Source organism: Desmodus rotundus, chromosome 12, assembly GCF_022682495.2.
Source record: "Desmodus rotundus isolate HL8 chromosome 12, HLdesRot8A.1, whole genome shotgun sequence".
In the NCBI taxonomy this organism is placed as follows: domain Eukaryota; kingdom Metazoa; phylum Chordata; class Mammalia; order Chiroptera; family Phyllostomidae; genus Desmodus; species Desmodus rotundus.
Genome location: NC_071398.1, coordinates 44,866,398 through 44,997,366, shown reverse-complemented (window position 1 = coordinate 44,997,366; position 130,969 = coordinate 44,866,398). Strand labels below are relative to the sequence as shown.

The following is a 130,969-nucleotide window of genomic DNA, read 5'->3' as shown; positions in this document are numbered from 1 at the left end:
TAATATTTTAAAGGTGGTGCATCCAGATTTCATTACTGCTTCTTTTTAATAGTATGATTGGGGGTGATTTCTAATTTTTCCTTTTGCCTCACCTGTATTTTCCAAATATTGTCATTGAACAAAAACAATGAAAATCATTTTAAAAACAAAAATAATTCAGCAGGTCAAAGTGAGTGATTTACTTTTTTCCACACTTTCCTGCAAAATTAATCACACTATAATAGGGAAGACTTTTTGTTTTTATCATTTCACCATTCTTTTGTTTCATTCTATTTTATTTCTTTTCAGTCTTATGTGAAAGGTACAAGTTGAAGAAAAGTTTATTGATGTGTCCTTGACCTTTACAATAAGATCGAATTAATTTCGCACCTGTTAAAGAAAGCCTTTGCCATTCAAGGCTCCACGGGTTTGCTGTGGGGGCTCCAGGAAACGGTATCTCGGCCCTGCGCATAGAAAGCGCTCAGCGTGTGGTCACGATCTTATTGCAAAGACAAAGATTTCTCTTCTTAAAGTGGCTCAGTTGGTAGGAGCGTCTTTTTCTTTCTTAGAGCACGTGAAACTGGGGTGACTCTTACCCTCCACAGCATCTCAGACTTGATGACAGAGGCAGCAGATGTGCCCAACCCCAGGCCAAGCTCCTCACCTCCGAAGTGTTGACCGGCCACGCAGAGAAGCCGGCAGAAGCAAAGCAGCAGGAGCCCGGAGCGCAGCCCCATGCTCCGCCTTCCAGCGGCGGGGATGCCAGATCTTCCTCAGGGCTTTATAGCCACGGCCACGCCTCCTCCTGGTCCCCTCCTCCCTCCTCCTTCCACTTCTCCCCTTCCTCCTGCTCCTCCCCCCTTTCTCCATTGTCCCGGGGCTCCTTCTCCTCTACCTACTTTTGAAGGTTTGGTGTTTTGTTTTGTTTTTTAGAGATTTTATTTACTTAATTTATTTACTTATTTTAGAGATGGGAAGGGAGGGAGAAAGAGAGGGAGAGAAACTTCCATGTGCAAGAGGCAAGTTGCCTCTCTCACGCCCCCAACAGGGGACCTGGGCCCGAAACCCAGGCATGTGCCCTGACTGGGAATCAAACCAGTGACCTTTCGGTTTGGGCCCTCAATCCACAGAGCCACCCCAGCCACGGCAGCCTCTACCTACTTCTAATGTTCTTTCTTCTCTTCTCCTTCCTCCTCCTCCTGCTCTCTCTCCTATTCTACCTCCATCTTCTTCTCCCTGCCCCTCCTCCTTCCCTCTTTCTCCTCTTTATTCTTCGTTTTCACCTTTCCTCCCTCCCCGTCTCTGCCACAAAGCTAGACACCTACTTCCTGTAGGAAGAAGCACAGGAAAAAAAAAAAAAACCCACCCTTAAGGTAACTGGCATGTAACATAGATGAAGATAAGAACAGTCCCAATGAGGAATTTCAGGTTGTTGCCAAGACAATGACCTTCAAGGGTCACAACGGCAGTCCTAGGTCTGTCTGTGTCTTAGACCTCCTCGGTGTCTGAACACCGAGGCCGAAGTCCCCTGGAGAGGCTCCGGAGGAGGACGCAGCCTGACCCGGACCTGAGCGTGCAGACCTGGCCGCCCTCGGAGATTCTCCTCCCCAGCTGCAGGCGGGCTTGCGGTTCTCAGCGCTGAGTGAGGCAAGATTTCTGCTCACTGGCGTTTCCCAACTCGGCAGAGGAAGATAAATCGTGAAGTCTGAAACGCACTCTCCTGTGCTCCTAAGATTTTTAAATGTTGAAAACATGTCTATCATTTTGTCTCTGTCATTTTTAAACGTCAGGCAAGAATTTCCTTTGGAAAAATGGCAAAGCGACTGATGTTACGACCACGCACACGTCAACAGCTGTCAAATCGGATGCTCTCCCCTGCAGGACTTCGGCCCTGGCCCAGCAGATTTTTCCTTTTGGCTAACCTACCTCTGGGAAACCCAAGACATTGGAGGAGTCGGTGCCTTCGCTGACTTCAAACATTTCTGTGGGCGTGTGCTGCTCCCTACAACTACGTGGGCAACTTTGTCCCTAAATCTTGCAACTACAGATGTGTCCAAACACAGGGCAACCGGCATTTGGGACTTCCTGGCAGCATCTCGGCGTCCATTCTTGCGACCCAGGCGAACTTCTGTGACCAGCAAGGGCTGTCTGCCCTACCCTCGTGGAAGCCAATTCTATGGCACCGGCCTTTGGGAGAAGGCAAGTCTTTTATTGCAAAGTCCACCAGTCAGGAGACAGGAGGCAAGATGCCATCCAGCAAGTCTCCTCCTGGGCTCGTGTTGGGGTGCGTTGAAAGAGAGGAAAAGGGAGTCTGCTCGTTCTATAAGTTCCATTATTGTAACAGAATGAGAGTTTACTGCGCAGGCGCCAGGGGATCAGGGCTTTTCTTGCAAAGGCGGGTTTGGGGGCGGGGTGTTAGTATGTGGTCCCCTGTGCTGTGTGTGGGTTTTGACTGGTGCCATAGGATAGACAATGCTAGGGTGAATGCTTTCTTTCTTTTTTAAATGATAAACGTCCATTCCTTTATTACAGTGAGTAGTGTTCTTTTGTTCTATTTTACTTGTCAGTTATAGTGGACATTCCATTTTACATCAGTTTCAGGTGTACAGCACGGTGGTCAGACATTTATATGATTTGCAAAGCGTTCTCCCCACAAATCTGGCACCCACCTAGCACTCCACATAGTTACTACACTACTGTTCACCGGATTCCCTGTGCTGTACTTCACATCCCCGTGACGATGTTGTAACTGCCAGTTTGTACTTCCTAATCCCTTCACCTTTTCCACCCAGCCCCCCGCCCCTCTCCCATCTGCCAACCATCAGCCTGCTTGCTGTATTTATATTTCCGATTGTTACTTTATGTAGCTCATTAGTTCCACACTTAAATGAAATCACACGGTGTTTGTCTTTCTCTGTCTGACTTATTTCCCTTAGCATAATACCCTCTAGGCATTCATTCACGCTGTCGCAAACGGTAACATTTCATTCTTTTTAACGGCCTAGTAATATTCCCTTACACATATGTACCACCTCTTCTTTATCCGGCCGTCTGTGGATGGGCATTTAAGTTGCTCCCTTAACTTGGCGATTGTAAATAATACTGCAGTGAACACAGGCGTGCAGAGCGTCTTTCAAATGAGTGTTCAGGGCGCATTTTGACTGTCTGGCTGCACGATCTGTGGCCTTGTTCTGCCATCAGCGAGGATCTGGCAGAAATCCTTCCATCCTCAGAGTTTAGTGCTTCTGTGGCCTTTCCGTGCACAGACTACGCTGTGCCAGCCAGCCTTCCCCCGGTGACCCAGGCAGCCAGGGCACGCCCCGGTCAAGCATCTTCACTGTTCACAAAGCCTTCCACCGTCAGAGCTGCTTCCCCTTCTTGTCTGAATATCTTTCACCCAAACAGGATAAGGCAGGTCTGGGATACATTCCACAACAGAACCGTTGGTCCTTGGCTCACGATCTTTTTGCTATTCTGGTCGATTCTTTATGAGCACAAAACCAGGGCCTGTTCCACTTGCAATCCCTAAATCACCATCTTTCTTCCACATCAGTCGCAATTGGAAGGCACGTCACCAATTCCCCGTTCTGCAAATGTGTCCTTAATCGGGTTCACTTTGTTATTAGGCAGAGGAGAGCCAAGAGTCCCTTAGAAAGCAAATGAAGCAGAAGAGAGTTAAATTTCTCATTCGCCCATCTTGCTGTTTATTTTTAACTTCTTTTATTCATGCTGTGCAGAAACGCACACGCCTGCGTATCGACGAATGGGTTAAGGATGAGCATATCTAATCGGGTCACCAAACTTTTTGTACACACAGGGGAGTGTAATTCAGGGGAAAGGTTTTTGAATCCCATCCGCGCCCCCCTCCCCCCGCCGCCCCGGAACATCGTATCTCGGATTTATTTGCGCACATCTCAAAAACCTTCAGCTACTCAAACCTGTTGGCCATGCGGAGCAATCATTGACAAATTGTCTAGATTCTTAGCTTTCATAGGTTCACAAGAATGCTTTTCTCTAAATATTTTTGGTAAAGTCTGCTGTTTGGAGGTTTGATAAATGAGAAGAAAATGGATTAGCATATCCTACTTTTCTCTGCCATATTTTTCTTTCTTTTGTTTCATGCTCTTTGTATTCTTGAGGACATCTAGAAGAAAAGAGGGTCTCGCGTGATTAATGTGAAGAATGGCAAAATTATAGTTATGCCTTTAACTTATGCTCACAATACTGGAAGAATTCTAAAACAGGATTTAAAAAAAAAAGAGAGAGATCCATGGCCTAAGTGGAATAAATATGATCCCTAAAGATTCTGTGTAATAGCAGGAATCTGAAATTCCGCATAACTGCACAGACACGGGTGTAGGTACAGGCAAACTCTTAATCTCCATTATTCTGCCTTGTTTATGATTTAAATCACACTCGTATTTCACCCTAAAGGGATGTAATGTTCTCCTGAAAGTTGACTGGTTAACTTTCACAATTTTCATACAAATTATTGATCCATTTCCTTATCCCATATAGCTGAGACTTCTCCATAACTCACTTTTTCATGCTGCTTTCACAATAGCGTTGACTGCTGCTGCGTTTTGCACAAACTAGTTGGACATATCATGTTACTGACATAATTTCTACATATAAACTGTGTAAGATTTACCTGCCAATATATCTAAAATACAGACTCGTATTTAAAGGTGAATATTAACCTAATAAGATGAATTGAAGACATGCCTTGTTAGTATTACTGAGGTTATGCATATAAAAAAATGAAAACAGCTGCCCCCGGCAGGTGTGGCTCAGTGGATTGAGTGCCAGCCTGCGATCCAAAGGGTCACAGGTTCGATTCCCAGTCAGGGCACATGTCTGGGTTGCAGGCCAGGTCCCTGGCAGGGGGTATGTGAGAGGCAACCACACATTCATGCTTCTCTCCGTGTCTCTCTCCCTTCCTCTATGTCTAAAAATAAATAAAATCTTTTTAAAAAAGACGGGAAAAGAGACAGGGGCAGAGAGGGAAAGACGGAGGGAAGAGACAGGGGCGGAGACAGGGGCAGAGAGGGTAAGACGGAGGGAAGACAAAAGACGGTACAAGAAAGGCAGAGAAAGAAGTAAAGCAGAGAGACACATAGAGGCTGAGAAAATGGGGGTGAAGAGGAGGCCACGTGAGAAAATTCAGCCTCAAAGCCTCTGGTTCTGAAACCACCCAAGCCTGTGAAATGGCAAGTGGCAGGGAAGGGACAGTAAAATGAGACCCCAAAGGCATTGCTGCAAGTGCCACTGACTCCACCAATTGGCTGTGTGGCTCCTGACAGGTCCCTGGCACCTCTGTGCCTCACTCCTCCTCTGTAAACCAGGGAGTCGTGTTTGGGCTCAGGGGCACAGGTGGGGAAATCTCTGTGCCCACCCTGAACGACACCGAGAGGGGGCGTAGGGACGTTTCATGAATTTTTTTCAGTATTTCAACATGAGGAAAAATCAGACGATGTGTTTCAGAGAACGAGTCTCGATTCTCCCACGCTTCCCTTCTCACTAAAAATTTCCCTGGGTCGTGGACGTTCGTCCTGCAGCTGAAACCTGTCTGTTCCTGGTTGCTGGCGAGGAGGGTGCGCTTTCCTCTCCACTTGCTCATCAGTATTCTCGCCTTGACTCCAGCCCCCGCAGGGGCCCATAGCGCACACTTGATGGAATGTCGTGGGCCTCGCGGAAGCGCCTGAGCGCACCTTGGGCCATCCTCGACCCCGGGGCCCTGCCATCCAGCCTGCGACGATTGTAACCACTCCCCCCAAACCCTCCTTGGGGCAGCGGCCGCCTGGGCCCACAGGCAGGCTGAGGCCCAAACAGTCGGGCGGATCCCCAGATAATCCAGAGATCGTGGGAGCAGAGCCTTAAAATGGGCCGTGGAGACAGGTAGGGTCAAGCAGGACTCCCTCAAAGGTACAGCTCAACCTAGAGACCTGGGAGGGGGTGGGGAGCAAGGCCTGGGCGCCCCCTCCCCTGCTCCCGCCCCCAGCCGGGAAGGAGGGTGTAAAGCGGCTGCTCCACCAGAGAGAATAGAAGGCAAGCCGTCTGTATCACTCACTGTAAATTTTATAGTAGCCACGGTTTTCAAAACGTAAGAAGAAACAGGTGCAATGTGTTTTAATAATGTATTCTGTTTTATCATGATGTCCCAGATATTATCATTTCAACATGTAATCAACACAAAAAATCATGGTATATTTACATTCTTTTTTCAGGCTTTATCTTATTTTTTTAATCCTCATCTGAGGATATGTGTATTGACGTTAGGGAGAGAGGAAGGGAGAGAGAGAGAGAGAGAGAGAGAGAGAGAGAGAGAGAGAGAGAAAACACATCAATGTGAGAGACAAACATCAATCCGTGTGCCCCCTGACCGCGGATCGAACCTGCAACCCTCTGGTGCGCTGGGCGGCGCTCCAACCAACTGAGCCCACCGGCCAGGGCTCCAGTAGGTATTTTACACTCATTTGACACATCTGACAATTAGAATTCACCGCATTTTAGGTGCTGGCTGCATGTTAGTGGCGGGGGGTCAGACTTCGGGCAGCGCGGCTCAGAGGTCTGGGAAGGAAGGGCCAGAGGAGGCAGGAAGGCAGCCTGGGGCGGACGGGTCCCTTTCTCTGCTAAGACCCTTGAGGGAGTGGGAGGCTGCCTGTACCCTAAGTTTGGGGAAAGAGATGGAAGGAAAGAGAACTAGTCTGGGCAAATTGCCTATGGAGTTCTGTTTTGAAATGGAATCTTTTGGGGTGACAAGGGTTAATACAATGGTATAGGTTTCAGGGGCACAATTCTGCTTCTACAACACGTCATCTGTACACTGTACCATGTGTCCCAAGTCAAGTCTCCCTCCATCACCATTCACCCGCCCCCTCCCCCGCCCCTTTCCCTCTACCTCCTCCCATCCTCCTTCCCTCTGGCTGTTAAGTTCCTGGTGGTGGACTAATACTTTTGTGGTTCTCAGAGGCTTTGCACCAGCCCTCTAAGGCAGCGATTTTCAACCTTTTCCATCTCGAGGCACACATAAACTAATCACTAAAATCCTACAGCACACCAAAAAGTATATTTTCTGCCAGTCTCACAAAAAAAATAGGTTTAATTGTGATTTGTTCACACTGGACGGCGATTTTTGTATTGGCTGTTGTCATTTTTTTTTAAGATTATAATTTTTTCAAAGATTATTTATTTATTTATTTTATGGCAGAGGGGAAGGGAGGGAGAAAGAGAGGGAGAGAAACATCCATGTGTGGTTGCCTCTCGCGTACCTCCCACCAGGGAACCTGGCCCACAACCCAGGTATGTGTGTGCCCTGACTGGGAATCGAACCGGCGACCCTGTAGTTCTCAGACTGGCACTCAATCCACTGAGCCACACCAGGCAGGGCAGCTCACAGCTTTTTTCAATATCACTTATCTATTAAATGGATCCTTGTGGACTTAAATTACTTTTTTAAAAGATCTTGAGGTGGGTTTTCTTCTCCCATATTTGACGACTGGGATGCTGCAGCCATGTCTGACCGTGGTTTGGCTCCCCAGCCGCAGCACCCCTCTCTCTGAGCCGCCACCAGCGAGGTGACAGTGGCAGGAGGCCAGCCCCAGGCACCCCACAGCCTGGGACAAAGGCTCCTCCGAGTGTCTGAATGTCCTCAATCCTAAACGGAATGTTCCAGACGTGGGTGTCTGGCTATGGAGCCTCACTTTGCAGTTCAATCTTTGTCTTGAACGCCTCCAGAATATTTTCTATTAACACCCGTGACCTGATCCAGGTGGACTCATTAGCGATGCAGAACGTCAGCCCATACCAACTCCTCGCGCTTGCACAGAACCCTTTGGCACAAAGAAGCAAGCCATGCAGCTATCCGGGGGTTGGGGGGTGAGATCCCAGGCGGAGAGAAGAGGAGGTGCAAAGGCCCTGGGGTTAGGGCAGCTTGGCTTGTACAAGGAACTGAAAAGGCGGTGTAGCTGGGGCAGATCAAGGGAGGAAAAGAGAGAACGGAGAGGCTGGGAGAGGAAGGCCATGGTGTGGACATGGGTTATATTATCATCAATTTGATGGAGAGTTTTGAATTAGTGAAGGCCACCTCTCCCCACTTTATCCCTCTGTAGTTGCCAGTTGAATTTAGAATGCGAAGGCTGCTCTGTGGGGTCTGGCCTACCCTCCTCTCCCCCCCACCCTCAAGCACCTTTCACATCTGCCCCATCCTTCTCTTCCTCCAGTTCACACATCATTTCCCCAGAGGCACTTGCCCAACCTCCCAGTCAAAACTGACCTGGACACAGTTATTCTCAATTGCAGCCTCTGTTCGTAGCCTCCGGGACAGTGGTCACAACTAAGAGTCACATATCATATTTGTCCCTGGTTCATTCACTTCCTGCCTGTGTCCTTCACAGGAAGGCAGCCCAGTGAAGGGAGGGAGCAAGCCTGGTCCACATGTTGCTCTACACTCAGCATCTAGCCCCGAGTGCATAAAAACACGCTCCAAAAGAGATCCTATCAGCGCTCAGAGGACCGGACAGGGGAGAGGCTGGAGGCCAGGGATCCAGTGAGGGGAACAGAAAGCAGCAGAGGCAGAGATGGGAAGAGCTGGGCTTTGGTCGGTTAGAGGGAGACAGAGAGAAAGGAAGGGATTCACCAAGCAGAGTCAACTGGATTTGGTGACTGATAGGACGCAGGGAGGGGACAAGAAGAGCACAGCTTTGTTTCCGAGGTGATGAGAGAGCGGGGAACACATTGTCTTAGTTGTTTCAGGCTGCTGTAGCAGAATTCCGGTGGACCAGGTGGCTTATAAGCAACAGGGGTTTCTTTCTCGTGGTCCTGGAGGCTGGGAAGTCCGCGAACGTGGCGCTGGCAGCTTCGGTGTCTGGTGGTGTCCCGTGCTCATGGACGGCTGTCCTCTCACTGCACCGTCACATTGCGGACGCGCGAGGGGGCTCCCTGGGGTGTCTTTTCTAAGGGCACGAATCCCATGCAGGAGGGCTCCACCCTCGTGACCCAATCACCTCTCAAAGGCTCCACTTTTTAAAATTTTTAAAAAAATGTATTGATTTGAGAGAGAAACATTGATTTGTTGTTCCACTTATTTATGCATGCATTGGTTGAATCTTTCCGAGCCCTGACCAGGGATTGAACCCACAACCTTGGTGTATCAGGATAAGGCTCTAACCCACTGAGCTACCTGGCCAGGGGAAAGGCTCCACTTTTTTTTTTTTTTTTTTAAGATTTTACTTATTTGTTTTCAGAGAGAGGGGAGGGGAGGGAGAAAGAGAGGGAGAGACACATCAATGTGAGAGAGAAACATTGACTGATTGCCCTCGGTACGCACCCCAACCAGGGACTGAACCTGCAACCTAGGCATGTGCCTTCACCAGGAATCGAACCCGTGACTCTTCAGTTTGCGGGACGATCCCCAACCACCTGAACAACATCAGCCAGGGCAAGAATGTCATTCTTTGTTCCTCTCTGGCAGTAGAAAGAAAAACGGCATGTGTGACGTCAAACTTGGGGCTTAGTGGAAGAGTCCCAAGGGATCCACGGGAGCACAGTTTTTGTCTTCCTTCACTACAGAAAGAAGAGGCCAGCGGGGATGAACCAACGGTCCTTTCACCTGTTGGGATGGACGACCTTCCTCCTCTACCTCTACGAGACGAGGGGAAGTGAGTATACCGGAAAATAATGGGGTGGATTTGGAAACTGGAAAGAGTGAATGGGCCAACGTAACGACTCCTGGATCCAAGATGGCTTAGTAGAAATCTGGGACAGACCTGGGGTTTGGACCCTTTTTGTCTGGGTCGCCTTCATCCAGGAATGCAATCCACCTGGAAGGAGGAACAATGGCATTGACCTCTTGCGGCTGTTGGAAGACTGAATAGAGTAATGGACACACGCATCTCCCGTGATGCTCAGCACATGGAAGGGGAATGCCGGTACTATGTTCATTAAAAGGGGGGCTCACAATTTCAGTGCACTGAACCCACAGACCCCAACTTGGGCTCCCTTTACACTCTTTTTTAAAAAATTGTGGTAAAATACACAGAACATAAAGTTTACCACTTTAATCATTTTTCAGGGTACTGCTCACTAGTGTTAGGTGCATTGACATTGTGGGGTAACCAACACCCAGGACTCATTTCATTTTGCAACACTAAACCTCTGCCCCATTAAACCACCTCTATTTGCCCCTCCCCACCCCAGACCCCGACCACCGCCACTTAACTTTCTGCCTCTATGAAGTCGACTACTCTAGGTACCTCATATAAATGGAGTCACGCAGTATTTGGCCTTTCGTGACCAGCTTACTCCACTGAGAATGATGTCCTCCAGGTTCGCCTTTGTTGTAGCCTGTGTCAAATTTTTTCTTTCTTTCTTCCTTCCTTCCTTCCTTTTCTCTCTCTCTCTCTCTCTCTCTCTCTCTCTCTTTCTTTCTTTCTTTCTTTCTTTCTTTCTTTCTTTCTTTCTTTCTTTCTTTCTTTCTTTCTTTCTTTTTCTTTCATAGAGGGGAAGGGAGGGAGAAAGAGAGGGAGAGAAACATCAATGTGTGGTTGCCTCTCGCACACCCCCTACTGAAGACCTGGCCCGCAACCCAGGCATGTGTCCTGACTGGGAATCAAACCAGCCACCCTTTGCTTAGTAGGCCGGCACTCAATCCACCGAGCCAAACCAGCCGGAGCTCCCTCTGCACATATTTATAACTCATTGATTTATTTTTTAAAACATATTTTATTGATTATGCTATTACAGTTGTCCTACTTTCCCCCTTTTATTCCCCTCCACCCTGCACACCCCCTCCCACCTGCATTCCCCCCCTTTAGTTCATGTCCATGGGTCATACATATAAGTACTTTGGCTTCTCCATTGCCTATACTATTTTTACTCTCCCCCTGTCTATTTTCTACCTACCATTTATGCTACTTATTCTCTGTACCTTTCCCCCCTCTCTCCCTCCCACTCCCCCACTGATAACCCTCCACGTGATCTCCATTTCTGTGATTCTGTTCCTGTTCTAGTTGTTTGCTTAATTTGTTTTTGTTTTTGTTTTTAGGTTCTGTTGTTAATAGTTGTGAGTTTGTTGTCATTTTACTGTTCATATTTTTTATCTTCTTTTTCTTAGATAAGTCCCTTTAACATTTCATATAATAAGGGCTTGGTGATGATAAACTCCTTTAACTTGATCTTATCTGGGAAGCACTTTATGTGGCCTTCCATTCTAAATGAAAGCTTTGCTGGATAGAGTCATCTTGGATGTAGGTCCTTGCCTTTCATGACTTGGAATACTTCTTTCCAGCCTCTTCTTGCCTGCAAGGTTTCTTTTGAGAAATCAGCTGACAGTCTTATGGGAACTCCTTTGTAGGTAACTGTTCTCTTGCTGCTTCTAAGATTCTCTCCTCTTTCATCTTGGGTAATGTAATTATGATGTGCCTTGGTGTGTTCCGCCTTGGGTTCAACTTCTTTGGGACTCTCTGAGCTTCCTGGACTTCCTGGAAGTCTATTTCCTTCACCAGAGTGGGGAAGTTCTCCTTCATTATTTGTTCAAATAAGTTTTCGATTTCTTGGTCTTCTACTTCCCCTTCTGGCACTCCTATGATTCAGATGTTGGAACATTTAAAGATGTCCTGGAGGTTCCTAAGCTTCTCCTCATTTTTTTGAATTCTTGTTTCTTCATTCTGTTCTAGTTGAATGTTTCTTTCTTCCTTCTGGTCCAAACCATTGATTTGAGTCCCGGTTTCCTTCCCTTCACTGTTGGTTCCCTGTACATTTTCCTTTTTTCACTTTTCATAGCCTTCATTTTTCCCTCTATTTTGTGAACACACTCAACCAATTCTGTGAGCATCCTGATTACCAGTGTTTTCAACTGTGCATCTGATAGGTTGGCTCTCTCTTCATCACTTAGTTGTATTTTTTCTGGAGCTTTGATGTGCTATTTCATTTGGGCCATTTTTTTGGTCTTGGTGACTGTTACATAATAAGGGGTGGAGCCTTAGGTGTCCACCAGGGCGGGGCAACCCAGGTTGCTGCATTGTGACTGTATGTGGGGGAGGGTCCGAGAGGGAACAGTGGTAATTGCTCCATCTCTGCGGGTTTTCAGTCACTTCCCCTGCTACCCTCAATCAAATTGGGCCCTTCTGGTGCTGATTCCTGGGTGGGTGGGTTTGTGAACATTCTAGGACCCTGTGGGTCTCTCCAGAAAACTCTCCTGTGAGGCTGGGAGTTTCTCCCCCTGCCGCCTCAACCCCCTAGGGGTTTTCAGTCCGGGGTTTGAGGCTTCATTTCCCTGCACTGGAGCCCTGGGTTGTGGGTCTGTCTCACTCCCCAGTTGTTCCTCCTGGTTCATCTGCCCGTGAATGTGGGATGGCCTGCTCTGCCAGATGCCACCTTGCTGTGTGTCCTCTCCACCTGGCTGCCCATCTCCGCCCCTCCTACCGGTCTGGATGAATGTTTCTCCTTTAACTCCTTGGTTGTCAGACTTCCATACAGTTCGATTTTCTGGCAGTTCTGGTTGTTTTTTGCTTTTAAATTTGTTGTTGTCCTTCTTTTGGTTCTACAAGGACCTACGCGTCCATCTTGGCCGGGAGTCCTAAACTCATTTATTCCATATGTATCTGTTGAGTGATTCCTAAGGGCCTGGCACATAACTAGGGTCCAGAAACATAGCAATAAATAAAACCCAAGCCTCACACTCAGAGAACTCACAGTGACTTGGAGTGACAGATATGCCAATAGGTAATTATATTCTTTTTCTTTTTTAATCCTCATGCTAGGATATGTTTTTATTGATTTTAGAGGGAGTAGAAGGGGGAGAGAGAGAAACATCGATGTGAGAGAGAAACATCAGTCGATTGCCTATTGTATGTGCTCCTACTGGGTGTATGGGATGATGCTCCAACCAGGTAAGCTACCTGGCCAGGGTGATAACTATAGTCTTTTAAGAATTGGTGAGTACACTTATGGAGATTGGTTCTGAGTACTGTAAGAGTGAAGAAGGGTGTTAAACCAGACTGGACCAAGCCTCAATGGGTGGGGGGCAGGGAGGGAAGCTAGGAAGAGAGGAAACTCACTCGGGGCAGGGCAAAGGGCAGGAGCAAAACCCCAAAGGCAGGAGAGTGGGGAGTAAGGTCAAGGAAATGTTAACCAGGGATTGAGAACCAAGAGGGCAGCAGGGCCCCGATTATGGAGGATTTTGACCCAGTTAAGAAGATGAGGCCATCTGCTGGATTACTTTGCAGATGGCTAATAGTGCCTATTACATGTTGATGTTTACGAACAAGTCCCAAGGATAACCTTCATTCTCGGCACAGGGGGCATCTGCCTGCCTGCCCTCCCCTCACCCCCAGCATCCCGCAGACTCAGTGATGCCCATGGCTGAGGAACATCATCAATGGTGGTGACGATGACAATGGTGATGAAGATGACAGGGATAGTTTGCATTTGTTGAGCAGCCACGCTCCAGGTGCTCTGCCGGGCACTTTCCAAATCGTAACTGGTTTAATCCTGGTAGCGCCAAGACCAAACAGGTCCGAGATCTAGAGGAGACCCAGAGGCGGAAAGGGCAACATTACTTAAGGAACCCTAGAGTATCCCCCATTGGCGAGGCACAAAGATGGAGCTCCGCCTCTCCCACTCACTCCCCAAACCTCCCATATCCCCGTCATGGTCTTTGCCAGGTTATCAGGGTAAGAATCTGATCCAGGACAAGAGGGGACTCCTAGGCTGAAGACAGAGGCTGTGCCCTGCCCACCTGTATGAGTGAGGGGCCAGCTGTTGTAACAAGCAGCTCACGGCAGTCGGTGGCTGGACCAAATGGAGTTCGGGTTGGACTCAGTGAACACTCAGTGTGGGTGTGTGGTGGGACGCCTCTTTTCTTGTGATTCGGAGACACGGGATCCTTCTGTACTGTGGCCCCACCATCCCCGAGGGCCGCAGCATTCTCGGCAGCGTCCTCTTTATTAGAATGTTTCAGCCTTGGCATCTGGGGCTGGTGACTGTGTTCTGGAGGGCTGTCCCATGCCTGGGAAGATGTTTAGCAACATCCCTGTCTCAGTAGATACCAGCAGCCCAGCTGCCATCCCTCCCTCCCAGCTATCACAGGCCAAAGTGTCCCCAAACCTTGTCTGGTGGCCCCTGGGGAGGAGCATGACCGCCCTTTCTTCTCCATCGGAGCCAGCTGGCAGACAGAGGAAGATGGGAGCGTGGAGCACGGCTTGGAGTGTTTATTTCTTACCATTTCTGCCCATATTCTATGAGTTATAATTTAGTCACGTGGTCCCACGGAACCATGAAGAAGCTGAAGAGTAGATCCGAGCTATGAGCCCAGAAAGAAAAGGACGCTGGGTTCATAAGCACATGGAAGCGTTGCCTCGCCATCTTTGTAACGTGAGCAAACACCTGGGCACACACAGGCACACGGACAGATGTGTGCACACCCACATACGCAACCTATCACAGCGTCTTACTCATGGTAACTCGTCCTTATATGGGGAGAGAAAGGGGGAGATGCCTAAACAAAGGCCAGCGGGAAGCCGTGATCCTGGACCAGTGGACGAAAAGTCCAAGTTCTCATCCTAGTTCTGGTTAAAAAAAAGAAAGAAGGCGTTGGTCTTGACCAGTGTGGCGCAGTTGGTTGGGCGCCGTTCCCACAGGGCAAAAGGCCATGGGTTCAATTTCCAGTCAGGACACATGCTTGGGTTGTGGGTTCGGTCCCCAGTGTGAGAGGCAACCAATCGATGTTTCTCTCCCTCTTTCTCCCTCCCTTTCCCTTTCTCTAAAAGTAAATAAATAGGTGTTAACTTTAAATGATTCTTTATCTCATGGGGGTCTTCATTTCCTTCTCCATGAAATCAAGACTTTGGGCTAGAACAGCATTTTTTTTTTAAATTTTACTTTTTAATTACAGTTGACACTCAGTTTTATTTTATATTAGTTCCAGGTGTACAGCATGGTGGTTAGACAGTTAGAGAATTTATGATCCCTCCGATAATTCAAGTACCCGCCTGGCCCCATACATAATTATTACAGTATTACTGACCACGTCCCTGTGCCGAATTCTACATCCCCGTGACTATTTGTAATGCCAGCTTGTACTTCTGACTCCCTTTGCCTTTTTCACCCCGATACCCTATCCCCCACCCATCTGGCAACAACCAGTTTTAGACAAGCACTTCTCAAGATGCGTTTCAGGGACCATTAGTCTCTAGTGCTATTGGGTAGAAAAAGAAAGAGAGGGAAGGAGAAAGTAAGTAAGTAAGTAAGTAAGGAAGGAAGGAAGGAAGGAAGGAAGGAAGGGAAAAGGGAGGGAGGGAGGGAAAGAAAGAGAGAGAGTAGAAGGGGGCGGGAGAGAGAGGGGGGGGGGGAGAGAGAGAGAAGGAGCAAGCCCTGGCTGGTGTGGCTCAGTGAATTGAGTGCCGGTCTGTGAACCAAAAGATGGCCTGTTGGATTCCTGGTGAGGGCACATGCCTGGGTTGTGGGCCAGATCCCCAGTAGGGGGCGTACGAGAAGCAACTGATGGATGTATCTCTTGCACACTGATGTTTCTCTCCCTTTCTTTCTCCCTCCCCCTGCCTCTCTAAAAAGTAAATAAATAAGACCTTAAAAAATAAATAAATAAATAAATAAATAAAAGACAACCCAGTATACTCTGTGCCTCCCTTGCAAACCCACTACCCATTTGCATATTGACCCTTCCCATGAGCCCTTCAGGAAAGAAACCTGCTTATTTCCCACGGTGTTTCCCAAACTTATTTTATTCCGTCAGTTACTTTGTAAGCACCTACTGTGAGCAAGTGACTGTTTTAGGTTCTGAGGATACATTGTGTAAAAGACAAAGTTCCCATCTTCCTACAGAAACATAGAAAGGTCAAAGGTTGTGCTCCCCAAATATTTGCCACCTCTGCACACCGCCAGCACCCTTACTTACTCAACACTTGTGTTAAAGGCGCTCACTCTCTTTTTTAAATTTAGTGTTTTATTTTTCAATTCCAGTTGATATTCAACATTATTTTATATTAGTTCCAGGTGTACAGCATGGTGATGAGACAGCTCTGCAATTTGCAAAATGATCCCCCCGATAATGTTAGTGCCCGCCCCTGTAAATGAGCTCATTTTCTTCACTTTAATACATTTATTCTAAAAGAAGAGTTAACCTCAGCCCTGTAATTCACTAGTGCTTGCCATAAATAGGAAGTGCAAATAAAAACAAATACTACAGCCCTGGCTGGTGTAGCTCAGTGGATTAAGCACAGGCTTGAAAAGCAAAGGGTTGCCAGTTCAATTCCCAGTCAGGGCACATGCCTGGGTTGGGGGCTGGGTCCCCAGTAGGGGGTGTGTTCAAGGCAACCACACATTGGTGTTTCCCTCATTCTCCCTCCCTTCACCTCTCTCTAAAAATAAGTAAGTAAAACCTTTTAAAAAACCCAAAATCCTGTGATCAAACTTACTAGATACTTTTGTCCAAGCCCCGCCCTCCTTTTTGTTAAAAGGGGCGATTAATAAGTATCCAAGGTGTGATGTAGAAAGACCAGCATTACATGGGAGCTTTCTCTTTTGTAGAATCAGAAGGACTGGAAAAGGAAATTGCTTTTCAGTCTGTGTTTCAAAATGATTTAACGTGTGACCTTGTGACCCACCAAATGGATGCCATGCGGCATCGGTGGGGCCCACTCTGAGAAACAGCCTAGCTCGGCTGCCTTCGCTGTTTATGAAGCGCTTCCCTGATACTCTGGCTGCGAACGGGAACCGGGCACGCCCTCATCCGTCTGTAGGAAGCTGGCTGCCAGGACCGCAGGGGCAGCCTTCGGACGACTGCAAGAGCCAAGCCCAGACTCAGCCTTGGCTCCCGCATGGTGACGGGCGCCCTCCTGTTTTGTCCTTCTCTTCTTCAGATGACTAGGCCATGTGCGTCTTTCCCTTCACCTACAAGGGGTCTGTCTACTTCTCTTGCACCAGAAGCAGGAGCTTCTCGCCGTGGTGTGCAACCAGAGCCGTGTACGACGGGCAGTGGAAGTCGTGCTTGGTGGAAGGTGAGTGGAGCCCGCTGTCCCGCTGGCGGGTTTCTGGAAATGAGGGATTTCGAAGGAGACTGTGTGAATGCGCGTAACGGGGTCACGTTTTCGTGGAGAAATTAAAATAACGCATGCGTGCCTAGGAAATGCTCTGGGAAGCCAAACACTGAATGTTAGCAATGGGTACTAATGTTCACAAGACAGTGTATAAAACACTGTCCCCCACCGGTGTGGCTCAGTTAGTTGGAATGTCGTCTCCTACATCAGACAGTTGCGGGTTCGATCCCCAGTCGGGGCGCGTATGGGAGCCAACCAATCGATGTTTCTCTCTCACATCTGATGTTTCTCTTTCTCTCGCTCCTTTCCCCTCTCTGTAAAAGCAATGAGAAAAATGTCCTTGGGTGAGGATTTCTAAAAAACCGTGCTTTCTAAATGGAGGGATGATAAACCCAGTCACCAGAGAGAACCATAGTATTCTCTGTCTCTTTCTTAATTTTCTAAATTAATACGGAAAAGATGAAACAAACTGCCCAAGAAAAGGGAAAGGAGAGGTTCAGTTCACTTTTTCTCGGAGACCAAGACATGTCCGACGGTTACGTGAGTTCTCTTTTTCGTGCACAGGACAAAAGATATTTAGTTTGTTTTAACCGATATCCTATTGTTGGACATTTCAATTGTTCTCCTAGTGTCCAGCTTTTGAATATTTATGATTTACTTTCTCTGGTATCACTGTCCTTGACTTTTGGATCACATACCCCTGTTTTATAATAAATATAACATCCCTTTTACCATCTTGACATGGATTTTATAAATAACATTACCTATCTATACTCATCGTTTCAGAATAAAATCACATAATTACTCAACTGTAATATAAGACAAATAAAATGAAAGCAATTGATCCTAAAGGAATAAGCGTGCATGACTATAACTAACCTGAAAGACATTAAAAGACATTAAAAGCCAGAGACTTGAGCCTCCAAGCAGAATCTCTTTGATCACAAGAGCTAAAAATGACTACATTAGAAAAGCCCTCATACGTGGAAAAACCAAATCCTAACCCGGAAGCAACACCACCGCTCCAGACTCGAAGACTTCCACTCCAGTTCCAACCATGCAAATCTGGATCCCCTGGTTGCAACTGAATTACAAAACTAGAAATAGGCATTTGCTTTTAATTCTGGGGCGAACGAAGGTCCCCAAACATTCTTAAGACACATGAAAGGGGGCAAAACTCTGCCCAAAGTGGACATGTAGACACACCCAGGGACTAGAGAGACTTATTTCCACTATAACACCATGGCGAGCAAATTAAGGAAGCCAACCACCTGCCTTTGATTAAGTCCCTCTCAGCCCAACCACCCGGGGCTCCTGTGTGGATAAAGGCTGGCCTTTGCATCTTCTTTCTCAGCTCTGGTTTCTGAGCCAGCAAGGCTCTTTGGACTGTAATGGACAGCTTTCTCACCACCTCTTAACAGCTTTCACATCTCAGCTGTGCGCCCCAAAGGCGGGGAAGCGGTGGTCCCCGGGCATTCCCAAGCACTGCCTCGTGAGTGCTGCGCGGCGCTGTCTTGCCCATTGGCAGGCTTCCTCAGTGAGGACGAGATGCTCCCACTGCACAGACCAGAGACGCGGGCATCATCCCTGATTCTTCTTTTCCTCCAACCCCACGTCTAATCCGCCAACTAGCCTGTTAGCTCTGCCTTCAAAACAGATGCCGACACCAGCTTCTTCCCATCTCTCCAGTTTCCACCCTTCTCCAAACCACCATCAGCTCTTTGCTTGAAAAATTATTTGCTAACTGATTGCTCCAAATTCCACTCACCTTCCTCTAATCTAGCCCCATCAGCCAAAGACACCTTTTTTAGAATGCTCACGCCCCTCCATGCCTCCATCACACTTAGGAGAATGTCCTTACCCCCAATAGCCAAAGCGATCTTGAGGAAAAAAAAAAAAAGCTGGAGGCTTCACACTTCCTGATTTCAAACTATGTTACAAAGCTATAGGAATCAAAACAGGATTGTACTGGCATAAAAACAGACACATAGATCAATGGGCCAGGATAGAGAGCCCAGAAATAAATTTATGCACATATGGTCAATTAATTTATGACAAAGGAGCCAAGAAGATAAAATGGGGAAAGGATAGACTCCTCAATAACTGGTGTTGGGAAAATGGGACAGCTGCACGTAAAAATAAAAATTAAAAAAAAGAAAAGAAAAGGAAAGTAAGCAACTCGACCCCATATCTTACACCATACACACAAACGAATTCAAAATTATTAAAAACTTGAATGTAGGACCTGAAATCATAAAACTCCCAGAAGAAAACATAGGCGGTAAGCTCCTAGACGCTGGTCTTGGAAATGATGTTTTGGATTTGACACCAAAAGCCAAGGCAACAAAAACAAGGGGGGTTTCATAAACTCGAAAGCTTCCCTAGAGCCAAGGAAACCATCACCAAAATGAAAAGACAACGTATGGAATGGAAGAAAATATTTGCAAATCACATATCTGAAAAGGGGTTATTATTCCAACTATATAAAAAACACATACAACTCAATAAGGGAAAAAGACAGAAAGAAACCCTCCCACCTTGGTTTGCTTTGCATGACCTTGTCCTTCTCCATCCTCATCTCCTACCCCTCAAATCCTTATCTGCTGAGCTCCAGCTGCAGCTGTTGTCATGCTTCTGGAACATTCTGAACTCCTTCCCATCTGTGAACTCCTTGCACTGTTATTCCCTCCACCTGCAAGTCACTCCCCCAGATTTTTGCATGGCTGGGTCTCTTCTCAAATGTCACCTGTTCCTTCCCTCACCCCTGCACCTATGACAGCCCCTCCGTCATTCCCAGATGAGCCAGAAACCCTCACTGTGCGGGAGCAAATCCACCCACGATAAACGTCATGTCAGAAACTCCCTTTGTTGGAGTGCCTCTGTGGCGGGAAGTTCAGTCTGTTTCATGGAAGCTGCAGTAAGGCACCAGCGCCCACGTGGTAACTTCCTATATCTGACTTCACTGACATTTGACGTTGTTCTGCAGTCTCAGATTTTTTCTTATATCAACATCTTGACTTCATCTGTTGATCATAAACCACTAAAAAGCTCTGGTCTCGACTTTATTCCCACTGATCTTTTGGTGATTGTGACAGATTAGTTTTATAAGACACTAGGTTTGTTCAAAGGGGACGCCATGGGTTGAGATTGGGAACTCTATTGGGGAAGGTTTTGGGGTTTCTTTTTTTTCCAGTCCTCACCCCAAGACACCTTTTCACCACCTCTGGAGAGAGAGGAAGGGGGAGGGAAGAAAGAGAGAGAGAGAAAGAAAAACATCGATGACAGAGAGAAGCATCGATTAGTTGCCTCCTGGTCACCCAGGCAGGGATCAAACCCTCAACCCTTCGGTTTCGAGACAACACACTAGCCAACTGAGCCACAGTGGCCAGGGCTGATTGGAGAAGCTTTGAAAGCACATGGAGTAGGCTTTCTTTACCAAATGCGTGATGAAACGAATGGATCAAACGCATGTATAAAACCTGATGTGTGGTCCTGTGCTTTGGTGTTTGTTGATTGATGGATTGATTGGTGATTGATTGACTGTCCTGTGAACGACCAGACAGTGAAAGCACTTGTGGGCTGCTTCCCATACAGATTACCCACGATGCGTCTTCCCCTTCATCTACCGAGGAAAGTCCTATCACAGCTGCACCACGGAGGGCAGCTTCTTTGGGAAGCTGTGGTGCTCAGTCACCTCCAGCTTTGATGAGAAGCATCAGTGGAAATACTGTGAAGTCAACGGTAAGGGCCAGGATGGGGCACGTGGTGGACAGGTGGGTGGCAAGCGGTGAACCTCATAGGGGCGTGGTGGCAAGGTGGGGAGCAAAGCACTAGGAGAGATACTTCCAAGGACCAGGGGTCTTCTCAGAGAGCACGCAGTGACAGCCACAGGGCACAGGAATGTCCTGAGGCCACGTTCTCCCGAGTCCCAACAAGCCAGCTGCCCCGACAACCAAACCCATGGGCGGTAGTCCTGATATTGGTTTTCAAGTATTTCTGTTTCTAGATTGACAATCTAGTCCTCGGACAGTGCCAAACCTTACCTGCATTTCAGCGCAGTTTAATATCTCATCTCCATTCTACGCCTCCTCTTCACTTAATAATGACCTCCATTCGTTCTAGCACCCCCTCCGTATTAGACTGTGGTCCGGGAGCTCTTTACACACGATCCCACTGCATCTTTCCAGGGAAGCTCTGTTATGAGATGCTGTTTTCCCCCTAAGTCAATACACAGCCCCAGTAAAATTAAGTCCTGCCCAAGGTCACACTCCTAGGTGAAGTCAGAGTTAGAATTTGAATTCAAGTCCCTAAGGATCCAAGGCCCACGTTTGCTCACCACGTTCCCTCCATAGAAGCGAAAATGCATGCGAGGTACTCAACTCACGAGCACACTTATTCCTGTGTAAAATGCCAGTTGTGTTCTTCCCTTAGCACACAACACAACCTAATTTTATCCTAGCCCTAGTCACCCACCACTCGTGTCCTTGACGCTAAACCAGCCTTATCCTTAAATCTCACCATAACTCTGTCTTACCTCTGAACTCAATTTTCATCCAAGTCCATTTCCATTCTTAACTCTAAATTCTATCCACACGCTCATCATTTTAGGTATTTTGAAATCCTAAACCAACCAAATGGATTAAGATATCAATTTTATGATAATATCATAACACTGTGTACAGTTCTAAATCCACCTCAAATCTTATTGCAAGTCAACTTGCCCTGGCTGGTGTGGCTCATTGGATTGAGCACTGGCCTGCAAATCAAAGGGTCGTCAGTTTGATTCTCAGTCAGGGTACAGGCCTGCGTTGCGGGCCAGGTCCCCAGTAGGCAGGTGGATAGGCAAGGTGGAACACTCCTACTTCTTCGTCATGTGGTATGTTCGAAACACCGCGACAGGCCTTTTATGAAAATGAACTCTAATCGTTACAAAAACCTTTGAAGTCAGCCTTAGTGTCCTGATTTTGCAGGGAACAAGCTGACTAAGAGAAGAAATGGCTTTCCCAAGGCTGAGGAAGAAGCCAGAGCTAAAATGTACCTTCCCTTCCAGGACCTATTCTTGAGCATCTGTCTGGTGCTTTAGGCAAATCCTAATGTCTCCCCCCATCTAATTTGGGTCTGAGGAGCTTGCATCACATGAAGGATAAACAGAAGTTTAGATATTAAAGGTAGAGTCAACTTATGATAATATATTTTAAAAGATTTTATTTATTTATTTTTAGACAGAGTGGACGGGAGGGAGAAAGAGAGGGAGAGAAACATCTATGTGTGGTTGCCTCCTGCACGCCCCCCACAGGGGACCTGGCCCGAAACCCAGGCGTGTGCCCTGACTGGGAACCAAACCTGCAAGCCTTTGCTTTCGCAGGCCCACGCTCAATCCACTGAGCTATACCAGCCAGGGCCAGAAATCTTGCTCTTAATCACTAGGCGGTTCTGCCTTTAAACCCCAGTCCCCTTAGTCTAATTCAGGCTTTTCCTGGAACCCCACTGAAGCAGCCTGCTAACTAGGCAATGTGGGGTTTATCACACACCAGAGTTAGGGAGGGTGACAATTCACGGGGTCTTAATAGCACCTGAAAGAGAGGTCGGGATGTCAATGAGGTTTGGGGGTCTTTCGATGTGGGGATGTGATGAAAATTGGGTGTGGGTAATAATACAATAGTTTAGAGTCGGTGGTCTTGACATGGTGAAGTTTCTGAGAAGGATTCAAAGTGTCTTGAAGAATAAATAGTCTTTAAAAAAAAATTTTAATCCTCACCCAAGAACATGTTTCTATTGATTTTATAGAGGGAGGAATGGAGAGAGAGACAGAGAGAGAGAGAGAGAGAGAGAGAGAGAGAAACATTGATCTGAGAGAGAAACATCAATTATTTGCCTTCTGTATATACCCTGACTGGGGATCAAACCTGCAACCCCTTGGGGCACGGGGCAATGCTCCAACCAACTGAGCCACCTGGTCAGGGCTAAAACTTTTTTTTAAAAGATTTCATTTATTTATTTTAGAGAGTGGAAGGGAGGGAGACAGAGAGGGAGAGAAACATCAATGTGTGGTTGCCTCTTGCATGCCCTGGACGGGGGACCTGGCCTGCAACCCAGGCATGTGCCCTGACTAGGAATCGAACCAGCGACCCTTTGATTCGCAGGCCGGCACTCAATCCACTGAGCCACATCAGCCAGGGCCATTTTTTAAAATATATTTTTCAATTACACTTGAAGAGTAAGTCGCCTTTTGATGCAATTTATTGAAAAGTTGAAAGGTCCGATGTTTATGTAAATGGCTTTTTTTTTTAAAGTTCCTAAGATGAACCATAAAGTTATTTGCAGCTTTTCTCTTCGCAGGAAAGAATTCCCTAGAAGAGTAGAGCGGTGTTGAGGAAGCCCAGGGGAACAGTAAAGCCTTGTTACTTAGTAAACTGAGTGCGCGTCAATAGCTGGGGTTCTCGCTCACCTGTAAAGCGGGGATAATAACATCACAGGAGGGTGTTCGCGAGTGTTCAGTGTTACACTTCCTCTCGCGGGACAAAGCGTGGCCCATCGCTGGCGCGTGATGAACGGGAACCCTGGGCACCACCTCTTCGTGCCCGCTCACCTTTGCGCGGTCATTTTCAGAGTGGGGGGGGGGAACTCCGTCAGCAAGCCGTGCATCTTCCCCTCCACCTACAGAAATAGCGTGATCTCTGAGTGCCTCGAGGACGAAAACAACAAGCTCTGGTGCCCAACCACGGAGAACACGGACAAGGACGGGAAGTGGAGTCTCTGCGCCGACACCCGTAATCGGGGGGCGGGGACTGAGCGGGTGTGGGCAGACCCCTTCGTTAATTCACTCATCAAACGCCCACTGTGTGGGGCTCTGGGGACACTGTGTGGAATAAGGCAGAGTCCTGCCCTCCGTGGTTTGATGAACAGGTAGCATAAACGATACTATTTCTAAGGTTTAAAAAAAATTTTTTTCTAGCCCTGGCTGGTGTGGCTCAGTGGATTGAGCACCGGCTTGTGAACCAAAGGGTCTGCGGCTCCATTCCCAATCAGGGCACGTGTCTGGGTTGCAGGCCAGGTCCCCAGTAGGGGGTGCCCAAGAGGCAACCAAACATTAATATTTCTCTCCCTCTCTTTCCCCTCCCTTCCTCTCTCTCTATCTAAAAATAAATAAATAAATAAAATTTGAAAAAATCTATTCCTAAGAAAACTAAGAAAACTAGAAGAGTAAGAAAGCCAGCTCTTAGGATGTTAGGAGATACACTTCTAGCCAGTGAAGAAAAGAACGCTGAGCAGAAGCAAGGTTGCTATGTTAGATACAACGTCCATTAATATCTAAAGGGCTACCAAACCTTTGGGGCTGTCTCGTCCACCAGACAGGAATTATCGGCATCACTATTGAACAAAAATCATGCACAGGGTATTAATCTTCTACAAGTTACAGCGTTGGGGCCTCCAATCACCAATCACAGCAGACAGGGGGTCAGACAAAGTCCTGCTTCCTAGAGCAGGCGTCTGCAAACTCCACCCGCCGATGGGCCAGATCCTGACCAACGCTCGTTTTTGTTCAGTCCAAAATCTGAGAATAGTTTTTCCATTTTTTAATATGGTTGGATAAAACAAGAGGAATCCTGTTTCGTGACGGGTGAGAGTGTCATGAAATTTGAAGTTCAAGGTCCATCGATAGAGGATTTTATTAGAACACAGCCACGCCCATTTACTTCGGGGCGGTTGATGGCGAGTGAAAAATCGAGGCAGACACTGCGTGATGGGCAAAGCTGAAAATGCCGGCCGCCCGGCCCTTTCCACAAAGCTTGTTGACGCTGCGCCAGAGAATCGGGTGACTCACAGGGCTTGACCTTGTCAGCAGACAAGGGTCTAGAGTGACATGAAAAGGTCATGTGCCAAACTTTTGGCCCTATTTCAAGTTCTTAATTAAAAAAAAAAAAAATCCCCACCCGAGGATATGTGGTATGTGTACTGATTTTAGAGAGAAAGTGAGAAAGAGACAGACAGACAGACAGAGACAGAGAGACATCAATTGGTGCCTCCTCTCTGTGCCCGAGCGGGGATCAAGCCCACGACCTTGTTGGTGTACAAGACGGTGCTCCAGCCTGCAAATCGACCCGGCCAGGGCAGCCCTTTTCAAGAAACATTTTTCTTACCAGCCTATAATTTGTGCCTAAAGGAAGCTCACCCATTATTAACATGTGCATTTTCTCTGGGAGGCACAGCACCATCCCTTGCACCCGGGAACGCTGGCCAGCACTCCGACTTGGGGCCATTTAAAACAGTGAAATCTGCCCCCCCTTCCCCCCTACCAAAAGCACAAAAATGCAAAAAGGGAAGGACCACGTGGGCCACAACCAGGAGGAACCTGTTCACAATTCGAGGGGGAGACCAGAGGGCAGAGGGCTGCCTCCGGGCTTCAGGGAGGAGCGTGGGTGTGGGGGGCTCAAATTGCCCGCCGCTCTGCTGTCCACAAACGACCTACCATGAGGATCGATTTGGGGGGCCCAAGTAAACTTTAGCGGGGAGGCAAATCCACAATTGGAGATCTGTGAATAAAGAGGACCCACCTGAATTTATCCTCTGAGTGCCTCCACTCTGCTGCTCCCCAGTTCTTCCCCCCAACACCCCCAGAACCCCTTGCGTTTTTCACTCTGCCCTTGGTCCCCAATACCATCCCCCACCCTTCCCCAAGTTCGGAACCCAAATAACTTTTGGAAGGAAGAGAATTCCTCTGACATTTAGGTTCAGGTCAGCATTCCCCACCTCCAACGGGAGTACCGGGGCGGTGCCAGGACACCCGACCACGTTCCCAAAGCTTTGCCCTAGCACAAAGGCCTGGGATAACCACCCTCTCTCCTCTGCTTCTTCCAAGGAATTTCCTCCTTGGTTCCCGGCTCTCCCTGCCACTTCCCATTCAACTATAAAAACAAGAATTATTTTAACTGCACTAGCAAAGGATCCAAGGAGAACCTTTCCTGGTGTGCAACCTCTTACAACTATGAGGAGGACGGCACCTGGGTGTACTGCTGATGCAGAGGTAAGACAGGTGTTCTGCCTGGGTGCCTCCTGCACGCCAGGGCTGGAGCAGGCACCGGCTGGGAGGGCGTGGCTGATGGGAAAGGGAGGCGAGGGAGCACAGCTGGGGCGTTGCTGGGGCGAAGGCCGGGTCTGTTCCTTCCAGCAGGGCTGCTGTTCCCAGCAAGGTGAACTCTGTTTCTCAGAGATAGAGGGTGTTGTGTGGGGGAGGGGGGGCGGTGGAGGAGGAGATTGGGACAACTTCCCAGATTGGAAGTCTGGAAGAAATTGGGAGAGCAGGGGTAGGAGCTCGGAAAATCTTTTCAGACCCAGAAGGGTGTCCTTCCAAGTTTTAAGTCTGAGAGCTTTGAGCTTGGAGTGTGAGATGGGAAGACCACTTTGAAGGGTGATAATGGGAACTTCTCTGGTCCCCAGAGGCCACGGCACCATGCGGTTGGCCCATTATGCCCATGACTGAGCAGCTCACAGAGGAAAAGGTGGGGTTCCCTTGTCCTCATTGTCATTGGGGCCCCACCCAACTTCAGCACATTAAGTTAGCTATCTCCACAGGACCAACTCTGTCCTTCCTTCTTTCTCGCCTTTCCTTCTGGCTTCAGCATTCTGAAGCCCATGGAAATTCTCTCCAGACTTCCTGCAGGAATCAGCTGACCTAATCACTCTGTAATTCTGACATTTATTTTACTTACTTTGTAAAGATTTTATTTATTTATTTTTAGAGGGAGGGGGAGGGAGGGAGAGAGGGAGAGAAACATCAGTGTGTGGTTGCCTCTTGCGCACCCCCTACTGGGGACCTGGCCCACAACCCAGGCATGTGCCCTGACTGGGAGTTGAACCAGCAACCCTTTGATTCATAGGCCAGCATTCAAGCCACTGAGCCACAGCAGCCAGGGCTGAAATTCTGGCATTTACACATAGAGAGAAGCCCTTTCATCAGATGTGTGCACAAAACTCCCCCGGCCCTTCCTTCCAGGGTGGAAAACTCTGGCAGTATTTCCCCTTCTCCCCATAAAGCATGTGGCTTATGGATGACGCCAAAATCAGTGGCCCTTCTTCAGTTTTGGCTTGGCTGTGAAAAGGCTCTCCCCTGCGTGGCGGAGAGGCAATGAGATGGGTTTGGAACTCCGGGTGCGATCTGAACAGGGTGGACATTCGAAAACAGCCGCAGTGGGCCCCAGTCTGCGTCTGGGACTAAGAGCATTTTTAGGGCCATCCTCCAACTTCCACCCGCCAGAGCAGAACTCTCCTCTTGCAGGTCCCTCTCCCGCCAAACCCTTGTCAACGGAGGGGAGGTGGAGGCACTCACTGCTCATTGGCTGACTGGCTCCCATGAGTCAGGTGACAGGCGGGGGGTGTCTAAACCCTTATTGAGACTCAGGTGCTTCTGACGGAGTCTCGAAAATCAATACAATTGATATCACGCAGACCTACTGCTTCATCGCTGGCTTTTGATTTTCTTTTCAAGGAGACAAGAAACGTCTTCAGAGCAAGACGGACCCGTGGAGGCTGGAACCAGCCTCGTCTCTTTAATGGCCTCTTTCGAGCTTGGATGATTGATCCCCTTTCGAAATACCCTGTCCACAATCTTGCTTAAGCACGTGGTCACTTGTGAAACGCAGAGGGAGCATGGGGCCTAGCCACCAATAAAGGAGCCCCCAATTTACTCGGGCTGCCCTTCCGGCCTCCTGGAATGAGAGAGATGGTGAGGGGTGTGCGTGCGCGGGGACAGAAACGCTGGTGACGGTGACGGCGTTGGGGAGACTCCCGGTGGGCAGATCAGACTGGCAGCCCCGGGGCCCTGGGAAGGAAGTACAGCCTTCTACAACCACGCGGGGCTCCTCCCCCAAATCTCGTGGTACCTCACCACCCCACTTTGTCTTCCTCATAGTATCTTCCTGATCTGGGCTGGTCCCTCTCTCCTTTTTAAAGATTTTATTTATTTATTTAGAGAGGGGGAGGGAGGAGGAAGAGAGGGAGCGAAATATCAATGTGTGTGCAGAGCTAGCAGCTCCTAGGACGCGGTTGAAGGAACGAAGGGTGGACGGAGGGGAAAGGGAAGGGGAAAGGGAATGCTGGTAGGAAGCTTGACATGAAATGGACTCGGGATGGTGACGGTGACAATAAGGAGAGGCCACAGTAAGGGGCCAGGACGTACATTGGTCTGATCCCATCTTCTTTAAACTGAAGCTTTGAGTCTGTGGAACGCAGCCGTTGAACCCAATGAGCCACCCTATACATCTACCTCAGGGGTTTCAAAAGTGAGAAAACCTCGGAGGAAGGCATGAACCGAACTCTTGATTTGGGGGACCTTGGCATTGCTGAGGTGGCCTGCTCCCAGGTAGAGGTGAGGAGGAAGGTGGCCTCCAGTTGTGCAGCGCAGTCATTGGGGATGGAGTCGACTCCCAGGGACCAGGAGGAATCTCTCCCCATCCCCTCCTCTGCCCCGCCCCATGGCCCAGGCAGACAGCGTGAGGGCAGGGGGCTTCCAGCAAGGGCTTCGGGGAACCTGGCTGAGCCCAGGATTTGCATGCTCCCATCCCCTCTCTCTCTCTCTCTCTCTCTCTCTCTCTCTCTCTGCACAATGACATTTTGCAGGGGATTAATTCCCTGGGGATCAGCTTGTCCTAAACCTTGATAATCCCGATTTGTGGTTTAATTCAGTGGCCTGAGTATCTTACACGGGGAGAAGGAGGTAGGAAGCCAGAGGGGAAAGAGCAGACTGAGCCTCCAGGAAATCAAGGAGGAGCGGGGTGAGCTCCCTCTCATGCCTGTTGAATGAACCGTTTCCAAGCACAGTCTCACCCAGTACCCTGTGGCTCACCCCCTGGCTGGTGCACCTCCCTGCTGCCCAGAGAAGGAAACAGAGGGAGGTGTTTGAGGCAGATGGAGTAGGAAGGGGGGAGGTAGAACTATGTTTGGCTTTAAAAAAAAAAATCCTCACCCGAGGATATGTTTATTGATTTTAGAGAGAGAGGACAGGGGAGAGAGAGAGTGAAACATCGATGGGTGCCTCCTCGTGTGCGCCCTGACCAGGGATGGAACCCACAGTTTAGGTAGGTGCCCGGACCGGGATTGAACCTGCAACACTTTGGTGTAGGGGACGACGCTCCAGCCAACCGGCCCACCTGGCCAGGGCTGTGATGAACTTTTTTTTTTTTTAAGATTTCTTTCTTTATTTATTTTTAGACAGAGGAGAAGGGAGGGAGAAAGAGAGGGAGAGAAACATTGATGCGTGGTTGCCTCTTGTGCGCCCCCTACTGGGGACCTGGTCTGCAACCCAGGCATGTGCCCTGACTGGGAATGAACCAGTGAGCCTTTGGTTCTCAGGCCTGCGCTCCTTCCACTGAGCCAAACCAGCCAGGGCTGATGAACTTTTTGAATCTAACAGAATAGACTATTTTAATGCAAGAGGAAGCTGGGGAAGAGATGGACTGGTCATAGGGACTTACGATTACATGAACTCAAAAGATGCTGTGAATCTTCGGGATTTTTGCAACAGCAACTGGACCCCAGTCCCATTCCCATTTCCATATGTAGATTCTTCCTCCTTAATCTAGTTCTAGAGATGTAATGCCCTTCCCCCGCCCCAATCCTGGCAAAGCTCTGTCAGCCTAACCTCTCCGGTCCCCACACCCCTCCCCCCTTTTAGGGGTTCAGTCCTCCACAAACGCTTGATCCACCAGGTGGGGAGAGACTGGGGTTTCCGAACCTCCTCAGCGAGACATCATCTTCACAAACTCTGCGAAGAAAAGCCCCTGGTGAGGTGTCTGTTCGTAACAGCAGCGACCTTACCTTTTTGTGTCTCTCCTACGTGTCGGGAAGGGCGGGTGATCCTTGGGAAATTACTCGGCTTCTCGGTGCCTTGATTTCTTCATCGATACAATGAGAAGCCACCTCATATGGTTTGTGAGATGGTTAAACAATATAATGCTTATAAGTCACAGTAAGTGCTCAGTAAATAATAATGACAAGTGCCTCATTTCACCATTGCAACCCATCCTAGAGGGGTAGGCACCACGTCGCAGATGAGCAAGCCAAGGCCAGTGAGGCTGACCAATGAGGTCGAGTGGGGGATGAATGGCGAACCCCGGAATGAACGCAGGTTGTTCTGACTTTGCTGGGACCCCGCGTCCCGTGAACTTACTGGTCCCGCCCAGCTCTTGAGGTCGGTCTGTCCTTCCCCTGCCCGTGGTGGGCCTGAGGCTCTGTCTCCGCTACGGTCTATGTCCTGCCTCTTCCAGAGCTTCACTGATGCCCACGGCACCGCCGAGCCTGGCCAGACCCAGCAGCACCCACAACGCTGGCTACGTCGCAGCGATGCAACAAATGTGGACTAAGCATTGGGAGTTCTCGAGCAGAGACGGTTCAGGGAAGACCCCTCACGTCCCACCTCCCAGGATTTCACAGCCTAGGAGGCAGACACAGCCGACACACCCAGGCCTGCAGCGGTAGCTTCCTTGGGGGGAGGAAGAGGAAGATCTGTACGACCCCAGCGCTGGGACTAATACACCCAGCTAAGGACGAAGGGGCGCTTCTCAGCAGAGGGCTCACTGGCATCAATTCCCGAGGGATGGATAAGGTCCCGATGGCCTGGGAAGGGTGTGGTGTGTGGAAGGGACACACCGGGTAGAAGGGGACAGAAGCTGGGGAGAGCAGAGCACGTGCCCAGGGTGCACCAGAATGTGGGAGTTCACAGGGTGGTCACAGAAGATACGGTGAAGGGACGGGGTCGGGTCTCTGATGTACTTGAACCTCAGACTAAGAATCTGGACTTGGGTCTTCAGGCAGCCGTCAGATGCTACGATTTTTGGACCAGAGAGTGTCTTAAGGAGAACTTGATGTGCCCACCTTGTCTCCCACAAAAACGGCCTCCGCCCCCACCCACCTGGGTCTCCAGGCTTTTTCATTCCTCCAGTCACTCAATCCAGTTACTCTGGGCTGGGGACTGGGGACATGGTGAAAGACTGAGTCGGTGGCCCAGGAGGAAACAGGCCATAAACTAACATAAGCCATCGTGACGCCGTGGGTCAGGATTACTGCAGAGGCCTGCACGGGGGTTATGGGGTCACCGAGCCCGGTCTGCGAGGTGGGGACGCCTTCCAGGAACACAGCTAAGAGTTAGCCAGCAGAAAGAGAAAAGGGTGCTCCAGACAGAATGGCGACAGGAGTGAGGACAAGGAGAGGTGGCATATGATTCCTTTCAACTTCTTCCAGAACTTCCGGAGAAAGGTATCGTCATTACCCCATTTTGCAGATGTGAAAACCAACAGTTACAGTGAACAAGCCATAGGTCAAGGCCACGGAGTTAGTAAGAGACTGAATTTGAACCCCGTGAATCTGACCCCAGAGTCTCAGCTACTAACCAGTATGATCTTCTGATGGGACATTTTGTTCCAATGACAAAGGTGCCTAGTGAACACAAAGGGACCAGGGGAGGTGGACGTGAGTCCTGCCCCAGCACGCACAGGATTGTGGTCCTGGACACGGTGTTCCCAGCAGCAGCCAGGGGCAGGAACAAGGCAGGGAGAGACCCTGAGGTCTTTGAAATGACGTGGGCAGAAAGGGCTGCAATAAAAACCCTTCCCAACCCTGCTGCCCTCCCGCCCCCCTCCCAACCTAAAACTGGAGGACAGGTGAGAAGGGACAGCCGACTTGGAAAGTCACACGGGGTGTTGGAGTGGAAAGCGTCACCTTCAAAGTTGACAGTGCCGTCCCCATTCACATCGGCTTCCTGGACAACCTCGGCGATCTCCCGGGCGGTCAGCCGCTCCCCCAGAAGTCTTTCCATGGCCTGCCGCAGCTCTCCCAGGGTGATCTCCCCGTCGCCGTTGGTGTCAAACTGAACAGGGGCAGAAGGGGGACGATGCGGTTGACCCTCGAATGACTCGGAGGCAAGGGGCGTCAACCCCCTGTGCAGTCAAAAATTCACCTATAACTTTTGACAACCCCCCCCAAACTCAACGATGAACTGCCTACTGCTGACCAGAAGCCTCACTGATAACATACACCAGTCCATTAACACGTATTTTCCATGTTGCGTGTGTTTTGCACTGTGTTCTTACCATGGAGCAGACCAGAGGGAAGAAAGTGGGTATGCAGAAAATCACAAGGTTCATCTGTGAGGTTTTCAAATTGTCACAAATCACCAAAAACTTTTCCAATATGTTTATTGAAGAAAAGTCGCATATAAGTGGACTCGTGCTGTTCAAACTCATGTTGTCCAAGGGTCAACTGTATTAGCAATAATGAATAATAATAATAACAATAATAATAATAATAATACACCCTGGCCAGGCGGCTCGGTCAGTTGGAGCACCATACCATACACGAGAGGACTGCAGGTTCCAGCCCCAGCTGGGGCATGGGTGGGAGGCAACCAATTGATGTTTCCCTCTCTCCCTCCCTGCTTTTCTTTATAAAGTCAATAAACATATCTGTGGATGAGTGTTTTAAAAAACAATTTTTTTAAGTTAAAAGGAACAAGCGAAATTAATTTTAATCATTGATTTTATTTAACCCCATATTTCAAAAATATTACCACTTCAGCATGCAATCAGTTGTAAAATTATGAGTGAGTTGTGTTACCTTCTCTTCCCACAGACTGGGTTTCTCAGGCTCAGCGCACTTCCACACCGAGGGCGTACGCAGTGCAGTACGTACTTAACGTGCTTAGTCACTCAACTCGGCCCACAGGGCCTCCTGAGCTAAGGAGACTGAGCTGCCTCTGGAGTGTGCTGGGCGCTTATAGCCTTTCTCAGTTCAGACACCAAATGTTGTCAGAAACACCTAGTCTGTGCGTAGGCTTCACAAAATTTGTACTCAAAAGGGAGACGCGCACACCCAAGTTGTTCTCCGCAAATGTTTGCCAGTAATTGAATCGAGTATTCTTTTAAAATTGAAACAAATTGAATTTATAGTCAACTGAATCTACATGGGAATTAAATAAATGACAAGTGAAATTAATCAAAAGTAGATAAAATTAAAATTTCAGGTCCTCAGTCATACTCGTCATATTTCAAAGGCTCGATTGCCACAGTGAAGTGGCCGGCGGCTACCGGCTAGGACGGAGCGTTTCCATGACCACAGGGAGTTCGGTGGGATGCTGCCGCTCCAGGCCTTTCTGTGGAACTGGGAGAGCCGATCCCACAGCCAGTAGGTGGAGATCTCCTGGTTTCAGACCCATGTTTCCCTGGCTCCAAGGTCTTTCTTTCCAAACTCTGTCCTGTTCTTTGTTTTTGTCTCACAGAGTTGGAAGCTCTCTGAGTGAGCAAAGCATTTTCTCAGGGGATAGAAGTGAACCTCAGCAAGTCTCCCATCCCGCACTGCCTGGATCTCACTTTTTTTTAAGATTTCATTTATTTCGTTTTAGAGAGAGGGGAAGGGAGGGAGAAAGAGAGGGAGAAAAGCATCAGTGTGCGGTTGCCTATTGCATGCCCCCAGCTGAGGGGCCTGGCCCACAACCCAGGCATGTGTCCTGACTGGGAATCAAACCAACGACCCTTTGGTTCGCAGGCTGGCAATCAATCCACTGAGCCACACCAGCCAGGGCTGGATCTCATTTTAAAAGCATCTCTTCAACAAGTGTGTTAAACCACATGATCTTTGAGTTCCCACCTGGGATCTCACATTTGGATTCCGTCTTCTTATTACAGGCTGGAAGGTGTGTGGCCCTAATGTGTTCTGGAGACTGCAGAATCTTGGGTGAGATCTGTAATCTCTGTGAGCCTCAGTTTCTTCATGTATGAGGGTCAGGTAGGTGAACACTAACCCCTACCCTTACTTGTGAGGGTCACATTGGATAAAATAGGGGGAGGACCCCGTCCATTGCAAGAGCTTGGCATAGGTTCTTTTCCTTTCCTACGAATGCCACCAGAGTGAGGAAATAAAGCTGGTTTGGGTGGGTGCTGCCCATGACTAATCAGGGACCTCTGGGTCTCCGTCAGCCCCCACCAGCATTGTGAAACTCTCTCAACTCACTTCCTTAAAGGCCTCGCGCATCTCCTGGACGCCGATCATCCCCGCCGTTTCCGCAAGCAGTTTGGGGGCCATCAGCTCCACAAAGTCGTCAAAGTCCACACGGCCCCCCACTGAGGAGGGGGAAGGAGGTCTAGTGAGATTCTGTAGGTCCCTACCCTCCATTCCCTCACTCTGCCCATCACGTCTGCTCAAGACATAGCTCTTCTCCAGGCTCTGCCTTCTGGGGCTTTCCCTCTCGGCCAGCTCAAGCCCTCTCGTCTCCCGAATCTGAACGGGAGCGAGCACACAGGGGCGGCAGTACCTAACTGTCCGAGTAACCTGGAACCAATCCCCTCATTGGCTCACACCTACGCTCCCTCACTGTAGGTCTATAGAAGGAAGGGTATGAACTAAATGAGCACCAGCGTCTCTTCCAGATACGAATCCTACCCCGTCCTTGCATTCAGCCTTGTTCCCTCAGTAACAGGCCCAGAAGCAAACCCAATACAAATGTTATCCCAAATTTCATCTCAAAATCAGCTCTGGTTGCCGCTAAGAAGACCCATCCTCTGCAACATGACTCACCAACGTTACCCCCAAGGCCAAGTTTGTTTCCTGCATCAACAGCAGGTCTTGTGGTCCTGGTGAGTCTGAGCGGTGATGTTACGACCAACCTTTAACACGCATTTACTGGAGGCTAAGCCTTGACCTGCGTGAGCGCCTTTATCCCTTCCTTCCCACAATCCCCTTCAGTAAGGAGTGATATCGTTTTCACTCGACAGATGGGGAAGTTGAGACTCGAGAGTGGGGGTTAACGCCACTTTTTCAAAATGACCACAATTAGCAAATAATAGACCTGGGACTTGAACCCAATCTACCTCTGAGTCACCGTTTCAACCTCTTCAAATGCTGCCTCCCTACGTATATGCTGATCCGTTTCCTTCCAGACCTCTAGTCCCTCTCACCCTCCTCCCTGTCTCCACCTCTACTCTCAGCCTGTGTATCCTCACCAATTACACTCTTCACCTTCCCCTCCCCAGTGCTTCCTCCCACTCCCCGGCTCACGGTTCATGCGGATTTGCTGGCCCAGTTCAGCCAGCTCCATCTCTGTGGGCATGTAGCCCATTGTCCTCATGAGATTTCCCAGATCCTTACAAGAGATGAACCCATCTCGGTCCTTGTCGAACTCAAGAAACGCCTCCCGAAGCTCTGAAAGTTAGGAGAGAGCTATGGAGGAACTTGAAACCGTCAATGGGGAAGAGTGGCATCCCTTGAAACCACCGGTGAGGCACAGACTAGAGATTACTCACAGGAGAACACATTTTTTAAAATCAAAATTTCAATAAGGAATGATGTACGAAATGTGTTAGAAGACAAATGATTCCTGAGGCCTCCAAACAACAGCATTGAAGTCCTTCAAAGTGTTGGGTGAAAATAAGTTATGGGAAATGCCCAAACCATCGACAGAAAAACCAATAATCTTGGATTCATCTTAAAACTAACGTGTCCCTCCTGGGTCTCTGAGACACTCGGGGGTGGGCATGCCTTCTAAAGACTGGGAAGTGCCTACACCGCCATGAGAAAGAGTTCCGCAAAATCACGGTTGAGCGAAAAGAGAGCGATGTGAAATTTTCAGGTCAGGGGACTCACACTGAGATGCACAAAGGGGCAGAGACAGCGAGCGGGTGGGTGGTGATGTGGGGGCATTTGGGGAGGAGAGTGTTACCTTCGATCTCATCTTGTCCCAGCGGTCGTTCCTGGCGGGGAATGCGCGGGAGATGGAATTTGGAGAGGGGTCAGGGGTCCAACGTGCAGTTAGTTCTCCAAACATGTCCCCATGTTCTCCCACCCTTTCCTCTTCCTCCTCCAATCCTTGCTCCCCCGTACGCCTCTCACTTCCTCTCTCCCATCCCTGAGCCTTGATCCCTCTCCTCTGCCATCCAATCCACCCCCTCCTGCTGCAGAGGAAGAAAGTGAACCTCACAATCCCAGCGACAGGTTCAGAGCGCTGACCGAGCCGGGCAGCTTCCATAATCTTTCTGTTTAAACCTCAGCACCGCTCTGTGATGTCAATCCGAACACCATTCCCGTCTCATTTAAGAGGAAGCTGAGGAGCAGGAAGGCTAAGGAACCTGCCCAAGGTCACACAGCTCACAGTGCATGCAGCAAGCCAGCTGCAGCGGGTGCTGTGATTTGAACTCAGGGCCCCTGACTCCCAGGTCAGAATTCTCTCCACCACGGACGGAGCCCATGGAGTCTTTCTCCCAAGAGCTGGCGTCGCCCTTGTGTGGGGGCCAGTGTCAGCCGCATCCGGAGGGGTGGTTGGGGCCACACGACCAATTCCTAAAAGCTTTAAGAAGTTGCAATCATTTTTGCTGCCACCCACTCGCGGCATACCTGAAGGGACAGGCTTGGCTATGAGGCCCCACACCTGGGGAATTCCACCAACCTCCGGCCTCTTTCACCCGTTTCCCTTTACCCTTGGAGCCCTTCCCTAGCCTCTTTTCTTATTATCCCCGTCCCCCTATAGCTCCTCCCTCTATTGCTATAATTATTATTATTTAAAGATTGTAGTTATTTATTTTTAGAGAGGGGAAGGAAGGGAGAAAGAAGGGGAAAGAAACATCAGTATATGGAAACATCAATGTGTGGTTGCCTGGGGCGCCCTCTACTGGGGACCTGGCCTGAAACCCAGGCATGTGCCCTCATTGGGAATCCAACCTGTGAACCTTTAGTTTACAGGCCTGTGCTCAATCTAAGCCACACCAGCCAGGGCTAATTATTATTATTTGATTTAAAGACGGACAAAGATGCCCATTGCAACCAAACAGATCTGGCTCTGCCACTGACTAATCACATACGCTTAAAGCAAGCGACTGCATGGCTCACAGCCTCCGTGTCCTCATCTGTAACATGGGAATGACAGTGTTCCCGACTCGCGAGCAGTTCTGAGGGTTAAATGACATCAGAGCCCTTTGCCCAGGGCTGGGCGCACAGCAATGACTTCGTAAGTGGCAGCCATCATCGTCATCATCCCATCATCATCATCATCATCACCATCGTCACCACCGCCAGTACGGGTGACTGTCCATGTAGAAAACTGATGACGGTCGCCCGTACTGACATCACCCCAGTTCCTCCTTCATTTTTTCACCCCCTTCACCTCCCTCCTTTAGCGCCTGACTCCCAATTTCACCCTCACCCGTTTGGCGGAGCCGCCAAGTCCCCACCGCGCTCCCCAGATTCTCCTGCCTTCCTAACTTACGCTCCCCCAGCCTGTTCCCCTCGTTCCCTGCGCCCATCCCGCCCCTTCTCTTCCTCACGGGTCCAGCTCCCCTGGCCCTGCCCGCCACCCGTCCCCAGTGTCCCCCACCTCACCCGCTGTTTCTCAGCGATGCCTTTCCGCAGAAAGATGCAGGCGGGGCCCATGGGGAACTGCATGGAGGGGCCGGGCAGCACGCACTGATCTCTAGACGGGTCCCCTCCTTCTCAGCCCCCTCGGTGGCTCAGCCTCCTTATCTCCTTCTCTTACCACTTTTCTGCCAACCCTTCCTGCCTCTCCTGGCCTCTCCCTAGGTCCCTGTGTCGCAGAGCTGTGACAGCTGGGCAGGAAATCTCTCCTCGGGACGGGAGGGACGGGGAGGGGTCACAGCGGTTCGTGCCTCCCCATCTGGCTTGAGCGAGCCGGGAGGGGCAGCCGGTGTCAGGCTCTGACGTTTTATTAGCAGCATGGAATTGGAAAGAGTTTAAAGAGTGGGGATTAGAGCGGAGGGCGTCCGTTCGTTCACTCGGCGCTCCAGCAAGGGTGACGAGGGCTCACTCGAGACCCGGCCTCTGCTGGCCTCTGCGGGCCTCTGCTCGCGCAGACACCGCGAGGACGTCCCACGGCAGTGACTTTGCAGAGCTTGCTGCGCGCCCTGCCCTGTGCAAAGGGCTCTGCGTTCCGGATGCCATTTAATCCTCAGAACTGCTCGCGAGGTCGGGATCACTGTCATTCCCATGTTACAGATGAGGACACGGAGGCTGTGAGCCGTGAAGTCGCTTGCTTTAAGCTTTTGGAATTAGGCAGCGGCAGGGCCAGGGCTGTTTGGTTCCAGTGGGCACCTTTAGTTAGGTCTCAAGGAGCTGTTGAGGAAGTCCGGAAAGTGCACCAATGAGCGGGCCGCAGGAATTAGGTGACAGTCTGACCCCAGGAAGGAGGCGTGTGTAGCGGCTAAGAGGTTGGTATTTGCACATCCCTGCTCATCTCTTCCCTTCCTTTCATCCCGAATGATCTGGGGTCAGGGGAGGGGAGAGGTGGGAGCAAGGCAGGCAGCTATGCTGGTGCGGGGGTCACGTGAGAGGCCATGCTGGTGTCAGAGCCCAAGGAGGGCCTGAGGGTGGGAGAGGACTGGGCGGGGGCAACATTGAGGCCAGCCAGAGCTCACATCAGGTTTGGAGTGAGGGAGGTGTCCCCACAGAGGGGCAGCCCGGCCTGCGGGTTGCGGCCTGGGAAGGATGAACCAAGGGCGGGTGGGCGGGCAGCCTGGGGTGCACACTGGGGCAGGAGCTGAGTGAGGGGGGCGCGACGCAGGTGTCCTCGCCTGGCATGGGGGTGTGTACGAGGACATCCACTCGTGGGGGTGGCACGGTGGAGGGCGCTGAAGCCAGGTCAGGGTGAGAAAGGTGTCCCGGCAGAGGGGATGGCGATGGAGAAGGGAGGCTGGCTCCACGCGCGGATTGTGTTAAGGACAATGAAGTCCGTGTTCTCAGTTGGAACGGGAAGTCAGGAGCAGGGAAGGGGGGAGCTCCACGGCGCTGGGAGGTGAGGGTCAGGGATTCCCGGCCGCTGTGTGTGCAGGCAACTTGGACGTCTGACCTCCAGCTGTCAGAGGACGCAGCATCCTGCTGTTGATGACCTCTTGCCCCCAGGTCTTGACCCCTGAACCCCACTCTCTGCTGGAAGGAAGCCAGACTCCTGGGAGAAACCTCAGATCAGGCATCTGGAGCAGGAAGTGGGAGGTGAGCCCAGAACACCCCATCCTGCCATAAAGCGGGAATGCTGTTTTGGGGACAGAGGGCAGCTCGAAGGAGTGCCATTGGGCACGTCAGGGGCGGTTTGAAAGTCAAAGTAATATCAAATTATACCGGGTAAGGTAGGAAACCAGGAGTCCACACGGATTGTTTTAAAAATCAGTGGAAAGTGTGATGATATCTGCATAGCTCAAATACCCCCTTACAAAATACCAATTTCAAAGGAGAGTTGCTTCATAGTGGGGAAACCAGGCGGACGCTACCTGAATCAGGTGATCGAAATGAACACCATCAGCAACGTGTCATGTGGAAAGCGACTTCATTTATATGCATGTGTGGACTGCAGACACCGCCCCAGAGCCCGCGCCAAGCATCATCCCCCTGGACTGGTTTCAACAATTTCTTTTCCTTTTTTTTAAAAAAAAGATTTTATTTATCTATTTTTAGAGAGACAGGAAGGGAAGGAGAGAGGGAGAGAAACATCGATGTGTGTTCGCTTCTTGTGCGCTGCCAGCTGGGGACCTGGCCCGCACCCCAGGCGTGTGCCCAGACTGGGAATTGGACTGGTGACCCCTCGATTTGAAAGCAGGCACTCAATCCACTGAGCCCCACCAGCCAGGGCAGAATATGCGTTTTCAATTGCACCGGCCACATTTCAAGTGCTCACCAGCTGCCGGTGGCTGCTGGCTGTCACACTGCACAGCCGGACGGAAGATATTTCCGTCCCTGCAGAAAGCTGTGCTGGAGGCGCTGGCTCAGACAGTCGGGCCTGGTGCTGTCACACGCTAGCCGAGCGTGAACTCACAGAGCGCACCCCAGGGCTCAGCACAGACCCTGACACACAGTAGGTGTTAATAATTATTTATTGACAGAAAAATGACTGAAGAACCCCCCCAGCTTAAACCCCCCCCCCACACACAGACCCGCGCACTGTGACTGCACTCGGGGTCTGCTCCCCAGAGGGCTGTCCCCGGGGGGCCCGCCCCGGCTGCCCTGCGCTGCCCAGGGTCTAGTAGAAGTCCTCCCGGTCGGAGTCTGTGTCTGCACCTTGCTGGTTGTGGATCTGACTCTGCTTCCTGTACAGACAGGCCACCTGGGGAGAGGGGCCGGAAGTGGTCAGAGCCAGGGGCTGCCCGCCCGCCTGCCATCCTGGGCCAGCGCCCACTTCTCCAGGAAGCTGGCCCCACCAGGCAAGCCTGTCCCCTCCCTGGGGCCTCACCTGGGCACTGGTGGTGGCTGCCTCTGGCTTCTTGTCTTCACGGACACGAATAAACCGAGGGAAGCGAAGGGAGATCCCCTTCTCACTGTCCACCTGGGGAGGCAGGGGGACGATGGGCACCTCCAGGGTCCCGCCCTCAGTCCTCACGAACAGCTCCCTGACAACACCCCCTCCCCGCTCCCGCACCTGTGATGCCCACAGTGGGGCCCACCGTGGGGCTCAGCAACGGGCTGCTGCGAGGATTACAGAAGGTAGTGAAGACCTCGGGCCCTAGCTGGCGCACGGGAAGTGTAAGAAACGCCAGCCGTGACAGTGGTTAGTAGTATTGGGGCCGAGAGGCACAGCAGCGGAGTCAGGGTGTGGACCCTGGAGCCAGAAGGGGGGGTGGGGGGGTGTCAAGTCCCAGCTCCCAACTCCCAGGGCCGTGAGGCCCAAGGCCAGGTGCCGAAGCTCCCTGGGACTCTGTTCCCCATCGTCCACCGGGGCTGTGCAGCGTTTCTGTGGGGACAGGCGCCTGTGCCCTGCTCCACGACGTGCGAGCCGGGGACCCTGACTTCGCCAATGAGAAGACACAGGAACGAAATTTGATCCAAAACACGAGTTCTGCCTCTAAATGGAAGTCCGCTTCTAACCAGAAAAGCGTCTGCTAGGTTTTGAGGGATGAGAAGAGAGCCCAGAGGAAGTCCCCTGGTAAACGTGACCCCGGTTCTCCTGAGGGAGGAGGCTGGAGCCGCCCTAGTGTGGGGCAGCGGGCGCCTGCCGCTGTAGCGGGGGAGGACTGAGCCGCTTGTGAGGGAAGGGATTTACAACTTGGTCGCCGGTTGTGCCATAAGCTTCCAGTTAGAAGAACTGTTTTCAAAAACTACTGCAGAGACGAGTGTGAGGCTATGATAGGAAACAGAGCCCCTTCATTGTTTCTTTCTACCCCTCAGGCATTTCTTTAAAAAAAAAAAACCATGAGATTTTTGACTCCATTATCTGACACCCAAATAAAACGCAAGCTCGAGTTTTCCCAATCATCACCCAGGAAGGGCAGACCACCACTCTCCCATCTGAATTCCCTTGGAGGGTCTACCCCAGCCCTGGCCACTCACCAGGCCCCGGGCTGCAGGGTAGATCGGGGAGAGGGAGAGGTCGGCGCACTTGACCTCCCACACCATGCGGAGCTCCAGCCAGTGGTCGGGGGCCACGGCACCATCTGCCTGGACGTAGGAGCGCGGGGTGGACAGCGCCAAGGCCTGTAGTGAGCGGCGGGAGATGGAAGAGAGGGTCTTGGGTCTCAGAGTCAAGGCTGAGGATTGGGGGTTGGGAAGTAAAACCATGGGGCGGGGAAGACAGACAGACACACAGACACTCAAAGTATGAAGTCAGGGATGGGGGTGGGGAGAAATGGGAGGAGGGAAGAAATGAAAGATGGAGACCCCAGGAACTGAGACAAGAAATTAAAGACTAACAGAGATACAGAGAGAGAAAGAGAGAGAGAGAGAGACAGAGAGAGAGAGAGAGAGAGAGAGAACCACAGAATGAACAGAAACAGAACCAGAGACACCAGCACACAGAAGGACAGTCACACCCGAACACCTGTGACCACAAACACTCCCACTTAGTAATAAGGGCTCAGCTAGCACCCTACGGACTGACTCAGGGAACCCTGCAACAGCGCCCTGCCCCACGACTGCCCCCCGGTCCCTGACTGGTGTCACTGGCTAGTGGCCAGCACAGCTGGGACTTGAACCAGGACCGGCTGGGCTCCAAAGCCAGCTCACTGTCCACTGCCCTGTCTGTACCCTGAGCCCCGAAACGAGTCAGTGAGGCTGGGAGCCCCACACGCACGGAGTGTGCGCTGCACCGCTCACCTGGAGGTTCCGGTGGTGCTCCTCCAGCTCCTCGTCACTGAAGCCGGTGCCAAGCTGCGGGAAGGGCAGGGAGGGTCAGAGGCTGGGCACTGCCTCCCTGCTCCCGCCCCTGAGGACCGGAATCTGTACACCAGTGGCCCCCACCCCGCTCCAGCCTCGGCAGCACCCACAGAAGCCACTGAGGAAGGGCCGGGGTGCTGAGCACCCAGCCTACCCCTTCACACACCCTGGATGTGGGGACCTACCATCTGGGCCACCGTGCCTGCTCCTCCTGCTCCGTCTCCCTGGCCCGGAAGTCTTGGTATTGGGGCCCCCGACATCCCGGCTGCCCCGTAACTGCTGTCATGTCCAACCTGAACACCACCAAGAGTTTTCTCTCGCCCACCAACGCAAAAGGCTAAAGAATATTCCCTGGTGCCGGCACAAGAGCAAGACGGACAACTTCTGTACCGGCAGCTGTAAAATTTCCCACCTTTTGTCCAGGCAGCGGCTCCCGCAGAAAACTATTCTAAGTAAATAACGTAAAATGGTGACAGACGGGTGGCCACAGACAATTGTGAAATGTAAAATCACTCCTACCACGGCCGTGAGTGAGCACACGCAACCTGCGGACCGGTTCACAAGAACAAGGCCGCAACAACGACCAGGCACCCGCAGGGGTGGTTCAGGAACGGGCCCGACTACACGGGACTCTCACGGAGCTCTCAGCGCCTCGTTCGTAAGGCTCCTGGATGGCGCGTGAAAACCCGCTCACATTCCTCATCACTGTGACTCAAACACATCTGACAGTGTGGAAAACACAGTACTTGTAGGGCCAAAAGCAGGAAACAGAATTACTTGTAGAGAAGGAACACAATTTTATAAAAATAAAGCATTCCTGTCCTGGCTGGTGTGGCTCAGTGGATTGAGTGCAGGCTGTGAACCAAAGGGTGCCGGTTCGATTCCCAGTCAGGGCACATGCCTGGGCTGTGGGCCAGGTCTCCAGTAGAGGGTGCGCAGGAGGCAACCACACCCTGATGTTTCTCTCCCTCTCTCTCCTTCCCTTCCACTCTCTCTAAAAATAAATAAATAAAATCTTAAAAAGATAAAAATTTTGAAAAAAGCATTCCCTTAAAAGTGATTAGGGGTTGCCTCTGGCAGTGGAATTGTGGGTGATATTCTGTTTCTGTGGCAAAAACCCCAAATCTGTTAGATCAACAATGTGTGTGGCTTTCAACAAAATGAAAAACCCCTACATTTCCCAGGCTCCCTTGCAGCAGGGCTGGGCCGCAGAGCAAGGTTCCGACCCATGCAACTTAAGCAGAAGTAGCAGAAGTTGCTCACTGGCTAAGGCTGACTCAGGCAGCCTGTTCTCCCTCTGCCTATGGGCCGAGCATGTGTGGCTGTGGTGGCTGGAGCTTCTGCAGCCACCTTGTGCAGAAGAGGCCTGAAGCTTATGACAAAAACCATTGTGGGGAAAGCCGCCTGGGTCCCTAATGACACTGAAGAGCTGCCTGCCCCCTTCTAGACTTCTCATTACACAAGAGAAAAAGAAATTCTTCTCTCACATAAGCCACTGTTATCTGAACTCAATTCCTAAGCGACACAGCTTCCTCCCATCTTTCTATACCAGCCCACTTTTCTATGTGAAGCAAGAGTTACTTTATAGGATCAGAAAAAGTGAAGAGGAACGAGAAAAAAGAATTATCCACTGCGGGGAGGCCCTCCCCAGGGGGAGCCGCATCGACCCCCGCCTGCGCCTTAGCCACGCCCCCAGCACCAACCTTGCAGATGGCCTGCAGCCCCTCGCTGTCTTCATCGTAGCAGGCCAGCAGGAAGCCCCTGTAGTGGCCGGCCCGCCTCCCCCGGCCCAGAAATGCAAACATTTCAGCACTGAATATACCCAGAGGACCCGTGTCTCCAGTGCAGGAAGGCAGACTATTTGCGTGCCCCCTGGCAGCAGGGAACACCCCAGTATGGCATCCACAAATATGGGGGATCGGCCGTACTTCTGAGTGAAAGAAGAGGCAGAGGGCAATGTCTACAGACATCGGGAGGAACCCCAATGGACAAAGCCAGGCCAGAAGCCGACTACCATCTCTTCAGCAGCCCATCATTGTTTCAAAGCCCAGCTTGACCTCCCTCCCCTCCCCCTTGTTACAGCGCCCCCTCCCCCACCAAGGAGTGACGCCTCTCCCTGCAGAGAGGGCGGGAGGCGTCTGCCACTTGTGTGCGTCTTGGGGGCAAGAGGTGGGTCAACCATGGGGGTGGGGCAGAATCCAGGAGTGCGCACAAATACCTTAGGTGTGTCTGCATACATGCGTTTTTGCTTTTCTTTTTGTTTTTGCATGTGCTAATTAAATGTGTCCCTTCTCAGAAATGAGACATTACTCTCTGGCAACAACTCATCATTAGCGGTCACCTGGAGCTTTTCTCATTCTAAACAACGGAGTTAGGGAGCAAAAGTCTCCCAAGGACCCAGAACCCGCTGGAAACAGGAAGTCAGACCTCCTCCGCCAGGCGCACAGCCCAAACAGCACGCGGAAAATCTTCAGTTGTTGCTAAAAGTCCCTCCTCTCACGCCTTTTAACCGTTCATTAGTCTGGCGTTGCCAAGCATGATTTAATTTTTCTCTTGCTCCCGGACATGAATTAACTCAATGAACGCAGTTCACTGATATGTCGAAAAATGTATATTTGTGCCTGTTCCCAGTGGACAGGAATTCTCCCAGAGCAATTTTTTCTTTTGACGATAAATCTGTTGGGGCAAAGATACTATCCAGGGCTGATCCCTCAACCCACCTTACCGACGCAGGCTCCCACATCCCTGAAAAAATTCCTCCACCAGCCTACACTCCATGGATGGGAAGCGAAGGCCACTCCCTCCTCCCGCACCCCACCGGGTCTGCAGGCAACCCATTGCTTTCGCCCGGATCAGCCCAGTGGACAAGAAAACGAGCGTGACGTCTGCTTTTCCTCGGTATTGCTACATGCCCCTGCCGCAAAAGCCACCCGTTTAAAGCAGGCAATTCAGAGTTTTTCAGTTCACCCGCAGAGTCTCCCATCCACCACCACCACCAGCAACCGGAGGACATTTCCATCACCCCAGGTAGAAACCCAACCCAACCACACCTGTCTCCAGTTACTCCCGACTACCCCTCCCCCCCCAGCCGCCCCCGCCACTAGGGAGTTGTCCCGGGATATTTTGCTAAATGAGGCCGACACTATACGCCCTTTTGTGGCCTGTTGGAAGGCTCCCCCGCGTTGCGGCATCGGTCAGCATTTCGTTCCTTTTCGTGGCTGAATAATATTCCGTTGCACGAATACACGAGGCTTGGTTTCTCCCTTCCCCAGTTGATAGTGGTTTGGGTTTGTCTTTGCTTTTCTGGCGATTGTGAACTGTCAACTTGTCCATCCACCCACACCTTTCCTGGCCGATTACAGGGCTGCACTCCCGAATCCACGAGGGCTTTCCCGCCCCTCCCCCCGCCCCAGCCTGGTTACAGGGTCATAGGCGTGTCAACCTGTTTGACGAGCACTGGCCATGGCTTGCGGCATTTGCCAGCATAGAGCGTGAGGTAGCGGGCCAAAATTAGGAGCGAAATCTCAATGAACATGTCTGTATGGTTTATTCAGTTTGAATTTGATCTCCCGAGAAATTTGTAGCTCGCCGACGGTGAGCCTTGTGAGCCAGGCTTTAGCCTGACAAAGGACCCCTAGGCCCCACCAGGGTCCTGCCACAAGATGAGGTCGCCTAGGGGTCTGGCCAGAACAGATTCATCTCCGCTGTCTTCCTGATAGTCGTTGGCGGAGGGACGCGGACAGATACCACCGAGTCCCTCGCAGAAACAACCCACCCTCCAAATATGACAGAGGGAGGTTTACTGGCGCCTCCCCACCCCCTCAGCCGCCAAGCCCAGGGTGGACCCCTCTCCTCATCTTTGCCCATCGAATCAGCACGACGTTACACTTAATCTCCTTTCGACAGCAGCGAGAGGGGGCCTCTCGTCACACGTTGCAGACCACGGAAATTGCTCGGTTTTCCCGCGTTGCCATCAGGGCCCGCCTCGGGTCTGGCGACCAGCGCGCTCCCGAGAAGCGGGAGAACCGTGGGAGGACCTAGGAAGGCCGCCCTGAGCTGGGAAGCCGCGGTTGGGCGCGGGAGGTGACCCCAGCCACCAGATCGCTCCGCCGCGTCTCTCTCTGTACTTGAGCCCTAGTGAGCCGCCACTCACACCGATGATAATAAAAGTCCCCAGGGGGTGAGCGCTGTGAGTTGAACTGTCTCCTGACCCGAGTCCCCAGCAGACCCTGGACAGGAGAGGAGCCCGGCCTGACGTTTCCACGCGGGTCTGCACCGCTCGCAAGGGCTGGACGCAGTGACCAGGGACACACAGAGCAGACCCGGTTCATTCGTTCGCGGCCGACATCGGCTCACTGTCCACCTGGCCCCCCCGCACCGCCACCGGGGAGGAAAACCAGCCCCTACGAATTCACGCCACGGTCAGGGCCAGTGTGTCTGAACCCTGCCCGTCTCCCGGGCCTGGGGACCACCGGACAACAGCGTGGAGAAATGCCCGTGGGCTCTGGGCACCTGGGAGGAGGCTGCTGGGTGGTGGGGCAGGTGGGACGCCCAGGACTGGCCAGGGAGAGGGTGGGCCCGCGGCGCTGGCTGGACCCGGGGAGGGACGTTTCCAGCAATGCCTACCCCCCACCAAGGAATGGTTAAGTCCCCGCGACTCCTCACCCCACGTGACCCCACCCTACCTTACTCCACCCCCTTCCCGAGCTACAGCCCCAGGCTATCTGGCCTCTCAGGTTCCATTCCCCAAGATAGGCCCCACACACAGTAGGTCCTCAATAAAAGGATTAGTCCAGGAATGCGTCTCCTGAGGGGGCGTGGCCAAGGGTGAAGGTGGTTTCCGAGGACCCTGAGGTCCCACTCGGGGGTATTTAAAGCCCAGACCTGGAAGACAGAGCATCAAACACGGCAGACTCAGCAGCATCCAGGATGCAAGAACCCAGGTCTTGGGAGGGTGAGTCTGGACCCACCGAGGCAGGAAGGGAGAAGAGGCGGAGGGCCGAGGCTGTGCCAGCGGGCTCTTGGGCGTGCAGAAGAGGACCCCTTGTCTGGGAGGGCCTAGTGAGTTTGGGGCTGGAAGGATATTTGGGAGCAGCGTGATGAGAATAGGGCCTGGCACCCGCAGCCTCCTGCAAGTGCGGGTGGCTCCCTGCAGCGAGTGTAGGGTGGTGAAGCAGGTGAGGCGGGAACCACCTGGCGCCAGGCTGCGTGAGCCTGGGTCCCCGCATGCTTGTGCGGGCTGCGGGCGCTGTTCTTGTGCCCATTTTGAAGATGTGGAGACTGAGGCGTAGACGGGTGAGGGGCCGGGTCAGGAAGGTGGAGGGTCTGGGCGGCTGGTCTGGATGCCAGGCTGCACCCACAGCGCGGCCCCGACCTTGGCCTCGGCCCCCACTCCCATCCTCACCTGCTGTCAAGGGCCTGGCCCAGGTGGGGTTACCTGGGGACTGTCTGTGAGGCTCTTTTGACACCATTTTCCTCTTCCTCCAGGCTTCTCGCTGCCCCTAAGGCCCCCAAAGCGGCAGCGACGGCAGCGCTCGGTGTACAGCGTGGTACAGCGGGATGAGCTGGAGAGGTTCTTCCAGAACAACCATTACCCGTCCTACGAAGAGCGCGAGACCCTGGCGGCCAGGCTGAACCTCCAGGAACAGCAAGTGCAGGTACCTCCCGACCCAATCCCAGGGCTTGGAGACCACAGGCCGCCTGCCCTCCCTCTGGGCCGCAGGTGGGGCGGACGAGGGGCCAGAGAGCCCAGTGCTGCCCGGGGTCACCCCGATAGCAAGGGATCACCCGTGTGGACCCAGGGCCCAGCCCCGAGCCCACCTCACCCTGTGTGGTGCAAACCGGCCAACGCAATTATCCCCAAAGCGATGCCCCGGAGTCTCCCCATGCCTGGGCCTCAGGGCCTCTCTGAACCCGGGGTGCTCTGGGGCAGACCGCGTCCTGGCCCCTGGGTGTCCCCGCCTGTGGCCACTGAACCCAGGAGCCAAAAGCTGGGTTGTGGGGGGAGGGAGATGTGTGAGGCCACGTGGCCCTCCTCACCTGGGCCGCCTCACCCCTGGGCAAAAGTGGGTGCTGCAAGCTCCTGTCCTCTTACACTTGCTCCCGTCCCCTCTCACCCCAGGTGTGGTTCAAGAACCGCCGGGCCAAACAGACTAGGCTGCAGGGAGGAACCAGAACCAGGCAGCCTGGCTCGAAAGCCCGTGCCTCGTCCCTGGGCCCAGGAGTCCCCAGGGCCGCACCTGCTGCAGTGGGACCTGGGTTGCTAGACGAGCTGGTACTGCCCTCGCCTCCTTGGTTCACTGAGGACCCAGTACAGCCCTCGGGTCCTGGTTTCGTCGAGGACCCGGTATTGTCCTTGGGTCCTGGGTTCGCCGAGGACCCGGTATTGCCCTCGGGTCCTGGGTTCACTGAGGACTTGGAGTCCCTTTGGGACCTATTGTTTCCCGAGGATCCCGAGTCCTCAGGCAGCTCTATGCTTCCTGGGGGCTCAGGTTTCCACAACCCCTTGGGAGGCATTGCAGCAGCGGAATCCAGTGCCTCCAGCCCCCTGCAGGCCTGGGGGGCTCCTGCCCAGGACGCCCAGAATCCGGTCCCCGGCGCAGCCGCTCCAGCTGCATCTCCAGCTCCAGTTCCAGCTCCAGCCGAGGTCCCAGTCAGTCTTGAGGACTCAAACGACGGGGATCTCTGGCCAGACATTGATCTCCTGGATCTGCTGTCCCTGTGAGACCCGTTAGAGGGACCCTCCTCCTCGCCTCCTCCATCTGGGAACCAAGGAATGGACTCTGTGGATGGGAAGGACTCCTACCCCAGGATGTCCCTGGGTCTAACGGGGCATCTGTCCCAGCGAAGTCCTCCAGACCCCGTGGGACCAGAGGCGACCAGGGTGTCTGTTCCAGCACCGTGGGCCCAGGCGGGTGCGGGAAGCAGGGCTGGCGGGGCTTGGTGGTGGGTTACTCTGGTGCAGCGTGAATCCACTTGTATTTCTCTAACTTTGGGAGTTAGAGGTCCGCTGCTGAGATTTACAGTCTAAGTATCACACTCAGCTCTTGCTGGTGTGGCTCAGTGGATTGAGAGCCTGCCTGGGAACTGATGGGTGGCCCGTTTGATTCGCAGTCAGGGCCCATGCCTGGGTCGAGGGCCACGTGGGGGCGTACAGGAGGCAGCCCACCCGTGTTTCTCTTGTACAAGGATGTATCCCTCTGGCTCCTTCTCCCTCCCTCACCCTGTGTGTAAAACCAAGTAAATGAAATAATTAAAAAAAAATTAAAATCCAATCTAAGTCTATCGTTTCTTTCTTCATTAGAATTTTACAAAGGTTCCCTACAAAGTGTTTTGATTTTAATCGTCATGGGCTTAGGCACAGATTTATGTGGGTTCAGTTCTAGCGCTGGATTATTGCCTGACTTTTTGGAAGGTATTTTCAAATACGCCCTATTTATAGGACTCAGTTGACCGACTTTGTTATCAGTTGATACTATTATTTTGAGGCAGGGACCTGACTCCAATTGTTCAAGTGCTAATGGCTTACCTGGACATTGCGGGGGGATTTATGATTTGAAAATTAATAAAGTGCATGGTTACCTTGTAAACACTGTTTCCTGCAGGGACTGCGAGTTTGCCTCCTCCTCGGGTACCCCCAGTCCAGCAGGGTGGGAGCGCCCCTGACCCCTTCTCTCTGCTCCTTTGTCTCCACCTCCCGCTTCCTCTGCCGGCCTCTTGTGGCCGTGCTGGCCCCTGCGTCTCCCCCAGCCGGTTCCCTGACCGGATCCTGGTCCCACACAGCAAACGCTCCAACCCTCTCAGGCCAGGCCAGCCTCGTCGGACCACAGAGACAATTAGATCAGATTTGGCGGCCGGTCTCGGGCGCACTGCCGGCGGGGAGTGCTGGGGGTGCGGGAGGGACAGGCGGACTGGCGGGATGCAATGAAAGCCCCTCCCGCTTCCCGGAGAGACCCAGGTAGGGTTGCGCGCGAGCGCGCGAACGGACGCACGCGCAAGGACGCACCCCCACACCCCCACACCACTGGAACCAAAACTCCATTTAGACCCTAACATCGTAGGAACTGCAGGAAGAAATCCAAGAATTTCCCACCTATCCCTGCAGAGGGAGCTCAGGTGGGGGAGACCTTGGGGAAGTTCTTGAGGGCAGGAGGTAGGAGATGAGTTTCGGATTCGCACCCTAGGCAGAGGCGGGGGTGGGGGTGGGGGTGGGGGTGGGGGGAGGGAGGGCAGAGCCCACGTCGCGCTGCAGATACGCAAGGACCTGGCGTGAATGGAAACCGGATTCATTTTCTAAAGAATGGAGACAGAGTTTGCACAAGTCCGGACTGACCGAGTAGAAAGTGAGTGGATTAAGTGACACAGGGTACGTCCCTTGCTCATCTTCTCAGTTCCTTTCCACCTCCTTCCCCAACCCTCCTCCCCACCACACACCCTTTTTCTGCACGCGGGATAATACCAACTCCTAGGAAGCTCCACCCTAGGTCTCCTTACAAGCCCAGGCTGTGCCCCGACCATCCCCAATAGCAATGCCTGGGCTTCTCCCTCAGTTCAGGTCTTAAGTTCCCCATAGCTGTGTCTTCCAGGGTAGTGCCAGAGCAAGAATTTCTCTTTGCCTAGCTGTAGCAAAATTAATTAATTAATTTAAAAAAATTGCGCCCTCAGTCACATGGCTATGGGCTCCCTGTTGAAGTTGCTGACGCCTACCGGGGACCCTGCGCACCACACAGGTCCGTCTGTGATGGTACCCACGGCAGTCCTTGCAGACCTATTGGTGGTCTCCATGGCATCCGTGGTAAAGATGTGAATCTGTGCGTTTTGCTGTGGAGAAAGTGAAGCTTTTAGACTCAGGGCGTATAGGAAGAGAGTTCATTGTACCTTGAACGCACGGGTGAAGTTCAAGCTTAAGGCCGTTCTGGGTGAGTGGGGTGGAGAGGGCAGTGGTGCGGGTAGAAGGGTCCTTGCCTGGTCAGACGATCAGAGAGGGGAGGAGGAAGCCAAAGGGAAATCCGGAGAGCCCAGGAATGAGGGGGCAGAAGGGGCCAGAAGGGTCTCTGAATTCAGCAGGTCCGAGTCAGCAGAAATAGCTAGGGAACAGCGTGGTATGGACTGGGACCCGGAGATAGGGGGTGTCCCACTCTCCAGGTGGAATGAATCTGGACCAGACTGTAAGAAGGCAGCCAGATCCGAGGGACTGCAGGGCCAGGCAGGCAGATGATCAGCTTCTAGCTTGTGTTTCTCGGATGCAAAGATGGCAACTGGAGAAAATTGAAGAGGCAAGCCGATTTCCAGCAGTGACAAGTGGAGTCTTTGAGTGGCGCCGAGGATAGAGAGCTATTTGAAGTAGACAGAATCACTGTTTGAAATCCAGGGGTGCTGGCTCTCATCCTGGCGAGGGGGAAGGTAGGCATTGGACACCTCACCTGGAATCTGCTCTCTGTTGCCCCTTCCACGCAGACGTATTACCTGGCACCTCCAACTGCAGTCTGCCAGGCCCTTCCCTAGAGGACGCGCACCCCACAGGGGGACCTTCACGTTTAGCCATTTGCTTCGTCTCAGATGCCGTGGGCCTCAACTTTGTCTCCTGCCGTTTTAACATTTTTATGCAGCCGGGTCTCTGGGAGTGAGAATGAAGGGATTCATTCCTACATGCAAACCTCAGTCACTGCTCTGCTGAGGAGCAGATGGACTCAGTAGACACAGAGCTGTCAGCATGAAGACCACACCAAGAGTGGAGTTTGTGAATAGAAAATTCAAAATTGCTGTATCTGGTTATCCTTGTGCAGAATTCACACACACACACACACACACACACACACACCCCACAAAAAAATTTAAAAAAAGGGAGAGAGAGGCACACACACAAATTAAATGCCAAAAAAGAAAGATTTTAAAAAATGGGTCCCAGCTGGTGTGGCTCAGTGGGTTGACTCCCGGCCTGCAAACCAAAGTGTTGCTCCTTCGATTCCTAATCAGGGCACATGCCTGGGTTGTGGGCCTGGTCCCCAGTAGGGGATTTTGGAGAAGCAACCACGCATTGGTTTCTTTCCCTCTCTTTCTCCCTCACGTCCCCTCTCTCTAAAAATAAATAAATAAAATGTTTAAAAATGGCCATCGTTGTTTTTGTAGTAAATGAGTACACTATGTGCCCATAATTTTGCTTGTAAAAAGAAATTTAAACCGTTGTTTGACTCTGTACTGGAAATTCTGCTAAATAAAATGCCTAATAGAAAATAACCCTGAAGTAGTGGAATTTCAAAATTGTTGTTGCCGTGAACACATTGCGAGAGATACAGCTGGGTCAGATGAAGATGTGGTTCATTCAGGGGAACCCACAGGGCCGGGAGATACCGGGTGTCCCCATACCTGTGGTAATGCTTCTGGACCACTAGGGGGCATCGCCACACCACTGCTCCGGAGCCGGGGACCTTGGGTGGGATGGGAGAGACGCTCCACATTCAAGTGGGAGAAAAGACACGCAGATAAGATTCTATTTGTTTCTGTGAGTCTAATGTGAAGCTAAAACGAAAAGAGCCAGAGGATGCTAATTTGGCAAGGATTGGGAACCCTGTCACCCGGGAATTTGAATTGGAACCACCAGTTGCACGCACGCCTTTGGAATCCACAGTCCCAGCCCTGGGCGTCTGCCCAATGGGGGTGTCCGCCGAGGGACACACGGAGACACACATTCCGAGGCGCGTGAGGGATTATAGTCCAAATTGGAAACTTCCCAATCGCCCATCAACCATCTAACGAATGAAGTAAATTTTGCTCCAGTCGCTCCGTAACATACTGTTTGTGAGCACAAGCACTTAACGTGAGATCCGCCACCTTAACGAATCGTAGATGGACAATACGGTATCGTTACCTGTGGGTACAACTCTATAGCCGGTCTCTGGACCTTACGCACCTGGTGTAACCGGAACTTGGTACCCGCAGCCCTGGGCAGCCCCCACTGTCCCCTCTGTCCAGCAGCTGGCCTATTTTAGATTCCTCACCCAGGGGAAGCTGTGCACTACGTGTCCTTCTCTCTGGCTCCTGGCACTTAGCCTACCGTCCACCAGTTTCATCCATGTTGCCGCAAATGGCACAATTTCCTCCTTTGAGGCTCCTTAATCCTCCATTTGTGTGTACATTGCATGGCCTTTATCCACCCGTCTCTCGAACATTTTCCGGGACAGCCCACGTTTTGGCCAAAGCCGTGTTTTAAACAGGGAAAAGCTGGTGGGGAAGGAGCCCAGATTCACCCACGGGAGCATGGGTCACTGAAACGCGTCTCCATAGTAAATACTGAACTAGTTACGTAGTCAACATGGTGCAAAGCACGTATAAAATACGGGGTAAAAATGCCGGTTGGTGACAGCACCATACGGTACGCCATTTATGTAAGTTTCCAAGGCTTCCACTGATACTATATATCGGTTCCGGTCCAATCACGTGAGGCTGGAACTTACAGACCGCAAGGTCACAGGAATGAACAACTGGGGAGATACAGGCGATGGAGAGAAAAGGAGCCTTAGCTGCTTTTGTAATTTTATTTCTCATTTTTATAAAATAATTTTGGGAATAGCTTTGGTAATATTTATATTATTTTGTATCCTTCTAAATGTATTACATGTTTTTTAAGAGCTTGGATGTCACACAGTGAACTAGAGGTGGCCTGTTAATTTTTAACAATCAAGTTGTCAAAGTCCAGAGATTTCATCATTGAAGCCTCCGGGATGAAATAATTGGTTTCCCGCAGATTTGGCCAGCCTTTCACAGCAGGAGAACAAATATTTATTTTTATGAGACGTAGAAGTCCTTCAACATTATTCCCATGGGAACAGCTCTCGAGGAAGACCTGCCGTCTTCTCCTGGAATCTTTTCTCAAAGACTTCAGCTTGGGTCACCGTGAAGTGACTTTTCCAGTCCCCAGCAGTGCCTGAAAAATGTAAAACAAGACTCAGATCAGAATAGGGGCAGGTCTCAAGTCCCCAACGCATCTGCTCGGTAGCTAATGTCGCAGAATGAGCAGTGGGCCACTGGTGGGCCTCTTCCTGCCTGCAGCCACACCTGTGCGGTGCATTCCCACTTCCCTCCATCTGGAAACGATCTCCTCCATTCTCCTCTCTCCCAGCCTACCCTGCACACGCACCACTCACCGACAGTAATGCAGCTCTCATTCAGACGCATCTAGAATCTGGCCATTTCTCACCACCTCTCTTTCCACCACCACCATGGCCCACGCCAGCACCATTTCTCACCTGGACTAGGAGGGTGTTAGACTTGTAATGAGTCTCTCCGTTTAGGATCTTTCTCCTTTCTAAGTCGTTCTCAGCATGGTGGCCATCTGATTCCTCCAGAGCAACAAGTCACTTCCTGCTCAGGTTCTCCGAGGACTTCTGGGGTCAGTCGGAGAAAGTGCCACGGCTTCCAGGTGGCTTAAGGTGACTCGGTCCCTCTCATTTCTCTGACTCCGCCTCTTATGACAGTCCACTTGCTCACGCCACTCCCTCACGCTGAGTCTTCTGATTTGGCCCCCAACCTGCTAGGCACCGCTCCCTTCTCAGACGGTTTGCAGTTCCCATCCTTCTTCCTGGGATGCGGCTCGTCCGGGAATAGTCCTGTGGTGCCCGTTGGCTTCTTCCAAGTCTTCGCTCCATTGCGGTTTCCTCAGTGGGTGGCGCGTATCTCCACTGTGTGTTTTAGGAAGTCATACACTTTGCTTTCTGAATCGCCAAAGGCTTACTGTTCCGAGGCACGGACGCATGGCGTGTACTCCAATGTTTGTTGGCAGGGTGACGGCAGAATCGGGGATGTTCTATTATTACCCCGTTGCACACACAGGTGAGGAGACGGAGGCCGTGAGAGGCTGCACAGGTAGAAAGCGATAGAGATGTGGATTTGAAGCAAAAGATTTTGACACCAGAAGCCGTACTCTTAATTTATGATCATATTATTATTTTGCAGGTCCTATAAATGAATACTTGGGCATTATATTAATATGGTAACTAATTTAACACGTTAGTTAAATTAACATACAACAGAATAATATATACTTATATATAAATTAGGAATATAAATTATACACTTATGTTCATAGAAATAATTGAGCAGAATGTCTAGTAAATAATTGCTGTCCTATACACATGTGCTGTCACTCTCGGGCTCATCAACATCATTACTGGAACAATTCTTATTAGAATCGATTTCCTATGCTCACGTGTCCTCCATAACACGCCCGACTTGTCGTAAGCCACAAGCAGCTCTTGAGGTACCAGAATCTCGGAAAATTCAGTATGGCTGCCCCGGAGGAAACATCAGCCGAGAGAACGATTCTGGGCAGGCGAACCTGAGAAATCCAACAAGTTGTCTGCTTCCAAAATGCGATGGTATGAAAGGCACAGGGTAGACAGTCCCACTGCAAAAGGGGGAAATCAGAAAGAAGAAAGGCATCGTGGGTCCCAAGCCAATCCAATCTAGCAGGTCATCGTCCATTAAATTAAAATTTTTTTAAATTAAAGTTTAGTTAGCATGTAATATTATGTTTCAGGTGTGAGACATTTATATATCTTATGGAGTGATCATGGTAAGTCCCGTAACCCTCTAGATTTCTCTTAAAGGTGTGGTTGTTTATTTTTGGAGGGAGGGGAAGGGAGGGGGGAGGAGAGGGAAAGAAACGTTGATGGACTGGATATACCGCAGTTGCCTCTCACACGCCCCCAGCTGGGGCCTGACCTGGCCTGCAACCCAGGCGTGTGCCCTGACTGGGAATCGAACCGACGACCTTTCAGTTTGCAGGCCGCACTCAATCCACCGAGCCACACCAGCTGGGGCTCCCTCTAGATTTTAAGGATCGGGAATTCGCCTTTTTGTCCCGCTGCTCTGACCTTCTGGCCCACTGGGGTGGTGGCCCGCATCCCATCTGCCCTGAGGGGCAGCCCCCACCATTTGTGGTCTCTTGAATCATTTACATTCTTCCTTCCATGGGTCATCCTGGACGGTCTTGAATTTCAGGGCTCTGGGAATTTCAGGCTCCTCCTATCCGGTGCAGGGGACACTCTTCATTCACCTTTAGCCCAGAGGTATGGATGTGAGTAATCGCTCACCACAGTGTCTGACAGCAACACCGGCTCTCAGCTGCGTGCAAGGTCTCTCCTCTCTCCTTTGTCCAGCTGAGTCATTGTTTACACACGTCCCTGTGCAGGCTGGGACTTTGTGCTAACTCAGCAACGCGGCAGCACCAACACGACCATCCCCACTCCTGTCCTCGCCTCCCTGGTCAATCCCAGCTGGCAAGTCGGCAGGTGTGGCAAGTTCACCTGGACACTGTGTACAGCGGACACCCCCACGCCAGAATCACAGGAGAAAGAATCTGAATGGCCTGCAAAGCCAGGTGACCATTCCAGGTCTAATCAACCCCCTCCAAGTGTCTGCAGGTCACACCAGTCCTTGGAGAAGAGACCCCCAGATAAGAGTATATGAAGAGCCCTGGCTGGCGTAGCTCAGTGGATTGAGCACCGGCCTGAGAAGGAAAGAATTTCTGGTTCGATCCCCAGTCAGGGCAAATGGGTTGCAGGCCGGGTCTCCAGGGAGCTCACGAGAGAGGCAACCACACATTGATGTTTCTCTCCCTCCCCTTCCTCTCTGTCTAAAAATAAATGAATAATACAATCTTTAAAACAATCATGTGAATTCTCTGGGGGGATGAGCAGTTAAAGTTGACAAGTTCAAACACTCCCTGGTCCCGACTGTTAGTGCCCTACTCTGAGCACAAGAATGCCCTGTGCGTACTCCGCTGCCTTCTGAAGGAGGGCCGTTTTCATTGGCCCTTTCGAGTAAGTGATCCCTTCTTCCCATCTAAAAGCCAATTGGGTGGGAGAAAGTAACTGGATATCTTGTTTTCCCTTCATGACCAGGAAGGGGCTATTCTTGAGGACTAAGTTAACTTCTTCTGGTTCTAATGTCTTGCCCAGGTATCGGCAGATGTTCTGTAGAGTGCTTCTTGTGTCCTGGAAGAAGAAAATACCAAAGAGAGGGTAGGGAAGGGAAAGGACGAAGGAAAGGAGACGGGAAGGAGAAATGGCAGGAGGAGGAGCAGAAGGAGGGAGAGGAGGAGAGGAAGAGCACAGAAGTGTGCAGTTGGACGTGACCAGGAGGGGGGAGAAAGGGAAGAAGGGAAACAGAAAGAGAACAACTATGTAAAAGGCCGAGTCCACATGAATTTCCCAGTGTAACTGAATTCGGGACACCTTGCCAGTAAAATACAGATCGGCGTAGGTTTTCTTACGAGACTTTTAGAACGTCGTCTGGACAAGTACGAGGTGGGTTAAGCGAGGGGAGGTTTAGGGAGGACTTGACAAAGACGTAAAGGGTTGATTTCAAATGCTGAATGTCCCATCAAGGAACATGGTTCGTCATAAGGAACATTGGAATACCAATGGAGGTTTATGAGATCTTTTTTAAAAGTATATTTTATTGATAATGTCATTAAAGTTGTCCTGACTTGTCCTCCTTGCCTCCCTCTACCCAGTGCCTCCCACTCCCTCAGGCAATCCCCCACCATTGTTCACGTCCGTGGGTCGTGCATCGAAGTTCTTTGGCTTCTCCATTTCCTACACTGCACTTTACACTCCCACTGGCTCTTCTGTAACTGCCTATCTGTTCTTAATCTCCTCACCTCTTCCCCCATTCTGCCCCTCTCACCTCACAGCTGGCAACCTTCCAGTAACTAACTTCTTTTCTCTTGCTGCTTTTAAGAGTTCCTCTTTCTCTTTAACCTTTGGTTTTGTAACTATGATGTGTCTTGGAGTGGGCCTCTTTGCATCCATCATAATTGGCACTCTCTGTGCTTCCTGGACTTGTATGTCTATTCCCTTCACCAACTTAGGGAAGCTTTCTTTCACTGTTTTTTCAGAGAGATTTCTATTTTCTTGCTCTTTCTCTTGTCTTTCTGGCACCCCTATGAGGCAAATGTTGGACCTCTTAAAGGTGTTCCAGGGGATGCTTACAGTGTCTTCAGGTTTTTTGGATTCTTTTTTTCTTCTTGTTGTTCTGATTGGTTGATTTTTGCTTCCTTATATTCCAAATCATTGATTTGATACTTGGCTTCATGCACTCTACTGTTGTTTCCCTGTATATGGTCCTTTAGTTCAATTAGTGTATCCTTTGGTTCTGACTAGGTCTTTTTTATGCTGCTGGGGTCCTCACTGAGTTCCTGGAGAATCTTTATAAACAGCATTTCAAACTCTGCATCTGATAGATTGCTTATCTCCGTTGCCCTTAGCTCTTTTCCTGGAGGTTTGCATCTTGGGGGCAAGAGGTGGGTCAACCATGGGGGTGGGGCAGAATCCAGGAGTGCGCACAAATACCTTAGGTGTGTCTGCGTACATGCGTTTTTGTTTTTGTTTTTGTTTTTGCATGTGCTAATTAAATGTATCCCTTCTCAGAAATGAGACATTACTCGCTGGCAACAACTCATCATTAGCGGTCACCTGGAGCTTTTCTCATTCTAAACAACGGAGTTAGGGAGCAAAAGTCTCCCAAGGACCCAGAACCCGCTGGAAACAGGAAGTCAGACCTCCTCCGCCAGGCGCACAGCCCAAACAGCACGCGGAAAATCTTCAGTTGTTGCTAAAAGTCCCTCTTCTCACGCCTTTTAACCGTTCATTAGTCTGGCGTTGCCAAGCATTATTTAATTGTTCTCTTGCTCCCAGACATGAATTAACTCAATGAACGCAGTTCACTGATATGTCGAAAAATGTATATTTGTGCCTGTTCCCAGTGGACAGGAATTCTCCCAGAGCAATTTTTTCTTTTGATGATAAATCTGTCGGGACAAAGATACTATCCACAGCTGATCCTTCATCCCCCCTTAACTGACTCAGGCTCCCACATCCCTGAAGAAATTCCTCCACCAGCCTACACTCCATGGATGGGAAGCGAAGGCCACTCCCTCCTCCCGCACCCCGCCGGGTCGGCACGCAACCCATTGCTCTCACCCCGATCAGCCCAGTGGACAGGAAAAGGAGCGTGACGTCCGCTTTTCCTCGGTATTGCTACATACCCCTGCCGCAAAAGCCACCCGTTTAAAGCACGCAATTCAGAGTTTTTCAGTTCACCCGCAGAGTCTCCCATCCACCACCACCAGCAACGATAAGACGTTTCAGTCACCCCAGGTAGAAACCCAACCCAACCACACCTGTCACCAGTTACTCTCCACTTCCCCTCCTCCCAGCCTCCGGCAACCATTCCCACCCCCGCCTCTAGGGAGTTGTCCCAGGATTTTGTGCGAACAGAGCCGGACACTATACGCCCTTTTGTGATCTGTTGGAAGGCTCGCCCGCCTTGCGGAATCGGTCAGCATTTCGTTCCTTTTCATGGCTGACTAATATTCCATTGCACGAATACACGAGGCTTGGTTTCTCCCTTCCCCAGTTGATAGTGGTTTGGGTTTGTCTTTGCTTTTCTGGCGATTGTGAACTGTCAACTTGTCCATCCACCCACACCTTTCCCTGCCCATTACAGGGCTGCACTCCCGAATCCCCGAGGGCTTTCCCGCGCCTCCCCCCTCCAGCCTGGTTACAGGGTCATAGGCGTGTCAACCTGTTTGACGAGAACTGGCCATGGCTTGCGGCATTTGCCAGCATAGAGCGTGAGGTAGCAGGCCAAAATTAGGAGCGAAATCTCAATGAACATGTCTGTATGTTTTATTCAGTTTGAATTTGATCTCCCGGGAGATCTGTAGCTCGCCGACGGTGAGCCTTGTGAGCCAGGCTTAGCCTGACAAAGGACCCCTAGGCCCCACCAGGGTCCTGCCACAAGATGAGGTCGCCTAGGGGTCTGGCCAGAGCAGATTCATCTCCGCTGTCTTCCTGATAGTCGTTGGCGGAGGGACGCGGACAGATACCACCAGATCCCTCGCAGAAACAACCCACCCTCCAAATATGACAGAGGGAGGTTTACTGGCGCCTCCCCACCCCCTCAGCCGCCAAGCCCAGGGTGGACCCCTCTCCTCATCTTTGCCCATCGAATCAGCACGACGTTACACTTAATCTCCTTTCGACAGCAGCGAGAGGGGGCCTCTCGTCACACGTTGCAGACCACGGAAATTGCTCGGTTTTCCCGCGTTGCCATCAGGGCCCGCCTCGGGTCTGGCGAACAGCGCGCTCCCGAGAAGCGGGAGAACCGTGGGAGGACCTAGGAAGGCCGCCCTGAGCCGGGAAGCCGCGGTTGGGCGCGGGAGGTGACCCCAGCCACCAGATCGCTCCGCCGCGTCTCTCTCTGTACTTGAGCCCTAGTGAGCCGCCACTCGCACCGAGGATAGTAAAAGTCCCCAGGGGGTGAGCGCTGTGAGTTGAACTGTCTCCTGACCCGAGTCCCCAGCAGACCCGGGACAGGCGAGGAGCCCGGCCTGAGGTTTCCACGCAGGTCTGCACCGCTCGCAGGGGCTGGAAGCGGTGAACAGAGACACACAGACCAGAACCGGTTCATTCGTTTACGGCCGACATCGGCTCACTGTCCACCTGGCCCCCTCGCACCGCCACCGGGGAGGAAAACCAGCCCCTACGAATTCACGCCACGGTCAGGGCCAGTGTGTCTGAACCCTGCCCGTCTCCCGGGCCTGGGGACGACCGGACACCAGCGTGGAGAAATGCCCGTGGGCTCTGGGCACCTGGGAGGAGGCTGCTGGGTGGTGGGGCAGGTGGGACGCCCAGGACTGACCAGGGAGAGGGTGAGCCCGCGGCCCTGGCTGGACCCCGGGGGGGACGTTTCCAGCAATGCCTACCCCCCACCAGGGAATGGTTAGGTCCCCGCCACTCCTCACCCCACCTGACCCCACCCTACCTTACTCCACTCGGTTCCGGAGCTACAGCCCCAGGCTATCTGGCCTCTCAGGTTCCATTCCCCAAGATAGGCCCCACACACAGTAGGTCCTCAATAAAAGGATTAGTCCAGGAATGCGTCTCCTGAGGGGGCGTGGCCAAGGGTGAAGGTGGTTTCCGAGGACCCTGAGGTCCCACTCGGGGGTATTTAAAGCCCAGACCTGGAAGACAGAGCATCAAACACGGCAGACTCAGCAGCATCCAGGATGCAAAAACCCAGGTCTTCGGAGGGTGAGTCTGGGTCCACTGAGGCAGGAAGGGAGAAGAGGCGGAGGGCCGAGGCTGTGCCAGCCAGCTCTTGGATGTGCAGAAGAGGACCCCTTGTCTGGGAGGGCCTAGTGAGTTTGGGGCTGGAAGGATATTTGGGAGCAGCGTGATGAGAATAGGGCCTGGATCCTGCGGCCTCCTGCACGTGCGGGAGGCTCCCTGCAGCGAGTGGAGGGTGGTGAAGCGATTGAGGCAGGAACCCCCTGGCGCCAGGCTGCGTGAACCTGGGTCCCCGCATGCTTGTGCGGGCTGCGAGCGCTGTTCTTGCTCCCATTTTGAAGATGTGGAGACTGAGGCGTAGACGGGTGAGGGGCCGGGTCAGGAAGGTGGAGGTTCTGGGCGGCTGGTCTGCATGCCAGGCTGCACCACAGCGCGGCCCCGACCTTGGCCTCGGCCCCCACTCCCATCCTCACCTGCAGTTGAGGGCTGGCCCAGGTGGGGTGGCCTGGGGACTGTCTGTGAGGCTCCTTTGACCCCGTTTTCCTCTTCTTCCAGGCTTCTCGCTGCCCCTAAAGCCCCCAAAGCGGCGGCGACAGCAGCGCTCGGTGTACAGCGTGGTACAGCGGGATGAGCTGGAGAGGTTCTTCCAGAACAACCATTACCCGTCCTACGAAGAGCGCGAGACCCTGGCGGCCAGGCTGAACCTCCAGGAACAGCAAGTGCAGGTACCTCCCGACCCAATCCCAGGGCTTGGAGACCACAGGCCGCCTGCCCTCCCTCTGGGCCGCAGGTGGGGCGGACGAGGGGCCAGAGAGCCCAGTGCTGCCCGGGGTCACCCCGATAGCAAGGGATCACCCGTGTGGACCCAGGGCCCAGCCCCGAGCCCACCTCACCCTGTGTGGTGCAAACCGGCCAATGCAATTATCCCAAAGCGATGCCCCGGAGTCTCCCCATGCCTGGGCCTCAGGGCCTCTCTGAACCCGGGGTGCTCTGGGGCAGACCGCGTCCTGGCCCCTGGGTGTCCCCGCCTGTGGCCACTGAAACCCAGAGCCAAATGCTGGGTCTGGGGTTGGAGGGAGACGTGTGAGGCCACATGGCCCTCCTCACCTGGGCCGCCTCACCCCTGGGCACAAGTGGGTCCTCCAAGGTCCTGTCCTCTTACACCTGCTCCTGTCCCCTCTCACCCCAGGTGTGGTTCAAGAACTGCCGGGCCAAACAGACTAGGCTGCAGGGAGGAACCAGAACCAGGCAGCCAGGCTCGAAAGCCCCCACCTCGTCCCAGGGCCCAGGAGTCCCCGGGCCAGCACCTGCAGCTGTGGGTCCTGGGTTCCCAGAGGAACCGGCACTGCCCTCAGGTCCTGGGTTCACTGAGGACTTGGAGTCCCTTTGGGACCTTTTGTTTCCCGAGGATCCCGAGTCCTCCGGGGGCTCTATGCTTCCTGGGGGCTCAGGTTTCCACAACACCTTGGGAGGTGTCGCAGCAGCAGAGACCAGTGCCTCTAGCCCCCTGCAGACCTGGGGGGCTCCTGCCCAGGACGCCCAGAATCCGGTCCCCGCCGCATCCACTCCAGCTGCATCTCCAGCTCCAGTTCCAGCTCCAGCCGAGGTCCCAGTCAGTGCTGAGGACTCAAACGACAGGGATCTCTGGCAAGACCTTGATCTCATGAATCTGCTTTCCCTGTAAACGAATTGAAGGGACCCTCTTCCTCGCCTCCTCCGTCCGGGAACCCAGGAATGGACTCTGTGGAAGGGAAGGACTCCTACCCCAGGATGTCCCTGGATCTAACGGGGCATCTGTCCCAGCGAAGTCCTCCAGACCCCGTGGGACCAGAAGTGACCAGGGTGTCTGTTCCAGCACCGTGGGCCCAGGCGGGTGCGGGAAGCAGGGCTGGCGGGGCTTGGTGGTGGGTTACTCTGGTGCAGCGTGAATCCACTTGTATTTCTCTAACTTTGGGAGTTAGAGATCCGCTGCTGAGATTTACAGTCTAAGTATCACATTCAGCTCTTGCTGGTGTGGCTCAGCGGATTGAGAGCCTTCCTGCCAACTGATGGGTGGCCCGTGTGATTCAGTGTCAGGGCCCATGCCTGGGTCGAGAGCCACGTGGGGACGTACAGGAGGCAGCCCACCCGTGTTTTCTTGTACAAGGATGTATCCCTCTGGCTCCTTCTCCCTCCCTCCCCTGTGTGTATAAGCAAGTAAATAAAATCATAAAAAGAATTTAAAACCCAATCTAAGTGTATCGTTTCTTTCTTCATTAGAATTTTACAAAGGTTCCCTACAAAGTGTTTTGATTTTAATCGTCATGGGCTTAGGCACAGATTTATGTGGGTTCAGTTCTAGCGCTGGATTATTGCCTGACTTTTTGGAAGGTATTTTCAAATACGCCCTATTTATAGGACTCAGTTGACCGACTTTGTTATCAGTTGATACTATTATTTTGAGGCAGGGACGTGACTCCAATTGTTCAAGTGCTAATGGCTTATCTGGACATTGTGGGGGGATTTATGATTTGAAAATTAATAAAGTGCATGGTTACCTTGTAAACACTGTTTCCTGCAGGGACTGCGAGTTTGCCTCCTCCTCGGGTACCCCCAGTCCAGCAGGGGGGGAGCGCCCCTGACCCCTTCTCTCTGCTCCTTTGTCTCCACCTCCCGCTTCCTCTGCCGCCTCCTTGTGGCCGTGCTGGCCCCTGCGTCTCCCCCAGCCGGTTCCCTGACCCGGTCCTGGTCCCACACAGCAAAGGCTTCAACCCTCTCAGGCCAGGCCAGCCTCTTCGGAGCACAGAGACAATTAGATCAGATTTTGGCGGCCGGTCTCGGGCGCACTGCGGGCGGGGAGTGCTGGGGGTGCGGGACGGGTAGGCGGACTGGCGGGATGCAACGAAAGCCCCTCCCGCTTCCCGGAGAGACCCAGGTAGGGTTGCGGGCGAGCGCGCGCACGGACGCACGCGCAAGGACACACACCCACACACCCACACCAGTAGAACCACAACTCCATTTAGACCGTGACGTCGTAGGAGGCGCAGGAAGAAATCTAAGAATTTCCCATCTATCCCTGCAGAGGGAGCTCAGGTGGGGGAGTCCTTGGGGAAGTTCTTGGGGGCAGGAGGTAGGAGATGAGTTTCGGATTTGCACCCTAGGCAGAGCCGGGGGTGGGGGTGGGGGAGGGAGGGTAGAGCCCACAGCTGGATGCAGATAGGCAACGACCAGGCGTGGATGGAAACCGGATTAATTTTCTAAAGAATGGAGATAGAGTTTGCAGAAGTCCGGGCTGACCCAGTAGAAAGTGATTGGATTAAGTGAAACAGGGTACGTTCCCTGCTCATCTTCTCAGTTCCGTTCCACCTTCTTCCCCACCCCCCGTTGCCCTCCCACACCCTTTTTCTGGGCCCGGCATTCTACCAACTCCTAGGAAGCTCCACCCCAGCTCTCCTCACAAGCCCAGGCTGTGCCCCGACCATCCCCAATAGCAATGCCTGGGCTTCTCCCTCAGTTCAGGTCTTAAGTTCCCCATAGCTGTGTCTTCCAGGGTAGTGCCAAAGGAAGAATTTCTCTTTGCCTAGCTGTAGCAAAATTAATTAAATAATTTAAAAAAATTGCTCCCTCAGTCACATGGCTATGGGCTCCCCGTTGAACTTGCTGGCGCCTCCCGGGGACCCTGCGCACCACACAGGTCCGTCTGTGATGGTACCCACGGCAGTCCTTGCAGACCTATTGGTGGTCTCCATGGCATCCGTGGTAAAGATGTGAATCTGTGCGTTTTGCTGTGGAGAAAGTGAAGCTTTTAGACTCAGGGCGTATAGGAAGAGAGTTCATTGTACCTTGAACGCACGGGTGAAGTCCAAGCTTAAGGCCGTTCTGGGTGAGTGGGGTGGAGAGGGCAGTGGTGCGGGTAGAAGGGTCCTTGCCTGGTCAGACGATCAGAGAGGGGAGGAGGAAGCCAAAGGGAAATCCGAAGAGCCCAGGAATGAGGGTGCAGAAGGGGCCAGAAGGGTCTCTGAATTCAGCAGGTCTTAGTCAGCAGAAATAGCTAGGGAACAGCGTGGTATGGACTGGGACCCGGAGATAGGGGGTGTCCCACTCTCCAGGTGGAATGAATCTGGACCAGACTGTAAGAAGGCAGCCAGATCCGAGGGACTGCAGGGCCAGGCAGGCAGATGATCAGCTTCTAGCTTGTGTTTCTCGGATGCAAAGATGGCAACTGGAGAAAATTGAAGAGGCAAGCCGATTTCCAGCAGTGACAAGTGGAGTCTTTGAGTGGCGCCGAGGATAGAGAGCTATTTGAAGTAGACAGAATCACTGTTTGAAATCCAGGGGTGCTGGCTCTCATCCTGGCGAGGGGGAAGGTGGGCATTGGACACCTCACCTGGAATCTGCTCTCTGTTGCCCCTTCCACGCAGACGTATTACCTGGCACCTCCAACTGCAGTCTGCCAGGCCCTTCCCTAGAGGACGCGCACCCCACAGGGGGACCTTCACGTTTAGCCATTTGCTTCATCTCAGATGCCATGGGCCTCAACTTTGTCTCCTGCCGTTTTAACATTTTTATGCAGCAGGGTCTCTGGGAGTGAGAATGAAGGGATTCATTCCTACATGCAAACCTCAGTCACTGCTCTGCTGAGGAGCAGATGGACTCAGTAGACACAGAGCTGTCAGCATGAAGACCACACCAAGAGTGGAGTTTGTGAATAGAAAATTCAAAATTGCTGTATCTGGTTATCCTTGTGCAGAATTCACACACACACACACACACACACACACACACACACACCCCACAAAAAAATTTTTAAAAAGGGAGAGAGAGGCACACACACAAATTAAATGCCAAAAAAGAAAGATTTTAAAAAATGGGTCCCAGCTGGTGTGGCTCAGTGGGTTGACTCCCGGCCTGCAAACCAAAGTGTTGCTCCTTCGATTCCTAATCAGGGCACATGCCTGGGTTGTGGGCCTGGTCCCCAGTAGGGGATTTTGGAGAAGCAACCACGCATTGGTTTCTTTCCCTCTCTTTCTCCCTCACGTCCCCTCTCTCTAAAAATAAATAAATAAAATGTTTAAAAATGGCCATCGTTGTTTTTGTAGTAAATGAGTACACTATGTGCCCATAATTTTGCTTGTAAAAAGAAATTTAAACCGTTGTTTGACTCTGTACTGGAAATTCTGCTAAATAAAATGCCTAATAGAAAATAACCCTGAAGTAGTGGAATTTCAAAATTGTTGTTGCCGTGAACACATTGCGAGAGATACAGCTGGGTCAGATGAAGATGTGGTTCATTCAGGGGAACCCACAGGGCCGGGAGATACCGGGTGTCCCCATACCTGTGGTAATGCTTCTGGACCACTAGGGGGCATCGCCACACCACTGCTCCGGAGCCGGGGACCTTGGGTGGGATGGGAGAGACGCTCCACATTCAAGTGGGAGAAAAGACACGCAGATAAGATTCTATTTGTTTCTGTGAGTCTAATGTGAAGCTAAAACGAAAAGAGCCAGAGGATGCTAATTTGGCAAGGATTGGGAACCCTGTCACCCGGGAATTTGAATTGGAACCACCAGTTGCACGCACGCCTTTGGAATCCACAGTCCCAGCCCTGGGCGTCTGCCCAATGGGGGTGTCCGCCGAGGGACACACGGAGACACACATTCCGAGGCGCGTGAGGGATTATAGTCCAAATTGGAAACTTCCCAATCGCCCATCAACCATCTAACGAATGAAGTAAATTTTGCTCCAGTCGCTCCGTAACATACTGTTTGTGAGCACAAGCACTTAACGTGAGATCCGCCACCTTAACGAATCGTAGATGGACAATACGGTATCGTTACCTGTGGGTACAACTCTATAGCCGGTCTCTGCACCTTACGCACCTGGTGTAACCGGAACTTGGTACCCGCAGCCCTGGGCAGCCCCCACTGTCCCCTCTGTCCAGCAGCTGGCCTATTTTAGATTCCTCACCCAGGGGAAGCTGTGCACTACGTGTCCTTCTCTCTGGCTCCTGGCACTTAGCCTACCGTCCACCAGTTTCATCCATGTTGCCGCAAATGGCACAATTTCCTCCTTTGAGGCTCCTTAATCCTCCATTTGTGTGTACATTGCATGGCCTTTATCCACCCGTCTCTCGAACATTTTCCGGGACAGCCCACGTTTTGGCCAAAGCCGTGTTTTAAACAGGGAAAAGCTGGTGGGGAAGGAGCCCAGATTCACCCACGGGAGCATGGGTCACTGAAACGCGTCTCCATAGTAAATACTGAACTAGTTACGTAGTCAACATGGTGCAAAGCACGTATAAAATACGGGGTAAAAATGCCGGTTGGTGACAGCACCATACGGTACGCCATTTATGTAAGTTTCCAAGGCTTCCACTGATACTATATATCGGTTCCGGTCCAATCACGTGAGGCTGGAACTTACAGACCGCAAGGTCACAGGAATGAACAACTGGGGAGATACAGGCGATGGAGAGAAAAGGAGCCTTAGCTGCTTTTGTAATTTTATTTCTCATTTTTATAAAATAATTTTGGGAATAGCTTTGGTAATATTTATATTATTTTGTATCCTTCTAAATGTATTACATGTTTTTTAAGAGCTTGGATGTCACACAGTGAACTAGAGGTGGCCTGTTAATTTTTAACAATCAAGTTGTCAAAGTCCAGAGATTTCATCATTGAAGCCTCCGGGATGAAATAATTGGTTTCCCGCAGATTTGGCCAGCCTTTCACAGCAGGAGAACAAATATTTATTTTTATGAGACGTAGAAGTCCTTCAACATTATTCCCATGGGAACAGCTCTCGAGGAAGACCTGCCGTCTTCTCCTGGAATCTTTTCTCAAAGACTTCAGCTTGGGTCACCGTGAAGTGACTTTTCCAGTCCCCAGCAGTGCCTGAAAAATGTAAAACAAGACTCAGATCAGAATAGGGGCAGGTCTCAAGTCCCCAACGCATCTGCTCGGTAGTTAATGTCGCAGAATGACCAGTGGGCCACTGGTGGGCCTCTTCCTGCCTGCAGCCACACCTGTGCGGTGCATTCCCACTTCCCTCCATCTGGAAACGATCTCCTCCATTCTCCTCTCTCCCAGCCTACCCTGCACACGCACCACTCACCGACAGTAATGCAGCTCTCATTCAGACGCATCTAGAATCTGGCCATTTCTCACCACCTCTCTTTCCACCACCACCATGGCCCACGCCAGCACCATTTCTCACCTGGACTAGGAGGGTGTTAGACTTGTAATGAGTCTCTCCGTTTAGGATCTTTCTCCTTTCTAAGTCATTCTCAGCATGGTGGCCATCTGATTCCTCCAGAGCAACAAGTCACTTCCTGCTCAGGTTCTCCGAGGACTTCTGGGGTCAGTCGGAGAAAGTGCCACGGCTTCCAGGTGGCTTAAGGTGACTCGGTCCCTCTCATTTCTCTGACTCCGCCTCTTATGACAGTCCACTTGCTCACGCCACTCCCTCACGCTGAGTCTTCTGATTTGGCCCCCAACCTGCTAGGCGCCGCTCCCTTCTCAGACGGTTTGCAGTTCCCATCCTTCTTCCTGGGGTGCGGCTCGTCCGGGAATAGCCCTGTGGTGCCCGTTGGCTTCTTCCAAGTCTTCGCTCCATTGCGGTTTTCTCAGTGGGTGGCGCGTATCTCCACTGTGTGTTTTAGGAAGTCATACACTTTGCTTTCTGAATCGCCAAAGGCTTACTGTTCCGAGGCACGGACGCACGGCGTGTACTCCAATGTTTGTTGGCAGGGTGACGGCAGAATCGGGGATGTTCTATTATTACCCCGTTGCACAGGTGAGGAGACGGAGGCCGTGAGAGGCTGCACAGGTAGAAAGCGATAGAGATGTGGATTTGAAGCAAAAGATTTTGACACCAGAAGCCGTACTCTTAATTTATGATCATATTATTATTTTGCAGGTCCTATAAATGAATACTTGGGCATTATATTAATATGGTAACTAATTTAACACGTTAGTTAAATTAACATACAACAGAATAATATATACTTATATATAAATTAGGAATATAAATTATACACTTATGTGCATAGAAATAATTGAGCAGAATGTCTAGTAAATAATTGCTGTCCTATACACATGTGCTGTCACTCTCGGGCTCATCAACATCATTACTGGAACAATTCTTATTAGAATCGATTTCCTATGCTCACGTGTCCTCCATAACACGACCGACTTGTCGTAAGCCACAAGCAGCTCTTGAGGTACCAGAATCTCGGAAAATTCAGTATGGCTGCCCCGGAGGAAACATCAGCCGAGAGAACGATTCTGGGCAGGCGAACCTGAGAAATCCAACAAGTTGTCTGCTTCCAAAATGCGATGGTATGAAAGGCACAGGGTAGACAGTCCCACTGCAAAAGGGAGAAATCAGAAAGAAGAAAGGCATCGTGGGTCCCAAGCCAATCCAATCTAGCAGGTCATCGTCCATTAAATTAAAATTTTTTTAAATTAAAGTGTAGTTAGCATGTAATATTATATTTGTTTCAGGTGTGAGACATTTATATATCTTATGGAGTGATCATGGTAAGTCCCGTAACCCTCTAGATTTCTCTTAAAGGTGTGGTTGTTTATTTTTGGAGGGAGGGGAAGGGAGGGGGGAGGAGAGGGAAAGAAACGTCGATGGACTGGATATACCGCAGTTGCCTCTCACACGCCCCCAGCTGGGGCCTGACCTGGCCTGCAACCCAGGCGTGTGCCCTGACTGGGAATCGAACCGACCACCTTTCAGTTTGCAGGCCGCACTCAATCCACTGAGCCACACCAGCTGGGGCTCCCTCTAGATTTTAAGGATCGGGAATTCGCCTTTTTGTCCCGCTGCTCTGACCTTCTGGCCCACTGGGGTGGTGGCCCGCATCCCATCTGCCCTGAGGGGCAGCCCCCACCATTTGTGGTCTCTTGAATCATTTACATTCTTCCTTCCATGGGTCATCCTGGACGGTCTTGAATTTCAGGGCTCTGGGAATTTCAGGCTCCTCCTATCCGGTGCAGGGGACACTCTTCATTCACCTTTAGCCCAGAGGCATGGATGTGAGTAATCGCTCACCACAGTGTCTGACAGCAACACCGGCTCTCAGCTGCGTGCAAGGTCTCTCCTCTCTCCTTTGTCCAGCTGAGTCATTGTTTACACACGTCCCTGTGCAGGCTGGGACTTTGTGCTAACTCAGCAATGCGGCAGCACCAACACGACCATCCCCACTCCTGTCCTCGCCTCCCTGGTCAATCCCAGCTGGCAAGTCGGCAGGTGTGGCAAGTTCACCTGGACACTGTGTACAGCGGACACCCCCACGCCAGAATCACAGGAGAAAGAATCTGAATGGCCTGCAAAGTCAGGTGACCATTCCAGGTCTAATCAACCCCCTCCAAGTGTCTGCAGGTCACACCAGTCCTTGGAGAAGAGACCCCCTGATAAGAGTATATGAAGAGCCCTGGCTGGCGTAGCTCAGTGGATTGAGCACCGGCCTGAGAAGGAAAGAATTTCTGGTTCGATCCCCAGTCAGGGCAAATGGGTTGCAGGCCGGGTCTCCAGGGAGCTCACGAGAGAGGCAACCACACATTGATGTTTCTCTCCCTCCCCTTCCTCTCTGTCTAAAAATAAATGAATAATACAATCTTTAAAACAATCATGTGAATTCTCTGGGGGGATGAGCAGTTAAAGTTGACAAGTTCAAACACTCCCTGGTCCCGACTGTTAGTGCCCTACGCTGAGCACAAGAATGCCCTGTGCGTACTCCGCTGCCTTCTGAAGGAGGGCCGTTTTCATTGGCCCTTTCGAGTAAGTGATCCCTTCTTCCCATCTAAAAGCCAATTGGGCGGGAGAAAGTAACTGGATATCTTGTTTTTCCTTCATGACCAGGAAGGGGCTATTCTTGAGGACTAAGTTAACTTCTTCTGGTTCTAATGTCTTGCCCAGGTATCGGCAGATGTTCTGTAGAGTGCTTCTTGTGTCCTGGAAGAAGAAAATGCCAAAGAGAGGGTAGGGAAGGGAAAGGACGAAGGAAAGGAGACGGGAAGGAGAAATGGCAGGAGGAGGAGCAGAAGGAGGGAGAGGAGGAGAGGAAGAGCACAGAAGCGTGGAGTTGGACGTGACCAGGAGGGGGGAGAAAGGGAAGAAGGGAAACAGAAAGAGAACAACTATGTAAAAGGCCGAGTCCACATGAATTTCCCAGTGTAACTGAATTCGGGACACCTTGCCAGTAAAATACAGATCGGCGTAGGTTTTCTTACGAGACTTTTAGAACGTCGTCTGGACAAGTACGAGGTGGGTTAAGCGAGGGGAGGTTTAGGGAGGACTTGACAAAGACGTAAAGGGTTGATTTCAAATGCTGAATGTCCCATCAAGGAACATGGTTCGTCATAAGGAACATTGGAATACCAATGGAGGTTTATGAGATCTTTTTTAAAAGATCTCATATTTTATTGATAATGTTATTAAAGTTGTCCTGACTTGTCCTCCTTGCCTCCCTCTACCCCGTGCCTCCCACTCCCTCAGGCAATCCCCCCACCATTGTTCACGTCCCTGGGTCGTGCATCGAAGTTCTTTGGATTCTCCATTTCCTACACTGCACTTTACACTCCCACTGGCTCTTCTGTAACTACCTATCTGTTCTTAATCTCCTCACCTCTTCCCCCATTCTGCCCCTCTCACCTCACAGCTGGCAACCTTCCAGTAACTAACTTCTTTTCTCTTGCTGCTTTTAAGAGTTCCTCTTTCTCTTTAACCTTTGGTTTTGTAACTATGATGTGTCTTGGAGTGGGCCTCTTTGCATCCATCATAATTGGCACTCTCTGTGCTTCCTGGACTTGTATGTCTATTCCCTTCACCAACTTAGGGAAGCTTTCTTTCACTGTTTTTTCAGAGAGATTTCTATTTTCTTGCTCTTTCTCTTGTCTTTCTGGCACCCCTATGAGGCAAATGTTGGACCTCTTAAAGGTGTTCCAGGGGATGCTTACAGTGTCTTCAGGTTTTTTGGATTCTTTTTTTCTTCTTGTTGTTCTGATTGGTTGATTTTTGCTTCCTTATGTTCCAAATCATTGATTTGATACTTGGCTTCATCCACTCTACTGTTGTTTCCCTGTATATGGTCCTTTAGTTCAATTAGTGTATCCTTTGGTTCTGACTAGGTCTTTTTTATGCTGCTGGGGTCCTCACTGAGTTCCTGGAGAATCTTTATAAACAGCATTTCAAACTCTGCATCTGATAGATTGCTTCTCTCCGTTGCCCTTAGCTCTTTTCCTGGAGGTTTGCATCTTGCGGGCAAGAGGTGGGTCAACCATGGGGGTGGGGCAGAATCCAGGAGTGCGCACAAATACCTTAGGTGTGTCTGCATACATGCGTTTTTGCTTTTCTTTTTGTTTTTGCATGTGCTAATTAAATGTGTCCCTTCTCAGAAATGAGACATTACTCTCTGGCAACAACTCATCATTAGCGGTCACCTGGAGCTTTTCTCATTCTAAACAACGGAGTTAGGGAGCAAAAGTCTCCCAAGGACCCAGAACCCGCTGGAAACAGGAAGTCAGACCTCCTCCGCCAGGCGCACAGCCCAAACAGCACGCGGAAAATCTTCAGTTGTTGCTAAAAGTCCCTCTTCTCACGCCTTTTAACCGTTCATTAGTCTGGCGTTGCCAAGCATGATTTAATTGTTCTCTTGCTCCCAGACATGAATTAACTCAATGAACGCAGTTCACTGATATGTCGAAAAATGTATATTTGTGCCTGTTCCCAGTGGACAGGAATTCTCCCAGAGCAAGTTTTTCTTTTGATGATAAATCTGTCGGGACAAAGATACTATCCACAGCTGATCCTTCATCCCCCCTTAACTGACTCAGGCTCCCACATCCCTGAAGAAATTCCTCCACCAGCCTACACTCCATGGATGGGAAGCGAAGGCCACTCCCTCCTCCCGCACCCCGCCGGGTCGGCACGCAACCCATTGCTCTCACCCCGATCAGCCCAGTGGACAGGAAAAGGAGCGTGACGTCCGCTTTTCCTCGGTATTGCTACATACCCCTGCCGCAAAAGCCACCCGTTTAAAGCACGCAATTCAGAGTTTTTCAGTTCACCCGCAGAGTCTCCCATCCACCACCACCAGCAACGATAAGACGTTTCAGTCACCCCAGGTAGAAACCCAACCCAACCACACCTGTCACCAGTTACTCTCCACTTCCCCTCCTCCCAGCCTCCGGCAACCATTCCCACCCCCGCCTCTAGGGAGTTGTCCCAGGATTTTGTGCGAACAGAGCCGGACACTATACGCCCTTTTGTGATCTGTTGGAAGGCTCGCCCGCCTTGCGGAATCGGTCAGCATTTCGTTCCTTTTCATGGCTGACTAATATTCCATTGCACGAATACACGAGGCTTGGTTTCTCCCTTCCCCAGTTGATAGTGGTTTGGGTTTGTCTTTGCTTTTCTGGCGATTGTGAACTGTCAACTTGTCCATCCACCCACACCTTTCCCTGCCCATTACAGGGCTGCACTCCCGAATCCCCGAGGGCTTTCCCGCCCCTCCCCCCTCCAGCCTGGTTACAGGGTCATAGGCGTGTCAACCTGTTTGACGAGAACTGGCCATGGCTTGCGGCATTTGCCAGCATAGAGCGTGAGGTAGCAGGCCAAAATTAGGAGCGAAATCTCAATGAACATGTCTGTATGTTTTATTCAGTTTGAATTTGATCTCCCGGGAGATCTGTAGCTCGCCGACGGTGAGCCTTGTGAGCCAGGCTTAGCCTGACAAAGGACCCCTAGGCCCCACCAGGGTCCTGCCACAAGATGAGGTCGCCTAGGGGTCTGGCCAGAGCAGATTCATCTCCGCTGTCTTCCTGATAGTCGTTGGCGGAGGGACGCGGACAGATACCACCAGATCCCTCGCAGAAACAACCCACCCTCCAAATATGACAGAGGGAGGTTTACTGGCGCCTCCCCACCCCCTCAGCCGCCAAGCCCAGGGTGGACCCCTCTCCTCATCTTTGCCCATCGAATCAGCACGACGTTACACTTAATCTCCTTTCGACAGCAGCGAGAGGGGGCCTCTCGTCACACGTTGCAGACCACGGAAATTGCTCGGTTTTCCCGCGTTGCCATCAGGGCCCGCCTCGGGTCTGGCGAACAGCGCGCTCCCGAGAAGCGGGAGAACCGTGGGAGGACCTAGGAAGGCCGCCCTGAGCCGGGAAGCCGCGGTTGGGCGCGGGAGGTGACCCCAACCACCAGATCGCTCCGCCGCGTCTCTCTCGGTACTTGAGCCCTAGTGAGCCGCCACTCGCACCGATGATAGTAAAAGTCCCCAGGGGGTGAGCGCTGTGAGTTGAACTGTCTCCTGACCCGAGTCCCCAGCAGACCCTGGACAGGAGAGGAGCCCGGCCTGACGTTTCCACGCGGGTCTGCACCGCTCGCAGGGGCTGGAAGCGGTGAACAGAGACACACAGACCAGAACCGGTTCATTCGTTCACGGCCGACATCGGCTCACTCTCCACCTGGCCCCCTCGCACCGCCACCGGGGAGGAAAACCAGCCCCTACGAATTCACGCCACGGTCAGGGCCAGTGTGTCTGAACCCGGGCCTGGGGACGACCGGACACCAGCGTGGAGAAATGCCCGTGGGCTCTGGGCACCTGGGAGGAGGCTGCTGGGTGGTGGGGCAGGTGGGACGCCCAGGACTGGCCAGGGAGAGGGTGAGCCCGCGGCCCTGGCTGGACCCCGGGGGGGACGTTTCCAGCAATGCCTACCCCCCACCAGGGAATGGTTAGGTCCCCGCCACTCCTCACCCCACCTGACCCCACCCTACCTTACTCCACCCGGTTCCGGAGCTACAGCCCCAGGCTATCTGGCCTCTCAGGTTCCAGTCCCCAAGATAGGCCCCACACACAGTAGGTCCTCAATAAAAGGATTAGTCCAGGAATGCGTCTCCTGAGGGGGCGTGGCCAAGGGTGAAGGTGGTTTCCGAGGACCCTGAGGTCCCACTCGGGGGTATTTAAAGCCCAGACCTGGAAGACAGAGCATCAAACACGGCAGACTCAGCAGCATCCAGGATGCAAAAACCCAGGTCTTCGGAGGGTGAGTCTGGGTCCACTGAGGCAGGAAGGGAGAAGAGGCGGAGGGCCGAGGCTGTGCCAGCCAGCTCTTGGATGTGCAGAAGAGGACCCCTTGTCTGGGAGGGCCTAGTGAGTTTGGGGCTGGAAGGATATTTGGGAGCAGCGTGATGAGAATAGGGCCTGGATCCTGCGGCCTCCTGCACGTGCGGGAGGCTCCCTGCAGCGAGTGGAGGGTGGTGAAGCGATTGAGGCAGGAACCCCCTGGCACCAGGCTGCGTGAGCCTGGGTCCCCGCATGCTTGTGCGGGCTGCGAGCGCTGTTTTTGCTCCCATTTTGAAGATGTGGAGACTGAGGCGTAGACGGGTGAGGGGCCGGGTCAGGAAGGTGGAGGGTCTGGGCGGCTGGTCTGCATGCCAGGCTGCACCACAGCGCGGCCCCGACCTTGGCCTCGGCCCCCACTCCCATCCTCACCTGCAGTTGAGGGCTGGCCCAGGTGGGGTGGCCTGGGGACTGTCTGTGAGGCTCCTTTGACCCCGTTTTCCTCTTCTTCCAGGCTTCTCGCTGCCCCTAAAGCCCCCAAAGCGGCGGCGACAGCAGCGCTCGGTGTACAGCGTGGTACAGCGGGATGAGCTGGAGAGGTTCTTCCAGAACAACCATTACCCGTCCTACGAAGAGCGCGAGACCCTGGCGGCCAGGCTGAACCTCCAGGAACAGCAAGTGCAGGTACCTCCCAACCCAATCCCACGGCTTGGAGACCACAGGCCGCCTGCCCTCCCTCTGGGCCGCAGGTGGGGCGGACGAGGGGCCAGAGAGCCCAGTGCTGCCCGGGGTCACCCCGATATCAAGGGATCACCCGTGTGGACCCAGGGCCCAGCCCCGAGCCCACCTCACCCTGTGTGGTGCAAACCGGCCAATGCAATTATCCCAAAGCGATGCCCCGGAGTCTCCCCATGCCTGGGCCTCAGGGCCTCTCTGAACCCGGGGTGCTCTGGGGCAGACCGCGTCCTGGCCCCTGGGTGTCCCCGCCTGTGGCCACTGAAACCCAGAGCCAAATGCTGGGTCTGGGGTTGGAGGGAGACGTGTGAGGCCACATGGCCCTCCTCACCTGGGCCGCCTCACCCCTGGGCACAAGTGGGTCCTCCAAGGTCCTGTCCTCTTACACCTGCTCCTGTCCCCTCTCACCCCAGGTGTGGTTCAAGAACCGCCAGGCCAAACAGACTAGGCTGCAGGGAGGAACCAGAACCAGGCAGCCAGGCTCGAAAGCCCCCACCTCGTCCCAGGGCCCAGGAGTCCCCGGGCCAGCACCTGCAGCTGTGGGTCCTGGGTTCCCAGAGGAACCGGCACTGCCCTCAGGTCCTGGGTTCACTGAGGACTTGGAGTCCCTTTGGGACCTTTTGTTTCCCGAGGATCCCGAGTCCTCCGGGGGCTCTATGCTTCCTGGGGGCTCAGGTTTCCACAACACCTTGGGAGGTGTCGCAGCAGCAGAGACCAGTGCCTCTAGCCCCCTGCAGACCTGGGGGGCTCCTGCCCAGGACGCCCAGATTCCGGTCCCCGCCGCATCCACTCCAGCTGCATCTCCAGCTCCAGTTCCAGCTCCAGCCGAGGTCCCAGTCAGTGCTGAGGACTCAAACGACGGGGATCTCTGGCAAGACCTTGATCTCATGAATCTGCTTTCCCTGTAAACGAATTGAAGGGACCCTCTTCCTCGCCTCCTCCGTCCGGGAACCCAGGAATGGACTCTGTGGAAGGGAAGGACTCCTACCCCAGGATGTCCCTGGATCTAACGGGGCATCTGTCCCAGCGAAGTCCTCCAGACCCTGTGGGACCAGAAGTGACCAGGGTGTCTGTTCCAGCACCGTGGGCCCAGGCGGGTGCGGGAAGCAGGGCTCGCGGGGCTTGGTGGTGGGTTACTCTGGTGCAGCGTGAATCCACTTCTATTTCTCTAACTTTGGGAGTTAGAGATCCGCTGCTGAGATTTACAGTCTAAGTATCACATTCAGCTCTTGCTGGTGTGGCTCAGCGGATTGAGAGCCTTCCTGCCAACTGATGGGTGGCCCGTGTGATTCAGTGTCAGGGCCCATGCCTGGGTCGAGAGCCACGTGGGGACGTACAGGAGGCAGCCCACCCGTGTTTTCTTGTACAAGGATGTATCCCTCTGGCTCCTTCTCCCTCCCTCCCCTGTGTGTATAAGCAAGTAAATAAAATCATAAAAAGAATTTAAAACCCAATCTAAGTGTATCGTTTCTTTCTTCATTAGAATTTTACAAAGGTTCCCTACAAAGTGTTTTGATTTTAATCGTCATGGGCTTAGGCACAGATTTATGTGGGTTCAGTTCTAGCGCTGGATTATTGCCTGACTTTTTGGAAGGTATTTTCAAATACGCCCTATTTATAGGACTCAGTTGACCGACTTTGTTATCAGTTGATACTATTATTTTGAGGCAGGGACGTGACTCCAATTGTTCAAGTGCTAATGGCTTATCTGGACATTGTGGGGGGATTTATGATTTGAAAATTAATAAAGTGCATGGTTACCTTGTAAACACTGTTTCCTGCAGGGACTGCGAGTTTGCCTCCTCCTCGGGTACCCCCAGTCCAGCAGGGTGGGAGCGCCCCTGACCCTTTCTCTCTGCTCCTTTGCCTCACCTCCCGCTTCCTCTGCCGCCTCCTTGTGGCCGTGCTGGCCCCTGCGTCTCCCCCAGCCGGTTCCCTGACCCGGTCCTGGTCCCACACAGCAAACGCTCCAACCCTCTCAGGCCAGGCCAGCCTCTTCGGAGCACAGAGACAATTAGATCAGATTTTGGCGGCCGGTCTCGGGCGCACTGCGGGCGGGGAGTGCTGGGGGTGCGGGACGGGTAGGCGGACTGGCGGGATGCAACGAAAGCCCCTCCCGCTTACCGGAGAGACCCAGGTAGGGTTGCGGGCGAGCGCGCGCACGGACGCACGCGCAAGGATACACACCCACACACCCACACCAGTAGAACCACAACTCCATTTAGACCGTGACATCGTAGGAGGCGCAGGAAGAAATCTAAGAATTTCCCATCTATCCCTGCAGAGGGAGCTCAGGTGGGGGAGTCCTTGGGGAAGTTCTTGGGGGCAGGAGGTAGGAGATGAGTTTCGGATTTGCACCCTAGGCAGAGGCGGGGGTGGGGGTGGGGGAGGGAGGGTAGAGCCCACAGCTGGATGCAGATAGGCAACGACCAGGCGTGGATGGAAACCGGATTAATTTTCTAAAGAATGGAGATAGAGTTTGCAGAAGTCCGGGCTGACCCAGTAGAAAGTGATTGGATTAAGTGAAACAGGGTACGTTCCCTGCTCATCTTCTCAGTTCCGTTCCACCTTCTTCCCCACCCCCCGTTGCCCTCCCACACCCTTTTTCTGGGCCCGGCATTCTACCAACTCCTAGGAAGCTCCACCCCAGCTCTCCTCACAAGCCCAGGCTGTGCCCCGACCATCCCCAATAGCAATGCCTGGGCTTCTCCCTCAGTTCAGGTCTTAAGTTCCCCATAGCTGTGTCTTCCAGGGTAGTGCCAAAGCAAGAATTTCTCTTTGCCTAGCTGTAGCAAAATTAATTAAATAATTTAAAAAAATTGCTCCCTCAGTCACATGGCTATGGGCTCCCCGTTGAACTTGCTGGCGCCTCCCGGGGACCCTGCGCACCACACAGGTCCGTCTGTGATGGTACCCACGGCAGTCCTTGCAGACCTATTGGTGGTCTCCATGGCATCCATGGTAAAGATGTGAATCTGTGCGTTTTGCTGTGGAGAAAGTGAAGCTTTTAGACTCAGGGCGTATAGGAAGAGAGTTCATTGTACCTTGAACGCATGGGTGAAGTCCAAGCTTAAGGCCGTTCTGGGTGAGTGGGGTGGAGAGGGCAGTGGTGCGGGTAGAAGGGTCCTTGCCTGGTCAGACGATCAGAGAGGGGAGGAGGAAGCCAAAGGGAAATCCGAAGAGCCCAGGAATGAGGGTGCAGAAGGGGCCAGAAGGGTCTCTGAATTCAGCAGGTCCGAGTCAGCAGAAATAGCTAGGGAACAGCGTGGTATGGACTGGGACCCGGAGATAGGGGGTGTCCCACTCTCCAGGTGGAATGAATCTGGACCAGACTGTAAGAAGGCAGCCAGATCCGAGGGACTGCAGGGCCAGGCAGGCAGATGATCAGCTTCTAGCTTGTGTTTCTCGGATGCAAAGATGGCAACTGGAGAAAATTGAAGAGGCAAGCCGATTTCCAGCAGTGACAAGTGGAGTCTTTGAGTGGCGCCGAGGATAGAGAGCTATTTGAAGTAGACAGAATCACTGTTTGAAATCCAGGGGTGCTGGCTCTCATCCTGGCGAGGGGGAAGGTGGGCATTGGACACCTCACCTGGAATCTGCTCTCTGTTGCCCCTTCCACGCAGACGTATTACCTGGCACCTCCAACTCCAGTCTGCCAGGCCCTTCCCTAGAGGACGCGCACCCCACAGGGGGACCTTCACGTTTAGCCATTTCCTTCGTCTCAGATGCCGTGGGCCTCAACTTTGTCTCCTGCCGTTTTAACATTTTTATGCAGCAGGGTCTCTGGGAGTGAGAATGAAGGGATTCATTCCTACATGCAAACCTCAGTCACTGCTCTGCTGAGGAGCAGATGGACTCAGTAGACACAGAGCTGTCAGCATGAAGACCACACCAAGAGTGGAGTTTGTGAATAGAAAATTCAAAATTGCTGTATCTGGTTATCCTTGTGCAGAATTCACACACACACACACACACACACACACACACACACCCCACAAAAAATTTTTTAAAAAGGGAGAGAGAGGCACACACACAAATTAAATGCCAAAAAAGAAAGATTTTAAAAAATGGGTCCCAGCTGGTGTGGCTCAGTGGATTGACTCCCGGCCTGCAAACCAAAGTGTTGCTCCTTCGATTCCTAATCAGGGCACATGCCTGGGTTGTGGGCCTGGTCCCCAGTAGGGGATTTTGGAGAAGCAACCACGCATTGGTTTCTTTCCCTCTCTTTCTCCCTCACGTCCCCTCTCTCTAAAAATAAATAAATAAAATGTTTAAAAATGGCCATCGTTGTTTTTGTAGTAAATGAGTACACTATGTGCCCATAATTTTGCTTGTAAAAAGAAATTTAAACCGTTGTTTGACTCTGTACTGGAAATTCTGCTAAATAAAATGCCTAATAGAAAATAACCCTGAAGTAGTGGAATTTCAAAATTGTTGTTGCCGTGAACACATTGCGAGAGATACAGCTGGGTCAGATGAAGATGTGGTTCATTCAGGGGAACCCACAGGGCCGGGAGATACCGGGTGTCCCCATACCTGTGGTAATGCTTCTGGACCACTAGGGGGCATCGCCACACCACTGCTCCGGAGCCGGGGACCTTGGGTGGGATGGGAGAGACGCTCCACATTCAAGTGGGAGAAAAGACACGCAGATAAGATTCTATTTGTTTCTGTGAGTCTAATGTGAAGCTAAAACGAAAAGAGCCAGAGGATGCTAATTTGGCAAGGATTGGGAACCCTGTCACCCGGGAATTTGAATTGGAACCACCTGTTGCACGCACGCCTTTGGAATCCACAGTCCCAGCCCTGGGCGTCTGCCCAATGGGGGTGTCCGCCGAGGGACACACGGAGACACACATTCCGAGGCGCGTGAGGGATTATAGTCCAAATTGGAAACTTCCCAATCGCCCATCAACCATCTAACGAATGAAGTAAATTTTGCTCCAGTCGCTCCGTAACATACTGTTTGTGAGCACAAGCACTTAACGTGAGATCCGCCACCTTAACGAATCGTAGATGGACAATACGGTATCGTTACCTGTGGGTACAACTCTATAGCCGGTCTCTGGACCTTACGCACCTGGTGTAACCGGAACTTGGTACCCGCAGCCCTGGGCAGCCCCCACTGTCCCCTCTGTCCAGCAGCTGGCCTATTTTAGATTCCTCACCCAGAGGAAGCTGTGCACTACGTGTCCTTCTCTCTGGCTCCTGGCACTTAGCCTACCGTCCACCAGTTTCATCCATGTTGCCGCAAATGGCACAATTTCCTCCTTTGAGGCTCCTTAATCCTCCATTTGTGTGTACATTGCATGGCCTTTATCCACCCGTCTCTCGAACATTTTCCGGGACAGCCCACGTTTTGGCCAAAGCCGTGTTTTAAACAGGGAAAAGCTGGTGGGGAAGGAGCCCAGATTCACCCACGGGAGCATGGGTCACTGAAACGCGTCTCCATAGTAAATACTGAACTAGTTACGTAGTCAACATGGTGCAAAGCACGTATAAAATACGGGGTAAAAATGCCGGTTGGTGACAGCACCATACGGTACGCCATTTATGTAAGTTTCCAAGGCTTCCACTGATACTATATATCGGTTCCGGTCCAATCACGTGAGGCTGGGACTTACAGACCGCAAGGTCACAGGAATGAACAACTGGGGAGATACAGGCGATGGAGAGAAAAGGAGCCTTAGCTGCTTTTGTAATTTTATTTCTCATTTTTATAAAATAATTTTGGGAATAGCTTTGGTAATATTTATATTATTTTGTATCCTTCTAAATGTATTACATGTTTTTTAAGAGCTTGGATGTCACACAGTGAACTAGAGGTGGCCTGTTAATTTTTAACAATCAAGTTGTCAAAGTCCAGAGATTTCATCATTGAAGCCTCCGGGATGAAATAATTGGTTTCCCGCAGATTTGGCCAGCCTTTCACAGCAGGAGAACAAATATTTATTTTTATGAGACGTAGAAGTCCTTCAACATTATTCCCATGGGAACAGCTCTCGAGGAAGACCTGCCGTCTTCTCCTGGAATCTTTTCTCAAAGACTTCAGCTTGGGTCACCGTGAAGTGACTTTTCCAGTCCCCAGCAGTGCCTGAAAAATGTAAAACAAGACTCAGATCAGAATAGGGGCAGGTCTCAAGTCCCCAACGCAACTGCTCGGTAGTTAATGTCGCAGAATGACCAGTGGGCCACTGGTGGGCCTCTTCCTGCCTGCAGCCACACCTGTGCGGTGCATTCCCACTTCCCTCCATCTGGAAACGATCTCCTCCATTCTCCTCTCTCCCAGCCTACCCTGCACACGCACCACTCACCGACAGTAATGCAGCTCTCATTCAGACGCATCTAGAATCTGGCCATTTCTCACCACCTCTCTTTCCACCACCACCATGGCCCACGCCAGCACCATTTCTCACCTGGACTAGGAGGGTGTTAGACTTGTAATGAGTCTCTCCGTTTAGGATCTTTCTCCTTTCTAAGTCATTCTCAGCATGGTGGCCATCTGATTCCTCCAGAGCAACAAGTCACTTCCTGCTCAGGTTCTCCGAGGACTTCTGGGGTCAGTCGGAGAAAGTGCCATGGCTTCCAGGTGGCTTAAGGTGACTCGGTCCCTCTCATTTCTCTCACTCCGCCTCTTATGACAGTCCACTTGCTCACGCCACTCCCTCACGCTGAGTCTTCTGATTTGGCCCCCAACCTGCTAGGCACCGCTCCCTTCTCAGACGGTTTGCAGTTCCCATCCTTCTTCCTGGGATGCGGCTCGTCCGGGAATAGTCCTATGGTGCCCGTTGGCTTCTTTCAAGTCTTCGCTCCATTGCGGTTTTCTCGGTGGGTGGCGCGTATCTCCACTGTGTGTTTTAGGAAGTCATACACTTTGCTTTCTGAATCGCCGAAGGCTTACTGTTCCGAGGCACGGACGCATGGCGTGTACTCCAATGTTTGTTGGCAGGGTGACGGCAGAATCGGGGATGTTCTATTATTACCCCGTTGCACAGGTGAGGAGACGGAGGCCGTGAGAGGCTGCACAGGTAGAAAGCGATAGAGATGTGGATTTGAAGCAAAAGATTTTGACACCAGAAGCCGTACTCTTAATTTATGATCATATTATTATTTTGCAGGTCCTATAAATGAATACTTGGGCATTATATTAATATGGTAACTAATTTAACACGTTAGTTAAATTAACATACAACAGAATAATATATACTTATATATAAATTAGGAATATAAATTATACACTTATGTGCATAGAAATAATTGAGCAGAATGTCTAGTAAATAATTGCTGTCCTATACACATGTGCTGTCACTCTCGGGCTCATCAACATCATTACTGGAACAATTCTTATTAGAATCGATTTCCTATGCTCACGTGTCCTCCATAACACGCCCGACTTGTCGTAAGCCACAAGCAGCTCTTGAGGTACCAGAATCTCGGAAAATTCAGTATGGCTGCCCCGGAGGAAACATCAGCCGAGAGAACGATTCTGGGCAGGCGAACCTGAGAAATCCAACAAGTTGTCTGCTTCCAAAATGCGATGGTATGAAAGGCACAGGGTAGACAGTCCCACTGCAAAAGGGAGAAATCAGAAAGAAGAAAGGCATCGTGGGTCCCAAGCCAATCCAATCTAGCAGGTCATCGTCCATTAAATTAAAATTTTTTTAAATTAAAGTGTAGTTAGCATGTAATATTATATTTGTTTCAGGTGTGAGACATTTATATATCTTATGGAGTGATCATGGTAAGTCCCGTAACCCTCTAGATTTCTCTTAAAGGTGTTGTTTGTGTATTTTTGGAGGGAGGGGAAGGGAGGGGGGAGGAGAGGGAAAGAAACGTCGATGGACTGGATATACCGCAGTTGCCTCTCACACGCACCCAGCTGGGGCCTGACCTGGCCTGCAACCCAGGCGTGTGCCCTGACTGGGAATCGAACCGACCACCTTTCAGTTTGCAGGCCGCACTCAATCCACTGAGCCACACCAGCTGGGGCTCCCTCTAGATTTTAAGGATCGGGAATTCGCCTTTTTGTCCCGCTGCTCTGACCTTCTGGCCCACTGGGGTGGTGGCCCGCATCCCATCTGCCCTGAGGGGCAGCCCCCACCATTTGTGGTCTCTTGAATCATTTACATTCTTCCTTCCATGGGTCATCCTGGACGGTCTTGAATTTCAGGGCTCTGGGAATTTCAGGCTCCTCCTATCCGGTGCAGGGGACACTCTTCATTCACCTTTAGCCCAGAGGTATGGATGTGAGTAATCGCTCACCACAGTGTCTGACAGCAACACCGGCTCTCAGCTGCGTGCAAGGTCTCTCCTCTCTCCTTTGTCCAGCTGAGTCATTGTTTACACACTTCCCTGTGCAGGCTGGGACTTTGTGCTAACTCAGCAACGCGGCAGCACCAACACGACCATCCCCACTCCTGTCCTCGCCTCCCTGGTCAATCCCAGCTGGCAAGTCGGCAGGTGTGGCAAGTTCACCTGGACACTGTGTACAGCGGACACCCCCACGCCAGAATCACAGGAGAAAGAATCTGAATCGCCTGCAAAGTCAGGTGACCATTCCAGGTCTAATCAACCCCCTCCAAGTGTCTGCAGGTCACACCAGTCCTTGGAGAAGAGACCCCCTGATAAGAGTATATGAAGAGCCCTGGCTGGCGTAGCTCAGTGGATTGAGCACCGGCCTGAGAAGGAAAGAATTTCTGGTTCGATCCCCAGTCAGGGCAAATGGGTTGCAGGCCGGGTCTCCAGGGAGCTCACGAGAGAGGCAACCACACATTGATGTTTCTCTCCCTCCCCTTCCTCTCTGTCTAAAAATAAATGAATAATACAATCTTTAAAACAATCATGTGAATTCTCTGGGGGGATGAGCAGTTAAAGTTGACAAGTTCAAACACTCCCTGGTCCCGACTGTTAGTGCCCTACTCTGAGCACAAGAATGCCCTGTGCGTACTCCGCTGCCTTCTGAAGGAGGGCCGTTTTCATTGGCCCTTTCGAGTAAGTGATCCCTTCTTCCCATCTAAAAGCCAATTGGGTGGGAGAAAGTAACTGGATATCTTGTTTTTCCTTCATGACCAGGAAGGGGCTATTCTTGAGGACTAAGTTAACTTCTTCTGGTTCTAATGTCTTGCCCAGGCATCGGCAGATGTTCTGTAGAGTGCTTCTTGTGTCCTGGAAGAAGAAAATGCCAAAGAGAGGGTAGGGAAGGGAAAGGGCGAAGGAAAGGAGACGGGAAGGAGAAATGGCAGGAGGAGGAGCAGAAGGAGGGAGAGGAGGAGAGGAAGAGCACAGAAGTGTGGAGTTGGACGTGACCAGGAGGGGGGAGAAAGGGAAGAAGGGAAACAGAAAGAGAACAACTATGTAAAAGGCCGAGTCCACATGAATTTCCCAGTGTGACTGAATTCGGGACACCTTGCCAGTAAAATACAGATCGGCGTAGGTTTTCTTACGAGACTTTTAGAACGTCGTCTGGACAAGTACGAGGTGGGTTAAGCGAGGGGAGGTTTAGGGAGGACTTGACAAAGACGTAAAGGGTTGATTTCAAATGCTGAATGTCCCATCAAGGAACATGGTTCGTCATAAGGAATATTTGAATACCAATGGAGGTTTATGAGATCTTTTTTAAAAGATCTCATATTTTATTGATAATGTTATTAAAGTTGTCCTGACTTGTCCTCCTTGCCTCCCTCTACCCCGTGCCTCCCACTCCCTCAGGCAATCCCCCCACCATTGTTCACGTCCGTGGGTCCTGCATCGAAGTTCTTTGGATTCTCCATTTCCTACTGCACTTTACACTCCCACTGGCTCTTCTGTAACTGCCTATCTGTTCTTAATCTCCTCACCTCTTCCCCCATTCTGCCCCTCTCACCTCACAGCTGGCAACCTTCCAGTAACTAACTTCTTTTCTCTTGCTGCTTTTAAGAGTTCCTCTTTCTCTTTAACCTTTGGTTTTGTAACTATGATGTGTCTTGGAGTGGGCCTCTTTGCATCCATCATAATTGGCACTCTCTGTGCTTCCTGGATTGTATGTCTATTCCCTTCACCAACTTAGGGAAGCTTTCTTTCACTGTTTTTTTCAGAGAGATTTCTATTTTCTTGCTCTTTCTCTTGTCTTTCTGGCACCCCTATGAGGCAAATGTTGGACCTCTTAAAGGTGTTCCAGGGGATGCTTACAGTGTCTTCAGGTTTTTTGGATTCTTTTTTTCTTCTTGTTGTTCTGATTGGTTGATTTTTTTTCTTCCTTATGTTCCAATCATTGATTTGATACTTGGCTTCATCCACTCTACTGTTGTTTCCCTGTAAATGGTCCTTTAGTTCAATTAGTGTATCCTTGGGTTCTGACTAGGTCTTTTTTATGCTGCTGGGGTCCTCACTGAGTTCCTGGAGAATCTTTATAAACAGCGTTTCAAACTCTGCATCTGATAGATTGCTTATCTCCGTTGCCCTTAGCTCTTTTCCTGGAGGTTTGCATCTTGGGGGCAAGAGGTGGGTCAACCATGGGGGTGGGGCAGAATCCAGGAGTGCGCACAAATACCTTAGGTGTGTCTGCATACATGCGTTTTTGCTTTTCTTTTTGTTTTTGCATGTGCTAATTAAATGTGTCCCTTCTCAGAAATGAGACATTACTCGCTGGCAACAACTCATCATAGTCGTCACCTGGAGCTTTTCTCATTCTAAACAACGGAGTTAGGGAGCAAAAGTCTCCCAAGGACCCAGAACCCGCTGGAAACAGGAAGTCAGACCTCCTCCGCCAGGCGCACAGCCCAAACAGCACGCGGAAAATCTTCAGTTGTTGCTAAAAGTCCCTCCTCTCACGCCTTTTAACCGTTCATTAGTCTGGCGTTGCCAAGCATGATTTAATTTTTCTCTTGCTCCCGGACATGAATTAATTCAATGAACGCAGTTCACTGATATGTCGAAAAATGTATATTTGTGCCTGTTCCCAGTGGACAGGAATTCTCCCAGAGCAATTTTTTCTTTTGACGATAAATCTGTTGGGGCAAAGATACTATCCAGGGCTGATCCCTCAACCCACCTTACCGACGCAGGCTCCCACATCCCTGAAAAAATTCCTCCACCAGCCTACACTCCATGGATGGGAAGCGAAGGCCACTCCCTCCTCCCGCACCCCACCGGGTCTGCAGGCAACCCATTGCTTTCGCCCGGATCAGCCCAGTGGACAAGAAAACGAGCGTGACGTCCGCTTTTCCTCGGTATTGCTACATGCCCCTGCCGCAAAAGCCACCCGTTTAAAGCAGGCAATTCAGAGTTTTTCAGTTCACCCGCAGAGTCTCCCATCCACCACCACCACCAGCAACCGGAGGACATTTCCATCACCCCAGGTAGAAACCCAACCCAACCACACCTGTCTCCAGTTACTCCCGACTACCCCTCCCCCCCCCAGCCGCCCCCGCCACTAGGGAGTTGTCCCGGGATTTTTTGCTAAATGAGGCCGACACTATACGCCCTTTTGTGGCCTGTTGGAAGGCTCCCCCGCGTTGCGGCATCGGTCAGCATTTCGTTCCTTTTCGTGGCTGAATAATATTCCGTTGCACGAATACAGGAGGCTTGGTTTCTCCCTTCCCCAGTTGATAGTGGTTTGGGTTTGTCTTTGCTTTTCTGGCGATTGTGAACTGTCAACTTGTCCATCCACCCACACCTTTCCTGGCCGATTACAGGGCTGCACTCCCGAATCCCCGAGGGCTTTCCCGCCCCTCCCCCCGCCCAGCCTGGTTACAGGGTCATAGGCGTGTCAACCTGTTTGACGAGAACTGGCCATGGCTTGCGGCATTTGCCAGCATAGAGCGTGAGGTAGCGGGCCAAAATTAGGAGCGAAATCTCAATGAACATGTCTGTATGTTTTATTCAGTTTGAATTTGATCTCCCGAGAAATTTGTAGCTCGCCGACGGTGAGCCTTGTGAGCCAGGCTTAGCCTGACAATGGACCCTTAGGCCCCACCAGGGTCCTGCCACAAGATGAGGTCGCCTAGGGGTCTGGCCAGAGCAGATTCATCTCCGCTGTCTTCCTGATAGTCGTTGGCGGACGGACGCGGACAGATACCACCAGGTCCCTCGCAGAAACAACCCACCCTCCAAATATGACAGAGGGAGGTTTACTGGCGCCTCCCCACCCCCTCAGCCGCCAAGCCCAGGGTGGACCCCTCTCCTCATCTTTGCCCATCGAATCAGCACAACGTTACACTTAATCTCCTTTCGACAGCAGCGAGAGGGGGCCTCTCGTCACACGTTGCAGACCACGGAAATTGCTCGGTTTTCCCGCGTTGCCATCAGGGCCCGCCTCGGGTCTGGCGACCAGCGCGCTCCCGAGAAGCGGGAGAACCGTGGGAGGACCTAGGAAGGCCGCCCTGAGCCGGGAAGCCGCGGTTGGGCGCGGGAGGTGACCCCAGCCACCAGATCGCTCCGCCGCGTCTCTCTCTGTACTTGAGCCCTAGTGAGCCGCCACTCGCACCGATGATAATAAAAGTCCCCAGGGGGTGAGCGCTGTGAGTTGAACTGTCTCCTGACCCGAGTCCCCAGCAGACCCTGGACAGGAGAGGAGCCCGGCCTGACGTTTCCACGCGGGTCTGCACCGCTCGCAAGGGCTGGATGCAGTGACCAGGGACACACAGAGCAGACCCGGTTCATTCGTTCACGGCCAACATCGGCTCACTGTCCACCTGGCCCCCTCGCACCACCACCGGGGAGGAAAACCAGCCCCTACGAATTCACGCCACGGTCAGGGCCAGTGTGTCTGAACCCTGCCCGTCTCCCGGGCCTGGGGACCACCGGACACCAGCGTGGAGAAATGCCCGTGGGCTCTGGGCACCTGGGAGGAGGCTGCTGGGTGGTGGGGCAGGTGGGACGCCCAGGACTGGCCAGGGAGAGGGTGGGCCCGCGGCACTGGCTGGACCCGGGGAGGGACGTTTCCAGCAATGCCTACCCCCCACCAAGGAATGGTTAAGTCCCCGCGACTCCTCACCCCACGTGACCCCACCCTACCTTACTCCACCCCCTTCCCGAGCTACAGCCCCAGGCTATCTGGCCTCTCAGGTTCCATTCCCCAAGATAGGCCCCACACACAGTAGGTCCTCAATAAAAGGATTAGTCCAGGAATGCGTCTCCTGAGGGGGCGTGGCCAAGGGTGAAGGTGGTTTCCGAGGACCCTGAGGTCCCACTCGGGGGTATTTAAAGCCCAGACCTGGAAGACAGAGCATCAAACACGGCAGACTCAGCAGCATCCAGGATGCAAGAACCCAGGTCTTGGGAGGGTGAGTCTGGACCCACCGAGGCAGGAAGGGAGAAGAGGCGGAGGGCCGAGGCTGTGCCAGCGGGCTCTTGGGCGTGCAGAAGAGGACCCCTTGTCTGGGAGGGCCTAGTGAGTTTGGGGCTGGAAGGATATTTGGGAGCAGCGTGATGAGAATAGGGCCTGGCACCCGCAGCCTCCTGCAAGTGCGGGTGGCTCCCTGCAGCGAGTGGAGGGTGGTGAAGCAGGTGAGGCGGGAACCACCTGGCGCCAGGCTGCGTGAGCCTGGGTCCCCGCATGCTTGTGCGGGCTGCGGGCGCTGTTCTTGTGCCCATTTTGAAGATGTGGAGACTGAGGCGTAGACAGGTGAGGGGCCGGGTCAGGAAGGTGGAGGGTCTGGGCGGCTGGTCTGGATGCCAGGCTGCACCCACAGCGCGGCCCCGACCTTGGCCTCGGCCCCCACTCCCATCCTCACCTGCTGTCAAGGGCCTGGCCCAGGTGGGGTTACCTGGGGACTGTCTGTGAGGCTCTTTTGACACCATTTTCCTCTTCCTCCAGGCTTCTCGCTGCCCCTAAGGCCCCCAAAGCGGCAGCGACGGCAGCGCTCGGTGTACAGCGTGGTACAGCGGGATGAGCTGGAGAGGTTCTTCCAGAACAACCATTACCCGTCCTACGAAGAGCGCGAGACCCTGGCGGCCAGGCTGAACCTCCAGGAACAGCAAGTGCAGGTACCTCCCGACCCAATCCCAGGGCTTGGAGACCACAGGCCGCCTGCCCTCCCTCTGGGCCGCAGGTGGGGCGGATGAGGGGCCAGAGAGCCCAGTGCTGCCCGGGGTCACCCCGATAGCAAGGGATCACCCGTGTGGACCCAGGGCCCAGCCCCGAGCCCACCTCACCCTGTGTGGTGCAAACCGGCCAACGCAATTATCCCCAAAGCGATGCCCCGGAGTCTCCCCATGCCTGGGCCTCAGGGCCTCTCTGAACCCGGGGTGCTCTGGGGCAGACCGCGTCCTGGCCCCTGGGTGTCCCCGCCTGTGGCCACTGAACCCAGGAGCCAAAAGCTGGGTTGTGGGGGGAGGGAGATGTGTGAGGCCACGTGGCCCTCCTCACCTGGGCCGCCTCACCCCTGGGCAAAAGTGGGTGCTGCAAGCTCCTGTCCTCTTACACTTGCTCCCGTCCCCTCTCACCCCAGGTGTGGTTCAAGAACCGCCGGGCCAAACAGACTAGGCTGCAGGGAGGAACCAGAACCAGGCAGCCTGGCTCGAAAGCCCGTGCCTCGTCCCTGGGCCCAGGAGTCCACAGGGCCGCACCTGCTGCAGTGGGACCTGGGTTGCTAGACGAGCTGGTACTGCCCTCGCCTCCTTGGTTCACTGAGGACCCAGTACAGCCCTCGGGTCCTGGTTTCGTCGAGGACCCGGTATTGTCCTTGGGTCCTGGGTTCGCCGAGGACCCGGTATTGCCCTCGGGTCCTGGGTTCACTGAGGACTTGGAGTCCCTTTGGGACCTATTGTTTCCCGAGGATCCCGAGTCCTCCGGCAGCTCTATGCTTCCTGGGGGCTCAGGTTTCCACAACCCCTTGGGAGGCATTGCAGCAGCGGAATCCAGTGCCTCCAGCCCCCTGCAGGCCTGGGGGGCTCCTGCCCAGGACGCCCAGAATCCGGTCCCCGGCGCAGCCGCTCCAGCTGCATCTCCAGCTCCAGTTCCAGCTCCAGCCGAGGTCCCAGTCAGTCTTGAGGACTCAAACGACGGGGATCTCTGGCCAGACATTGATCTCCTGGATCTGCTGTCCCTGTGAGACCCGTTAGAGGGACCCTCCTCCTCGCCTCCTCCATCTGGGAACCAAGGAATGGACTCTGTGGATGGGAAGGACTCTGACCCCAGGATGTCCCTGGGTCTAACGGGGCATCTGTCCCAGCGAAGTCCTCCAGACCCCGTGGGACCAGAGGCGACCAGGGTGTCTGTTCCAGCACCGTGGGCCCAGGCGGGTGCGGGAAGCAGGGCTGGCGGGGCTTGGTGGTGGGTTACTCTGGTGCAGCGTGAATCCACTTGTATTTCTCTAACTTTGGGAGTTAGAGGTCCGCTGCTGAGATTTACAGTCTAAGTATCACACTCAGCTCTTGCTGGTGTGGCTCAGTGGATTGAGAGCCTGCCTGGGAACTGATGGGTGGCCCGTTTGATTCGCAGTCAGGGCCCATGCCTGGGTCGAGGGCCACGTGGGGGCGTACAGGAGGCAGCCCACCCGTGTTTCTCTTGTACAAGGATGTATCCCTCTGGCTCCTTCTCCCTCCCTCACCCTGTGTGTAAAACCAAGTAAATGAAATAATTAAAAAAAATTAAAATCCAATCTAAGTCTATCGTTTCTTTCTTCATTAGAATTTTACAAAGGTTCCCTACAAAGTGTTTTGATTTTAATCGTCATGGGCTTAGGCACAGATTTATGTGGGTTCAGTTCTAGCGCTGGATTATTGCCTGACTTTTTGGAAGGTATTTTCAAATACGCCCTATTTATAGGACTCAGTTGACCGACTTTGTTATCAGTTGATACTATTATTTTGAGGCAGGGACCTGACTCCAATTGTTCAAGTGCTAATGGCTTACCTGGACATTGCGGGGGGATTTATGATTTGAAAATTAATAAAGTGCATGGTTACCTTGTAAACACTGTTTCCTGCAGGGACTGCGAGTTTGCCTCCTCCTCGGGTACCCCCAGTCCAGCAGGGTGGGAGCGCCCCTGACCCCTTGTCTCTGCTCCTTTGCCTCACCTCCCGCTTCCTCTGCCGCCTCCTTGTGGCCGTGCTGGCCCCTGCGTCTCCCCCAGCCGGTTCCCTGACCCGGTCCTGGTCCCACACAGCAAACGCTCCAACCCTCTCAGGCCAGGCCAGCCTCGTCGGAGCACAGAGACAATTAGATCAGATTTGGCGGCCGGTCTCGGGCGCACTGCGGGCGGGGAGTGCTGGGGGTGCGGGAGGGACAGGCGGACTGGCGGGATGCAATGAAAGCCCCTCCCGCTTCCCGGAGAGACCCAGGTAGGGTTGCGCGCGAGCGCGCGAACGGACGCACGCGCAAGGACGCACCCGCACACCCCCACACCACTGGAACCAAAACTCCATTTAGACCCTAACATCGTAGGAACTGCAGGAAGAAATCCAAGAATTTCCCACCTATTCCTGCAGAGGGAGCTCAGGTGGGGGAGACCTTGGGGAAGTTCTTGAGGGCAGGAGGTAGGAGATGAGTTTCGGATTCGCACCCTAGGCAGAGGCGGGGGTGGGGGTGGGGGTGGGGGGAGGGAGGGCAGAGCCCACGTCGCGCTGCAGATACGCAAGGACCTGGCGTGAATGGAAACCGGATTCATTTTCTAAAGAATGGAGACAGAGTTTGCACAAGTCCGGACTGACCGAGTAGAAAGTGAGTGGATTAAGTGACACAGGGTACGTCCCTTGCTCATCTTCTCAGTTCCTTTCCACCTCCTTCCCCAACCCTCCTCCCCACCACACACCCTTTTTCTGCACGCGGGATAATACCAACTCCTAGGAAGCTCCACCCTAGGTCTCCTCACAAGCCCAGGCTGTGCCCCGACCATCCCCAATAGCAATGCCTGGGCTTCTCCCTCAGTTCAGGTCTTAAGTTCCCCATAGCTGTGTCTTCCAGGGTAGTGCCAGAGCAAGAATTTCTCTTTGCCTAGCTGTAGCAAAATTAATTAATTAATTTAAAAAAATTGCGCCCTCAGTCATATGGCTATGGGCTCCCTGTTGAAGTTGCTGACGCCTACCGGGGACCCTGCGCACCACACAGGTCCGTCTGTGATGGTACCCACGGCAGTCCTTGCAGACCTATTGGTGGTCTCCATGGCATCCGTGGTAAAGATGTGAATCTGTGCGTTTTGCTGTGGAGAAAGTGAAGCTTTTAGACTCAGGGCGTATAGGAAGAGAGTTCATTGTACCTTGAACGCACGGGTGAAGTTCAAGCTTAAGGCCGTTCTGGGTGAGTGGGGTGGAGAGGGCAGTGGTGCGGGTAGAAGGGTCCTTGCCTGGTCAGACGATCAGAGAGGGGAGGAGGAAGCCAAAGGGAAATCCGGAGAGCCCAGGAATGAGGGGGCAGAAGGGGCCAGAAGGGTCTCTGAATTCAGCAGGTCCGAGTCAGCAGAAATAGCTAGGGAACAGCGTGGTATGGACTGGGACCCGGAGATAGGGGGTGTCCCACTCTCCAGGTGGAATGAATCTGGACCAGACTGTAAGAAGGCAGCCAGATCCGAGGGACTGCAGGGCCAGGCAGGCAGATGATCAGCTTCTAGCTTGTGTTTCTCGGATGCAAAGATGGCAACTGGAGAAAATTGAAGAGGCAAGCCGATTTCCAGCAGTGACAAGTGGAGTCTTTGAGTGGCGCCGAGGATAGAGAGCTATTTGAAGTAGACAGAATCACTGTTTGAAATCCAGGGGTGCTGGCTCTCATCCTGGCGAGGGGGAAGGTGGGCATTGGACACCTCACCTGGAATCTGCTCTCTGTTGCCCCTTCCACGCAGACGTATTACCTGGCACCTCCAACTCCAGTCTGCCAGGCCCTTCCCTAGAGGACGCGCACCCCACAGGGGGACCTTCACGTTTAGCCATTTCCTTCGTCTCAGATGCCGTGGGCCTCAACTTTGTCTCCTGCCGTTTTAACATTTTTATGCAGCAGGGTCTCTGGGAGTGAGAATGAAGGGATTCATTCCTACATGCAAACCTCAGTCACTGCTCTGCTGAGGAGCAGATGGACTCAGTAGACACAGAGCTGTCAGCATGAAGACCACACCAAGAGTGGAGTTTGTGAATAGAAAATTCAAAATTGCTGTATCTGGTTATCCTTGTGCAGAATTCACACACACACACACACACACACACACACACACCCCACAAAAAAATTTTAAAAAAGGGAGAGAGAGGCACACACACAAATTAAATGCCAAAAAAGAAAGATTTTAAAAAATGGGTCCCAGCTGGTGTGGCTCAGTGGGTTGACTCCCGGCCTGCAAACCAAAGTGTTGCTCCTTCGATTCCTAATCAGGGCACATGCCTGGGTTGTGGGCCTGGTCCCCAGTAGGGGATTTTGGAGAAGCAACCACGCATTGGTTTCTTTCCCTCTCTTTCTCCCTCACGTCCCCTCTCTCTAAAAATAAATAAATAAAATGTTTAAAAATGGCCATCGTTGTTTTTGTAGTAAATGAGTACACTATGTGCCCATAATTTTGCTTGTAAAAAGAAATTTAAACCGTTGTTTGACTCTGTACTGGAAATTCTGCTAAATAAAATGCCTAATAGAAAATAACCCTGAAGTAGTGGAATTTCAAAATTGTTGTTGCCGTGAACACATTGCGAGAGATACAGCTGGGTCAGATGAAGATGTGGTTCATTCAGGGGAACCCACAGGGCCGGGAGATACCGGGTGTCCCCATACCTGTGGTAATGCTTCTGGACCACTAGGGGGCATCGCCACACCACTGCTCCGGAGCCGGGGACCTTGGGTGGGATGGGAGAGACGCTCCACATTCAAGTGGGAGAAAAGACACGCAGATAAGATTCTATTTGTTTCTGTGAGTCTAATGTGAAGCTAAAACGAAAAGAGCCAGAGGATGCTAATTTGGCAAGGATTGGGAACCCTGTCACCCGGGAATTTGAATTGGAACCACCTGTTGCACGCACGCCTTTGGAATCCACAGTCCCAGCCCTGGGCGTCTGCCCAATGGGGGTGTCCGCCGAGGGACACACGGAGACACACATTCCGAGGCGCGTGAGGGATTATAGTCCAAATTGGAAACTTCCCAATCGCCCATCAACCATCTAACGAATGAAGTAAATTTTGCTCCAGTCGCTCCGTAACATACTGTTTGTGAGCACAAGCACTTAACGTGAGATCCGCCACCTTAACGAATCGTAGATGGACAATACGGTATCGTTACCTGTGGGTACAACTCTATAGCCGGTCTCTGGACCTTACGCACCTGGTGTAACCGGAACTTGGTACCCGCAGCCCTGGGCAGCCCCCACTGTCCCCTCTGTCCAGCAGCTGGCCTATTTTAGATTCCTCACCCAGGGGAAGCTGTGCACTACGTGTCCTTCTCTCTGGCTCCTGGCACTTAGCCTACCGTCCACCAGTTTCATCCATGTTGCCGCAAATGGCACAATTTCCTCCTTTAAGGCTCCTTAATCCTCCATTTGTGTGTACATTGCATGGCCTTTATCCACCCGTCTCTCGAACATTTTCCGGGACAGCCCACGTTTTGGCCAAAGCCGTGTTTTAAACAGGGAAAAGCTGGTGGGGAAGGAGCCCAGATTCACCCACGGGAGCATGGGTCACTGAAACGCGTCTCCATAGTAAATACTGAACTAGTTACGTAGTCAACATGGTGCAAAGCACGTATAAAATACGGGGTAAAAATGCCGGTTGGTGACAGCACCATACGGTACGCCATTTATGTAAGTTTCCAAGGCTTCCACTGATACTATATATCGGTTCCGGTCCAATCATGTGAGGCTGGAACTTACAGACCGCAAGGTCACAGGAATGAACAACTGGGGAGATACAGGCGATGGAGAGAAAAGGAGCCTTAGCTGCTTTTGTAATTTTATTTCTCATTTTTATAAAATAATTTTGGGAATAGCTTTGGTAATATTTATATTATTTTGTATCCTTCTAAATGTATTACATGTTTTTTAAGAGCTTGGATGTCACACAGTGAACTAGAGGTGGCCTGTTAATTTTTAACAATCAAGTTGTCAAAGTCCAGAGATTTCATCATTGAAGCCTCCGGGATGAAATAATTGGTTTCCCGCAGATTTGGCCAGCCTTTCACAGCAGGAGAACAAATATTTATTTTTATGAGACGTAGAAGTCCTTCAACATTATTCCCATGGGAACAGCTCTCGAGGAAGACCTGCCGTCTTCTCCTGGAATCTTTTCTCAAAGACTTCAGCTTGGGTCACCGTGAAGTGACTTTTCCAGTCCCCAGCAGTGCCTGAAAAATGTAAAACAAGACTCAGATCAGAATAGGGGCAGGTCTCAAGTCCCCAACGCATCTGCTCGGTAGCTAATGTCGCAGAATGAGCAGTGGGCCACTGGTGGGCCTCTTCCTGCCTGCAGCCACACCTGTGCGGTGCATTCCCACTTCCCTCCATCTGGAAACGATCTCCTCCATTCTCCTCTCTCCCAGCCTACCCTGCACACGCACCACTCACCGACAGTAATGCAGCTCTCATTCAGACGCATCTAGAATCTGGCCATTTCTCACCACCTCTCTTTCCACCACCACCATGGCCCACGCCAGCACCATTTCTCACCTGGACTAGGAGGGTGTTAGACTTGTAATGAGTCTCTCCGTTTAGGATCTTTCTCCTTTCTAAGTCATTCTCAGCATGGTGGCCATCTGATTCCTCCAGAGCAACAAGTCACTTCCTGCTCAGGTTCTCCGAGGACTTCTGGGGTCAGTCGGAGAAAGTGCCACGGCTTCCAGGTGGCTTAAGGTGACTCGGTCCCTCTCATTTCTCTCACTCCGCCTCTTATGACAGTCCACTTGCTCACGCCACTCCCTCACGCTGAGTCTTCTGATTTGGCCCCCAACCTGCTAGGCACCGCTCCCTTCTCAGACGGTTTGCAGTTCCCATCCTTCTTCCTGGGGTGCGGCTCGTCCGGGAATAGCCCTGTGGTGCCCGTTGGCTTCTTCCAAGTCTTCGCTCCATTGCGGTTTTCTCAGTGGGTGGCGCGTATCTCCACTGTGTGTTTTAGGAAGTCATACACTTTGCTTTCTGAATCGCCAAAGGCTTACTGTTCCGAGGCACGGACGCACGGCGTGTACTCCAATGTTTGTTGGCAGGGTGACGGCAGAATCGGGGATGTTCTATTATTACCCCGTTGCACACACAGGTGAGGAGACGGAGGCCGTGAGAGGCTGCACAGGTAGAAAGCGATAGAGATGTGGATTTGAAGCCAAAGATTTGACACCAGAAGCCGTACTCTTAATTTATGATCATATTATTATTTTGCAGGTCCTATAAGTGAATACTTGGGCATTATATTAATATGGTAACTAATTTAACACGTTAGTTAAATTAACATACAACAGAATGATAGATACTTATATATAAATTAGGAATATAAATTATACACTTATGTGCATAGAAATAATTGAGCAGAATCTCTGATAAATAATTGCTGTCCTATACGCATGTGCTGCCACTCTCGGGCTCATCAACATCATTACTGGAACAATTCTTATTAGAATCGATTTCCTATGCTCACGTGTCCTCCATAACACGCCCGACTTGTCGTAAGCCACAAGCAGCTCTTGAGGTACCAGAATCTCGGAAAATTCAGTATGGCTGCCCCGGAGGAAACATCAGCCGAGAGAACGATTCTGGGCAGGTGAACCTGAGAAATCCAACAAGTTGTCTGCTTCCAAAATGCGATGGTATGAAAGGCACAGGGTAGACAGTCCCACTGCAAAAGGGAGAAATCAGAAAGAAGAAAGGCATCGTGGGTCCCAAGCCAATCCAATCTAGCAGGTCATAGCCCATTAAATTAAAAATTTTTTAAATTAAAGTGTAGTTAGCATGTAATATTATATTTGTTTCAGGTGTGAGACATTTATATATCTTATGGAGTGATCATGGTAAGTCCCGTAACCCTCTAGATTTCTCTTAAAGGTGTTGTTTGTGTATTTTTGGAGGGAGGGGAAGGGAGGGGGGAGGAGAGGGAAAGAAACGTCGATGGACTGGATATACCGCAGTTGCCTCTCACACGCCCCCAGCTGGGGCCTGACCTGGCCTGCAACCCAGGCGTGTGCCCTGACTGGGAATCGAACCGACGACCTTTCAGTTTGCAGGCCGCACTCAATCCACCGAGCCACACCAGCTGGGGCTCCCTCTAGATTTTAAGGATCGGGAATTCGCCTTTTTGTCCCGCTGCTCTGACCTTCTGGCCCACTGGGGTGGTGGCCCGCATCCCATCTGCCCTGAGGGGCAGCCCCCACCATTTGTGGTCTCTTGAATCATTTACATTCTTCCTTCCATGGGTCATCCTGGACGGTCTTGAATTTCAGGGCTCTGGGAATTTCAGGCTCCTCCTATCCGGTGCAGGGGACACTCTTCATTCACCTTTAGCCCAGAGGCATGGATGTGAGTAATCGCTCACCACAGTGTCTGACAGCAACACCGGCTCTCAGCTGCGTGCAAGGTCTCTCCTCTCTCCTTTGTCCAGCTGAGTCATTGTTTACACACGTCCCTGTGCAGGCTGGGACTTTGTGCTAACTCAGCAACGCGGCAGCACCAACACGACCATCCCCACTCCTGTCCTCGCCTCCCTGGTCAATCCCAGCTGGCAAGTCGGCAGGTGTGGCAAGTTCACCCGGACACTGTGTACAGCGGACACCCCCACGCCAGAATCACAGGAGACAGAATCTGAATGGCCTGCAAAGTCAGGTGACCACTCCAGGTCTAATCAACCCCCTCCAAATGTCTGCAGGTCACACCAGTCCTTGGAAAAGAGACCCCCTGATAAGAGTATATGAAGAGCCCTGGCTGGCGTAGCTCAGTGGATTGAGCACCGGCCTGAGAAGGAAAGAATTTCTGGTTCGATCCCCAGTCAGGGCAAATGGGTTGCAGGCCGGGTCTCCAGGGAGCTCACGAGAGAGGCAACCACACATTGATGTTTCTCTCCCTCCCCTTCCTCTCTGTCTAAAAATAAATGAATAATACAATCTTTAAAACAATCACGTGAATTCTCTGGGGGGATGAGCAGTTAAAGTTGACAAGTTCAAACACTCCCTGGTCCCGACTGTTAGTGCCCTACTCTGAGCACAAGAATGCCCTGTGCGTACTCCGCTGCCTTCTGAAGGAGGGCCGTTTTCTTTGGCCTTTTCGAGTAAGTGATCCCTTCTTCCCATCTAAAAGCCAATTGGGCGGGAGAAAGTAACTGGATATCTTGTTTTTCCTTCATGACCAGGAAGGGGCTATTCTTGAGGACTAAGTTAACTTCTTCTGGTTCTAATGTCTTGCCCAGGCATCGGCAGATGTTCTGTAGAGTGCTTCTTGTGTCCTGGAAGAAGAAAATGCCAAAGAGAGGGTAGGGAAGGGAAAGGGCGAAGGAAAGGAGACGGGAAGGAGAAATGGCAGGAGGAGGAGCAGAAGGAGGGAGAGGAGGAGAGGGAGAGCACACAAGTGTGGAGTTGGACGTGACCAGGAGGGAGAAAGGGAAGAAGGGAAACAGAAAGAGAACAACTATGTAAAAGGCCGAGTCCACATGAATTTCCCAGTGTAACTGAATTCGGGACACCTTGCCAGTAAAATATAGGGCAGCGTAGGTTTTCTTACGAGACTTTTAGAACGTCGTCTGGACAAGTACGAGGTGGGTTAAGCGAGGGGAGGTTTAGGGAGGACTTGACAAAGACGTAAAGGGTTGATTTCAAATGCTGAATGTCCCATCAAGGAACATGGTTCGTCATAAGGAACATTTGAATACCAATGGAGGTTTATGAGATCTTTTTTAAAAGTATATTTTATTGATAATGTCATTAAAGTTGTCCTGACTTGTCCTCCTTGCCTCCCTCTACCCAGTGCCTCCCACTCCCTCAGGCAATCCCCCACCATTGTTCACGTCCGTGGGTCCTGCATCGAAGTTCTTTGGCTTCTCCATTTCCTACTGCACTTTACACTCCCACTGGCTCTTCTGTAACTGCCTATCTGTTCTTAATCTCCTCACCTCTTCCCCCATTCTGCCCCTCTCACCTCACAGCTGGCAACCTTCCAGTAACTAACTTCTTTTCTCTTGCTGCTTTTAAGAGTTCCTCTTTCTCTTTAACCTTTGGTTTTGTAACTATGATGTGTCTTGGAGTGGGCCTCTTTGCATCCATCATAATTGGCACTCTCTGTGCTTCCTGGACTTGTATGTCTATTCCCTTCACCAACTTAGGGAAGCTTTCTTTCACTGTTTTTTTCAGAGAGATTTCTAATTTCTTGCCCTTTCTCTTCCTTTTCTGGCACTCCTATGAGGCAAATGTTGGACCTCTTAAAGGTGTCCCAGGGGCTGCTTACACTGTCCTCATTTTTTTTTTTTTTTTTTGGATTCTTTTTTTCTTCTTGTTGTTCTGATTGGTTGATTTTTTTTCTTCCTTATGTTCCAAATCATTGATTTGATACTTGGCTTCATCCACTCTACTGTTGTTTCCCTGTAAATGGTCCTTTAGTTCAATTAGTGTATCCTTGGGTTCTGACTAGGTCTTTTTTATGCTGCTGGGGTCCTCACTGAGTTCCTGGAGAATCTTTATAAACAGCGTTTCAAACTCTGCATCTGATAGATTGCTTATCTCCGTTGCCCTTAGCTCTTTTCCTGGAGGTTTGCATCTTGGGGGCAAGAGGTGGGTCAACCATGGGGGTGGGGCAGAATCCAGGAGTGCGCACAAATACCTTAGGTGTGTCTGCATACATGCGTTTTTGCTTTTCTTTTTGTTTTTGCATGTGCTAATTAAATGTGTCCCTTCTCAGAAATGAGACATTACTCGCTGGCAACAACTCATCATTAGTCGTCACCTGGAGCTTTTCTCATTCTAAACAACGGAGTTAGGGAGCAAAAGTCTCCCAAGGACCCAGAACCCGCTGGAAACAGGAAGTCAGACCTCCTCCGCCAGGCGCACAGCCCAAACAGCACGCGGAAAATCTTCAGTTGTTGCTAAAAGTCCCTCCTCTCACGCCTTTTAACCGTTCATTAGTCTGGCGTTGCCAAGCATGATTTAATTTTTCTCTTGCTCCCGGACATGAATTAATTCAATGAACGCAGTTCACTGATATGTCGAAAAATGTATATTTGTGCCTGTTCCCAGTGGACAGGAATTCTCCCAGAGCAATTTTTTCTTTTGACGATAAATCTGTTGGGGCAAAGATACTATCCAGGGCTGATCCCTCAACCCACCTTACCGACGCAGGCTCCCACATCCCTGAAAAAATTCCTCCACCAGCCTACACTCCATGGATGGGAAGCGAAGGCCACTCCCTCCTCCCGCACCCCACCGGGTCTGCAGGCAACCCATTGCTTTCGCCCGGATCAGCCCAGTGGACAAGAAAACGAGCGTGACGTCTGCTTTTCCTCGGTATTGCTACATGCCCCTGCCGCAAAAGCCACCCGTTTAAAGCAGGCAATTCAGAGTTTTTCAGTTCACCCGCAGAGTCTCCCATCCACCACCACCACCAGCAACCGGAGGACATTTCCATCACCCCAGGTAGAAACCCAACCCAACCACACCTGTCACCAGTTACTCTCCACTTCCCCTCCTCCCAGCCTCCGGCAACCATTCCCACCCCCGCCTCTAGGGAGTTGTCCCAGGATTTTGTGCGAACAGAGCCGGACACTATACGCCCTTTTGTGATCTGTTGGAAGGCTCGCCCGCCTTGCGGAATCGGTCAGCATTTCGTTCCTTTTCATGGCTGACTAATATTCCATTGCACGAATACACGAGGCTTGGTTTCTCCCTTCCCCAGTTGATAGTGGTTTGGGTTTGTTTTTGCTTTTCTGGCGATTGTGAACTGTCAACTTGTCCATCCACCCACACCTTTCCCTGCCCATTACAGTGCTGCACTCCCGAATCCCCGAGGGCTTTCCCGCCCCTCCCCCCTCCAGCCTGGTTACAGGGTCATAGGCGTGTCAACCTGTTTGACGAGAACTGGCCATGGCTTGCGGAATTTGCCAGCATAGAGCGTGAGGTAGCGGGCCAAAATTAGGAGCGAAATCTCAATGAACATGTCTGTATGTTTTATTCAGTTTGAATTTGATCTCCCGAGAAATTTGTAGCTCGCCGACGGTGAGCCTTGTGAGCCAGGCTTTAGCCTGACAATGGACCCCTAGGCCCCACCAGGGTCCTGCCACAAGATGAGGTCGCCTAGGGGTCTGGCCAGAGCAGATTCATCTCCGCTGTCTTCCTGATAGTCGTTGGCGGAGGGACGCGGACAGATACCACCGAGTCCCTCGCAGAAACAACCCACCCTCCAAATATGACAGAGGGAGGTTTACTGGCGCCTCCCCACCCCCTCAGCCGCCAAGCCCAGGGTGGACCCCTCTCCTCATCTTTGCCCATCGAATCAGCACGACGTTACACTTAATCTCCTTTCGACAGCAGCGAGAGGGGGCCTCTCGTCACACGTTGCAGACCACGGAAATTGCTCGGTTTTCCCGCGTTGCCATCAGGGCCCGCCTCGGGTCTGGCGACCAGCGCGCTCCCGAGAAGCGGGAGAACCGTGGGAGGACCTAGGAAAGCCGCCCTGAGCCGGGAAGCCGCGGTTGGGCGCGGGAGGTGACCCCAGCCACCAGATCGCTCCGCCGCGTCTCTCTCTGTACTTGAGCCCTAGTGAGCCGCCACTCGCACCGAGGATAGTAAAAGTCCCCAGGGGGTGAGCGCTGTGAGTTGAACTGTCTCCTGACCCGAGTCCCCAGCAGACCCTGGACAGGAGAGGAGCCTGGCCTGATGTTTCCACGCAGGTCTGCACCGCTCGCAGGGGCTGGAAGCGGTGAACAGAGACACACAGACCAGACCCGGTTCATTCGTTCACGGCCGACATCGGCTCACTGTCCACCTGGCCCCCTCGCACCGCCACCGGGGAGGACAACCAGCCCCTACGAATTCACGCCACGGTCAGGGCCAGTGTGTCTGAACCCTGCCCGTCTCCCGGGCCTGGGGGCCACCGGACAACAGCGTGGAGAAATGCCCGTGGGCTCTGGGCACCTGGGAGGAGGCTGCTGAGTGGTGGGGCAGGTGGGACGCCCAGGACTGGCCAGGGAGAGGGTGAGCCCGCGGCCCTGGCTGGACCCGGGGAGGGACGCTTCCAGCAATGCCTACCCCCCGCCAAGGAATGGTTAGGTCCCCGCCACTCCTCACCCCACCTGACCCCACCCTACCTTACTCCACCCCCTTCCCGAGCTACAGCCCCAGGCTATCTGGACTCTCAGGTTCCTGTCCCCTAGATAGGCCCCACACACAGTAGGTCCTCAATAAAAGGATTAGTCCAGGAATGCGGCTCCTGAGGGGGCGTGGCCAAGGGTGAAAGTGGTTTCCGAGAACCCTGAGGTCCCACTCGGGGGTATTTAAAGCCCAGACCTGGAAGACAGAGCATCAAACACGGCAGACTCAGCAGCATCCAGGATGAAAGAACCCAGGTCTTCGGAGGGTGAGTCTGGGCCTACCGAGGCAGGAAGGGAGAAGAGGCGGAGGGCCGAGGCTGTGCCAGCCGGCTCTTGTATGTGCAGAAGAGGACCCCTTGTCTGGGAGGGCCTAGTGAGTTTGGGGCAGGAAGGATATTTGGGAGCAGCGTGATGAGAATAGGGCCTGGATCCTGCGGCCTCCTGCACGTGCGGGAGGCTCCCTGCAGCGAGTGGAGGGTGGTGAAGCGATTGAGGCAGGAACCCCCTAGCGCCAGGCTTCGTGAGCCTGGGTCCCCGCATGCTTGTGCGGGCTGCGGGCGCTGTTCTTGTGCCCATTTTGAAGATGTGGAGACTGAGGCGTAGACGGGTGAGGGGCTGTGTCAGGAAGATGGAGGGTCTGGGCGGCTGGTCTGGATGCCAGGCTGCACCCACAGCGCAGCCCCGACCTTGGCCTCGGCCCCCACTCCCATCCTCACCTGCTGTCAAGGGCCTGGCCCAGGTGGGGTTACCTGGGGACTGTCTGTGAGGCTCCTTTGATCCTGTTTTCCTCTCATTCCAGGCTTCTCGCTTCCCCTAAAGCCCCCAAAGCGGCAGCGACAACAGCGCTCGGTGTACAGCGTGGTACAGCGGGATGAGCTGGAGAGGTTCTTCCAGAACAACCATTACCCATCCTACGACGAGCGCGAGACCCTGGCGGCCAGGCTGAACCTCCAGGAACCGCAAGTGCAGGTACCACCCGACCCGCTCCCAGGGCGTCGAGACCACAGGCCGCCTGCCCTCTCTCTGGGCCGCAGGTGGGGCGGACGAGGGGCCAGAGAGCCCAGTGCACCCGGGGTCACCCCGATAGCAAGGGATCACCCGTGTGGACCCAGGGCCCAGCCCCAAGCCCACCTCACCCTGTGTGGTGCAAACCGGCCAACGCAACTATCCCCAAAGCAATTCCCTGGAGTCTCCCCATGCCTGGGCCTCAGGGCCTCTCTGAACCCGGGGTGCTCTGGGGCAGACTTCATCCTGGCCCCTGGGTGTCCCCTCCTGTGGCCACTGAAACCCAGAGCCAAATGCTGGGTCTGGGGTTGGAGGGAGACGTGTGAGGCCACATGGCCTTCCTCACCTGGGCCACCTCACCCCTGGGCACAAGAGGGTCCTCCAAGGCCCTGTCCTCTTACACCTGCTCCTGTCCCCTCTCACCCCAGGTGTGGTTCAAGAACCGCCGGGCCAAACAGACTAGGCTGCAGAGAGGAACCAGAACCAGGCAGCCAGGCTCCAAAGCCCCCACCTCGTCCCAGGGCCCAGGAGTCCCCGGGCCAGCACCTGCAGCTGTGGGTCCTGGGTTCCCAGAGGAACCGGTACTGCCCTCAGGTCCTGGGTTCGCTGAGGACCCAGTACAGCTCTCGGGTCCTGGGTTTGCAGAGGACCCGGTATTGACCTCAGGTCCCGGGTTCACTGAGGACTTGGAGTCCCTTTTGGACCTTTTGTTTCCCGAGGATCCCGAGTCCTCCGGGGGCTCTATGCTTCCTGGGGGCTCAGGTTTCCACAACACCTTGGGAGGTGTCGCAGCAGCAGAGACCAGTGCCTCTAGCCCCCTGCAGACCTGGGGGGCTCCTGCCCAGGACGCCCAGATTCCGGTCCCTGCCGCATCCACTCCAGCTGTATCTCCAGCTCCAGTTCCAGCTCCAGCCGAGGTCCCAGTCTGTGCTGAGGACTCAAACGACGGGGATCTCTGGCAAGACCGTGATCTCATGAATCTGCTTTCCCTGTAAACCAATTGAAGGGACCCTCTTCCTCGCCTCCTCCATCCGGGCACCCAGGAATGGACTCTGTGGATGGGAAGGACTCTGACCCCAGGATGTCCCTGGATCTAACGGGGCATCTGTCCCAGCGAAGTCCTCCAGACCCTGTGGGACCAGAAGTGACCAGGGTGTCTGTTCCAGCACCGTGGGCCCAGGCAGGTGCGGGAAGCAGGACTGGCGGGGCTTGGTGGTGGGTTACTCTGGTGCAGCGTGAATCCACTTGTATTTCTCTAACTTTGGGAGTTAGAGGTCCGCTGCTGAGATTTACAGTCTAAGTATCACATTCAGCTCTTGATGGTGTGGCTCAGTGGATTGAGAGCCTGCCTGGGAACTGATGAGTGGCCCGTGTGATTCAGTGTCAGGGCCCATGCCTGGGTCGAGGGCCACGTGGGGACGTACAGGAGGCAGCCCACCCGTGTTTTCTTGTACAAGGATGTATCCCTCTGGCTCCTTCTCCCTCCCTCCCCTGTGTGTATAAGCAAGTAAATAAATTCATAAAAAGAATTTAAAACCCAATCTAAGTGTATCGTTTGTTTCTTCATTAGAATTTTACAAAGGTTCCCTACAAAGTGTTTTGATTTTAATCGTCATGGGCTTAGGCACAGATTTATGTGGGTTCAGTTCTAGCGCTGGATTATTGCCTGACTTTTTGGAAGGTATTTTCAAATACGCCCTATTTATAGGACTCAGTTGACCGACTTTGTTATCAGTTGATACTATTATTTTGAGGCAGGGACCTGACTCCAATTGTTCAAGTGCTAATGGCTTACCTGGACATTGCGGGGGGATTTATGATTTGAAAATTAATAAAGTGCATGGTTACCTTGTAAACACTGTTTCCTGCAGGGACTGCGAGTTTGCCTCCTCCTCGGGTACCCCCAGTCCAGCAGGGTGGGAGCGCCCCTGACCCCTTGTCTCTGCTCCTTTGCCTCACCTCCCGCTTCCTCTGCCGCCTCCTTGTGGCCGTGCTGGCCCCTGCGTCTCCCCCAGCCGGTTCCCTGACCGGATCCTTGTCCCACACAGCAAACGCTCCAACCCTCTCAGGCCAGGCCAGCCTCGTCGGAGCACAGAGACAATTAGATCAGATTTGGCGGCCGGTCTGGGGCGCACTGCGGGCGGGGAGTGCTGGGGGTGCGGGAGGGACAGGCGGACTGGAGGGATGCAACGAAAGCCCCTCCCGCTTACCGGAGAGACCCAGGTAGGGTTCCGCTGGAGCGCGCACGGATGCACGCGCAAGGACACACACCCACACACCCACACCAGTAGAACCACAACTCCATTTTGACTGTGACATCGTAGGAGGCGCAGGAAGAAATCTAAGAATTTCCCATCTATCCCTCTAGAGGGAGCTCAGGTGGGGGAGTCCTTGGGGAAGTTCTTGAGGGCAGGAGGTAGGATCTGAGTTTCGGATTTGCACCCTAGGCAGAGGCGGGGGTGGGGGTGGGGGAGGGAGAGCAGAGCCCACAGCTGGATGCAGATACACAACGACCAGGCGTGGATGGAAACCGGATTAATTTTCTAAAGAATGGAGATAGAGTTTGCACAAGTCCGGACTGACCGAGTAGAAAGTGAGTGGATTAAGTGACACAGGGTACGTCCCTTGCTCATCTTCTCAGTTCCGTTCCACCTCCTTCCCCAACCCTCCTCCCCCCCACACACCCTTTTTCTGCACGCGGGATAATACCAACTCCTAGGAAGCTCCACCCTGGGTCTCCTCACAAGCCCAGGCTGTGCCCCGACCATTCCCAATAGCAATGCCTGGGCTTCTCCCTCAGTTCAGGTCTTAAGTTCCCCATAGCTGTGTCTTCCAGGGTAGTGCCAGAGCAAGAATTTCTGTTTGTCTAGCTGTAGCAAAATTAATTAATTAATTTAAAAAAATTGCGCCCTCAGTCACATGGCTATGGGCTCCCTGTTGAAGTTGCTGACGCCTACCGGGGACCCTGCGCACCACACAGGTCCGTCTCTGATGGTAGCCACGGCAGTCCTTGCAGACCTATAGGTGGTCTCCATGGCATCCATGGTAAAGATGTGAATCTGTGCGTTTTGCTGTGGAGAAAGTGAAGCTTTTAGACTCAGGGCGTATAGGAAGAGAGTTCATTGTACCTTGAACGCACGGGTGAAGTTCAAGCTTAAGGCCGTTCTGGGTGAGTGGGGTGGAGAGGGCAGTGGTGCGGGTAGAAGGGTCCTTGCCTGGTCAGACGATCAGAGAGGGGAGGAGGAAGCCAAAGGGAAATCCGGAGAGCCCAGGAATGAGGGGGCAGAAGGGGCCAGAAGGGTCTCTGAATTCAGCAGGTCCGAGTCAGCAGAAATAGCTAGGGAACAGCGTGGTATGGACTGGGACCCGGAGATAGGGGGTGTCCCACTCTCCAGGTGGAATGAATCTGGACCAGACTGTAAGAAGGCAGCCAGATCCGAGGGACTGCAGGGCCAGGCAGGCAGATGATCAGCTTCTAGCTTGTGTTTCTCGGATGCAAAGATGGCAACTGGAGAAAATTGAAGAGGTAAGCCTTTTTCCAGCAGTGACAAGTGGAGTCCTTGAGTGGTGCCGAGGATGGAGAGCTGTTTGAAGTAGACAGAATCACTGTCTGAAACCCAGGGGTGCTTGCTTCTCATCCTGGCGAGGGGGAAGGTGGGCATTGGACACCTCACCTGGAGTCTGCTCACAGGTGCCCCTTCCAAGCAGACGTATTACCTGGCACCTCCAAGCTCCAAGTCTGCCAGGCTCTTCCCTAGAGGACATGCACCCCACAGGGGACCTTCAGGTTTAGCCATTTGCTTCATCTCAGATGCCATGGGCTTTGACTTTGTCCTCTGTCTTTTTAATATTCTTATGCCCCAGGCCGGTTCAGCAGGGTCTCTGGGAGTGAGAATGAAGGGATTCCTTCCTACATGCAAACCTCAGTCACTGCTCTGCTGAGGAGCAGATGGACTCAGTAGACACAGAGCTGTCAGCATGAAGACCACACCAAGAGTGGAGTTTGTGAATAGAAAATTCAAAATTGCTTTATCAGGTTATCCCTTTGCAGAATCCACGGAGAGAGAGAGAGAGAGAGAGAGAGAGAGAGAGAGAGAGAGAGAGAGAGAGAGAGAGAGAGAGAGAGAGAAGAATCAAGTGTTGTAAAGAGAATGATTGTAAGAAATGGGCCCCAGCTGGTGTGGCTCAGTGGGTTGACTCCCGGCCTGCAAACCAAAGGGTTGCAGGTGTGATTCCCAGCCCAGGGCACATGCCTGGGTTGCAGGCCAGGTCCCCAGTTGGGGATGCATGTGAGGCAACCACACACTGATGTTTCTCTCCCTCCCTTTCTTCCTCCCTTCCCCTCTCTCTAAAATAATAAATAAATAAAATCATTTAAAAATCAATGAACATATTTTTGGTGAGGATTAAAAAAAAAGAATGCGGAAAAATAATCTGTTGAGTTAGAAGTCAGTGGAGTAATCTCCTCTGTGGGTGAGCATTGACTGGGAAGGTGCCGAGGGAATGTTGTCGGGGGGCAACAATCTCCTAAACCAGCATCTGGAAGGGAGCTGCCCAGTCGTGCACACACGTAAAGATTCGACAACCTAATACTCCAGATTAGTGCAAATATACACACACCTGCAAGAACCTCGGCATTTGAACATTGAAGATACACCCTGGATTCTGCACCAACTTTCTTCCTGACATGATCCTAGGCTTCAACTCTCTAAGCCTCGGTTTCCTCACGCAGGGATTCAAAAGAGCACGGAGGAATCATGATGTGAATGCGAGTAACACTACAATAGGTGTGTTATAAATAAGCTTGAGAAGCGATGGGTTGTAAAAACCCCTCCATTTTCTTTATCCAATCTTCTATAGAAGGACACTCAGGTTGCTTCCCTGTCTTGGCCGCAGTGAACGTAGCGATGTGCGTAACTTTTCAAATTCGTGTTTTGGATTTCTTTGGGGATGCGCAGTACAGCTTAGGGAGTCTAGTCAATGTATTATGATAACTATGTATGGCGCCAGGTGGGTACTAGACTTACTGGGGGATCACGTCATAAATTACACAAATGTCTAGCACTAGGCTGTACACCCGAAACTGATACAATATTGAATACCGACTGTAATTGAAAAATAAAATTGACAAAAAATCTTCCCCGTGCTGTGACATATTGTGAAATTTCCAAGAGAAGAGAATATTATTCTAAGCTTGGCAATCTAATCGAAGCACAAAACACTTTTTAAAAAACCCCACAAACCAGTTAGCACCTTCCAGGGCAGTGTGCTTCTAAACAGCATCTGAGATGTGCTAAGATTTCCGAGATCCCTTCCGGGGGCATCCACAGCCCCAGGAGAGGCTCATGGGGCTGCTAAGCTCAACAAACAGCTAGGTCTAGTTTCTTGTCTTTGTCCCCTAAACAAAGCACAGTGCTGAGTGAAACCAGTCACGATGAAGAAGCAATCACCCTGGATTCAGTCTTGATTTTTGAATTTTCTGCTTCCCAAATGGCCAGCTCTATGCCTGCCTCATCTGCCTGAGAGGCAGGAGGTATTTATTTAATTAAAACAGGCTAATTATTATTATTTTTTACAGCAACAAAGGGGGGTTATCTGGTATGTAACACCGTTATAAATTCTGCTTGGGTTTAAAACATAGTTTTCTAAGACTCTGGCATTACCATTTCGCTTTGCTTCTGGTTTGGACCGTGGCGTCGCCCGATGCAGAATCTGAGGTCTGCGCGCCTCCCCCCCCCCCCCCCCCCCCCCCCCCCCGTCAGACCTACTGAGTGAGATTGCACCTCAGCCAGACCCCCAGGTGATTCCCAGGCGCATTAACATTTGAAAAGCGTTAATCAAACATATCTTAACCATTGTGCACTGACCTTGGTCTTGGACTTGAAGAGAGACTTGGGGAAGAGTTGGACGGGGCGTGGGAGGTGATGAGGCGCGGGCCTCCCTTGTCCTTTAGGACTTTGCAGCCGTGCGTGGTCTCCAACCAGGGAGAGCATTCCCAAATGGGCACAGATGGGATCTATGTGGAAACCCCCTTGGAGTGAATCAGGCAGAGAATTTCAATCAATCAGTTTGTTCCTGGATAAAGAAGAAAAAAGGATGGTCACTCATTTTTGGAATCTGACTTTTTTTTAAAAAAAGATTTTATTGATTTATTTTAGAGAGGGGAAGGGAGGGAGAAAGAGAGGGAGAGAAACGTCAATGTGGGGTTGCCTCTTGCACATCCCCTACTGGGGGGGACCTGGCCTGCAACCCAGGCATGTACCCTGACTGGGAATCGAACCGGCGACCCTTCGGTTCGCAGCTGAATCCACTGAGCCACACCAGCCAGAGCTAATCTGACTTTTTAAAAAATATCATGATAAAATGTAACATAAACTGCCTCCTTAACCATTTTTGAGCACACAGTCCAGGGGTGTTAAGCATGTTCACACTGGTGCACGACCGATCTCCAGAAACTTTATATTTGGCAAAACCGAAATTCTGTACCCGTTAAACAACAACTCTCCATTTTCCCCTCCCCTCAGGCCTTGGCAACCTCCACCCTCCTGCTCTTTAGCGTGTGATTATTCTCCAGAGCTCATGAAAGTGGATCGGGTGGTATTTCTCCTCCTGTGACCAGTGTATTTCACTTAGCTGATGTCCTCGGAGTTCACCCATGTTGAAGTCTATGTCAGGACTTTGCTCCTTTTTCAGGCCGAATAGTATTCCATTGTGTGTATACACCACGTTTTGGTCATCCGTTCATCTGCCAAAGGACATTTAGGTTTCTCCCACCTTTTGGCTATTTGCCTAAATCCATCACCCTTGACTTTCCACTACTGCGCCTCTTCCAGCGTCTCCAGCCTCAGTCCGTGCCCATCTTGCAGTTTTTCCTGCTCCCCATTCTTCTCCTAGAGACACGATCCACACCCTTTCAGGCCCTCGAATTGGCCAGGCTCGTTTCCAGCTCCTGCCCATTGTCCATGCTGAGCCTTTACTGAAAATCCCTCTTTGCACTACACAGTGTCACATTCATTGTTTTCATCTCGACTGAGATGCTTTTTTTTTTTTTTAATCTACTCCTTATTTTTTGGCTCTGGTGGATGTGTTTCATTCACCCCTTCCTCCCAGGTTCATTCAGAGGTACCTGACCAATGAAAATGGCACACATTTAAAGAGTACGGTTCGGTGAGTTGGTGTTTGTATGTATACGTTGTGAAATGATTACCACGCTCAAGCTAATGAACAGACCCATCATCCCACGTAATTACTTCCTTTCCTGTCTCTTCTGTGGGGACTTGGCTGGTCATCGCCCTCCACTTCTCCACACAAGCGCCCAGATCTGCCTTGGGATTTGCTCGTCCGGGTTCCCCAACACCTTCGATTACCCCCTCTGAACACTCCTCCTACCATGTAAGTGCCTCGCTAACTCCTTTTGTCTGAATGCGATTGGTATTAGGGCCCAGCTTTCGCCCCCCAAGCCCTGCACATGGGCTGACGAAGAGAAAGCACTCGCGAATGGATGGGGGAGGCAGCCACGGCCTGTCTCGGCGTCTGATCCGCTCCCTCACCTGATTTGGGGAAAGACAGTGTTAAGACACCTTCATCCTTAAACACAGAATTCTGCAGTGCTCTCGGGTGCTCCCCTGTGTAACCCACAACAGGGAAGGGGTCCCTTCAAACCACGTGTACCCGTGTGACATTACAGCGAGCTCTTTGAAACTGGCGTTCAGAGTTCCAGCCGTAGCCACAGTGAGAGCCTGCGGCAGCTGCCGAGACATCACGTTTTATAGTAAAGAGAAAATAACCATTAACCTCCCGGGTTTGTTGAGCAGTTGCCTGATGATAAAGAGGAGCGGATATTGTAACGAGGGGTGATCGCAAGGCCAATGAGATCGAGCAAGTGTGAAGACATCATGATGGGGTAACCTGGCTTTGAATTCATGGGACGGAACCAGGAATTCAACAAGCCCAAGCAAGGATGTAGAAATGTGGGCGAATTAAAAATATTTTTAATGGAATTTATTTGTAGAACAGGGTTTTTTTTTTTAAGATTTTATTTATTTTTAGAGAGGGGAAGGGAGAGAGACAGAGAGGGAGAGAAACATCAATATGTGGTTGCCTCTGGAGCGCCCCCCACTGAGGACCCAACCCACAACCCAGGCATGTGCCCTGTCTGGGAATTGAACCAGCGACCCTTTGGTTCACCGGCTGGCGCTCAGTCCACTGAGCTACACCAGCCAGGGCAGAACGGTTTTAGATATGCAGAAAAATTGCAAAGATAGTATAGACAATTTGCATAATCTATACTTTACTCAGAATTCCCTAGCTTATACCAAATGTCAGTTTTCTGTCCCAGGATCCCCTGCAGGACACCACATTACATCAAGTTGTCTGTTATGTCTCCTTAGGCTCCTTTTGGCCTTTGAGGGAGAAAGACAAGAAACCAGACGATATTTAACAGTGTATTAACTTCCAGGAAGGTGAAAGTGAAGGGACCTATAAAAACACATGGAAGAGCAGCTCACTAAGACTTAGGAGACAGGCGAAGTGCCAAGAGGAGGTGATATTTATTTACTTAAGTCCTCACCCAAGGATATGTTTTACTGCTGTTGAGAGAGAGAGAGAGAAACATCGATGTGAGAGACAATCACCCATTGGTTGCTTCCCATATGCACCCCAGCTGGGGATGGAACCCACATCCTTAAGGAAGAAAATTCAACAAAATCAGGACAACGACACATGAATCCAGTCGGGGCAGATGCCTGGGCTGCAGGCCAGGTCCCCAGCTGTGGGCATGCGAGAGGCAGTGTCTCTCTCCTTCTCTTTCTCTCTCCCTTCCTCCTTCTAAAAATAAATACATAAAATCCTTGTTTAAAAGGGAGAGACAGAAGAGGAAAAGACAGACATGCAGAGGAGAAAGTCATGTGGAGACAGAGGCCGGGATTGCATTCACAAGCCGCGGAATGCCTGCAGCCACCAGAAGCTGGAAGAGACACGGACAGACCCTCCCCTCGGGCCTTCAGAGGGGGCACACACATGCGTGCACCTTGATTTGGGCTTCTGGCCCCCACCACTGTAAGAGAATAAGCTTCTGTTGATTTACGCCCCCAAGGTTGTGTCGATTGGTACTAGCAGCCTTGGCCACGGACACAGTGTTCTCTGATCCCACGCCACATGGCTCCCTCCGGAGCTACAGGCGTCTTCCTCGCCCTGTAACGCCCATCAGTTCCGACGTGCAGAGCCGAAGCTGACACCACTCAGAATCTCACACGACCCGGGTGGAGGTCTCGGAGTCTAGGCTGTGTAAGGAGCTGGGAGGGAAGGACATCCTCCAGGAACAGCAAGTTCTCAGTGCAGAATTCAGAGCTTCTATTCCATACGATCCTCAAACCGCACATACAAAACTAACACACCATTAACCTAAAAACAAAAGGGCTTTCCAAGTGAGGGCCAACAAGTGTTTATTTCAGATCAAACGAAGAAAAAGAGGAATAGCTACTGGGGAAGCGTTGATTCAGGCAGAAGGCAAAAAAAGTGTTCTGAGTAGGAGACAAAAGACAATGAGGTATCTCTTGGCATCTATAAGCTAAAAGCGATGCTAATTTTTTTAAAGATTTTATTTATTTATTTTTAGACAGGGGGAAGGGAGGGAGAGAAACATCAATGTGTGGTTGCCTCTCATGTGCCCCCTACTAGGGACCTGGCCCACAACCCAGGCATGTGCCCCGACTGGGAATCGAACCGGCGACCCCTTGGTTTGAAGGCTGGCACTCAATCCACTGAGCCACACCAGCCAGGGTGTAGTGATCTTATTTCTAAACAATGTTTTAAATATTCAGTCCAGTAGTCATCAGTCCAGGAGTCATAATATCTGCTTTCTTGTTACCTTTGCAAAGAACTGTTTGCTTCAGGCCCTGTTCTAGGTCGCTTTGCCCAGTTTTAACATCCAGAGGTTTGAGGCACAAGACCTGTTCCTCTAGGGTGGCCGCTCTGGCTCCATGTTAAAGTGGCTCTGCTTATATTGATGTTTACAGCACAAAACTGTTGAGTCTGAAAAAAAATCCAGATATTTTTACTCCAACAGCCCCGCCCCAGCACCTGCAGGATATGCGAGTACCCCTGTCGGGGAGACTGAGTGCACGCAAACGTCAGAGCAGGGAGCCAGTGGAGCAGAGACCAGGCCGGAGGCCGTCGTCCGCCCCCAGGGCACCGTGATGGGCCGTTCAATGGTCCGCGCAGAGAGAGTCCCATCTCTGAACAGAATGTTCAGGCCTCTGAGAGCTCAAACAAGGCATCAAACTGCTCCCTACCTTCTGGAATGTAAGGACATTCATAACAGCTCTCATCAGTACACAGAGCACCATAGATTCTTTTCAAAAAGATTTTATTTGTTCATTTTTAGAGAGACGGGAAGGGAGGGAGAAAGAGGGAAACATCCATGTGTAAGTAATACATCAATCGGTTGCCTCTCGCCCGCCCCCTACTGGGGACCTGGCCCCTAACCCAGGCACGTGCCCTGACTGGGAATTAACCTGGCCACCTTTCAGTTTGCAGGCCAGCGCTCAATCTACTCAGCCACACCAGCCAGGGCTACATCGTACTTTAATTAGAAATTTTAAGGATTATATGTATGAGGGGAAGCTTGAGTTTCTCTGAGAATTTCGTTGACTTGCCAAAGACTATCTACAGGGTCTGGCACAAATAACGCCCCCCTTTTTTTACAAAATCATAAGTGTGAAATTCTGTAACAACAATCATGTGACATTTTCGGTGAAATGTTCAAATGGAATCTATAAATTATTATACCCATCTTACCACCCTAGCAACCACACTCAAGCAGGCGGGACTTCTGCCGGACCCCGTATACTGGAAGCGATTCACCAGGACCTGGATTTGAATGCAAGTTCTTCCCCACAAATGCCCTGCTGGGTCCCCACCACGTCCAGCGCTGCATCGGTCACCATGGAGCTTTGGCTGTGCCTTGTTTGGAGAAAAGGCGTCGCCCACGTGAAGAGCAATCACTTCTTCACTGGCCAGAGTGGTCAGGGAAAGGCTTTGTTTTGACAGGCAGCTGAGGAATCCTATAACCTCTGACCCTTCAGGAATGCCAAGACTGATCTACAGACTGTGGAAGAAAAAACAGACGTGAGGGTCAGGACCAGTCTTTCAGCCTCCACGATAAGCCGCTCTCCTTGGTGGGAGATCTGGTCTACCCCCAAGGACCAACCATGAGTGCATGGAACAGGGGAGGGACAGAAGGGCGTTAGGGAGCAGTGGCCTGGGGACGGTGGAAGTATTTATTTCTCTCAAATACAACACGTCATTGTTGATTATTGTATGGCTTGGTTTTTAAAATGGAACATTTTAACATAAGCTATGCCGTCCGTTATTTGGAGCAAATTTATTAAATTTTCGTTGTCAGGGTCAAGGAAGTTGTTAAAAGTGGGCAGCCTCATATGTTGACTGAGGATGATTTAGAATAATTTAAAATCTAACGCACGTACACTTAACTGTACATATCCACTGACCTGGTGACTTCACTCAGATGATCAAAAATCAGACAAAAACACCCTCACACGGTTACTCAAAAATCAGTGTGGAAGGTACCCCTTTGGTCATGGTCGTATCAAAGTATTAAAACCCATCAAATTATGCTTTAAAGATTTTATTTATTTGCTTTTAGAGAGGGGGAGGGAGGGAGGGAGGGAGAAAGAGAGGAAAAGAAACATCAGTGTGTGGTTGCCTCTCACATGACCCCTGCTAGGCACCTGGCCCACAACCCAGGCATGTGCCCTGAGTGGGAATCAAACCTGTAACCCTTTGGTTCATAGGCCGGCACTCAATCCACTGAGCCACACCAGCCAGGGCGAAGTATGCTTTAATAGGGGAATAGTATATCCATAGTTTGAAATTTGGGGAAAGCATGAGGAAAGATGAGGTAGATTTCTGCATTCACATGGAAAACTCTCCATAATGAAGGTCAAAACATATGACAGCCTTGGCTGGTGTGGCTCAGTGGGATGAGTGTCGTCCTACAAACTGAAAGGTCACCGGTTCAATTCCCGGTCAGGGCACATGCCTGCGTTGTGTGCTGGGTCCCCTGTTGGGGGCATGGGAGAGGCAACCAAATGATGTGTTTGTCTCTCTCTCTCATCCCTCCCTCTCTCTTTAAAATCAACAAACAACTAATCCCCCTGAAAGTCTTCTCTACAAAGTAGGATTTCAACATTGTGGACAATGTATTTAATGGAACTAAACATGTATTCATATTTACTTGGCTGCTAGGAAGCTCAGCTCTGTACAGTCTCACCCTGTACAACGTGTGCACTGCTAACTTGACCTCTTGCTATATTACTCTGAATTTCCTAGATTTTTAATCTACTTATTTTATTATTGTTACCTAGTTATTTTCATCAGCTGCCTTAAACTTTCTGGGCCAAAGCAGTAAAAAAGAAAAGAAGGAGGGAAGAAAGAAGGGAGGGAGAGGTGGCATGTCCACTGCTGAGAATCCAGCGTGTGGCGGTTCTGGGAGCGGTCCAGGAGAGGAGGCACATGATGGGGACTCGGAGCTGGGTCACTCCCAACCTGTGGTGGCAAGGAGACCCCATCCCTGGGGGCAGGCAAAGGCCACACAGGCCCTGGCTCCAGGAGGTCGTCCAACTGTTAACACTCTCACTGAACTTGAACTGGATGGTGTCCCAGTGAAGGGATACCCACAAGCTGGTCCAGTGTTTCCGGAAGTTGAGAAGTCCCAGGAAACGGCAACTATATAATGAATTGATTGCCTGTAGCTAAGCACCACTGATACCCTAAGGTAATCAAAGGCTTCAGGTGAGTAACAGGCAATCGAAAGGCATGTGTGGAGGCCACAGACCCTTCCTGGCGTCTTACCGAGGAGCGCATGTGCAGACCAGCTCAGGGCTTGACTATTGGCCAAGCTCCAGAGAAGGTTCAGGTTCAACAAAGGCAGATGTGGGTTGGAGGGTCAGGGTCAGGGTCAGGCTCCGGGAGGAAGTAAAACTGCTTGCCTGTACAGAACAACACAGCTGCTGTGTCTGGGTCCCTAATAGGGCTGAGACTTTCCTGGAAGCCCGACCAGAAAGGTTTCAAGGCAGAGAGGGAAGAAGCAGTTACTCAGCCCAGATTAGAAGAAAATGTCCCACAAGGGTCTTTATCTGGGTGTCACTGATGTTGCAGACAGTGACCCCAAAGGCGCTTCCGAATGAGTGGGCGTATGCGTTTTGACAAATGCTTACGTAGAGCCGTGGGGAGTGGGGCAGAAATGAATGCTGATTTTAGCCATGACCGAGTCGGAGCCGGGCTGGGGGCTTCGCGTCTCACTGGCGGATTGGCTACGATGCTCGAGTCCCCAGTGTCTGGTCGCACACCCACAAAATGGCAATTTTGATGGGGAGAGAGAGAAGGGGTGGGAAGTTCACCACAGAGCCTACCATCGGGGCTACTTAATGGAACTGGTTAGTAGGTGGTCTCTTCACCAAGTGTCTTTAAGATGATAAAATGTGACACTGGGTTAGGACACAATCTAGCCTCTTAAGCCTCAGTTTCCTCATATCTCTATGGGCATAATGACGCCTACAATCACTTCCTGGGGTCATCACGGAGGTCAAACGAGACACTGCGTGTACTCATGAAAACCCTCCCTATAATTCAAGCAGGGAGACGGAGGAACTCTACAGCGTCTCTTGCCCAGGCCTTCTCCCCTTCCCACATCTTCTTTTCAAAGGAAACTGAACTCCTTTATTGGCACGGGGTCAAGGGCAGATCATTCAAGCCAGTGGCCGGCAAACCAGAGCCCAGAGTTTGAATCCAACCCGCACACCACCTGCTTCTGTACGGTCTGGGAGCTAATGGTTTTCTCATACTTTAACGGTTGACAAAAACAAAAATCAAAAGACAAGAACTATTCTGTGACACCTGAAATTTGACATGATGAGATTTCAAATTGCTATAAAGTTCTATACATAAAGTTCTGTTGGAGCACAGTAACGTTAATTTGTGGCGCGTTTTTTTTTTTTTAATTGCTGGGGTCGCCTTGATGGCACAGGGCAGCGTTGAGTATGTGAGAGACCCCTATGGTCTTTGCAGCCTAAAATACTCACTATTGAACTCATTACAGGAAACGTTTGCTGGCCCTTGATCTAATCAACCCATCAACAGGTCGTCTAGACCCCAACTTCCCTTTCCGTTGATCCAGAGGGCCCCCCACTCGAAGAGATCTCTAAGATTCGCCTCCCACCCCGGCCCCCACTCAACTCCATCCTTCCCCAGCCAGCTTACTTGTAAGGGGAGCATTGTTTCCATTTTCCATCCGCATCGTAATTTCTGGTCAGCGAACACCAACTACGATTGAAAATATAGTGCTCCTTCGTGCAACTCTGAAAGTGTTTTCCTCTGAAGGTGAAAGGGAAGATGCACTTGGGGGGGTCTGCAGGGAACGAGAGGAGCAGAGGGAGCAACGTGAATGGAGAAATGTAAGTCTCACGGATGACCCCCAGGAAGCTAACAGCGCGTGCCTTTTCGACTGCCCGAAACTATGTTCGAAGCTGTTAAAACATGTGGAAAAGTCAGGATTCGGACTCAGGTGTACGCGGTCCCCCAAATCAGGTCCCCCAAATCAGGTAGGCCACCGCTACTGTCAACTGCTTCTCGGTCCGAGGCATCCCAGACACGGCGGCCAGTCGGAGCGCTCACCCTGCCCCGTGCAGTACCGCCACCGGCCTCGGAATTTCTCGTCCAGGGAACACCAGGCATAGTCGCTGTGGGCGGAGATGCAGTTGTAGTGGGTCGCGTCGTGGTACGTAAATGGAAAGACGCAGGGAGTGTAAACGAATTCTGGAAAAGAGCAAACATGCCGAGCGGGGGCAAGCTTACAAAGGGAATTGGCGTTCTTCTTCTTTTTTTATTTTAATCCTCACTCAAGGACATTTTTTCATTGCTTCAAGAGATGGGGGTAGAGAAGGAGAGAGAGACACCGATGTGAGAAAGAAACATGATTGCGTGCCTTCCCGAAAACATCTGGGCTGGGGATCAAACCCACACCCTGGGTATGTGCCCTGACCAGGAATCGAACCCTCAACTTTTTGGTGCACAGGACACGCTGCAGCCAAGCGAGCCACCCAGCCAGGGCGGGATGTTCTCTCTTAAATACTAGCCTGACCTTGCCACTGACCTGTTGTTCTCAGGACAACAAATAGCATTGAAGTGGCTATGATGCCCTGCTCGATCTGGTTCCCCAAAACACCTCACCAGGGAGCGCCTCTCCTTGTGTTCTCTCTGCTCAGGCCTCGGAGGGCCCCGAGTGTGTGGCCGTAATGCTTGCCTTGACGCACAGGAGGGACCTTCTCTGCCTGGCGGAACAACACCCTCCTCCCCGCTTCCTGGTTCGCTCCTCTTCCCTTCAGCCCGCATGTGAACCTTCACGGGACTTCCTCGAACACCTAGACCATGCTAGATCCATTCGTGCTGAGCTTCCTCACTAGTTCCCTTTTCTTCCGCTTACTGAACGCGTGAGGACCTGTTCAGAGTTTTTCTGGTTTGTCAGAAATGACCACTGGCAACCTGTTCAAAGCTAAACCCATGGTATCGACTGGTAGGAACCGGTACAGAAACAGAAGCTTAATAAATATTCGTTGGTCCTTCCTAAGCCTGGAATCATTTTGATATGAGATTCATTTATTGTTATGATTATTTAGCAACTTTTATTACTTATCAGTATACATTAATTATTGAATAGTAATGGTATTATAATTTTTAACAATTATGTCAGAACTTTTATTCTTCTCTTATTTAACTATATTGTTAAAATAGTTATCACTTAATAGGTCAAATTATTATTTAATCATTTCATTAGCATCAGTTGTTACGATGTTCATTATTCATTAGCTATGACTTCTTCGTGGAAAAAGCGATTACAGGGCTTACTCTCCTGGACACTCTGTGCACAGCTTACAAACACTGGCACGTCTAGGGGTGTCCTTACATCAGTCCCCTGACTTGGGTGCTGTCACAGGCTCTTCCCAGGGACGACTTTGGTCCCCAGCATGCGATCCTTATACACCGAGAAATCCTCACGTCCGCTGCTCTGAAAATAGCTTCCTTCTGACCCCAAAAGCAAGGGCGCTGACGTGCCACATTTCCCCACCATATGCTCCAGACGTTAATGGCCTAACTCCACACAAGTGATTGCTGATTGAAATAGCTTTAAGAACCAATCAACATATTTCTCCTTAAAGATCCAGGCCTATTTCTGGCACTCAGTGACCTCGCTACATGATACTCTGTTTTTTAAAAAGATTTTATTTATTTTTAGAGAGAGGGGAAGGGAAGGAGAAAGAGAGGGAGAGAAACATTGACCTGCGACTCAGGCATGCGCCCTGACTGGGAATCGAACCCGCCACCTTTCAGTTTGTAGGCTGGCGCTCAATCCACTGAGCCACACCAGCCGGGGCCACGCAACACATTCTGTAACCAAAGTTCCCCTTTCACTGGCTTGACTACTATCCCCATAAAGTGTTCCGACATCTTTACTTCTCTCTTAAAACTCCCAGCGTCATGAGAGCTGAATAGGTTAAAGTTGAGCACCAGCCGTCCATATACACATATCGCTCACGTCTTCCAGGAACAGATGCTGAGACACAGTAATCCATGGTGAACCCACATGAGCTCCGTGATTAACGTTTCGACTTGAAAAACAGACACCAAAGATCATACACATCCGCAGTGTCCAGAAAAGACCAATCCAAAGAAAGAGCGAGCAACCTAGCGGCTGCGTGGGGGTAGGGGTGACAGCAGATGAAGACAAGAGATCTTCCGGGGGGTGACGAAAATGTACTAGAATTGGACTGAGCTGATGTTTACACCACTCTGAGAATTTATTAAAACATCATCAAATGGTACATTTAAAATGGATGAATTTTATGCCACGTAGGTTAGACCTCTGCACAGAAGGCTGCTAGAAGAAACAACCAACCAAACAACAAGAGCCGCAAATATTGATGTTAGTACCACAGGAGAAGAGAGATCTTTTCTGAAAGGGCAGGGGAGGAAGTCGGGGGGGTGGGGAGCTGGCTGGAATGGGTCTTGAAATGCAGGATGTGGCTGCCTGGGCCAGGGAGGGCCTTTCGTTTGCCATTCCTCTGTTCCAGTCATTGTCCTCAGCAAAGGAAAGCGTAAGACAGCAGAAAAGTGCAAGCAACTTTCAGGAATATAAAATTGTTTCATCGGTGGGGGCTTACATTTGAAACGCTGACAAATAAAGAAATAGCCCTGGCTTGTGTGGTTCAGTGGATCGAGTGCGGGCCGGCGAACCAAATGGTTGCGGGTTCAATTTCTAGTCAGGGAACAAGCCTGGGTTGCGGGCCAGGTCAGGTCCCCAGTAGGGGGCGCGCGAGAGGCAACCACACATTGATGTTTCTCTCTCTCCCTCCCTTCCCCTCTCTAAAAGTAAATAAATAAAAACTTAAAAAAAAGAGAGAGGAAGATTTAGACAGAAGATATTCCCCATTATTGATCCTAAGTTAAAAAAAATAAAAGAAATATATTCCTACCTGGAATCGGAGGTTTTGAACGTTCAATAAATTCTGAAAGAGTAAAAAAAATGGGTAAAATTAAGACCACTCCCAAAAATACTCCATTCCTAAGCTAATGGCTATTAAAAGTACCTTGAAGTTCATGCAGCCAATTGTTCTCCTGTTGCAGAAAAAGTTTTGCTGGCACATTTTGGATGACTTATGATTCCTTCTAACTGGTAAAGGAGTTGGTGGGGGGGGGGGGGGCGGATCTCACATCCACCTACAACACAGCCCATTAGCTCAGTATGAGCTCCGACCCATCCAAAGGTCTTTCTCTGAGTAAGTCAGAATAAACCCAATGTCAGGCAACTCCCGCCGCCGCCCCCCCACCCATGGTTGAAATGCCACAAGTCTGCACGTTAGAGGGACCGTCCTAGCTTTTGCCCATATCAACATTTCAGGAAAACAACCTATTTGTTCAGTGCGAGAGCCATTCCTCTGTTCCAGTCATTGTCCTCAGTGGACCTTCACCGCCGCACCATGGAGGAGAGATTATAATTGAGGGCTCTCTTCTCCTTCCATCCCTCAGAGGTTCACAGTTGAGAGGTCACAGGCAACTGAGAAAGACTGGAAGTGATGTGACCCCTGACTGGTGGGAGCGAGGTTGCATTCTAGGAGTCCGACTTCGGAGACTGCGATGGGAACGCAGCATTAACATGACGTCGGAACTGCCACACACCCGTGTGGTGACCGAAAGCCTGTGTCTCACTTTCCTCCTCGTCCATGTGACGTTAATGTAGAATTTGCGTCAGACTTGAACTGGGAGCTACTAGGTGGTGATTAGGCATCGTGTTAGCTGATAGTGGCCCTGCTCTTGAGAAAGTAGCTAACAAGATGTCAACATTTATAAGAATTTTAAACATTTTTTAAAGATTTATTTAATTATTTTTAGAGAGAAGGGAAGGAAGGGAGAAAGAGCGGGAGGGAAACATCGATGTGTGGTTGCCTCTTGTGCGCCCCCTACTGGGGACCTGGCCCACAACCCAGGCATGTGCCCTGACTGGGAATAGAACCTGAGACCCTTTGGTTCTCAGGCCTGCACTCAGTCCACTGAGGCACACCAGCGGGGGCTGATGTCAACATTAAAAAAATTTTTTTTTCTAGCTTTGCCTGCCTAGCTAAGTGGGTTAGAGCCTCATCCCAATAGGCCAAAGTTGTGGGTTTGATCCCCAGTCAGGGCACAGATAAGAATCAACCAGTGAGTGCATGAATAAGTGGAACAAGTCATTTCTCTCACGCTCACTGTCTCTCTCTCTCTCCACCTTCCTCTCTCTCTAAAATCAATGCATTTTTAAAAAAGAAAAGAAAAGAAGTAGTTCAGTTCTTCTGGCTCCAGAAACTGAGCCTCTAAAATAACTCTGCCTTTGTTGGGGGGTGGGGGAGTGGCACTGTTTCTGACCCCGAAACTGTTTCAGCTGTGCTGCCGCCAAGCCGAGCCTCCTGGTCCTGCGGTTAGGGTCAGTTTAGGGTAAACGCATGGGCACTTACACCGTGCTATACAGGCTAGCCGGCTCTGGATGGGTTTCTGCTTTGTCCTGTCACAGCGGTGAGTCTTTAAAACCTCCGTCTCTACTCTCTGTATTCCCCACAGCCTTCTCCTCGTTTTACAGATGAAAGAGCAGAGAGATACTTCCACTGAAACGCTGTCTGCTTGGCCAGAAACGGGCGCAGCCTGGACTCCGGGGACCTCTGGTTCCAAGGAATGAGCTACTTATTTCAGACCCGGGTGCCCCCAGAAATGGTCCTTTGCCATTTCCTTTACTGATATCGCGGAACACGGCCAAATCCTCGCAGGTCTTCTCTCCTCGCCCATTATGTTGCTACCACATCGCACCTCCCGCCAAACATTGCGATTTTTACCATTTGATTCTTTCCCTCCTCCCCTCCAGCTAACGAGGATGAAGAGACGCCACCCCCAGTTCTGACTGAGGATTAACAGCCTGTCCAATGCGTTCTGAGACAGATAACAGAAGGCAGCCCTCCCCCTGCCCCCACCCCCACCCCCATCCAAAAGCCGACCTGACACCCCAGCTGCTGGGCATAAGCTCTCCCCCAGAATCACAACCTGGACAAGCCGGCTCCGCAGGCCGTGAGAAAACAAGACAAAAAGCAAGTCCACTTCAGGGTTTTGCCTAAACACAGTCAAAAACAAGGTCGCCGTGTCACAGACTAGCAAACGCCTCCTCCCCGTCTGTGACTGCTGCTTCCTCACGGGTGGCGATGACGCCTTCTCCTTCTGGTCTGTCTTCCCCGTGAGACCCATGGAGATCCCGGGGTCACCCCCGCTTTCTGACCACGTCCATTGTTGAGCGAACCCGTCTTCCTTAAATTAATTACCCCAAACCTCCCAACCAGAGCCCAAACCCTAGAATCTGTTCTAACGCTGTCTGTTTAGAACCCCGAGGTGCTCCATGGCACCCCAAGATGCATGGTCTTCTTGACTCCAGGGAGGGGTAAACCCGACTTGCACCAATCTGCGTGGTGTGGGGCAGTGACCATCCCTGGGTTTGCCCACCTTTCCTACTCCGACCCTTCCAATGACACCGAGAGAGAGATCACTTTCTCTTGGCTGAATTTATTTGCCTTCTGGGGACGCAATTCACACAGCTCAAACTTCAGAGAAGTTATAAAAGGGAAATCATAAAAGTCCTCCCAGCCATACCTGACCCCCACCACCCTGTCCCCCCCCCCCCACACACACATACACACACAGATAACAGGTGTTGTCATTCCGGTGAGACCCTCAGAGGCAATTTATGAATATTCAAGGAAAGTATTTTTAAAATTGATTTTAGAGAGAGAAAGAAAGGGGGAGAGAGAAAAAAAGGGAGAGAGAATGAGAGAGAGAGAGAGAGAGAGAGAGAGAGAGAGATGAGAGAGAGAGAGAGAGAAAGAGAGAGAGAGAAAGAGAAAGAGACATCGATTTGTTTCCCGCTTACTGATGCATTCGTTGGTCGCTTCTTGTACGTGCCCTGACCGGGAATTGAACCCCCAACCTTGGCGTATTGGGATGACGCCCCCACCAACTGAGCTGCCTGGCCAGGTCTGATTCACTCCTTCTATTTTACACAAAGCATAGCCCAGCCTCCACACTGTTTATTTTGAATCTTGATCCTGTAATGAAAGACCTTGGAGAACTTTCCCACACAATAGCTATCAAACTTCCTCTTCCTCTTCTTCTTTAAATTGTGGTAAGAACACCTAACAGATCTACCCTCTTAGGAAATGGGGCGCTCAGCGCGGCATCGCTGGCTCCGGGCACGCAAGTCACAGGGCAGGGCTCTAGAACCTGCTCATCTTGCGTGCCTGACACGGGTGCCCCTTGCACAGCCCCCTCTTCCCTTCCCGCCTGCCCCTGGCCATCCGCCGTCCACTCTCTGCCTACGAGTTTGACTATTTGAGACACTCCACGGGGCTAGAGTCATGCCCTATTTGTCCTTCTGTAGCTGGTTAACTTCACTGTCATAATGTCCCCCGGGTTCATCTATGTTGTCACAGCTTTGAAGCTTCCTCCGTCTTCACAGCTACAACCACTCTATAGGTGAGAAGGCCGAGGCTTAAAGAGAGGCAAAGCGACTCATGCTCACCAACCAGCGAGAGGAGGAAGAGCAAGGCTTTGAACTCATGACTCTCCAAACCCTCTGCTCCACACCGCCCCCTGTGCTGTACTTAAACGATGTTAGGGACAGTGAGTAGAACCTGTTTCCCGCCTGTCTTGCCCCAAACCACTGCCTCCTAGATCTCCCTTTTCTCCTTCCCCTCCCCCCTCCCCTCCCCTCCCCTCCCCTTCCCCCTCCTCTCCCCTCCCCTGGCCCTCTCACCTGCTCTCAGCCCATGCACACAGAGGACCAGGGACACCCAGCCCGCCAGCTTTCTCATCACCTCCATTTACCCACAGGTGGCCAGAGGAGAGGCTGCCTCTGACTTTATGCTCTCTGATCCCTGCCCCTCCCACTCTACCTGCTCCACCACGCACAGACTTACCCCAGATCGCTTCGTCCGATGCGGTGCCCCGACTCTCCGGTGCACACAGAAACTAGGGACAACCCTCTGAGAAGCATGCTGAGAGCGAGGCCCCTGGACCAGTTCCACCCCTCTCACCTGCAAACTCGCTAGAAATGCAAATACTGAGGCCCGGCTCCAGAGCTGCTGGAACTCTGGGGCAGAGACCGGGCCAGGCCTGGGGTTGTAAGGGGCCCTCCAGCTGAGCCCGATGTTCGCCGAAGTTTGAGAACCACCGCTCCGGCTTAGTACTTTCATGTCCACTTCATCTCATTGACTCCCTTCATTATTTTTTATTTTTAAAATTTGTTTTAAAGATTTCATTTATTAATTTTTAGAGTGGAGGGGAATGGAGGGAGAAAGAGAGGGAGAGAAAATTCATGCTCAGTCCATGAAGCCACACCAGCCAGGGCTTGATTAGTCTTTAAAAACAAGAGTCCGCCCTGGCCAGGTGGCTCCGTTGGCTGGAGCATCGTCCCGTACACCAAAAGGTTGCGGGTTCCATTCCCGGTCGGGGCACGTACCGAGGTTGTGGGTTTGCTGCCTGGTTGGGGTGCAAAAGGGAGGCAACCGATCGATGCTTCTTTCTCTATTCCTTCCTCTTTCTCTAAAAATCAATAAACATATCCTTGAGGGAGGACTAAAAAAGTAAAAAGGAAAAGGAAGTCCAGTGAGAAAGGCAAAGCCAGTGTTAGCTTCCTGGACACGTAAGGCCCAGAAAGGCCAAGCTCCGTGGCTGCGGTCAGCCGGTGCGTGGAACGCACAGAGGGGCCTGGGGAGAACAGAAGAGGTGAGAGCGCCTTATAGGAGAGAGAAGAGGTAGGGAGAGTGAGAACCAACAAACAGGCGGGGAACCTAGTGGGCCCCAGAGCAATCCCGTGGGTCGGCGTCAGTGCTGCCCCTGCGAGAGCTGGGAGAAGTCCCCTATAGCTTCAAGACGTGGAATCGTGTCCCCCGTGTGCTATCTGGGGAAACTGAGGCTCAGAGAGGCCACAGCATCCGTCCAGGTTACGTGGCTTGAATGAAAGTGTGGCAGCGCAGACTCAATCAGGGGGTCTGATGCCAGGACTCCTGGTTCTCCTCACCGCATGGTCACGGAGGCCTCACAGGCAAAGACCCAGCAGAGGAAGCCGGTCTTCTCAGGGTCACAGGCTCAACTCTCACTCCTACTGGTCCCCAAGACAGAACTGCCCCGGTTTCTGACACTTGCCAGCTCAGTGACTGGGGAAAGTTGCTTCTGATTTCTAAGCCTGCAGGCAAATCTCTAAAATGTCTGGGCTACAAGCATGGGTTTGAGCGCTCAGAAAATATTTTTTCTTTCTTTCTTTCTTTTTTTTTTTTTGAGTTAATTCCAGTTAATTATTTCCCGTCACGCCACAGTATCCAAGTAACAACAATCACTATATCCAGGGTGCATACAAACAAAATCGATGAGGATGTGAGACCGGTTTCCTGTGCCTCTTATTTAGTAAACTAAAATTTGTGGCTGGTGTTTGAGCTTTTGTTATTTAGTAGGAAAGATAGTGCATCTTTGATTTCTCTCTCTCTTTTTTGGTGAATTTTACACAATGTCCTTAATTCTAATTGTACCTTCTCCCGAAGACAATGGGAAGTTATATTCCTGAATATTCACGACTTGCGGAGGCGGCGCTGAGCATGTGCTAAGTCGGCGAGGCGTTTTGGAGATTCACCCACCCCGCACCCTGGAGGCATGGCCAGGACACTTCAAGCAGAACCCAGAACACCCTCCCCCCGGCAGGGTGGCCGGGGACATCAGAGAGAACCCATCAGTCCTTTCTCGTTCAACTGAATAGTCATTAAGTCTCAAGGCACTCAACCCACTGTGATAAAGTTTCCAGAACTGAAGTTGGTATCTAGCCAACAGTATTGGGAGGGCTGGGGGAAAATGGAAGAGAAAAATCTACCGAAGTTATAGACCTACCCAGTGGCAGAGTTGGATGTAGACTCCAGTGCTTTCCATGGAGAACATCAATCACAGGGCACTAGGCAGAAGTGACCGATGATTCCAGCAGAGAGGGGACTAAACAGAGCTCAGTTTTACCTGCTGCAAAAATGAAAAAGATAGACAGCCCTGGGTTAGGACTCAGAATCCCAACTTCTGATGCTGGCTCTGGAACCAGTGGAAAAATACATGAGCGTCGATATCAAATAGACTAACTTCCAAATCCTGGATTTCCTACTTACTCGCTGGGAAGGGTGGCTACATAACTTACCCACTGTCCTTTCACGGGGGTGATTTAATGTCTAGATGCATAGCACAAGGTCATTACCAGGCATTCAACCTTCACTGGCCCTTGTCTTTTGTAGGAGTTGAGTGTTGCACATAAGATACATATGCCTTCCCGAGACCCTTGCACGCATCCGTTAGGGCTGTCAGAACAAAATGCCACGGACTGTGTGGCTTAAGCAACGTGCACTGATTTCTCACAGTTCTGGAGGCTGGAAGTCCACGACCGAGGCGCCGCAAAATTTCTGGCGAAGGCTCTCTTCATGGCTCGTAGTCGGCCACCTTCTTGCAGTGTCCTCACATGAGCTTTCCTCCGTGCACAAGTGAAGAGTTATCTCTGGTGTCTCTTTGGGGGGTCAGGGTGTCAATATATGAATTTGGGGAATATATGAATATGTTGTTGAATATATTGTTGAATATGAATATGAATATATATTGTTCCCCAATATATGAATATATGGGGAACACAGTTCAATCCATAACACCCTGATTCATCTCTGCAAAATGAGATTGTTGATCTCAGCCTTGTCGCGTGTTTAAACCTTGAATCACAGGCATGAGTTGAGAGCCAGCATGAAGAGCCAAGATGTCTCGATTCTTGGGAAAGTTAAACTGCACGTACGTGTAGAAAACGTGCTCAGAGTTTTATCTATAGCTCACAGAGTTGAGGGTTTCAGGAGAGAGCTAGAGACGTGGAAATTCATGGGCACACAAAGAAGTTAACAAAGAGAGAGTGGATGAGCCTTTTGTTAAGGGTTTAAATTTTTTTAAACTTAAAATAATGATTTATTTATTTATTACACAGAGGGGAAGGGAGGGAGAGAAAGAGGGGGAGAAACATCGATGGTATATACCCTGACTGGGGTTAGGGTTAAGGGTCCGAACCCCCAACGCAGGCCTGTGCCCTGATTGGGAATCGAACCTGAGGCCTTTCGCTTTGAGGAACAATGCCCGACAAACTGAGCCACACCTGGGTTTAAATTCAATGCCCACCTTTTTTTCGCGGGGAGATTGTGGGCAGCTGGCTTAACCTCTGTCAATCTCGTTTTTCTCATCTAAGCCCGGGGGGGGCGGGGTGTCAAAATACTCCTTATTTCCCCACCAGACCTGCTCATCCTGTGGCCCTTCTCAGCAGGTGACACCACCATTCACCTGCATGCATGGGTCACACAGGAGTCACCCTTGGGTCCTCTCTCCCATCCGAAGTCCAGTCCGCCAGCCAATCCTACAGACTCTACCATGGAACTATATCCTGAATCCAGCTGCTTCTGATTTTTGCCAATGCTCTCTCATCCGACCACTATCCTTCCCGGGTACATGACACCTGCCTAACCCACGCCCCCCCTTCATCTTTGCCTCCCCTCCATCCTCTCCACGCGGTAGTTAGAGCGAGATAGCGTGGCTGCTCTGGTGAGGATCCTTGATAGCCTTCCCAACACCTGGGCCAAAGCCCCTCCTTGACCTGACCTCTGACATCCCACATTCACGCCCCTGTCTAAACCCATAGCTATGAACGTGGGTGTTTTATTTGCTTATTATCTTCCTCCCTGGGTCCATGGCAGACTCTGGCGGCGAGCACTCTCTCCCGTTCAATTCTTATCTCTGCTAACAGAAAACAGTTGCCTGTCCACTAGGAACAGTTAGTAGCCATTGTTGAGTGAGTAGGCCGAGCCTCCCTCGTGGGTGTGGTGTGAGGGTTTGTGAGACATGTGGGGAAGCCAAACGTGCCACGAGATAAACAATCTTTTTAATTAATTAATTAATTAATTTTAAAATATTTTAGTTATTTATGTTTAGAGAGAGGGAAGGGAGGGAGAAAGAGAGGGAGAGAAATATCCACGTGTGGTTGCTTCTGGAGCGCCCCCTCCTGGAGACCAGCCCAGGAAGGCTGTGAATGCAGCCCAACACAAAATCATAAATTTACTTAAAGCCTTTTTTTTTTTTTTGGCTCATCAGTTTTCATTAGTGTTTATGTATTTAATGTGTGGTCCAAAACAGCTCTTCTTCTTCCAGTGTGGCCCAGAGACGCCAAAGGTTGGACACCCCTGTTTAGCCATAAAGCAAGTCTCAATACATTCAAAAAGATTCAATTCATACAAAGCACATTCTCTGATGTCAAAGGAATTAAATTAGAAATCAAAACCAGAAAGGGATGGAGCTCTCGAGCCATGAAAAGATGTGGGGAAATGTTGAATACATATTGCAAGGTGAAAGAAACCCTGTGTGAAATGCTACCTAAGTCACCCCCGCCCCCCCAGATCTGTGGGTTCCACATACGCTGATTCAGCCAACTGCAGATCAAAAATACTCAAAAAATAAAAACAAAATAAAACGTTACATTGTCGCTGACGTGTAGTGTGCAGTTAGGCCTATGATGGGTGATGGCTGCATCTATGCCCAACATGTAGAGAATTTTCCCCTTGTCATTACTCCCTAAACTACACGGGCTAACAACCATTTACGTAGCATTTCCACTGCGCTAGGCGTTACAAGTAATCTAGAGGTGATTTAAAGAACGCGGGAGGATTGCTTGGGTTATAGGCCGATACCACAGCATTTTATGTAAGAGACGAGCGTCTCCAGATTTTGGTGAGGGATCCCGGGGCCAGTCCCCAGTGGGTACCCAGGGATGACTGTACTGTATGATTTAAACCCTGTAACGTCCTGGAAAAGGCAAAGCTATGGCGACAATCTCCGCCAGGAGAGACATCTCGCCCTGAGAAAATACTGAGAAGGAGTTCTCGTAGGTCAGAGAAGGGGGGCGGGATGGTTGCGGGCACTTAGAGGTGCGTGTGTGTGAGGTGGTTCACTTAGAAAGCACCACTTCTGTAGGAGAAAGGGGTAAACGGAAGAGAAAGATCTCCTTTGGAGGTTGGCTGGGAAGAGAAAAAGGAGGGAGACACGTTAGGACATTCCACAATAGGATAAAACAAACCTTCCCGTCCCAACGCACCCTTCCTCCCAACACAA

At 51.6% G+C, this 130,969-nt stretch overlaps 5 protein-coding genes, 2 long non-coding RNA genes and 1 pseudogene across 7 annotated transcripts; 5 read left to right on the top strand and 3 right to left on the bottom strand.

The window, feature by feature from the left end:
• Positions 1-9,568: 9,568 nt before the first annotated feature.
• On the top strand, positions 9,569-26,167 carry LOC128779725 (epididymal sperm-binding protein 1-like; annotated as a pseudogene).
• A 3,496-nt stretch (positions 26,168-29,663) lies between these two features.
• On the bottom strand, positions 29,664-37,567 carry LOC128779693 (calcium-binding protein 5-like). Its single transcript, XM_053915529.1, has 6 exons — positions 37,389-37,567; positions 35,737-35,767; positions 35,076-35,219; positions 34,032-34,141; positions 31,746-31,893; positions 29,664-29,793 (listed from the first exon to the last, which is right to left on the bottom strand). The coding sequence occupies exons 1-6, from the start codon at positions 37,449-37,451 to the stop codon at positions 29,768-29,770; spliced, it is 522 nt and encodes a 173-aa protein (XP_053771504.1). The 5' UTR covers positions 37,452-37,567; the 3' UTR covers positions 29,664-29,767.
• A 3,832-nt stretch (positions 37,568-41,399) lies between these two features.
• LOC139440394 (uncharacterized) lies at positions 41,400-43,948 on the bottom strand. The gene is made up of 3 exons (XR_011650618.1): positions 43,862-43,948; positions 42,099-42,152; positions 41,400-41,480 (listed from the first exon to the last, which is right to left on the bottom strand). It is a non-coding gene; the product is annotated as an uncharacterized lncRNA (long non-coding RNA).
• Positions 43,949-47,257: 3,309 nt separating this feature from the next.
• LOC139440466 (tetrapeptide repeat homeobox protein 2-like) lies at positions 47,258-48,882 on the top strand. The gene is made up of 3 exons (XM_071220092.1): positions 47,258-47,366; positions 47,646-47,815; positions 48,280-48,882. Exons 1-3 carry the CDS (start codon positions 47,258-47,260, stop codon positions 48,880-48,882), a joined length of 882 nt encoding a protein of 293 aa, XP_071076193.1.
• Positions 48,883-61,230: 12,348 nt separating this feature from the next.
• On the top strand, positions 61,231-62,915 carry LOC139440465 (tetrapeptide repeat homeobox protein 2-like). Its single transcript, XM_071220091.1, has 3 exons — positions 61,231-61,255; positions 61,787-61,956; positions 62,421-62,915. Exons 1-3 carry the CDS (start codon positions 61,231-61,233, stop codon positions 62,913-62,915), a joined length of 690 nt encoding a protein of 229 aa, XP_071076192.1.
• Positions 62,916-75,416: 12,501 nt separating this feature from the next.
• LOC139440464 (tetrapeptide repeat homeobox protein 2-like) lies at positions 75,417-76,931 on the top strand. Its single transcript, XM_071220090.1, has 3 exons — positions 75,417-75,525; positions 75,803-75,972; positions 76,437-76,931. Exons 1-3 carry the CDS (start codon positions 75,417-75,419, stop codon positions 76,929-76,931), a joined length of 774 nt encoding a protein of 257 aa, XP_071076191.1.
• Positions 76,932-89,430: 12,499 nt separating this feature from the next.
• On the top strand, positions 89,431-91,055 carry LOC139440463 (tetrapeptide repeat homeobox protein 2-like). The gene is made up of 3 exons (XM_071220089.1): positions 89,431-89,539; positions 89,819-89,988; positions 90,453-91,055. The coding sequence occupies exons 1-3, from the start codon at positions 89,431-89,433 to the stop codon at positions 91,053-91,055; spliced, it is 882 nt and encodes a 293-aa protein (XP_071076190.1).
• Positions 91,056-118,486: 27,431 nt separating this feature from the next.
• On the bottom strand, positions 118,487-121,758 carry LOC128779785 (uncharacterized). The gene is made up of 3 exons (XR_008425842.1): positions 121,726-121,758; positions 118,871-119,011; positions 118,487-118,604 (listed from the first exon to the last, which is right to left on the bottom strand). It is a non-coding gene; the product is annotated as an uncharacterized lncRNA (long non-coding RNA).
• Between the last annotated feature and the right edge of the window lie 9,211 nt (positions 121,759-130,969).

What these genes read in the sequence shown, in the direction of transcription:
- LOC128779693 (XM_053915529.1), bottom strand. Translation starts at nt 37,451, where the DNA reads ATGCAGTTCCCCATGGGCCCCGCCTGCATCTTTCTGCGGAAAGGCATC. An exon ending in GGGACAAGATGAGATCGAAG is followed by an intron (nt 35,220 to 35,736) that starts GTAACACTCTCC and finishes CCTAACTTTCAG; the next exon opens with AGCTTCGGGAGGCGTTTCTT. An exon ending in CGGCACTGTCAACTTTGAAG is followed by an intron (nt 29,794 to 31,745) that starts GTGACGCTTTCC and finishes TTTTCTTCGCAG; the next exon opens with AGTTTGTGAAGATGATGTCT.
- LOC139440466 (XM_071220092.1), top strand. Translation starts at nt 47,258, where the DNA reads ATGAGAATAGGGCCTGGCACCCGCAGCCTCCTGCAAGTGCGGGTGGCT. An exon ending in ACCACCTGGCGCCAGGCTGC is followed by an intron (nt 47,367 to 47,645) that starts GTGAGCCTGGGT and finishes CTCTTCCTCCAG; the next exon opens with GCTTCTCGCTGCCCCTAAGG. An exon ending in TCCAGGAACAGCAAGTGCAG is followed by an intron (nt 47,816 to 48,279) that starts GTACCTCCCGAC and finishes CTCTCACCCCAG; the next exon opens with GTGTGGTTCAAGAACCGCCG.
- LOC139440465 (XM_071220091.1), top strand. Translation starts at nt 61,231, where the DNA reads ATGCAAAAACCCAGGTCTTCGGAGG. An exon ending in AAAACCCAGGTCTTCGGAGG is followed by an intron (nt 61,256 to 61,786) that starts GTGAGTCTGGGT and finishes CTCTTCTTCCAG; the next exon opens with GCTTCTCGCTGCCCCTAAAG. An exon ending in TCCAGGAACAGCAAGTGCAG is followed by an intron (nt 61,957 to 62,420) that starts GTACCTCCCGAC and finishes CTCTCACCCCAG; the next exon opens with GTGTGGTTCAAGAACTGCCG.
- LOC139440464 (XM_071220090.1), top strand. Translation starts at nt 75,417, where the DNA reads ATGAGAATAGGGCCTGGATCCTGCGGCCTCCTGCACGTGCGGGAGGCT. An exon ending in ACCCCCTGGCACCAGGCTGC is followed by an intron (nt 75,526 to 75,802) that starts GTGAGCCTGGGT and finishes CTCTTCTTCCAG; the next exon opens with GCTTCTCGCTGCCCCTAAAG. An exon ending in TCCAGGAACAGCAAGTGCAG is followed by an intron (nt 75,973 to 76,436) that starts GTACCTCCCAAC and finishes CTCTCACCCCAG; the next exon opens with GTGTGGTTCAAGAACCGCCA.
- LOC139440463 (XM_071220089.1), top strand. Translation starts at nt 89,431, where the DNA reads ATGAGAATAGGGCCTGGCACCCGCAGCCTCCTGCAAGTGCGGGTGGCT. An exon ending in ACCACCTGGCGCCAGGCTGC is followed by an intron (nt 89,540 to 89,818) that starts GTGAGCCTGGGT and finishes CTCTTCCTCCAG; the next exon opens with GCTTCTCGCTGCCCCTAAGG. An exon ending in TCCAGGAACAGCAAGTGCAG is followed by an intron (nt 89,989 to 90,452) that starts GTACCTCCCGAC and finishes CTCTCACCCCAG; the next exon opens with GTGTGGTTCAAGAACCGCCG.